Source organism: Pituophis catenifer, unplaced genomic scaffold, assembly GCF_029215685.1.
Source record: "Pituophis catenifer annectens isolate HBS135680 unplaced genomic scaffold, rPitCat1.0.hap2 SCAF_6, whole genome shotgun sequence".
NCBI classification, from domain to species: domain Eukaryota; kingdom Metazoa; phylum Chordata; class Lepidosauria; order Squamata; family Colubridae; genus Pituophis; species Pituophis catenifer.
The window spans coordinates 21,902,443-22,046,621 of record NW_027256886.1 but is presented as its reverse complement, the minus strand read 5'-3'; the positions used below and the strand labels follow the sequence as shown (position 1 = coordinate 22,046,621).

The following is a 144,179-nucleotide window of genomic DNA, read 5'->3' as shown; positions in this document are numbered from 1 at the left end:
TAACATTCAATCACAGCATAGTGTTGAACTGGTTCCTTTGAATACTAGCTCCATTCTACTGTGCTGTGATTTCAGCGATTCAGGAGGATTTAAGTATGCAAGGGAGATGGATAGATAGATAGATAGATAGCATCTGGACAATTTTTCTCTGCATTTACCATTGTTCTGATGCAGTAGTGGGTTTCAATTTAGTTTGCTACCGGTTTTCTCGTGCGCATGCACAGAAGCGTCCGGGCAGGTGGGTGGAGGCTCCCGCTGCTGGCAGTACTGATTTGCCTGATCTGGGGCGAACCGGTAGCAACTCATCATTGCTCTGATGGTGAGGGAGATGAGAACCCTGTCTTCAGCAGCAGTGTTAATTCATTGCACTTAAAGAGTATATAATGCTGTCCATCTACATCAGTGGTGGGTTGCCCCCGGTTCGCACCGGTTCTATAGAACTGGTACTAAAACTGGCGGGAGGCTCCGCCCACCGACCCCAACATCATCAAAATGCTTCAGAAGAGCATGCGCGCGGCCCCACTGCAAACCGGAAGTAAAGGTAAGTAGAACCCACCCCTGATCTACATATGCACAATAGAACCCCTTTCTCAAACTCCAACTCTTTAACAATATATATCTAGCTATGAATTTGGGCTACATAAATCTGACAATTACTACATGGCAACCTGTAGATACAAAAAATGGCAGATAGGTTGATTAACAGACAGGTTTTACTCTAGACAGGATTTATTATGGATTTATTGGAGCACCCCATAACTTAACATATCTTTCTCATACACCAAACCCTAAGAACAAAATCAATCCTTGATACTATTATAGTCAAAAGAGACAATCTCTTCTGCCCTCTAGTGGTCATTAGATCAATAACTCAAGCTGGGGGGGGGGCGGGGGTTTAAGAAAAAAGAAAACTCCGAGCAGAACCTTGGCAAAGATTTTGTGTAGTGATTGATGGCAGCTTGTCTATAGTTGGCTAACATTCCAATTTCAGCCAGGGGGAATCATCAAGCATTGCCTTACACTGTTGGATGAGCCAGGAAGAAAGGATAACAACAGTGAGTGTGTGGTCTTCTACCTTCTCTCTCCCTGGATTGCCTGTATGGCTACATGTGAGCCCCCCAGATAGTCAGTTAATATGACTACAGGTAGTCCTTGACTTACAACCATAATTGGGACCACAATTGCTGCTGCTAAGCAAGGCAATTGTTAAGTGAGTCACTCTGAGTTTTACAATCTCTCTCTCTCTTTTTTTTTTGGCCATAGTTTTAAGTATATCACGAAAGTTGTTAAGTGACTCATGGCTGTAAAACGGATGCAGCTTCCCCCATTAACTTTGCTTGTTGGAAGCTGGCTAATAAGGTCTTAAATGGCAATCATGTGATACTGGGATGGAGCAACCGTCATAAATATGTATAGTTGCCAAGCACCTGCCTTTTGATCTCGTCACTTTTTTTGTGCAAACTATTGTAACTTTTGACGATCTGTTAAAACAAATTGTAAGGTGTGGATTGCCTGTATTTTATTGTTTCATTTCCTATCAATTCAATTGCCGAGCACAGACATTTTAGATGAAATTATAAAAAAGGAGATCCTAGATATAAATCAGGAGTGGGATCTTCCTGATTAATGGGCAGATAAAAAGAGAATCCTCAGTTTCACACTTGCAAAACAATTCTTGGCAATTTAAACAAATCAAAGCCTATATGTAAATATCTATCTTAAGAGAAATACACAAATTTTAAATACGCTTGTGGGAAAAATACACATTTAAATGTGTCTTTGAGAACAACCTTAGATTACTGTAATTTTTAGATTACTGTAATTCAGAAAAAAGAATGATACAAAAATGATATAAACCAGTGACAGATTCACCTTCTTTACAAACACCTACAATATTGTGCAATATGATAACTAAAAGAGACGTCACTGGCTTAAATGGGTATTTGAATACAGTAGACGCCCTTATACAGTAGTTAAAGAATTGTTAATCTACTTAATGCTGTTTTTCATTATTGGCAGTAATTACATTTATGAACAAATAATTAAAAGACAGGATTTTGTAGAAAATAGATAAAGCATCTTATCGTCTTTTAGAATGTTGACTATCTAGTCTTTAATAATACTCTTGTCTTTCCGAATATGGAGACCTGCAAAAATTGCTCTGTTGGGAGCCATCTCAAGATGTTACTGAAGTGGTGGAAACATTATCTCAGCACATTACTATGCTGCAAGGGACAAGAGATAAAAACACCATCACTAGAATTATGGGGTTTGTACCAATGAAAGCTAAAAGAAAATCCAGCTCATTCCAGCTTTAAAAACAGCCAAACAAAACAAATTCAGTTAGAATAAAATTTATGGACCTATGAACCTTTTCCTTGAATTGCCCAATGTTTTGCTTTTCTTGAACAAAAGAATATTGTGGAAAAATATTTTGATTTCATAATGTTATTTTTAGTGATCACACATGATCCTAAGGAATCCAAGTAGGTGGTGTAGAATAAGACCAGTAAGATTCAAAGCTATGCCTTCACCCACTTAACTCCTTCAGTAAACAAGTAACTGATACTTGTTCACTGAAATACCAGTGAAAATTAAGAAAAAATATCTTAAATTAGTTATTTGGTGAAAGTTGTCAATCTGCCTTGCTAATTTTTCAATCTCCTTCATTTTGCTTCAGTATTGTTTTATTTCCCCCATGTTTTCCCATCCTTTGTTAGTGACATTGGCCTATTGTTCTGTGACATCAAAGGGGGTCTATGTTCCTTTTTAAGTTACCAGATTAATTAGTCTTTTTGTGACATTAGTGGGGAAATACTTGTTCCAGAATTCCAAGATCTTTAACCAGTCTTTAAACAGTGTGGTTTTAAATTTATCTCATGGAACAAGAGCTGAACAGTTCTGAGAACTTTCTGCCAGAAACGAATCAGCAGATGATACTAGGGATCAGAGATGGGTTTCAGCAAGTTCTGACCAGTCCTGACTGGAGAACCGGTAGTAAAAATTCTGACTGGCCCCGCCCCCATCTATTCTCTGCCTCCCAATTCCCAGCTGATCAGGAGAAAATGGGGATTTTGCAGTAATCTTCTACTGCAGTGGGGTGCAAATGGAGATTTTACAGTATCCTTTCCCTGGAGTGGGGTGGGAATGGAGATTTTACAGTATCCTTCCCCTGCCACGCCCACCAAATCACACCCACCAAGCCATGCCACACCCACCAAGCCACACCCACAGAACGGGTAGTAAAATTTTTTGAAACCCACCACTGCTAGGGATACAAGCTACAGTGCACAACGCAGAGAGTGATGATAAAATTAAGAGTTAGAATAATCCCAGGAAACAAGCGGACAGGAAATATACCATAGCTAAAGAATTTTCTGGGAAAGAAACTGATTTCAATAAGGAATAAATTTATATTTATAAATTTATATATTTATAAATTAATTTATATATTATAAATTAAATTTATATGTTTATAAATAAACTTATGAAGAACGATTGCAAGAATTGGGTATGTCTAATCTAGTGAAAGAAGGACTAGGGGAGTCATGAGAGCAGTGATCCAATATTTAAGGGGCCGTCACAAAGAAGGGAGGGGATCAACCTATTCTGCAAAGCACCTGAGGGTAGGACAAGAAGCAATGAATGGAAACTAATCAAGGAGAGAAGCAACCTAGAACTAAGGAGAAATTTCCTGACAGTGAGAACAATTAACCAGTGGAATGCCTTGCCCTCAGAAGTTGTGGGTGCCACATGGCTGGAGGCTTTTAAGAAGAGACTGGACAGCCACTTGTTTGTATAGGGGCTCCTTCTCAAACAGGGGATTGGAATAGATTATCTCCAAGGGCCCTTCCAATTTTTTTATTCTACGTTAAATCCAAGAAAAGAATTCTTTGCCTTGATGAACTGAATTTACATTCCTGATTTCTTTATTTGGGCAAAGTGATGCAATTACAGCTGGTCTGGAAGTGAGGGCAAATGACTGCTTAGGGTTGTCCAAATGACAACCAAGGGTTGCAGATGATGGGACAGACCAGGTCAATTCCTGAGCTGAAATGGGCATTTGAGGAGAGAGTGGAATTGAGGCTGCTTGTCAGTGCAACTTTCCCTATCTTTTAATTCTTTCTTCTTATAGCTAATAATTAATTAACTTTAAAAACAAAAAAATATTCTGTCTTGTCCTCCTGCTTCTTTCATAAAATAGTGCTTATTAAAAGCCTGTGGCCCAAAATGAATTTATCGGTAAATCCATTATGTTTAGGTTCTAAAAATAACTTGGACAAAGGACTTGTCATTGTACTTCCTTTTCAAGCCATATACAGGTAGTCCTTGACTTACGACCACAGTTGAGCTCTACGTTTCTACTGCTAAGTGAGACAGTTGTTAAGTGAATTTCCCCTCATTTTACGACCTTTCTTATCACAGTTGTTATGTGAATCACACAGTTGTTAAGTTAGTAACATGGTTGTTAAGTGAATCTGGCTTCCCCATTGACTGTGTGTCAGAAGGTCGCAAAAGGTGATCACATGCCCTCAGGACACCACAAATATGAACCAATTGCCAAGCATTTGAATTTTGATCATGTAACCATGGGGATGCCGCAACGGTCATAAGTGTGAAGAATGGTCATAAGTCACTGTTTTCAGTGACCGTTGTAACTTTCAACAGTCACTAAATGAACTGTTGTTGGTCAAGGGCAGTGGTGGGTTCCTCCCGGTTTGGCCCGGTTCGGCTGAGCTGGTAGTGGTGACGATATGACATCATCAAACCGGTTCTCTTTCTTCAGGAGCTGCCCGCCCCCACATTATTCTTACCTTTTATTTGGCCCCGCCCCCAATCTATTCGCTGCCTCCCGAATCCCAGCTGATCGGCTAGAAGGAAAAAAACTGTTTAAACTCTTGCCGAAGGGCTTCAAAGGGCCGCCCTACAGCTGATCAGTGTTAAAAGGCAGTGTGGTGGTAGACCAGTGCGCTCGGAAAACAAATGGGTAGCGGTGCCTCCAAAAACAAATTGGTAGACTGGAACACTCCAAGAACAAATGGGTAGACCGGTACAGCTCTGCAAGCAGTTAAAAGTCTGGTAGACCAGTACCTCTGCTAAATCCTAAATAATTGTCACATGACTGCTAAATCCTAAAGACTATCACATGACCATCAAACCATGCCCACAAAATAAGCCACGCCCACAGAACCGGTAGTAAAAAAATTTAGAACTCACCCATGGTCGAGGACTACTAGTATTGACAGAAGAGGAGGAATAGCTGTAAAGAAGTACAGACAAATTTAGGGTTTGGATTTTGTTTTGTTTAACTTTTTGTTACGACGTTACTCCAATTCAGCATAAGTGGTGTACTAGGAGTGAGGTACAATACTGTTTAAGAGACACTTCTTTCCTACTATGTTTAGTTCAACTTCATGGCGGAAATCCAACTCCACAAATTATGTTTGGAAGTACAGGGATATTCCCCAAGCTGACTAGCTCTATCTTTTCCCTTCCTTGCGTCTATTTCTCAGTCTTCTGTCATCATAATTGGCAAAGGCATTCAGATGAAAAAATGTGGATGTATTGTCATGTTGATAGCTGTGACCTGAAAGCTTGCTTCGAGATTTGCAAGCACAGTTTGGAAGCGCAGCTAATCTTGGCAAAGTTTCATTAGAACATGTCAGGAAGCCTACATGTGAAGGCATTTGGGAGGTTAGGGTAGAAATTATGTCTTCTAAACTGGGTGAGCCCTGCACTTTCGATCTAGGGAGAATTCCCGTCTATCAAGAATGTTTACTTTCACCTGTACAAAAGACCCATATGCACTGTAAATAACTCTTGTGTGCAGATGAATTAATGTCTTCGCTGATTTACAACATCCAATATAGGAGGCTCAGCATATTTCACCAAACTGGCTACAATGAGACTGCTTGAACATATTCTCCAGGAGAGAACTCTGAACAACTCAAGATGAACTCACAAGAACACATTTTTTTCATCTCTCTCCCCACCCCTCCCTTATCTCTCATTGAAAATCTAATGGAGATGAATTAGCAAAGCCTAAAATGGCCTCTTAGCTAGAAAATGGAAACTAACATTTGCCTGTCTTTCACCAGTTATTGCCAATTCATATAGCTTGGTTTATTTATTAAGCAAATTTATATAGCCGCCCAGGAGACTTGTGGCTGTGTGGTGGCTCAGCAGTTAAAATGCTGGGCTTGTTGGCTGGAAAACCGGCAGCCCAGGTTTGAGACCCAAGCACCACATGATGGGGTGAGCTCCTGTCCACCCCCCAACTCCTGCCAACCAACAATTCAAAAGCATGCATATGTGAATAGATAAATAGGTATCACTTTGGTGAGGAAGTAACAGTAACTTCTTTTGTTTATCAGGAGGCTCAAAGAAATAAAACGAAACCCAATAAACCCCCACTCCTCAGGCAACAACAATTTAACAAACCCACTTGATGGTCTCCTATTGATGGTCTCCTAGGAGCCTAGGCCCACTGTTAAACTATGTCCTCAGAGCCCATTGACAGAGTATTAAGGTGGGGGATATTTTAGTATCAAAACTGAAAATAATAGGCTGTCATAGGGTAATTCAACAATCAAACAGTTGTACATTCTGCAGGATAAGTGACTGGATTTATTCAGCCTGGTTTGAACTTTCCTGAGCCATGACTAAGTAAGGGAATGTATAATTTAACTTTCATTATGCTCCAATACAGTGGTGGGTTTCTCCTGGTTCGCCCCGGTTTGGGCAAACCGGTAATGGTGATGGTGGGAGGCTCTGCCCACCCATCTGGAGGTCATCACAGATGCTCTGCACATACGCAGAAGGTCCACGCACAAGCAAAGTGAGCGCGCGTGTGCTCTCCCGGTTCCAGACGGGTAGTGAAGGTAAAAGGAACCCACTACTGCTCCAATATGCTCATGGGCAAAGTACTCAGTTTCTCCTGCTTGCTTGCTTGTTTGTCTTTTCCCTATAAACAGGTAGAAATGTATATTTGCATATCCTTTAGTAGAACAAATGCACAAATTCTGGTTCTTGTCAGGACTAGTGCACTTGGAGAAATGTTTAATCCTTCTTAAGTCTCTTTTTCTTTTTTCATAAAATTTATCTCCATCGTCTTCTCCCCTCTACATTGTAATCCATTAGTGCCCCTGAGGCCTTAAAGAATAAATCCAAGCATGTTCAGAGAATTAATTTTCTTCTGCATAATAGAGCTGGAAGGGAGAACTAAATTTCCTACCTTTCATATGGCGTTCTTAATTTGAACCATCCTATGCTTGCTCTAATGTAATAGGGTTAGAAATAACCAATGTCCCTGAGATGGTACATGAACCTAAACAATGTTTTTGTGGCCCGTAGGGCCACTGCAGAAAACATATCATTCCATTTCCTAAAATAAGAAAACTTTGACTTTGTTATAATCCATAAAAATAAGTTTACCAGAGTTTAAAAAGCAAAGAAACCTGACACTCCTTAAAAGGAAAAGCAACTTTCCCCAAATCCCAGCACATGACAATGTGATGCCAATTTTGAACTATCTTCCCATCCACAACCTATTGGCTCCATTCTTCCATGGGATCTCCAGGTCCATAAGCAAAACCAAGTTTTAAAAGAAGGCCAATAATGTTGGGGCAAATCTTATCTTGGGAGGAATGATGTTTCATAGGTTGGGAGTCATGACAGAAAAGGGTCTCCTCCTGAGTCCCATTAAACAAAGCCAATGGAAATTGCAACAGGTACCTCCTGCCAGATCTGATGGAACATGTAAATGGATCTTTCCAGTCTACTATTTGCTATGCTGGGTGTTCAGACATTGGAGCAATAGCTTGCCGTCACTGATGCAATTGTTCACCTATTTTTTGCTGCCTTTCCCCCCCCCCCTTCAGTATTCTGTTGAATTTATCTATCAATGTTTTGTGGGGGGAGGTTATTTCAGCCATACCTTCACTTAGGTTTTCCTAAATAACCATCCTGGCCTTCAAATCAACTCACCTTTTCCAAAAACTAATTTTTTTTAGGTTCTGTTAAGAAAAGTATTTTTGGCTTTTGCTTTATGTAATGAATTGGCAAAGTGAAATATGTATAGAGTAGTAGTCCTCATTTAGCACCCACAATTGCAACTCGGCTCTAAAGCGAAGTGGTCGCTAAATGAAACCATGATTGCGCTTATGATCTTACTTCAGTTTTCCTTTGCTTTATAGACCTGCAAAGTTGTAAATGCAAGGACCGGTCATAAATTTACTTTTTCATCACTGTTCTAACTGTGAACAATGGCTAAACAAGATGATGTAGCCAGGGGTGAAATCTAGCAGGTTCTGACAGGTTCTGGAGAACCGGTAGCAGAAATTTTGAGTAGTTCAGAGAACCGGCAAATACCACCTCTGGCTGGCCTCAAGAGTGGGGTGGGAATGGAGATTTTGCAATATCCTTCCCCTGGAGTGGGGTGGGAATGGAGTTTTTGCAGTATCCTTTCCTTGCCACGCCCACCAAGCTACGCCCACCAAGCCACACCCACAGAACTGGTAGTAAAAAAATTTGAATTTCACTGCTGGATTTAGCCAGTCTACTAATGTATTAGCTTCAATTGTAAAAAAGAGCCTTCTTGGTGGCGGCCCCTTCCCTATGGTACATCATTCCGCTGGAGGTGCGATTGGTTACCATCTTGTTGCTTTTCTGAAAGACCCTGAAGACATGGTTTTGTCATCCAGCTTGAGGACCCCCTAAGGAAAGTGGAGTTATTCAATGGTTGGTTTGATTGTGTTGCTGCTGCAACAGGGGTAGAGATTATAAATTTTATGTCATGGATTTTAATGTTATAAACTGCCCAGAGTCACCTGTGTGTGAGTTGGGCATCCGTATAAGGTTAATTGATAATTAAAAAAAGAAACCCCTAAACTATAGATGCTAAACCATAGATTTTGATTTAGTTTACTGTCTTGTGAGATCTAGAAATTAAGAGGAAGAGGAAAAATCCATTTACTTTGTATTTGAATATGAACATTCTACATGTTTAATCCAATGCACAACCAAAAATCTATCATTAATAATATACTAAATTCAACACTACAGTTTGCAGGCAATAAAAAAAGCACATTAGGAAAAAAACCCTCTAAATAGGCACATATTTATGAAAATAATATACATCATTATATTAGAGAAATTATTTGCACATTGAACAAAATTGCAAACAACATAGAATATGTTTGCAAAAATGTACATTGATATAAGTGTGAATCAGTGGTGGGTTCTTCCCGGTTTGGCCCGGTTCCTCCGAGCCGGTAGTGGTAGAATATGATGACACCGAACCGGTTCTGCCGCCCCACCCCCACATTATTCTTACCTTTTATTTGGCCCACCCCCAATCTATTGCTGCCTCCTGAGTCCCAGCTGATGGTTAGAGGGAAAAAAACTGTTTAAACTCTTGCCGCGGGGCTTCAAAGGGCCGCCCTACAGTGATCAGTGTTAAAAGAAAACAAATGAGTAGACCCGTGCCTGCAAAAATACATGAGTAGAACAGTGCCTGAGCACATTGTAAGCTGCCCTGAGTCTTCGGAGAAGGGCGGCATATAAATCAAATTAAAAAAAAAAAAAGTGCCTGCAAAAATACATGAGTAGACCAGTGCCTGCAAAAATAAATGGGTAGACCAGTGCCTGCAAAAATAAATGGGTAGACCAGTGCCTGCAAAAATACATGAATAGATCAGTGCCTGCAAAAATACATGAGTAGATCAGTGCCTGCAAAAATAAATGGGTAGACCAGTGCCTGCAAAAATACATGATCAGTGCCTGCAAAAATAAATGGGTAGACCAGTGCCTGCAAAAATAAATGGGTAGATCGGTACAGCTCTGCAAGCAGTTAAAAGCCTGGTAGACCAGTACCTGCTAAATCCTAAATAATTGTCACATGACCATCAAGCCACGCCGACAAAATAAGCCACATCCACAGAACTGGTAGTAAAAAATTTTGGAACCCACCCCTGGTGTGAATGTGTGTGTGGAGTGTGTATTTTATGCACTAAACTGAAGTTTGAATAGCCAAGGTGATAATTTGTAAAAATGAGAAACTGTGAGAAACTGAAATTGACAGATTTGTTCAACTTTAATGTAGTTATTCTAATTTGTAAAGTTTGGATTGTGGTTTGTGGTTCAATCTCATATGTAATATACTGTAAGTTAACTCTAGCTTTTTCAACAAGCAATAACAGTATTAGTATTCATCGTGTTATTCTGAGGCCCATCTAATCTGAAATATTTAACACACATCACAGGGCAGCTTCCTTCTAATTATGAATAATGTACACTGTTTTGCTTTTTGCAAGAGAATTAATAGGTAAAGGAAGAGATCAGAAATATGGAAGATTTATCAAAGTCCATCGTCAGCCATACATATGGGGTATATGAACGCAAACATAATGCAAGGCTGTAAAATGATATGTCATCTAAGATGAGAAAATGAGAGACAGCTTGGAGGATAACAACATAAAGGCACAATATCCAAATGAAACTTGTGTACTTATTTTTTTATACTCCATGCAATACTTTGACAGCAAAGCTGCAAAAACATTTATTATTTGATGAATAATTCAGAGTATTTGAGGGAGCTGTGCAGAACTCTCTGCTGGCATCCCAAGAGCCTGCAGAGATTAATCGTATCAGTAGTGACCAGCCAGACAGTCTGTGAACTCTGACCTCTAAAGATTTTTTTAAAAAAACCAGTTCATTAAGGTGATAGAGGAGGGTGAGAATCCAGAGGAATTCCAAAGATGAATAACTCTTATAAGTCAAGCAACTGCTGCTGGAAAAAAAATGATAGGAAGAGCATGCAAGGGATATGAAATAACTTCAGCAGAGTGGTGGCAAAACATGGAGAGGTTTCATATATGGCCAAATTTTGTAGCAGAGACCATCAGCAGAGTGTTTTGAGTTGCCTGCCCAACCAAGGACCAGATGGAGACAATGCTTTTTAAAAAAACGAGAGATCATTGAAAGAGGCACAAAGTACCAATAATGTGTGAGTTTAATTACCCCCAGCGTCTGTTGGAATATGGATTTTATCTAGAGTGGTTCCACCAAGACGTTTCTGACTAGCCTCGCTAAAATCCTTCTCATTGAGAGAGTGGAGGGTAGTACAGGAAGATCTTTGAAAGTGCCAGCTAATAAGAAACTGTTTGCTGAACAGCAGAAGTAAGAGGCATAATGTAATATTGTTGATTTTACTAAAACCAAATGTTGTTGAATATATGTAATAGACTTCAAGAAGCGGATGTTTAAATATACTCAGAACAACGATAAGTAGATTTCCACATTGGGAAGTTCAATGGAAATAGAACTTATTGGAGTTTCCAATAAGAGAGATACTAAAAACACAATTGTAAACAATTCAAGATTTCATAACAAGGAAATGTGTTTGTACGGAGCGCTTCATGAAGACATGAACATAAAAAAAATAGAATAGAAATGGAAGCTGGAATGATACAGAAGAACAAGAAAGATATAGTAGAAGATTTATTTATAGTCTTAGATCAATAAAACACTATAATACAAAATTGAAAATACAGACACACCAATAAAACACAAATATAAAATTTAAACTACAGTGAAAAAAAGCATTTACAAATTTATAATAGAGCATATGTGAAAGATACTACAGAGACTACAAAATTACAGAGATAGTAACTAAGAGGGTAAAGGTAAAATGAGTTAAGGTTGGCAAAACAAACGCTAATAGCCAAAAAGGAACCCTTCAGTACTGTTCTAAATAAAAAGGAGGGAAAATAATTGGATTACCACTTGCTAAATGCAGATGAGAAAAAAAAATCTAACAGGCATTTATTTATTTGTATTCTTCTTGTTTATGGAACACTCCGGATGGCTTCCAGCAGAACAATTTGGCTCAGTCTCCTTGAATAAGAAGGTAGGAGAAGTTCCACCAAACAATCAGAAAGAACAAAATGAGGAAATTTAAGATGAATGGAAACATGGGCAGAGGATGAATTTAAATTGATGTTGAGTGAGTTTAATTTCCTAGACCAGAGGACTAGTATCTTGCTAAATGACTCTGTTGTTGGGTGCTGCCAAACATTTACTATCTTTGAGAAATTCTAGAGACCAGGAAGCATCAGACAACTGGAGCAGTTTGTATGTATCTCTATATCTCTCTATCTCTCTATCTCTATCTCTATCTCTATCTCTATCTCTATCTCTATCTCTATCTCTATCTCTATCTCTATCTCTATCTCTATCTCTATCTCTATCTCTATCTCTATCTCTATCTCTATCTATCTCTCTCTATATCATTTATATCTATATCTAGCTATATCAAAGGTGGGATTCACATAATTTACCCTGTTTCCCCCAAAATAAGACATCCCCTGATAATAAGCCCAATCGGGCTTTTGAGCGCATGCGCTAAAATAAGCCTCCCCCCGAAAATAAGCCCTCCCCGAAAATATTTAAACACAGAGCTGGAAATCGGGTAAGATGGCAAGAGGAGCCCCATCTTCTCCACATGCCCCAAAATAATAAGACCTCCCTGAAAATAAGGCCAAGCGCTTATTTTGGGGTTCAAAACAATATAAGACAGGGTCTTATTTTCAGCGAAACATAGTACCTACTGGTTCTCCCAGCACCGAAAATGTGAGCGTGCATGCAACCTCTTGCTTCGCTCACATGCACAATCTCTGTGCATGTGCCCAGCCTTCCGACATGCACTTTGCTCTCATGCATGCTTTACACGCATGCACGCGGACGCTTTACGTGCATGCGTGCGGACTCAAAAAAGTGCATAAACGTGCATAGAGCCGGGGCGGGTGGCCAAGCCCACCCGCGATTTCCACTACAGGCTTGCCCAAACTGGTCCGAACCGGTTGAATACCATCTCTGATATATATCTATATCTTTCATTTATAACTATAGCTATATCTGTATCTATAGCTATACCCATATCTATGTATCTGTACCTGTACCTGTATTGTTTTTTATATCCCACATTTTATATTTATATATCTCATGGAATTCCGAGTAGTGAGCTACTTAAATATGGCTGGACAACCATTGGTTAGGAATGTGTTAATTTAGATTCCTGCCCTAAGTAGTGATACAGACACAATGGATTAAAGTGGTTTCGTACAGCTCTATAATTCTATGATTCTATGTCTTGTTTGTGGGTTTCCCAGAAGCGTCTGGTTGGCGCTTGTGGGAAACAAGTTGTTGGATTAAGAAAAGACTTTTGGTCTAACTCAGCAGGGTTCTTCTTGTGCTTTCATCTGCTATAGTTGAAACCAAGGCACTTGTGTTACTCTAAGTTAAGGCGATGCTGAAGAATTAAGTGCAAGTTTTAAATGGTCTTTTAGAGAGGCAGGCTACATATCAGAATTCCATGTAAAACCTGAAACTATTACCATCTACACAGATTAAAGAATTCAGGTAATTATACTACTTTTTGATGCTAAAACTGGAGAAGTCTGACATTAATAATTGTCATGGAATATTTCAAAACATTCTCTGAGCTCTGTGATCTGAGCAGGACATCCTTCCCTAACTAGGCAACTGGGAGATTTATGATGTAATATAGTTCACTAAACATTTTCTCTAATTTGACATCCAAATTCATCAAAGCCTGGTGCCTCCATAGATGTAATTTAAATGCATTTTTAAAACTGATGTACAGCATTTTCTTATTAGCAGTACATTTACTATCTATCCATCACAACCTACCCTTTCTAAGTTATACAGTAAAATATGTTTGAGATAAATTCTAATAATGTTTCAATAGAGTAAGAGTGATTTGGATTATTTTTTATGTATTTGTTTTCTCTGGATAGCACCCACCCCACTTCACAGAAGTAATAGTTGTTTAAAATACAGGGACAATCGCTTAACCAAACTTATTTAAGCTAAGATTAGACAGTGCTTTGGTGGTTGGTTTCCATATCAAAAAATTTGGGGGAGATGCCAAGAGCCACAATGGGTGATTGTGGCTTAATTCTGGTACAAAAAGAACAGAAGTGATTATGTGTTACATATGGAGGGAACAAAGATTTCAGATAAGTGTTCCTATATTTTTTTTAAGGAATGGGAGATTTTCCTTGTTCGATTTAAAGAAAGTTATTATAATACTGTTTTCATATATAGCTAGTCCTTGACTTACAACTATTTGTTTAGCAACTGTTTGAATTCCACACCTTTTGCTTCATTCCCTTAACATACATATGGAATGGGGAAAATAACATGCCTTTTCAGCAACTGACACACTTAATTCCCTTTCCATTGAAACCAGTGGGAGAGAAAATCTAGAAATAACACAGAACGGAAAAGGAAACATGAAGTCTTGTTCCAATTCTGGCTGTGTAGGAGGCTTTGGATTTGTCAGGACATTTTGTATACATTCTCCCCCATCTTTATTTGATCCTTGAGAACAATGCATAATACAATATCTATACATATGGTTTTTAGGAGTACATTTCAATTTAGTAAGAAGGCAACTCATTACTAGATTACATGATGCCGATGTCATGCTGTCTGCATATCTTCCATGTCTTCATATGCTCATCTACATCTGTAGAGTTTGTTTGTTTAAATTTCTAGGCTGCCCAACTCCAGATGATTCTGGATGGCTTCACAAAGTCAAAAGAAGTACAATCCCACAAAATCAACAAACATCCATACAATGACTTTTCAAGGGAACAAGCTATCCTTTCATATCCCCCTGCAGTTCAGACAGACCTGTCCATCCATTTAACTACAAACCTGAGGGAAAAGCCAGATTTTTAAGGCAGATGGGCAAAATGTAGCCTGTATGTAACCTTCTGGGGAAGTGGGGAGTCGCTCCAAAGAGCAGAAATAGTAACAGAGAAGGTTCACCAGAGAACATTGGTTAATTGATGGGACTTAAAGTAAACCAACTCTGTACACAAGATGGAACCCCCAAGATGGAGAGACAATATAGGAGAGAAATGGTCCCTCAGATTGCTAGGCCCTACACCATACATGGCTATTTTTATATGTATTTTTTTAATCCTAACTTTTATTAGTTTTACAAATAATTCAAGGTGGCAAATGTATCAAACACAACATCTTCCTCCTATTTTCCCCACAATAACCACCCTGTGAGTGTGAGGGTTAGGCTGAGAGAGAATGGCTGGCCCAAAGTCATCCAGTTGGCTGTCATGGCTAAGGCGAGACTTGAGTTTAGTCTCCAATATTCTGGCATGGTGCCTTAACCACTACATTACACCTTGAATCAGTGGGGAAATCCAAATTTTTTACTACCGGTTCTGTGGCTTGGTGGGCATGGTGTATTTCTGCCATAGTTATGGGGGATTTGTGACCTAGAAGCATCTCATGGGATAATGTTCCATCCATGCTATAGTCCATTTGCCAGGGTCAGGGAGGAACCTAAAGAGCTGAGTGAGCCAGTGCAAGTCCTGCCAGACCTCTCATATGTTTCCATTTTGTTCTCATTGCAACAAGTTAGCTTGGCCAGATGGGATTGTCACTCCCATTTATCACCTGACAGAGGAAGAAGGATCAGAAAAACATGTGCTTTGGTAGAAGAAAGAAAAATGCTGATGGCACCTTAGTGGGATTTGATTTGCACATTCTCCATAGACATGAACATGAGTTGCTTAAAGCATTTGAGTGCAAACAACACTCAGGAATTTCTGGATGATCTATTTTCTGGGGGGAAAAGAGGGATGAAATGGGATAAGCCTATTGTAATTGGATGGACTTTTATTTGCCTAGTCTATGACCCACAACTCCTCCTCTTAGCACAGTTGAAAAATTCCATTTTGAGTGCAAATCTAAGAAGTCAATTCTTCAGACGATGCTATTTTCTGTTCTAACTTTCCTGTAAGCAGTGTTTTTGGAAGGTTGACCAAACAGATGAGAAAAAGAACTAGCTAATGGTGAGGGTATTGAGTTAGAACTAAGAAACCTAGATGCGCTTTGGATGATTGTGGATCAGTCATAATTTGACATCCCAGTATACATTACAGAAACATTACTGTAGGAATGAAATTAGGAAGAGATAAACTGGCCTGCCTTGAGCTCCTTATTTGTTTGCTTATTATGCAAATTTATATGGCCTCCCATCTTAATCAAATAACTCTGGGTAGCTATCAAGAATAAAATCAGGAACATATTTATGAAAACAACAGAAAAACTCAGCAAAAGATGCTAGGTAAAAAAATGTCTTTATCAACCAAAGTAAAAAAAGCAATAACAACAAAACAGGTTCCATTAACATTCTGGCTTCTGAAAGGCCATCAGGGTTTAGGATATTCAAAATTAAGGGGAGAGGCAGACATGCCATGACAAAGATGACAGTTTTATCCAAGGGACCTGGAGCATGCTGATCCTGCAGGATCTGATAGGATGGGTGGAAATCATCAGAGGCAGGTAGTCTCATATATCCTAGGCTGTATGCTCTGTGAGGCTTTATAGTTGATAACCAGCACCTTGAATTGCATCCACAACTGTTGCACAAAATGGATTTGTGCAAAGATACCCTTGATCATGGCTCCAACCTGCTCCTTAAGCAGAGACAGGAGTCCAGAAGGACTTCCAGATTGCACACCAACTCTCCAGATCCAGGAAGCTCTGAAACTCACAGTTACTCTGTCTTGCTAAGATTGAATCAGAGTGTATTCCTTGACATCCAAATCTTCCCAGTCTCTAGACTTTTGTGAGCATTGACAGCAGCGGTGAAATGCATTTACCTTTGCTACCGGTTTGGGAATGTGAGTATGTGCGGCTCTTCTGCGCATGTGTAGAGCCTTCTGCGCATGTGCAGAGGGTCAAAAATGGGAGGTAGGGATGTCCCGGCGTGTGGGCGGAGCCTCCCCCCGCTGGCACTACCGGTTTATGCAAGCCAGATTAGAACTGGCTGAATTTCACCACTGATTGACAGCCCAAGTTAAGATATATAACTGAGTATTATCAGCATGACAACTGATGACTTTGCCTGTTAAATAGGAATGAGGAAAGGGGTGTACCTTGAAGCACCCCAACGATCATATCCAACCCTACTAATGCTGACTTGAAGAAAGGAAGTGAGCCGCTAAAAATGTGGTCTCCAAGTTCCAACCCCTGGAGCTGGCACAAAAGGCTACCATTGTTGATGATATTGAAAGCCACTGAGAAATCAAGGGGAGGGTGATGTCCTTTTGACAATCTTTCTATACAGTATGGCATCTTGAATTGACAGCGTTAAGGCCCAGTGAGTTCCTGATGCATATAGATTGGGTCAGTCATTTCTCTTTCTTAGAGGAAATGCCATAAGAAGTAAGATTTTGTTCAGCATAAGAAAACCAAATGTCATGCTTGAGCTACATATATTCGTTTGAAGATCAAATGCTTCAGAAGTCTGACAGAAAAGTTATTAGCCTTCATTTCTTGACTTCCCACAGATTTTGTTCTGGGAAAACTGTAGGCATTTTATAGATGTCTGCAAATTCATTTTTTGTTGTTGAGGGAGAGAATTGGTGGAGGGGCTGATGCCACAAACTGATCCCTATTTTTTTTTTTAAAAAAAGAGAGAAATATTTTACACTTTAAATGGACAATAATCCTCAATTTCATTTTGCATTAAAATAATTAAATGTATAATTTTGGTGAGAGGGACCTAAAGGCCCTGGGAATGGACATTAGCAACTGGGAAACATTGACTTCTGATCATTCAGCTTGGAGGCTAAAGACGCAGCATGGCCTTCTCCAATTGGAAGAGACACTTGTTCGGCAGCCTGAGGCAAAGAGGCAGTCCCGGAACCAGCGAAATCTGGGGTCTGGGCAGGGGACAGAATGTATCTGCCCTCAGTGTGGAAGGGATTGCCACTCTCGAATTGGCCTTTTTAGTCACACTAGATGCTGTTTTAGGACCTCTTTCCAGAGCATGATACCCTAGTCTTTTGAAACTGAAAGTTGCCAATGAATGAATTTTGGTGAATGTTAAATTGCATTATTCCTTTTCAATTATAAATTGTGCAAGCTAGCTGAGGAATGTTTTCCTGGAATAGAGGAACATTACTTTTGTATAGCCAAAAAACCAGGGGGGGTCCGATCCCAGACTATGAAGTGGTTGCTAGAATCAGTGTGAGCTAGGAGGGGACCAATAATGGAGAAGGAAAAAAGAAATGTCAACATATAACATAAGTCTTCATAAAAACTGTTCCAGTCCAGTGAACTTGGAAGCTATACTTTCTCACAGCCTTGTCCATTACATATCTCGGAAATGGTCTTCTGCTTGGGGGGTGAACACTATAAATTTAAAATGTGGAACATTTAATGTGCATTCCTCCTCCTCCTCCTCACAATTTGCCAGTGTGACCTTTATTTTAATAATTCTTTTTCTCCAAATAATTCTTGCACTTCCAGCAAGGCTAATCAAGGGATTAATGCCAGAGAAGCTATCCCTTGTCTGGCATAGAAGAAAAGCCATTCTTCTTACTTCCTTACTTACAAAAGGTCTAGTTCTGTGACCCTGATAGTGTGAGGTTAAACCTGGAATGTTTATGGCAGTGCCGTAGCCTAGGTTGACACCATGAATCTGAAAATGATTACAGAGTGGCAGATGTTAGGACCCCATAAACGAAGAGCGTGAATTCCTAGACGGAACTGGCCATGCCAGAATCCTGTTCAATTATCTTTTCTGACTTAAAAAATATACACATAATTACACTTATTTTATTACTTTTATTTTGAAAGGCATCACTCTTTTGTATGATAAATTATCTTTATTCCTACTGTATGTAGTATATTACAGAGTTTAAATAGATTAGCTTAGCCCCCCATTCTCCAAAAGAGTAATTAAGTCCAAGGCTCTAAAATTACGAAGCTGTCAATGAGAATATTTGTAGCTCAGGGGTGAAAGGAGGGGTCCTTGGTACTCTCTGAGCTTGGTTGTTTTCTTGCAAACATTTCATTCCCCAAACTAGATAACATCAGTGCTAGTAAGGAGGGAGGTTTGCTCTCAGTTTATATTCTAATGGCTTGCCCTGTCAGTGTTGGTGGGGGTAATCTTAGAGGTTCTTTGGTTAGACTGTTTACTGTTCGCTTTTTTTGGCAGTTCCTTGATTGGGGTATTGTTTACTCAATTGTTGGTCTGATGTTAATCTTGACATTAATCTATGCTCATCTGGATGCTGGCAGGGAGATGTCTTTTTGTTCCCTTTTTGACTTGCTGATTGTCTCTTTTGCACAATATGTAGGTCAGGGATGAAATCTAAAATTTGTTACTACCGGTTCTGTGGGCGTGGGCGGGGGGTAGTGTAATGTGGGCGTGGCCACTTTTTTTTTTTTACTTTTAAAACCTTTTAAAACCTTAGCCTCTTTGGCTAAGAGGTTGTAAAAAAATGCTTTCAAAAGGCTCTGACGATCCAAGCTGAGTTCCCTGATCGGCAGGGACTTTTTAAAAAAGCCTTTGCCGATCAGGGAACTCAGCTGGGATCGTCAGAGCATTTAAAAGAAAAAAACCCTTTTTTTCTTTTAAATGCCTTTGATGAGCCGCACGATCATCAGAGGCTTTTTTTTTTTTTTTACTTTTAAAAGCATTTTTTCGGCCGAAGTTGTAGAAAAAATGCTTTTAAAAGTAAAAAAAAAGCCTCTGATGATGGTGCAGCTCAGCTGGGCATGGGGGTGGGGGTGGGGGCAGGGATTTTTGCTACCGGTTCTCCGAACCACCCGCCTCCATCGCTACTGGATCGGGTGATCTGGTCCGAACCAGGAGCATTTCACCCCTGATGTAGATGCTGTTTATGTCTATATGTCTATTGATGGCTAAGAGTCCCAGGCTTCTAGAAATTCCCTAGCATTTTTAGCCTTGGCTTGGTCTAGGTTGGTTACAGTTTCCCAGTTGAAACTATGGTTACATAAGTCCACATGTTGTGAAATTAAGAAGTTTTCATCATGTCTTCTGATTACTAGTTGGTGTTCATAGATGTGTTCTGCCAGTCTCCTGCCTGTTTGTTCCATGTAGTGGCTGTTGCAATCATTACACATTTTGTAAATTTTGTTTTTTTTCTGGGACTGCCGGGTCTTTTGGTTTGGTTAGGATATTTTGTAGATGGCTTGTGTACTATGACGATTCCATGTGGTTGTAGCAGTCTGTTGGTGGTTTCTGAGATGTTTGTAATGTATGGCAGCATTATTCTTTTTAGGACTTGTGCTTGTTGTGCTGTATTGGGATGAGTGGTCAGGCACTTTTTGTTAAAGTTATGTGGATAGCCATTTTGTTGGAAGATGTTGTATAGATCAGTGGTCACCAACTGGTGATCCGTGGACCTCTGATGGTCCATGAGAAAATTTTGGTGGTCCACAGAAAAATTATTTCCATTTTTTTATATTGCACTAAATCAAGGATCCTCAAACTATGGCTCCTGGGCCGGATATGTGCAATGAACATTTGTGTTGATGCAGAAAGTCTCCCCCTTCAGGGTCTTTTTGTGTGGGTTGGAGGGGGGCAGAAATTCCAACTCGGGGTCTGCTTCAGCCTCCTGGTGCAGAGCTTTGGGACTGCATCATGGCCTGGAACTGGCTGACCATCTTAGCCCGCTGAGCCTCCAGGCGCCAGTACCTGACCTTGCACACCTGCAGATCTTCCCTCTGCTTGGAAAGCCTATGCTCGTAGTCCTGAGTGAGGTTCTTCTGCTGAGCCTCCTTCTCGGTCAGATCCAATTTGAATTGAACCAGCTGTTTTGCCAACTCTTTCTCATGGTGACTGCTTAGCTCCAACAACTGCTTCCTGTAGGGGCCCCAAGGAGCCCGGGCAGGGAGGCAAGGAGTGGCTGGGCAGCGGAGGGGTGAGTAGAGGCCGGCGAGGTGCCCCTTGATGTGAGTTACATTGAGTTGGCCATTGAGTTGGCCACGCCCACCCAGTCATATGACCACCTAGCCATGCTCACCCAGCCCGTTATTAGGCAGATCATATTAGTGGTCCGTGGGATTTAAAATTATGAATTTAGTTGTCCCTGAGGTCTGAAAGGTTGGGAACCTCTGGTATAGATGTTCCATTTCCTTTTGCTGCTTTTCAGGGTTGCTACAATGTGTTTGTGCTCACCTGAATAAAGTTCTTAGGCAGCTATCTTGTGAGACGTTGGTTGTTGCTACACCAAAGCAACATCCACTACATCATCCACACACACTTCATCACTATATCCACCACCAAAGCAGGAAGAAAGAAGGAGTACTCAATAATATACCAAAATATGCAGCAGGGAAATTAGGAAGGGTAAGGCTCAGATGAATTAAGGCTTTCTAGGAATGCAAAAAATAAGGACAAAAAGGTTATTTGGATATGTCTGGAACTAGAGGAAAGTCAAGGAAATGGTTGGTCCACTAGTTGGAAAATATGGAAAGATGATGAAGATTAACAAGGAGAAAGCTGAACTGCTTAATTTCTATCTTGCACCTGCTATTTCTCAAAAGGAAAAAGTATTTGGACAGATCACAAGCAAAACTGAGAAACAAAAAATGCAGATCAAAATAGTAAGGAATTGGTAAGAGGAACCTCAGTTGTCTTCTGGGCCAGATGCATTCCCGGGTATTAAAGGAAATGGTGAATGTCTTCTTAGAGCCAGTGATTGAAAAGTTTAAGAAGCCCTGGAGTATAGTAGAAATGCCAAAAGAGAGTCAACATTGTTTTAATATTTTTAAAAGCGGAAAACTATGCCCAATTACAAATCTATCAGATAGGCATTAATACCTGGGAAAACCCTAGAAAAATAATCAAGAAATGGGTTTGCAAGCATTTATAAACAAATAGGGTGATTACCAGAAGCTAACATGGTTTGTTGAATAAAGATCATGCCAGACAAATCTTACTGCTTTCTTTGACAATGTAGGACAAAGGAAATGTAGATGTAGCAAACTGATTTCAGAAAGGCCTTTGATAAAAATTAACCACAGCATCCTTCTCGATAAACTAGGACAATATGTGAAGAATGGTCCCATCCCAGAGAGATTCATAGTTAGTTAAACAATATTAGCCAATACATGGGTCCCTTCCACCCTGGTGATTCTGATTCAAGAAGTAGTAGGGTTAATTCCTCTTCTTTGGAAGCAATAGCAGGAGAGAGGGGGGAAAAAACCATAGCAAACCCTTAGTTGATATAAGCCACCGGTTTTCAGGAAATGCCATTAGCTCCATTATGGACTTGTATCATTTACCAGTACTATCTTCAGGTCTCTCTATGTAATTATAGGGCAATGTATTCTCAGGTTTTAATATTATGTTACGAATCTGCCTTATACCAGATCAGATCTCTGTCTGATCCATTTAAGTTCTGCTTAGTGGCAATAATTCTTAGTCAGAGTCTCCCCATTATCTGCTTTACATTCCAGTGGTTGAAGTAGTTTAGGATTGAACCTTAATGCATGTATGCAAACCATACATGCTGCCAATGAATTAAAATGCTAAGTAAATTCAGGTTAATCCCACCTATCATCCTTTTGGGCAAATGTTCAGAAGTGAACTGGGCCCTCTGCTGAATAAATTATTGGCAACATATAAACCTTTTTTGACTGAATAGCGCAACGGACATAAAATTTAACCCACAATTGTGTTCATTAGAGCAAAAAAAAGAGGAATGCAGTGGATTGGCGATATCATCCAGATCTTTGGTTAAAAAAAAAAATAAAAAATGAAGATTTTATTCCAGACTAAACACTTATGGAAGCAACCAAAGTAAGCGAATACAGCCTGCATTACAACGACCATATGAGCTCCACAGCTAAATGCAGACATTATTCTGAGTGTCACAGTGAAAAACAAAACCTATAAAGTTCATTTGGCCGCTGAAGAAAAAGAAAACCTGCAGCGGTGGGATATAGATATTTTTGACTCCTTCCCCTATATTTTGATTGATGGCTTTTGCTTTGCTTAAGTTTTTTTTTAGAAGGGCAACTGGAAAGCCTGATGGCAGTGAGGTTCCTTTTATAGTATTCCAAAGTATAATCATCTACAGGGGGACCAAATGTAGGCTGATTTTATGCAATTAGGTTTGGCTCCAACCCCAGAGGTGTCTTCAGTTTCACAGCGTTATACTCCACATTGTTTCGATAGTCCTTAAAGTGAAAAGGAGGATCTAAGATGGCTGATGATAACTTAAGTAAAATAATGTCTTAAGCTATATGATTTCAGACACATTCTAGTGAAGCAAAAGAAAACAGTGATTGTATTACACAGGTCAAATATTGCCACATAGGAAATAAAATGTAAGCACTAATATCCCTCACTTGCAGTGCTGTTGAGGTAACCCTCAGTTATTAGACTACTACAAAGGAACCTTTTCTTCGTGTAGAAGAGCTCATGCCTGCCTAAACTCTATAGGAAGATTAATTTGGATTTAAAGTGGCTCACTTTATGTGATAATTGTCTTTTTCATTTAGAGAAAATAATTAATTTGAATAGGAAACTCAAAATATGAGACAAGGTCAGTGGTGTTTAGCTTCAGATCAGAAGACATGTATATACTTAACAGAAAGTATTCCGCTTACTGTCAATGCAAACAAAACCAATTTAGAGTATGTGCAGAGGGTCAAAAATCAGACGTGATGACGGTGCATGCACTTCCGAACCGGTAGGGAAGGTAAGTAGATTTCACCCCTGATCAAAAGCAGACTTCTGTCTTTTCCTTTTTGCTTTTTGCTCTCCCAAACTATCACATAGGTCCTAGGATGCTCAAAACTGTGTTTAAGGTAGGGCATTTTAAAATACTTTCCCGAATTAAAGAATACCACCAATAAAGTATGTTACCCTATAACTCTAGGCTCTTTATGTTCTTCTGTAATAGTTTATTTCTATTCAGATCCTGATCTAATTTTCTCCCAATCATATCCCCAGATGTATATTAGCAATGCTAAAAAATATAATAAGCATTTGTCATCAGAGATGTGTCTACATGGTCATCATAAGATTATCTGTCTCTCTTATCTATCTATTAATCATCATCAGTCTGTTTGGGATATTCTTCCTAGTAGGTTTTAGTAAGCCTTTGGCCTGATTGGTATCTATTGCTAGATAAAAGGTAAAGGTTCCCCTCACACATTTATGCTAGTCGTTCCCAACTCTAGGGGGCACTGCTCATGTCCATTTCAAAGCTGAAGAGCCAGCACTGTCTCCGTGGTCATGTGGCCGGCACGAAGATGTCTCCATGGTCATGTGCCTTAATGGTGCAGCAGACTAAGTGCTGTTATGTAGCACTTAGCTGCCAGCTGCCTGCAATTAGTGCGAGTTCAAATCTCACCAGGCTCAAGGTTGACTCAGCCTTCCATCCTTCCGAGGTAGGTAAATTGAGGACCCAGATTGTGGGGGCAATAAGCTGACTTTGTAGAAAGACCACTTATGGGGGGCCAAAAGCCCTAATAAGCAGGTATATACAAAAGAATGAAGGCTATTGCTGTAAGTGCATTGTAAGCCGCCCTGAGTCTTCGGAAAAGGGCGGCATATAAATTGAACTAATAAATAAATAAATAAATAAATAAATAAATAAATAAATAAATAAATAAATAAATAATGCCAAGTCTATAACTTGAGATACATTAAGGCATGTGTTTATATTTTATGTTTGGGCCTTAGGGTCGCAAGAATTGTGCCAATAGAAACATTCATAGGTTCTGCATAGATAGGCTATGCTCTTCCTAATTCCCAAGGGGACATGCCATAGCACAGAGGGTATGAAAATCTTCAGCAAAATAAATGTTGAATAAAAGGGATTTCAATCCCACTTGCCAATGGCCTGGGCCAAGAGTGAAGTCTTCGGAGTCCTTCAAAACATCAGCAGAGTGGAGGCTATTCAAATCTAATGAAATTCCGCTCATCGACAAAAAATGTAAATATTTTATTTCAATTTTTGTTTTCCAAAAACTATTGCTCTGGAAGTATTAATACTGCAGTATTAAAACAAATCATCAATAAATTGTCTCAAAAGTGCTTTTTCAAGAGTCAGCTGGACTTTCTTATTTTTCTTTGAAGATGTTTCACTGCTCATCCAAGAAGTCAAAGAAGCTTCTTGGCTAAGAAGTGAAACATCTTCAAAGAAAAACAAGAAAGTCCAGCTGCCTCTTGAAAAAGCACCTTTGGGACAACCATGACCTGGATGACTGGGAATCTCCCTAGACATTCAACAATCACTTCTGAATAATTTATTCATTTTAATTTATTCACGCACGATCACTCACCTGATTTTGATTTTTTTTTAAAGTGGAGTAAAACAGGGTGTTTTTTAAAAAACATATTGAGTCACAAAGGCATGATTAAATTTGTTTTATGTTCCCATCCAGATAAACAATGGAAGGGAAGCTATAGAGATGGGAGAAAAAAGGACATCTCAAAAGTACAAGAAACCAAATTTGTGAGATCATACATTTTAATATATATATCTTAAGGGGATTGATAATGAACATTTATATAACATCATATGATCAGAACATTTGCTTGATTGAAATAAATGTTTCTCTGGACTGTGAAGAGTTTCTCCAGATAAGGCCATCTGTGTAAGGGCCTATATTATCAATGCTTTTTCTTTTACTGTTATCAACTGATTTCCTTATCTAAATGCCACAGGAACTAACTCCAGACATAACATTTCTGAGATCATGCAGACTAACAAAGACCCGAATTCATAATTCATAAAGTCAAAGCTGATAAGATTTGTAAGTATGTTTAATGAACACGAGGCTGTACATTCATTACTGATGGCAGCAATTTCTTCAACTCCTGCCTCCCTCCAGAAATGATTGACTTGCAACTAGACAACTAGAATATAGCACACGGGAGAAAGAAACCATATGCTTCAGTTGTCATGTATGAATTACACCAATTTGAATGGATTCATATATCCACTAAGTGGCAGGTGGAATAGCAAAAAGTATAAAATAGTCAAGTTTGATTTCTTTCATAATCTCAAACAAATATCTTTTTCTCCTTTGCACATGTACTCATGACTAGCATTAAATCACTGAACCTACAAGCTACAAATTATGGCCTATTATCTCAGAGTGGGAAAGATATTTTTAAACTTTGTCCCATCCAATGATGGCCAGCCAACTGCCTTGGTTTGGGGTTCACTGAAAGTACTGTACAATGGCAGGTTTGGATACTCAAAAAATGGGAATCAGTCAGGACAAAATAGAGCAGCTATCATATCTGGAATTCATGTATGTGACTCCAAAGAAATGTGGTATAAGCATGCATTAAAAGTACAGCCTAGACGAGTTGAAGCAGATTGCTAATCAGTCCTAAGTTTCTTCTCAATTACCGCAATTATTTAAATACTTATGTACGCATCCTCCTTCTCTTCAACAGGGCCCAGCCCCTGAACAGGCATTTCTGGTTGTGATGGTCTCAGTTCTATGAACACACAGAATTACTCTATGTGATATCCAAAGATCATGAAGGAATATTATGGAATAGATCTCAGTGGTGGCATTTCTCACTGTAAAACACATTATACAGCCTGTATAATATAATTTGAAATTCAAATATCGAGATACTCCATGTAGTTATCTATGACTGAAAAAGATCTTCGAGAAAACATAAGAAAATCTATAGTTCTTACAAATATGTGGTTGCTTCTCTGCTTTCGCGTTCTTTAGCTTGTGCTACTGCCACATTAATGCACTGTAGCCACTCCTCAGCATTTTTTTCATCTTTGGCCTTGAAGACATACGTCTTATTGTCTGTGAAGATTTCAAAGGCCCGAGGAAGACTGCGATCTCGGCGCTTCTTGGCTACCACTTTGACACTCTGGACTTTACTCAGTTCAATGGGACAATCATCTGGATCATCTTTCTGAAAGAGGGATGGAGAAGGAAACAGAGCTTTATCTCTCTTCAGAAAAAAGCATTGTTATTGTTAATTCTTTTGTTCAGTCTAAGCACTTTCATCCCAGTTTCATGTAGACAACAAGGTAGTTCAACAGCCATTCAGGCTCCAAGATATCCCCAGCAAAAGATTATGCTAAAATAATGACTCATGTGCAGTGTTGCCATGATTGAAATTCCACCCAAGTGTACTTACTTCCTGATGTCTAATGCAAATATATACATTCCAATATTTGCACCATTATGTTGTGGCCTGTTGGCCACCGGCCCCTCCAGCAGCCGAATCAGATGAGGACACAGCATGGGAGTCAGGGCCAGTATCAAGGCAACCTGAGAGATCAAAGGGGGAAGAGGGAATGGAGCTGTCACAGATAGAGACAGAGGCATAGCCTTGGCTGTCCATCAGCCTCAGATGGAGAGTCAACAGCCCCCAGGTCTGGAGATGGCTGATGAGGAAGAGGAGGAATAGCTGGGTCCAGTGCCTGATGTGTGGATGTGCAGAAGGCAGAGGAGAGGAGAGCAGTGGAAATCTATGGGCCAAACCTTGGGACGGAAGAGCTACTGCTTCTAGCAAAGCCCCACTCTGGCTCTGCGGATAAAAGGCAGGGGGCAGAGATGAATAGGTAAGGCAGACAACTATTCATCTCCCTGCTGGATAGACTTGTTAGCTTGTTGTGAGAGGGAGAGAGACGTTTTGCTGGGGCTGCTGGCGTTCCTAATAAAGGAATCATTTATTTAACTGCAGAGGGTTTGTCGTGTTTGGGAGCTGGGTCAACCAGGTCAGAACACATGACATCATGATGCACAATTAATCATTTAGCCTCCTCCCCATCTTGTCCTCACTTGTCCCCACTATCTATGCTCCAAGATGCTTTTGTGAAAAAGAAAGAGCAATGTCAGTATTCATCTTAAACATTAATTAACATTTGTTTCTGGCAATACTCTTTAAACTTCTACATGAGCAAGAAACAAAGAGAAACCAATGTATTATGGTACTGAGACTGTTGAGAGTATCAAGTTGAGGTTGACCTTCATCAGTGGTGGGTTTCTACTGGTTCACCCCGGTTCAGGCGAACCGGTAGTGGCGGTGGCGGGAGGCTCCGCCCACCCGCCCAGACGTCATCATGGACACTCTGCGCATGCGTAGAAATGCCACACACTTTCTCTCAGAGTTCTGAACTGGTAGTGAAGATAAGTGGAACCCACTACTGACCTTCATCCCTGGAATTTAACTGGGCTGACTTAGGTGTGGTCACTGCCTGTCTCTGAAAGTAAAAATGCTATCTGTGCAGCTTTGACTTGCTAGAATAAAAAGTGCAGTTTAGGTCTAATGAATACATAAAATAGCAGTACTACAGTACATTGAACCTATATAGGCTCAATTTACCATGTATGGAAAAATCTCTGAAACACTTAATTTGTTTCACTGGAACTGTTTTTTTAGGAATTGGTGCTTACTAAGATATCAATATGTATGATCCCCCCCACCCTTTCAGTATTAGTGCACATGTTACAATACTCTTCTAAATGAAGCCAAAGATGTAGGATTTGGCCAATTTTCCCACTAGGTTTTAAATACTTTTAATGCATGTGAAAGATGCCCATCTGATAATCCTGAACTAAGAAGTGTTCTGTTTGTTCTCATAGTCAGTCTGGCATAGAAACATATTCAGCTGGCTCTAATTCCAGCCACCTGTAATGGGCTTATTGTCATTCAACGCTGTTAAAATAAATAGCAATAATGCTAACAATAGCACTTAGGCTTATATACCATTTCATGGTGCTTTACAGCACTCTTTAAGTGGTTTACAGAGTCAGCATATTATCCCCAACAATCTGGGTCCTCATTTTATGACCTCAGAAGGATGGAAAGCTGAATCAACCTTGAGCCAGTCAGGATCGAGCTCCAGACTCTGGGCAGAGTCAGCCTGCACCATTGCATTCTAACCATTGCACCACCACAGCTCCATGTTTTACCAAATAAATGTTGGTAGAGAGACAAGCAGAGGAAAGAACTGAAATCCAGTGTTCATTTACCAATGTCTTAATGCTCCACACAATGAATTTTATGTAAAATGGGCATGCTACTTTTTCCTCCTCTGTGGATGTTCCTGCTATTTTATCCATAGTTCTTGTTCATACAGTAATCCAGCAAACTCTCCTTGTCAGTCATGCTTGCTAGGGCACAAACACACTATCTGAGTCAAAAGCTGCAGTTACAGAAAAAAACAAAATCATTGTCTTTTAGCTCTGCCTGGTGTCTCCTTAGCTTTTTCATTACAGCCTCACTGACAAGATTTCATTACACTGGCAAAATATTTTCCTTTAACCAGTGGTGGTATAAAAGAAAAGAATGAGAGGAGAGAGGGAGGGAGGGAATGAAATTGGCATTGTTCCAAGTTCCAATTTAGACAAAATGTACAGAGCCCACCCACTCTGATTTCTATATCTACTCCTTCTCCAGCCGCCACCACAGGTCATCTGCTTTTCTGATCCTTGCCTACTCTTTCTCTTTTCCCAATATAGCCATAGAAGATTGAAGACAAACTACTAGTGAGATATCTCCTCACTTGCCACTTCTCTAGCTGTAGCTTATTTTCCTTAGTCTTTTATGCCAATTCATTCAGAAGACTCCCAGGAACTTAAAATAGTTTACCCACCAACCAAGTTAAGTAATATAAGCCACGGATACATCAACTGTTCCTATTTCATCACACCAGTGTGCCCAGGAGTTAGTTCAACCTTTCTTTCCACCCCAAAAGCCTGAGAAAATTCAGATCTTCGGGGCTCTTTAAAAACTTATATTTTGGGATTGGTATTCCAGAATAGGGAACCCATTATTGAGAAGACTCAACATCAGGGTTCATGAAGATGATATTCTTTCAGTGGCAGGATTCTATTTTTCCTTTCTGATCTAACTGGATGGGCAGATTCTAAATATTGTCAATGATATTGGAGATGTCTAGACTTTATGCCATGTAGGGCCTAAAATGTAACAAAGGCACCTTAAATTGCAACCAGATGGTAACTGTCAGCCAACAGAGCTCCCAAAATATCATGTAGGCAAAGCTAGGCATGCTCATAAGTACATGGGCTGTCACATGCTGAACCAGTTGCCTTACAAAAGGTGAGAACAAATGATAATGCAAATTTTATGAGACAAGCTCACTTGGGAATGTAACTACTGTTCATTCTGCAGAAGCCAATATATTAGAGCAGGGGTGTCAAACTCACGTTATCACAGCAGCGTCACATGACGTATCAGGACTTTCCCCCCATTTCCTAAACTGAGCGTGGTTGTGTCCTGTGTGTGACGTATCCGGCCTGTGGGCCGGGAGTTTGACAGCCCCGTATTAGAGGGAGTAACTTCTGCATGAAGCACCATAGAACAAAGCTCTCTCCATTGAGGACTAGTGACTCTCTTTTGAAAAATGTCATGGATGCCATTACCAAAATGGCTACTGAGGAGTGCACACAGTCACAAAGTGATTGCCATAGTGGATGTGTCCCAGTTTCTATTTATAAAAAAAAACAGAAAACAAAATAGGAGAGGCTGAAAGACAAAAAATTTGATCCAAAACTAAAATATAAGACCAAAGAGGGTCTTAAATCTCAAAAGACAAAGCTGCTTTTGTGAACCCACACTTTTGGACCCCAATAGGATCACAATACATGAAAAAGCAGATTAATGAAGCCTCATCATATTACCTGATTCAGAAACCTTAGGAAAAACTGTTAAAATAATATATTTTATAATTTACAAATAAATTAACTATAATAAATAGTACAGCTGCAGAAGATGTTGATGCACACATTTGAGAACAAGGTAACTTTTATGGCCTTAATATTCTAAACTCATAAAATCATATCTTTTTGATTAAGTGATACCAACTGAATAGATGGAGCATGCTACATAAATGTAACTGGTGGGACGCAAGCAACCGTACTGCATGTTGACTTGCAAGTTAGACTCCAGGTTAGAAATCTACCTTAGCTAGAAAAAATACGAGTACTGTACATTTGGCTTAAGACTGGGTTTTGCTTGTAACATTTTGCCCTAAATGTGCCAAAACTGAACAGTTCTGCCCTTACCATTCATGGTAGAGCTACTGCTAAAACTGGTAGCCCAGATTATCCTTACTCTTTTAAAAAAAAAAATGGCTTTGGAAAACAAAACAGTGTAAAGTTTTAAGGACCAATTGGATCCACAGCTATGAAACAATACTGATGGATGGATGGATTTCACTTACTGTAGGAATATTCTTATGTCTTAAATCTGTAGTGCATGCTAAAGAATCATCACCATTTTTCAGAGTTGGGGAATACAGAAAGTTTTTAAAAAGTGTTTTTTTTTCCCTCTTCAACTTACAGATTTTCCTTTGTGAAAGAGAAGTTGATTGCCAGCAAGTGTGAAATAGCGAGTCTTCCATCTTTTAATGAATTTCCATCGGATTTGCTTTTCTTTCAACCTGCCTTCAATCAGCGGCTGGCCATCTTGATTCACAACTGTGGATATTTAAAAATATTACCGAATGCCCTATTTCAGAAATAAGTTGTGCTCTTCCCCTCCTCCATGGCATCTTTGTAATACACAGACTCAATTTCCCCTTAATAAGCTGGAATCACAAAGAAATGGTTCCTCCTTCTAAAAAAAAAAAAAGTCACGTCAGGAGTACATTTTCATCATTTTTTATAAAGTTTATGGCAACTCTGGAGACAAGCTGTAATAAATTCCTCTCTTGTTTACATTTACTGATTGTCATTCATCTCTCAATAGGGGAATAGAGAAGAAATACTGAGAATTGGTTTGGACATGGAGATATGTACATTTGCTTAATGTACTCTAGTATTTCTTTTTACATGTAAAGGAAATAATTCTAAGAAATAAAATTCCTACTTTTATTTTCTTTACTTTGGCAAAAGCTGATTGTTTCCAGCCAATCTTGTGCAAGAAAAGATAGAGGAGGAGATTCGCAGCAGGACATACTGTTGAATTTAGCCAGAGCTTTGAAAAGAGGTTCATTGTAATGAGGTCCAAAGGCATTTTCTTGAGTAATACTTACTATTCTTCTGCAAAGGTTAGTATATCACAAAGAACTGAGGAAGCCCCAGAGTTCTATTTTTTTTTTAACTTTCAGGGTGCATAGTTAGATAAATACAAGGTTGTGTAGTGATGCTGACTTCAAAAGCTAGATAAGATGCCAGAAAATATGTGGCACTAATTAAAATAGAAAAGTTTAAAGGTCACAATACCAGGAGTATTCCAAATATTTCTTTCTGAAGGAACTCTTATTTTCTTTGCAATTAAGCTGTCTAAACATGTAGAGTTTCATACAGTAACCTTGTAACCTCTCTGTTGTAGAACTTCATTTCTTAAATGGAAACAGCCCTTTTTTTAAAAAACAGGATTTCAGACACCAGGTGAAGCCTTTGGTTCAGAGCTATAAGCAGTGCTTCCTATCCGAAGTTTAAAGTTACTGGCACTACATTTCATTACGCAGATAAAAGCAAAAATAATGTCCAGATATGTTCATTCAGCAAAGTATTGTATTGTCGATAGGAATGCAAAAGCTTCTGACTATACAAAAAGTTACGTACTTCAAACACATTATGTAAAAAACAAACCAACTTAACAACATCACTCACTCTGAATTGTTAGGTCTGTCATGACAGTGAGCCTTAACAAGACATCGAGATATTTTAGCTATGTCAGAATTTATTACTTATTTGGTGGCCAGGGCAATTTTTGTCACTTGGAAAATTCCATGCAGTAATGTCAAATAAGTGCACAGTTATTATATCTATATATGCATATCCTTATCAAACTGCAATGGAAACTGCAATATCAGATCAACAAAAAAGAAAGAAAAAAGAAAACTTGAATCACACTTTACTCCGGAACATCACCCTGCAATTTTCTTGGCAAAAGAAAATTGTACTTGGCACAAGTGTAGTAGTAGTTTACTACTTCCAATAGTTTGCCAGGATTTTTTTTTTTAATTTCCCAGTTTAACAGACAGTTCTGAGATTTCCTAGCAATGTCTTATCCAAATAATAAACAGACTTAATTCTGTTTAGCTTCTAAGTACAGTGAAGGCTGGCCAGGTTACATCCATGTTGTCTCTCAGCAACAGTACGGAAATGCTGTCATTGCTTTGGGATGTTTTTTAACTTCCTAATTTAGTTTAGAAAACAGGGATGTCCTGAAAGTCTCCATCCAGGTCCAGCCCTGCTTAGCTGGATCAAGAACAGCCAGGCTTCCCAACCCTTGTTTGCTCAAGCAAGAGGAGTCTTCAGATAGTGTAGATTCTGGAGCAGCAGTCTTTACAAGTGCTAACATCTGACCTTGGAGATGACTGGGGCATGGGAATCTTATAAGATTTAGCCAATTCTTTTTCTAAAATTTAATTTAATCTACTTCTGTCCTACTATCGCAGCACCATTGAGAGTGTCCTGACATATGGCATTCTTGCATGGTATGGGAGCAGCTCTGTAGTGGACAAAAAAGCTCTACAAAGAATCATTAAAACTGCCCGGAATATCATCGGGCTCCAGCTACCAGCCCTGGATGACATCTTCGAATCTTGCTGTTTGAGGAAGTTGCATAACATTCTCAGAGACTCTTCTCATCCTTCTTACAATCTCTTTGGACTGTTGCCTTTTGGCAGAAGATACAGAACAATTAAAACTCAGACCACACATTTTCTGAATAGTTTTTATCCCAGAGCTATAATTGCACTCAACAATGAACTAAAGGGCCACCATCAGTGAGCTGCTGGACAGCATTACTTGGTCTGTTGTGGGGATGTTTGGGTGGTTTAGGGGAATTTGTAGTGGGTGGGTGTGTTTTTGGGGATTGTAATGTGTGTTGGACCTGGTCTTTGGGTGTTAAGTGAATTTCGTTGTATGGGTATACTGTGTATACACGTACAATGACAATAAAGTTATTATTATTATTATTATTATTATTATTATTATTATTATTATTATTATTATTATTATTATTATTACTATTACTATTACTATTACTATTACTATTATTATTATTACTGCGTTGCCAACCCTGGAATAATTTCTGGTTATGTTTATTTTCATACCAGTGGAAGATTTCCACCTGGGTAGAGATGGGAAGGCCTGGAAAAAAACAGGAAAAAAAATTCCTGGTTCCCCCCCTCCTCCCAATATTTCTGGAGTTTTTTCCCCAGACCTTCCCATCTTTACTCCTGGGCCAATTACAATTTGGAGGATATTTTAATTGAGACTGTAACAAAAACAGGAGTGTCCACAAGCTCTATGTGCATCAAAAAAGCCAATATGTGATTGTAATTGTGCAATTGATGCCCTATTTCCAAGATGTGCCAAAAAAGGAGTGGGACATCTACTCTTTAGTCACAGCTGCCATGTTGGGTTCTTGGATACCCATGATTGCCTTCTTGGATACCGATGAGCAGAAAGGAAGAATTAACCACACTCATGAGTTGGAGTTCCCATTGAACTGGCCCTTTTAGCAGCCATTATTTAGGAAAACGTACAGGTAGTCCTTGATTTACAACAGTGCATTTAGTGACCATTCAAAATTTAAACGGCACTAAAAAAAGTGACATGTCCATTTTCACACTTACGACCATTGCGCCATTGTCATGGTCACGTGATTAAAATTCAGACACTTGGCAACTTACTCATATTTATGACGGTCATAATGCTCCTATGTATGATCAGGATCACCTTTTGCAACCTTCTGACAAGCAAAATCATCGGGGAAGCCAGATTCACTTAACAACCGTGTTCCTAACTTAACAACTGCAATGATTCACTTCATAACTCTGGCAAGAAACGTTGTAAAATGGGACAAAACTCACTTAACTTCTGTCTCACTTAGCCACAGAAATTTGGGGCTCAATTGTGGTTGTAAGTTGTATTGAGAAATATTAAATGCAATTACAAATTAAGATCATACCTCATTACTATTAAACAGTTTGAAACCAGAAACTTTTGATAATGTACAATAACTTCCCAAGAGGTCCAGATTTACTTTAGCTCTATCATCATTTCAATTGGTTTTCAAAGTGCTTGGAGCCTCTTCTGTACGAACATAAACTGACTTTACATACATACATACATACATACATATATACATACATACACAGACACAGACACAGAGACACACACACACACACACACACACACACACACACACATATATATATATAAATGTTCCCTAAACTCATGTTTATGTGGAAACGATTACGGAGAGTAAATGTTTAAATATTTGTCTAACTCGACAGTAAACATTTCCCCCCATATATTACTTTTGGGGGAATTTTTCTGCAATATCAGAAATGTCAACAAAAATGGAAATAAATATAGTGACTTTTCATGTACCACACCCTTGCCAAAGGTCCTTCATTCATCAAGATTTGGGTATATAAAGCACAGAAAATTAAGACTCTTGTGATGAAAAGCTGACATGGCAAAATGTACTATACCATTTCAGGCTGCAAATGAATGCACATTTGAGAAATTTTAAATGTTCTCCAACTGAAATCTGAAAACTGAAGCAAGCATATGAGGAAAGAAATTTTTATCTTTTCAACATTTCTATTTGCAAGGATTTTTAAAATTATGAAAAGCTTTCATAAATGACATCTGTAATCTTAAAAGGTGTCTTGATCACTCACACCAACCTAAAGTCTTCACAATAATATAATGGCATCCTTTAAACTCTCAGCAATCATGGAGAAATCTGGCTTAAATGTTGAATCAGGACAACAAAATTGGATTTAACATATAAATGGGTATAAATTTAGCCTAAAGTTGAATTGCTCTCAACAAACACAAATCTGAAACAATAGACAGAACATAATGCATTGTCTTTTAGTTTTAGAGGTCACTCTAGGCCAGCCTGAAATTATTTAATAACAATAAACTTACATTTGTAAAACAGGTCTATTGGTTTCCATGCTAGTGTTTTAAAAAATTATGACACAAATTGTGGGAGATATTGAAACATTCAAAACTTTTACAAAATATTTATACTTTTAAATGGATGGAGTAGAAATGAGTTCTACTCTACTCTTATAGGACTGATGGCAGATATTATCAAGAGCTGCATGAACCATTGTATTTGTAACAGGGCTATTAGACCTACTAAAACAATCCAGATGATCAGAATTGTTGACAATTTTAATTCTTTTCTTTATTTAGTGGTTATCTGGACTTTTGTAGTTGAGATCTGACAGCCCTAATTTGTATGGGAAGAAAATTATAGAGAACAGGGAATATCTTTCTGACCATCTTAAAATACCTTTTGCATCTTCTCCAAAATGCAGGAGACATTGAGCAAGGAGCCCAGTATTTCAAAAGGTGCCTGAAGAAATGATCAAGAAAACAGAATGTCCTGAAACATTTTTTAATCAGCTCTGTAATTCTTGACGCCATTCCCATAAAGCCTCCAGCTTCACAATTTCACTGAACCAATTCTTTCCCTTTAAGCTTTTGTAAATTAGGTAGAATAGCATCAGTGGATTTATTGGAAGGTAGAACTAGCATTAATGAAAGCAATATCAGTTCTTGGCTGCCTGTGCTTTGATCCCATGACAGATATAACCATAAGGCTATTTCAGAAAATAGACTTGCAGGAAACTCTGCCATGACTCATGCATTGCTGTCTACACAACAAATGGATGAAAGATGGAAAAGAAGTCCATTATCCCTGCAAATACATTCTGCAGTTATTATAGTGATTATTGACTCTGCTCTCTTGGAGCCATCATTCCTTTCTTTAGGCCTGATTGTAAGATAAAGATAAAACCTCCTTCAAGTTCATCCTTGCTCTTGTACTGTAGTTATGTCCATGTAGTTTTCTTGGCAACAATATAGAAAGAGCTTCCTTTTGCTGCCTTTTGGTGTTTTTTTAATATTTTATTTTCCAGAACAGGTTATAGCCATAACATTTCTGCATGGTCTTTCATCCAAACACTAACTCCATCCAACTTTCCTTTGCTTCTTGAAATCAATCAATGTTGTCACATCATGGCACATGCTTGTTTTGAACTTGCTGCAAATAAGTATTCTGTACGATGAGATTATGGAGTCCTTAATGCTATCTGAGCTTGATGATTTATTTGCAGATGTTTCATTACCTGACTAACTTAGAGAGCACCAAAGACTCCAAAATTCAACACTGAATATATTTACTCTCTTGTAATGATAAGATTACATGGGAAGAGATTTAAGGAAAAGTGCTGGAATAAAAAGTTGCTGTTTAAAATATTATAAATCATGGCTGGGCAGCCCACTGTTCGAAGCTACTTCAATCCTGGAAAACATGTTTTGTAGTTTTAAAAAAACAGTAAAGATTTCTTTGAATGAGATTTGGCTCTTGCTCACTACCCAGACATATCCATGCAGAGTTCTTGGCAAAAATATGGAAGCATTTTGCCATGGCCTTCATCCAGGATGACCTGTTTCACTTCTCAGTCTAGAGCGGTGATGGCTAACCTTTTTGCCGTCGTGTGCCAAAAGCGCGGGGAGCGCGGGGGTCATGCACGCACACACTTATACCCATAATGCAATGCCATGTGCCCCACCCACCTGCACATGTGCATATGCCCCCCACTCTCCCCCTGCCCCCCACGCATGCGCATGACCCCCCCCCTGGCCTGTTTTGGGCCTGGCAAGCCTCCCTGAAGCCTCCTGGGACCAAACACAGGCTGCGGGGAGGGGGGGCGCTCTCCCCTGCAGCCCATTTTGGCACGGGAGCATGCTGCTTCCTCCCCTGCACTCCCCCCACACATGCGCATGCGACCCCCTGCCCCATGCATGCATGCATGATCCCCCTACACATGTGCGCGTCTCTCACATGCACCCCACCTCTGTGCCAGAGACCCAAAAATCAGCTGGCTGGCGGGAGGCACGCACACATACGCGGTGGAGCTGAGCTGGGTGATGGCTTGCATGCCCACAGAGAGGGCTCCGCGTGCCACCTGTGACACACGTGCCATAGGTTCACCATCACGGATCTAGAGCATGGCCTTGATGTTTCTGGTGCACTCCCCTCTTGGTCTGAATCTGCTTAGATTTTTTTTTTTTAGGTCTCTTCTGTTGCCCCCAAGCCCAACTTTGGATTGAACTGTATAATTAATTTAGATCACATAGTTTTCACTTATTTACAGTATGTTTATTAAGCCACTATATATTGACGGGTCCTTGGTATGCTCTGGGTTGTTTCTTGCAGATGTTTCATTACCCAACTAGGCAACAGTTTTGGTAATGAAACATCTGCAAGAAAACAACAAAGCTCAGAGAACCAAGAACCCCTCATTTCAACCCTGAGCTACAAATTTTCTCCTTCATCTGTACCACTATATATTATAGGTTTAGGCAAAGAAAATCCTGAAATGTAAATTGTTGCAAGTTTCAATCCAAACTCACATTAGACAGAAATTACATTATCAGATTTTCTAAAAGTATTTCATGGTCAACGATAGAGTTTTTTCACAGCATTCACTAGAAAACCCTAATTAATTATTTAAGTAGTAATAGGGATGAGGGAAAATGTAGGGATGAGAGGAAAATCAGAGAAGACACAGTGATCTTGTTAATCCTTGTAAATCATGGGAAATCTGTGTTTCTGATTGAGAAGAAGGATTATGAATGGAATGTGTATATAATGCATAAATGAGTAAGTATGGTGTCAGGCCTGGAAGCCATCTTTTGCACTGGGCCTTCAGGCCTGCCACATTTACTGCTGTGGGAAACTGAGAGGGGGGATTGTATGGAGCTGGGGTGATATATAGTCATAATAACATTCCTTTCGCAGAAAGTCAAGGACATCTTGCCCTGCACCTGGAAGGGTGTGACTGGGAGGTATCTCCAGTTGGGATGGTGCTTTGATTGGACCATGTGATGGACATGTGGGTTCTGGGCAGGGACTTGAACTTTCTGTTGGGTGGGGAAAACCTGGAAGCTTTCAGATTCGGGTTTTCCCAGATGAGCAAATATGACATCTCTAATAAAATGGAACTTTGAGGAACTTCAAATCTTGGAATCTTATTGGGGGTGTTACTTGGAACATTCATTCATATGGTATGAATGAGTCTATATGGTATGAATGGAATTGTATGTGTAAATGGCATTCATGTATGTCCAAATTTTGTCTTCAGGGTATCTCACGATTAAACTGATGAAACAGGATGTACGTTTCTAGTGGTATGTGCGTGTGTGTGTTTAAAAAAAACCTTTCTTTAAATAGGTATCAAAAGAAACTATCAAAAATGGAAACTCATTCTCTCCTTCTTATCCCTGCTCTAATGTCCATAGCCAAAGATACATAACTAAATAGATAAGCTATTTTTAAACAGATATTACATAGCATTTTTGTACTTATGAGAATGAGATATGTAGTATAAACAAATAAAAGATATGCTGGTGGTGTAGGTTGAATAATAAACTATTAGCTGAAGATCAAAGTCCTATCAGGCCCTTCCAGATGTCCTGGCTAGGAATAATGGGAACTGTAGTACAATATATCCAGAAAGACTCATGTTGACAAATATACATGATCTCTAAAATATATTTTAAGAGTGAGGATTGTACTGGTCTGCAAAAAAAAAAAAAAAATGCTTTCCATATGGCAGATGACTATTCAGAAAATAAATCTATTTCATTTTTGGCTATGACAGCAGGAAATGAGCAAAGAAAGCCCCTGATATAGTCTGTTTTCTTATGTCAAACACTTGATTCAGTATGTTCTACTTTAGAGTGTTTTGTGCTCTCTTTATCTCTCATTGGTTACTTTTAAATAACAGAGAGAGACAGGAATTGATAAAACTATATACATTTAGATCTCTTAAATGGCTTTTTAGCTGAACTTTGTTCCCAAGAACTATCAAAAGCAGCTACCACATGTTCTTTAGGAAATTCATGATGTTGAGAACCTACTAAGAAGTTAAGAATCAAGATCTGCAAAAGCAATATTCAGACTTTTTTATACAATCAATGTATTAAGATATTTAAGCTGCAGAAAAAAGAATATGTTGCTTATCAATGACCATCCTTCTCCGTTTATTTGTGCTTGCCTCCATGTGGCCATTCAGGGGTGGGCTGCTGGGGGTTGGCAGGGGTTTGGGAGAACCTCTAGCTAAAATTCTGTGCAGTTCGGAGAACCCCTAAATCCCACTCCTGTCTGGCCCAGTCCGCCCCGCCCCTCCCAGGAGCCCCACACCAGGGGTGGGTTCTACTTACCTCTACTACCGGTTTGCATTGAGAGCATGCATGTAGATCGCCTATGATGACGTCTGGGTCGGTGGGTGGAGCCTCCTGCCGGTTTTACTACCGGTTCTTGTGAACCAGTCCAAACTGGGGACAACGAACCACTGCCCCATGTGGCCCATTTTGGATGCAGGTAAATGCAGGGCACATGCAGAAGCTCAGGGAGGGGAAAAAATGAGCCTACCAGAAGTTCAGGAAGGCCTCTGGAGCCTTCCAGAGCCTGGGGAGGCCATTTTTACCCTCCTGGAGGCTCGAGAAAAGCCTCTGGAGCTCGGGAGGGCAAAAACACCCCTCCCACCATGGTGCAGGAGGCCAACTAGACCACACCCACCATGGCCATGCCCACCCAGCAACTAGGCAGAGAACCTCTTGCTAACATTTTTGAAGCCCACCCTGTGGCCATTCCTGTATCTTCATAGTTACCATCAGACTATCTATGGCTGAATAGTTTTGGGAAAGATAGGGGAGACCACCTTTTTATGGGCATGCACCCATAAAACCAAGATATCCCAAGAATAATTACCTGCACAGTAGAGGTGAGTTTCAGCAGGTTCTGAACAGTTCTGGAGAACCGGTAGCAGAAATTTTGAGTAGTTCGGAGAACCAGTAGTAAAAATTCTGACTGGCCCTGCCCCCATCTATTCTCTGCCTCCCAATTCCCAGCTGATTAGGAGGGAATGGAGATTTTGCAGTAACCTTCCCCTGGAGTGGGGTAGGAATGGAGATTTTACAGTATCCTTCCCCTGCCATGCCTACCAAGCCACACCCACCAAGCCATGCCACACCCACTAAGCCACACCCACAGAACCGGTAGTAAAAATTTTTGAAACCCACTACTGCTGCACAGGGATGATTTTTTTGATCACATTTGAAGAACCACAGACCGAGAAGCAGTTGATCAATTACCAATAGAAGAGAATATTTGTAAGTCAGGATTGAACTGTGGGGTCCTTGCCTCTCTCTGATTTTGATGGTTTTCTTGCAGATATTTCATTACCAACATCATCAGGGCTAAAAGTGAGTGGGGTTTGCTCTTATTTTTATAAACTAGTGGCTGGCCGTGTCAGTGTTTGTGGAAGTATTCCTTTATTCCAAACCACCCCGCCCTCTAGCATTGTTGACGTTACTTAGTTTGGTAATGAAACATCCACAAGAAAACCATCAAGGTCAGAGAGCACCAAAGACTTCACAGTTAATATTTCCTATGAGCATGTACAAAGCATACTATGTTGCTTCCATGAGCTGCCAAAAGTGATTAGCTACAGAACATTTCAAAAAACCCGGTGCAGTTGAATGGAAACCTAAATTTATAATGCATAGAAACAACAGGGAACATAAATAAAATTGGTGTAAATGTGAATATTGTAGGTAGTTATGTCAACAAACATTCACTGATCAATGAAGCAGAACTTAATTAAGCACGTAGGACCAATGCACACCAGCTTTCTACTGCTTTCTACATGTATTTTTAGCTATTACTTCTACTCTGAGTAAAATAACAGCAGAAGAATAAAACATAAAGGAATAAAAAAAATCTGTAAGCATACATAAATTTAGAATTGGGTTGTACTATGTAAAATTGGGGGGGGGAGCAAAGGGAAGAGAAATAGAAGGAAACAGATTGAAAGTGAATTTGATTGTGCAGACTCTTAAGAGCTTTTAGTATACATCTTGAAGAAAGGGCATTAGGATTAAAATATGCCATAATATTATAACGTTTGAACTTGTATGACATGTTTCAGAACAAAAGAATAACATCCCTGCTTTTACTGTAACTCTTATTAACTTCTTATTAATCTTATTCATATCAATAATACATTCTTCCGGTTGATGTGGTTATGATTTCAGTTTTAATTTACTTTGTTTAGGCGTTGCAAAAAACAACACTTTAACCAAATAATAACTCAGTCTAGATCATACTCTTAAACAGATGTGCTACTGAGGAAAATGAATAAATTTGTCTTTGGAAATGTCCTAGAATCAATTCTGAAGCAAAACTGAGCCAGTTGAAATACAATAAAAAGCATTTCATGGATACAAGGCTGTATGATGTTAGTGGGATTTTTAAAAAGTTTTCATCTCTGCGTAATAGCCAACAGTCAGCATTAAAAAGTTGTCCAAACTCCTTAATTGCCAGCTGTTTCCATCCTGCTGAATAATTTCAATGGCTTCACATCTTCAGATGGCAAGTCATTTTAACTGGCAACTGTTTTACTTCTCATAATTCCATCTGTCCAAAACAGTGATTTGTTTTCAGCACAAATATACCGGTCCCAAAGAATAATTAGTAGTACAATTCCATTTTACTGAGGTCTACCCAGAAGACACAGAAATTGACAAGGAAACTAATAGCTTAAAAAAACTACAGAGCAAAAAAAAAATGCTTGATTTGCTCAGCAAAATTTTATTAAGTTTATGTAAACAATATGCTAACTATCAATGTTCAAAAAGTAAAATAGCAGCATCAAGAATGTTAAAATAAACACATCTTACATGTTTATTTAAAGAAAAGTACCAAGGGCATTTATTGCATTTCCTCCAGTGTGGTGGAATTGGCTCAGCCATCAGATTTGTCAATTATGAAATCTCACATTTTAGATTCGATATTTGAATGTGGTCATTATATTTTCACACTCTGTAAATCCTGAAATCTCATAATTACATTAGTATTTAATATAGAATTCTATTGTGTATTTAATACTATGACAAAACTTCTCTCCATTTATTACAGTAATATTCTCCACCCTAATTTATTCTTAAGAAACTTTTTTAAAATGGTTTTAAAGGCCACCTAACCCTAACCCTTTATTTGATCTGTAAAATAACAAAACTTGTCAATAACTGAAATCTGCCTTATGGAAATGGCCAAATTTCACTATTGAGATCACAGGTAAACGTGCAACTTTAGAAGTGATCTGACAGATTGTGAATATTAAGAGTCTGTCCCAAAAAATTTCATTTTAATTTTCACATTTAACTTAATTTGTTCTTCCTTTTTTTCTGATGATGATGATAATGACCTAACCTTGCTTAGGTCAAGTTATAGCCAAATTTTCCAAGCAAGACAAAGGAATAGAACAGAACAGAACAGAACAGAACAGAATAGTTGACGGGGACCTTGGAGGTCTTCTAGTCCAACCCCCTACTCAGGCAGGAAACCCTATACCATTTCAGACAAAATGGTAAACCTTAACTACTATACCAGAGAGGGTCTCACTGTTAATAACATGATTGCATAATTCAGATATTTTATGCAGCACATCCTTTATTAGATTCTGAATCTGTATTACATATATAACTCAGTTCTTCTGCAGAAAAGTCTCTTACCTGTTGCTTTGTCAGGATTGTTACACATGAAACATTGCCAAGCTCCCACTTCTTCATTGTAACTGAATAAATCAAAGAACCTCACTTCTTCCAGGTGTAATTGTACATGGTCCAGATCCTAAGCAAGTTTAAAAAAAAAATTGGGGAAATAACAATGGATTTGACTTTTGTGTAACTGATTGCCTGCATAAGTAAAGCAAAATCCCTTATAGTGATTGGAATGTGAACTAAACATTTATAAGTACCGGATTCATCCTTTCATCTCTATATGTTGGTGAAACTCTACTGGGTGATGTTTTGCAAACATCTTTAGTTTTAGCTGAAAAATTAAATATACTGTACAATAAGATACCTTTACACTGAGATATAATATAAGCTTTGTACTAACTGAGAATTTCGGCAGGTATTTTCTACTGTTTCAGGCAAGAGTCTTTTTGTCCCAGACTCTATATGCAATTTTTCACCCAGTTGTACTTATGTACCATTTGTATGGAAGCAAAGTCCATCCCACCTCTAGTGAGGTTTGTGTTCCAAAAGACATTCTCTGGGCTTTGTGATTTTTTTTTCCTAATTCACCCTTTCTGTTGCATTTTCTTAATGGACAAGTGATATTATTATTTGAGAGGAGCATACAAGCATGAGGGGGAGTAAAGAAACTATCATTCAGTATTCCAAAGCGCCAGAGGACAGGATAAGAAATAATGAGCCAAAACTAATCAAGGAGAGAAGCAACCTGGAATTAAGGGGAAACTTCCTAACAGTGAGAACAATTAACCAGTGGGAACAGCTTGCCTTCAGAAGTTGTGGGTGCTTCATCACTGGAAGTTTTTAAGAAAAGACTAGACAGTCACTTGTCTGAAATGGTACAGGGTCTCCTGCTTGAGCAGGGGGTTGGGCTCTATTTACCTTTACCACCGGATTGCAATGGGAGCGCACATGCGCAGAAGCTTCTGCTCATGCGCAGATCATCCATGATGACATCTGGGCGGGTGGGCCAAGCCTCCCACTGCTTTTACTACCGGTTCACAAGAACCGGGCCGAACTGGGAGCAACCCACCACTGGTTGGGCTACAAGACCTCCAAGGTCTCTTCCAGTTCTGTTCTCCTCTGCTCTGCTCTGCTCTGCTCTATTCTATTCTATGAATTTGTAGGTAAGGTAAGAACTTCTGTGATCAGAGACGTCTGCAGAATTGGAGGCTTTCATTAAAAGAATAGAAACAGAATCAAGCATCATGCAAATTCTGCCCTTTGGGTATTTGCGTGCAAGCTGGGTGCAAAAGGGTGGAAATTCATTGTGACAGCATAATGTGGCATATTTAGTAGGATGTGGCATGAACAAGTAACCATGTAATCTTAATTATGGTAGGAAAATGAAAAATATCATGGCTTTCCTCTGCTTCTAAGTAGCAAACAATATCTCCATGGTGTAATCTTTGATAGCTGGTATCTGCTGGATACTGCTGGGCTTCAAGATCTAGTGACTGCGGTCCAGATAACAGATTTTCTGATGATTGACTGGCAGCTGTGGCTAACATCCTATGTTACCCTGAGGATATAGACACAGGTGAAATTCAGCCAGTTCTCACTGGTTCACCCGAACCATTTGTAAATTGCTTAGGCAGTTCGTAGAACCGGTTAAAAACAAAGTGCAAGAGAGGTGTTTTTTTTTTTCTCTCTCTCTCCTTTCAGTTAATAGCTCCACTTAACAGTTGTAGCTGGAATGCAGCCGATACAAGTCAATCAAGTCAATGATTGAACAACAGAAACAACAGAAATTTACAGGATTAGGGCAGGGAAACCCACCAATCACCCATCTAGAGATGGGATTAACCTCTTCCCTTCAGGAAGAAGGACAAGATTACAAACATGTTCATTATAAAGAGTATTAAGTAACACTTCTGTGATCAGCTGATACTCCCTGGACTTTCCCAAGACCTTTTATAGCTGCTGCAGTGTTGGCTACTTCTTGTTTCTTCCTGGGGGAAAAGATACAGGAGGGGACAATGATGCAGCTTGATCATACAGGCTGTGAATTTAATGCATGTGTGGTCCATCCAGCTGTATTGCTTCTGGACTAAGGAGAAATTTCCTAAGGGTGAGACCAATCAAGTTGGCCATGCCCATCCAGTCACATGACCCATTTCCCACAGAAAACACTGGGAGCTACAAAACCTGAGTAGGTGTGGTTGGGGTGTGTGTCATGTGACTGGGTGGGAGTGACATTGAGTTGGCCATGCCCAGCCACTCACATGACTAACCGAGCCATGCCCACCACGTCATGCCCACAGAACCGGTAGTAAAAAAAATTGAATTCCACCACTGGATACAGACACAGTTGCTGGCAAAATATCAGGAAATCTGTTGTCTAGACCACAGTCACTAAATTCTGAAGCCCAACACTGCCCAAAGTCTCCCATACTAAAAAAAAAAAAAAGCATACCAAAGAGTGATCCCTCTTTAATAACCAATGTGATACTAAAACCGTCATGAAAACACAGAGATAGGCACAATGATGACAAGATGTGTTAGTAAGTTAAGGCTTTGTCCCCCTGTTTAGATTCTTCACATATCCAAAGTAATATGAAATCACAGTACTTGTTTTTAAGTGATTATGGCACAAGGTACTCAGTTTAGCCAAAGAAAATAAGAATAATAATAAAAAAACAAGCAGCCTTCCCCCAGCAAATCTTTCTTAGAGAGATTTTTTTTGTGCATCAGTCTAAAATGTTAATTGCGGACAAACTCTCATAAAAGCCTTGGAGAAATTTGTTGCCTTAATAGAATAAGAATACTGAAGAATACTATGACATCATAACGGTGTGAATATCTGTACATGTTAACTGCTATCTAATTTATTTCTAATTAAAAAGATAAAACATAAACCACCTGCAAATTATTGAGTGCAATTGTAGAAGCTGTAAAAAACAGAGAAAAAACATGTTCTCTTCAACATGTTGGAATCTGGACTTAAATGGTTTTTAATGGTAATAGTGCAATAGAGCACTAGAACAATCCCAGCTCAGGGAGTACATTGTGGCAATCAACACTAAAATAAGGTCATCCACTTTTTTCCTTTATGGCCTAGCTATTATCTTGTTGAAGAAAAGGTTGCTGTTCCAATCTTGACAACAGCAATAGGATGACTTTCAACCATGCTGTCCAGAAATCCTGTTCCCAGATCATTTATACATTTCTTTGTATCCACTGCATGGATCTATGATGAGGTGGAAGCACCATAGTTTTTCTCTCTCTATTTGCATGAAGAAGATTCTGTCCTCTTCCAAGCAGAAAAAGTCTTGAAACGCTGCATAATTCCAACTGTAATTAGTCCTCTCCATGATTCTATGAAGAAAATTTCACCCTTCGTCCTCACATGCTTGGTTGTGCATGTAGATATTGTCCCTCATTTGACAATATCTACAAATCCTGAAGGCAAATTCAATCTCCAGCTTTGTTCTCTAATAAAGACATAACTATATTTTTGTGGGAATCTCCTATTCTCTTGTTCACAGAAGTTTTCCTTTTCTTTTTGTTTTGCATGTCCTTTTAAGATGTCCCATAATGAACTGTATAAGGGATGCGGTAGCTCAGTGGCTAAGACACTAAGCTTGTCGATCGAAAGGTCGGCAGTTCAGTGGTTCAAATCCCTAGTGCCATGTAACGGGGTGAGCTCCCGTTACTTGTCCCAGCTTCTGCCAACCTAGCAGTTCAAAAGCATGTAAAAAATGCAAGTAGAAAAATAAGGACCACCTTTGGTGGGAAGGTAACAGCATTTTGTGCACCTTTGGCATTTAGTCATGCCGGTCACATGACCATGGAGACATCTTTGGACAGCATTGGCTTTTCGGCTTTGAAACGGAGATGAGCATCGCCCCCCTAGAGTCGGGAACGACTAGCACATATGTGCAAGGGGAACCTTTACCTTTTATAATGAACTGTGGACCTGTTCTACTGAAAAAAAAATGTTTTTTTCCTGCTAAACATGAATGATAAATGTAGCTGCCTTACTTCTCATGGTAAATAAAAGATTATTGTTTGTTAGCTTTCATGGATCTCTACAAGTATAGGAATGAGTAATTTCTCCCTGACAAGCAACATTATATGCCAATATAAATGATTTTGCAATGAATTGAGAAAACATTGCAATATTTTTTTTTTAAAGCAACATAACTGCTGTCCTTTGAAAATATCCATGAAGTAATTGACCGGAAATCTGTAAGGATATAAATACAGCTGGAAACATTTATGCACTAACAAATTTGAATTACACTATAAAAATATTTTCTGTGACATCTACATAACTGAAAATTAGAATACAGCTCGGTGCAAATTTATTTAAAAACAGCCATACAGACTGATTTGATTGATATACATGGATTTGGTCATATGCAGCAGTCAATAATAAGTACATACTTAAATATTGAAATAATTTATACATATTTGATGGGATAAATTTATAATTATACTAGTGGAAGGTAAACACACTGGGTTTTAGCAACAGTTTTAACAATTAGTATTAATAGTTTAATATTAAAATATTAATAACTCACAATTATATGCACAATGCTCAACTCTGTGCATATGCATTTAGAAGGAAATTCCATTAAATTCAGTGGAACTTAAGGAAGCCTTCACAGGATTGCACAGAAGGAACACACTTTTTTATGATGATTACAGATTTTGCCTCTGAGAGACTCAGAGATAACAGATAACAGAATAACTGAGTTGGAAGGGACCTTGGAGGTCTTCTAGTTCAGCATCTTGCTCAAGGGGTTGAACCTGGATGGTTCTGCCAATTTAATTTGCATTTAGTAGCTCATCTTACAACAGAATGTTGAATTCTGATATTTGGTAGATAAGTGCATCAATATTTATTCACATATTTATATGACCTTCCTATAAGTATACCTATTTTTCTAGGCAATTTTCCTGTTATCCGTAACTTTTGCAAGCCATTTTTTTCTACCATCATCTATTAGGTTCAAGACAACTCATCATGGCTGACTTGCCATGGCCAGTTTACCACAGTCAACTTGCCATGGGACAACTTGCCAGGGCACAATTCATTGTGGGATAATGCAAGAGAGAGACAAATGAATTGCATGGGCCTTGTCTTGCTTTAGGTTTGAATCTTCTCAAGTTAGAAGTCCTTGAAGCTGGAGACAGACCAGAGCAAGGAGCCCCAGTGGTCTATCAGCCAAGGTACGCGCTCTATTGGCCGTGGAGCAAGTGCTGCACACTCAGATAGTCCTTGTGCTAATTCAGGCCAAGGGTGTGGTGCGTGTGTGAGAGTAAGCCTGTTGCCACTGCTGCTTCTTCCTGGCATGCCCACTGCAGAGGCCAGCTGCTCTGTTGACATCTAGGGACTGGTCCTGTGCCTCTGGACCCAACAAATGCACAGAACTGGAAGAGGAAGTGGATCGCTCAGGGATCTTTGTTGAGTTCATTATAAAAGGGGGTCTCAGATTTCTCTGGGGCTATTTCCTTAGCCAGAAAAAAAATCTTAATCGCTCAGGGACATTTCCCCAGCTGGTCAATGAAGGATTCCTTGGGGATTCACAGGATCGGCCCATTTGCTCCCACTCCGCCACAAAGAGCTAAATGTGGAAAAAATGGGCTGACAGCAGCAACCTTCAGGTTAGGTGTCTGCCAGATCTGCCACTCCTAAAAACCGTTCTTTTTGCCTTAAAAACAGACAGAGAGAGCACCAGAGCTAGAATAAACCTCTGTAAGCCCCTAAACTCGTTTTTTGTATAAATTGACCATTCAACTGCGATACATTGACTAAACTGAGGCTTTTCCAATCAAGCAACACTTCAAACTTCAATCTACTTACTGTCTTTCCCCAAAAATAAGACCCTGTCTTATATTTTTTTGAACCCTGAAATAAGCGCTTGGCCTTACTGCCATGTGCTCAAAAGCCCGATTTGGCTTATTATCAGGGGATGTCTTATTTTGGGGGAAACAGGGTAGTTCTACCACATAAACAAAAATAAGAAATGGTAAAATGGCGGTGAATAAGCTGTCGAGATTTTGAGGCTAATTTTGTATGCCTACTTCTGGGGTGATCGATAAGTTTGCTTAAAAGTAGGCTCCCCAGTAGAAATGGTTAAGAGCATGGGGCATGGTTGAGCTTGTTTCTTTTTTCATCTTCTCCAGTGTGTCTGCTTTGTCTCTGTCCAATGCCTCCCTTCTCCCCTCTCTCAGTCTCATCTCCAAATCTGCCCATTTCCTTTCCGTGCAAGTGAACCTTAATTGAACCTAACTCCAAGCCCACCACTTCCCCTTCCATCCCTTTGCATTTAGCAAGGCTGGAGGTAGAGGACCAATACCTGAATGTCAGCAAAGCAGCTGGCCCTTGCAGCTGGCATGCCAGGAAGAAATGGCGGTGGCGGGCATCGTCTCACAGATGCACTATGCCCTTGGCCTGGATCTGCATTTGTTCCATGGCTTGGTCGATGGAGCGCACGCCTTGGCTGACAGGCCACTGGGACTCCATGCTCTGGTTCACTGCAGCCTGGAGGACTTCTAACTTGAGAAGGTTCAAACCCAAAGCAAGGCAAGAACCGCTGCAATTCACTTGTCTCTCTCTTAAATTATCCCACCTTGAATTGTCCTGCAGCAAGTTGACCCATGTTGAGTTGATCACAGCGAGTTAGTTAGGGTGAGTCAACTGTGGTAAATTGTCCCATTCCACATCTATTGCTAGATATTGAACTACGTTGCAAAATCCTGGAAAGTGTATATTTGGTTAAGCATCTACATGCTGGGTATTTTTTGTATATCTGTCAGAATCAAAACTGGTAGATTTATCTAAAAATTGTGAAGGAATCAATTTTTTTTTCTGTCCCTGCACAGAAGATATGCAAGTGGACACTCTAGCACAGTAATTCACTATCTTGGCAGCTTGAAGCTATGTGGCCTTCAATTCCCAGAATTTCCCAGCCAGAAGGCTTGCTGTGGAATTCTGGGAGTTGAAATCCACATATCTTCAACTTGCCAAGGCTGATAGACACTGCTCTAGGATATAAGAGTGACTATATGTAAATGCCTGACAGCAATTTCTACAAAGCACAATAAAATATAATCAAATATATTCATGGTCTCCAGCAAAGATTGACATTTATCCAGGTTGAGGAAACCATGCCAGATAGTGAAGGATAAGGTTTTCCTATTCTCTACCCCCTGAGTAATTATGACAAATGTTTAAAAGAGCTATTTCAATCAACTAGGGAAAAAAGGAAATATTTAAAACACTTTTAAAAAGAATTCCCAGTGAAGAATTTTTAGTCATGTTCAGAATGCCAGGCATTTTAAAATTATTTGACTGATATAAAACATCTGGCTCTTTCTGATTAAGTGTAGCAGAGTGACATAGTTGACGTGTTTTATTATGTTAAAATTGGCCAGCTGTAAATTAAAACAACACCCCACCTCACCCCAATCAGATTTATTTAGCTTTTCCTTGCTGTTCATCAATTTACCTCTTCACGTTCACTTTTCTATTAGAAGTATTTTCTCAGGGAAAATTGTTTAAGCTAGACTGCAAAGGGATATTCTTGTCTTGAAACCAGTGGAGTCCGACAGATTTATGTCGCAGGGCAGTTTAACTGGCCTGCTGCCAAAGGAGGCTATATGGCCTGTTAAAATGTGTTTACATCAGCAATTGAGTCTAATATGTTTCCAGCTTTACAAAGGAAGCAAAAATAATGTGGTATGGAATAACTTCATACTCACAGCAATAATAGTTATATGTAGATTGAAAATGTCAAATTAGTTCTATGCTTGCCCTCATGCTTGCAATTCATGCAGTCAAGCATGCTGATGGAATTCATATCTGAAGGGAATGGATACAGATCTTGTTGGATATAATCCAGATGTGTTGCCACAGAGCTGAAAGTAAAATTGCAATTCTTCTCTTCATCATGCCGGGACTCAGCAGGATAGTTACCATAGTTGTATGCACAAACAACCAATGCCAAACAGAGTCCTTTAATTTTAGAATTAAATAAGTTTAAAGGCACAATCAGAAACTTACTTCCTTGGAAGTGAGTGCAATGTTTCCAGATTGAGTTTGTAGCCTTCCTTGTAGAAACTCAACTAATGCTACCAAGCAGAAAAAAAATCTTGTGGCTACTCCACCATACTCTCATCTATTCCTTTTTCTTTCTTGGTAAGAAAATAAGAGAAGTGGCAGAAAATGAAGATTTTATATTATAGGCAAAGATTATGTGTGGGAATAAAGGAGAATATTTGTAGCTCAGGGTTGACATGAGGGGCCTTGGTGCTCTCTGAGCTTGGTCGTTTTCTTGCAGACATTTCATTATCCTAACTAGGTAGCATAATCATTGCTAGTAAGGAATGGGGTTTGCTCTTAGTTTATTATTTTAGTGGCCTGCCCTGTCAGTGTTGGTAGGGTGATCTTAGAGGTTCTTTGATAGGCTGTTTACTGTTGGCTTGTTTGGCAGTTCCTTGATTGGGGTATTGTTTACTTAATTGTTGGTCTGATGTTAATCTTGAAGTTAATCTATACTCATCTGGGTGTTTGTTGCTGGTGAGAACGTATTTTGGTTTTTAGATTCTCTTTTTGGCTTGTTGATGGTCTCTTTTGCACAATAGGTAGATGTTATTTACGTCTATGTGTTTATTGATGGTTAATTTATCAGAGTGCCAGGCTTCCAGGAATTCTCTAGTGTTTTTGCAAGATGGGTAGCAAACAAATAAAACCAAGGAGCCTTTAAAAAGTATTTGATGAGGGATTGCGATGGGTCGGACACGACTTCGCAACTAACAACAACAACAAAAGCCTTTGGTAATCAAAGCAGGAAATGATAACATTCCTTGATGAAGACTCATCATTTGGGGTTTTCTACGTGACTGAAGTAGCATTTTTCTAGTCTAAAAGTTTTCTAGATTTTGTTTTTTTAAAGCAACACATCACTGAAGGATTGAGAAAGAATTTCTCATTGCTTGGTTTTAATTATGCAATTTGAAGTGAGGGTTGCAAATATATTTTTTCTTGTTATAAAAAAGAAAAATTGTAGGCAGACAAGGCTTACCTCAAATATGTTTTTGTTTTAAACAGATTCCATGCTGGAGATTCAATTGAACCCAATTAAAGATTAATAGATTTGACCAGAAATTCTTCACTGACTTTGAAACAGTATTATTTACAATCTTTGAAAATGCAATTGCTTTGAAACAGTAATCTTTTCAAAGGGCAAAGGTTGATATGACAGAGCCTGCGCAAATAATTACTCTTCTGGAGTCCCTGCCATAACCCACAACTATGTGACTTTGCAAAAGGGAACTAAACAATTCATTATGATAGTTTTTCTGCTATTTGAAATGAGTTTCCTCCTTTCTCTTTGTAAATAAGAAAAAAGCTTATTTGCATTTTCCGTTCATATATCAACAGCATGTGAAAGAGATTAGTGAGAAAACTCAGACATTTCTGCAAACAGATGGCATAAATGGAAACATTGCAAAGATCAGAACCTGAATTCCTGTGTATTGCTTTGCCACTGTCCTCTAGTCATGCAAGACAATGAATGTTACCTATGGCAGATTGGTAGGATTTACATAGACAGTATATTTTTGAATAACAGTTGCTGAAGATCTACAATGGGAGAAGGAAATTACTACTTCCTGAAGGTATCTGGCAGATGGTTTCTGATTTCATAAGGAAGATGGTTCCCAATTTCATCCAACAGACTATTCTTAAAAGAATTTGAAGAATTATAGGAATAGGTTAGTCTGCTTCAACTTAAGGAGACATTTCCTGATAGTGAGAATTAATCAGTAGAACGGCTTTCCTCCAGAAGCGGTGGGTGCTCCATTGGTGGAGAAGAGATTTGACAGCTGTTTATCTGAAATAGTATAGAGCAGGGGTCTCCAACCTTGGCAACTTTAAGACTTGTGGACTTCAACTCTTAAAGTTGCCAAGGTTGGAGACTCCTGGTATAGAGGGTCTCCTGCTTGAAAAGACCTCCACAGTTCCTTCTGTTATTCTGTGTTCTACGATCATATATTTTAGTGCTGTCATACAGCAATCACATGTAGAAACGCTGCATCATGGGGAAAAATTAAAGGATATTTGTTCTTTTGTTCCTGACCTTCAGAGACAAAATATGCTTATTTTATTAATACAGTGAAATTTCTAACCCATCTCAGCAAGTAGAAATTGACTGTGCTTGTGTGGGCTGGGCTACTAAACTGTGTTATTTAGGACTAGGAATTGGGTGGGAGACCACAAGGGAATTTCAGGGCTGTAGGCCAGACTGGGCAATAGAGAAAAAGGCAACAGAAACTGTTGTTCTGTTTACAGAAACAGAACTATAGCCAAGAAACAGTAGGATTATTGTCAGGATAACAAGAATTTACCAGAAGAAGATTTCTTTATGCTTATTGATTGAACATAGAGTGAGATACAATAAATTAAAACAATATATATAAAAAAAAGGGATTAAAAAGATATTGGAGATCACAACAAGTTTAAAACTCTGGAGGCCAGAGCAATCAAAACCTTACTAACCAGAAAGTACAATATTATAAATTATTCATATAATTGGCCAGCCATGTATGATTATCATACATATAACAAAGATAAATGAGATGGAGGTAACCCTCTGTAACCGTTTTCCATCATTTTTCAGTTGAAGGCTTCATATATCAAACAATAAACATCACCTTCAAAATTCCAACTTTGAGGATTTAACTGCTTTCATCTATATGCAGATTCAGAGACATGGTCTTGATTTTTCTTGCAGTAAATAAAGACAATACATACAAACCCCACCCCTTTGAAGGCTCATAAGAAAAAAATACCTTCTTATGTGGAAATGTAGATTGCACCATTGCAGTTTCAAAACTATGTGTTCCCTTAAGCTGGGTTTTTTCCCACAAGGTCTTCAGGACTTGCAAATAATTATTCTGCATGGACAATGGTTCTGGGAACAAGCCCTAATGGACAAAAAAAAAAGCAGTACTGATTGAAAAGAATATTTGTACCTCATTAATAACCCCATTAGTTCTAATTTACCTTTGATTCAAGGAAGTAGGATCCTAAATTAATCTGGCCCCATTATTTTCTAAGGCAAAGGAAAATTTTTCATTAAGAAAAAAATTGGTATAACTATCCAGACTTTTAACAATTGTATATTAATAGTAGGAAGTATCAAGCAGTGCTATCACCTTAATTAAATGATCTGAATAATTTGTTATAGTGTTGCTTGGTAGTTGAGCATTTCCCTTTCCTCTATGAAATAAATAAATGTATAACACTTCACAATATCAATATCACAATCCTGATGCTTTGTGACTTATGGTTTTGATAATAGAAAGAAGGGAATTATGATGAAATCTTGGAGAGAGAGAGATCTGATCAATATTATGCGTATAACTGCCAAGAGGAAAATTGGAAGATCTATCTCTGTCCATGCATCCATGCATCCATCCATGCATCCATCCTATCTCATATTTTCTGTTCTTTTATTTGCTTCTTTTTTCTATCTTGTTTTCTCTGTTTTCTCTTTTTTTTTCTTTTCCACATTTACCTCACTATATATTTTTTCTTTTTCTTTGAATGTATTTCTAATTACCTATGTAAAAACTTTTACAATCCTGTAATCCTTTTTATCGGGGGGATTTGAACCGACTGAATGGAGCTGAGCATTTACTGGATGGATGCCCTTCCTGATGCCTACGTGGAGCTCACAGCAGATATTTTCTCCTTGCACTCTGATAGAGAAACATCTTTCACTGGCTAGGATTGAACTCTCAACCTGGGAGTTGGAGGTGAGTATCTTCAGAACAACATTGATTTACATCAACATATCTCAAGGGATTACAGTTAACACTGAATTTAATTGACAGCTACTTTAATGATTATGAGATTTATATTCATATTGCACATACCTGCTGAAAGAGAAACATGATATGGATCCAAAGTTGAGGCTGGTGACTGATAAGAGCAAAACCGGATTTACTGTACAGGCAGTAGTGACCTTTCAGGGGACAGCTGAAGGACAACTTTGCTACACAACTTTTAACTGTATCTAGGAACAAATACACATATTATTAATACCAACAATAAATAAAGCTGTACTATAAGTCTGTCTAAACATTACTATTTTAGATTTACAGCTGGCTATCTTTATATATAACTTTTGTATTTTACTGCAACATAATTTACAATAGAAAGGAACCAAAGTAAAATTGATGCAGCATTTCTGGATCTCTTGTTTTAAACAATAGTTATGGTCTAAATTATGAAGAACGCTTCATGAAATAACAATGAGAGTCATTCAGTTTTAATATTCAAAACAAATTCCTGACCTCAGAATGGTTTTAATTCTATAGAAGTAGCATAACTCAAGGTTCTAATCAAAAGGATAATTCCTTACAAGCTAGTATAAGCCAACAAAAGTAAATAAAGCTTTTGATTTACTTCCACTTTTTAAACTTCATCCTCATATATGGAGATAGCACTTAGCAATAGTACTTAGACTTATATATCGCTTCATAGTGCTTTACAGCCCTCTCTAAGTGGTTTGCAGAGTCAGCATATTGTCCCCAACAATCTGGATCCTCATTTTACCAACCTCGGAAGGATGGAAGGCTGAGTCAACCTTGAACCTGGTGAGATTTGAATTGCTGAACTGCAGCTAGCAGTCAGCTGAAGTAGCCTGCAGTACTGCGCAGTACGGCTCTCAAGATGGAGATGCAGTGTAAGTGGTACACAGCAGAAGAATATGGCATTATCAGATGTGGAATTCATCTTATTGCTTATAGAATGCCTGGAGTCTCCAGCAATCTGACAGTGATATTGCCATGCCCTCTGCACTGCCCTCTTCTTTCTGCTAGGTATGTTGCAAATGGAAAATTTCACTTGCAGTAAAAATGAACGGTAATTTTTTTTCCCCATTGGGTTATATGGGGCATCTGACTTATCCAGCTTTTCAAGGTATACAGGTAGTCCTGGACTTAAAACAGTTCATTAAGTAACTGTTCAAAGTTACAATGGTACTGTTTTTCATACTTATGACTGTTGCAGCATCCCTATGGTCACATACTCAAAATTCAGACGCTTGTCAACTGACTCGTATTTATGACTGTTTCACTTTGCAGCATCCAGGGTTATGTGATCATCGTTTGTGACTTTCTGGCAAAGTCAATAGGAAAGCCAGATTCACTTAACAACTGTATTACTGATTTAACAACGGCAGTCATTCACTTTACAACTATGGCAAGGAAGCTCGTAAAATGGGACAAAATTCACTTAACAAATGTCTCGCTTAGCAACAGAAATTTTGGGCTCAATTGGGGTCGTAAGTTGAAGACTACCTGTAGTTTCTAAACATAATGGCCAGTCAGCAGAATTAGGTAAATGGGCCAAAATACAGAACAATAACGCTAGGACTTTGCTACCACAGTGGGAAAATGAGATGTTCTCCATTTCCTTTCTTTTTCTTTTTGGGGTGGGAAGAAGAATTTATTTATTCAGCTATTCTCCCATTGCAGTAGCTGTTCTTTGCTGAATGCCAGATATTATGTCTGTGGTTGATGGAACACAGCATGCCTTTTTAATTGCCATTGTGCCAAAGAACACAAAATCCAACATCAACTACATTTTAAGACTAGCGTTGTATGTGGAGAGAAAGTCTGATCACCATATTGCACTAAATTATAGATCTTACATTTCAATGATGTTGAGGCTGTAGAAAGAATGCAAAGAAGAGCAACAAAGATGATTAGGGGACTGGAGGCTAAAACATATAAAGAATGGTTGCTGGAACTGGGTATGTCTAGTTTGATGAAAAGAAGAACTAGGGGTGACATGATAGCAGCAGAGTTGGGCATCACATACTGTAAAAACCGGTTCGCCCAGCACCGGAAATGTGAGCATGGGATTGCACCCGGGTGGATGGGCGAGGGTTGGCGGGGTGGGCGGGGGTGGGGGTGGGCCCATCCTCAGGTCGCAACTACCGGTTCACCTGAACCGGTCCAAACCGGCAGCAGCCCACCACTGGATAGCAGTGTTTCAATATCTCAGGGGCTGCCACAAAGAAGAGGGAGTCAAGCTATTCTCCAAAGCACCTGAGGGCAGGACATGATGCAATGGGTGGGAACTAATCAAGGAGAGAAGCAACTTAGAACTAAGGAGAAATTTCTTGGCAGTTAGAACAATTAATCAATGGAACAACTTGCCTCCAGAAGTTGTAAATGCTGCAATACTAGAAGTTTTAAAGAAGAAATTGGATAACCAATTGTCTGAAATGGTACAGGGTTTCCTGCCTAAGCAGGGGGTTGGACTAGAAGACCTCCAAGGTCCCTTCCAACTCTGTTATTCTATTCTAATGACTGGTGTTGCCAGTAAAAGCCATCTTTATCCTTAGGAAATTTTGAGGGACTTTTTTGACCAAATAAATTACATCATGGAAAGCTTAGCTTTTATTATAGTCTTATCTAAACTGGGTTATTTCCAGATATGTTATTTTAATTCCCAGAATTCTAAGCAGTAACCATAGTAGCTGGGGGAATTCTGGGCAATGAAATCTGGAAGGCTAGAAGGAGTCTCCTTTTAAACAGTGGTGGGATTCAGCCAGTTAGTACCACTTCGGGAGAACCGGTTGTTAACTTTCTGAGCAGTTTTGGTGAACTGGTTGTTGGAAGAAATCATTAGGGCAGAGAACCAGTTGTTAAATTATTTGAATCCCACCACTGCTTTTAAAGCTTTCCACCTGTTGCTTGTTAAAATATTTTAAGATGTGCAGTTTATTTTTATTAAGGCTATATTACCGCTTATTACTGGTTGTAATTAATTGGTGGATTCTGTGAGTAAAAAGCTTTCTAAATTATATTCATTGAATGGACTTTTATGGTGTAAAATATATTATTCAATTCAAACATAATATACTGCCATTATTAGGAACTGAAGTTTTATTTGTAATGGTGGAATAAACCATTACTCGCTGATAGGAAAAATCTAGTTAGAATATACTATATAAACAAAAGTGTAATGAGATGCTCATTACATGAAAGTGTATAGAGACACAAAAGATAGGAATAATCATGTTTTTATGGCACTGAGCCTCATATTAATCAAAGTATTAATTAAATTATTAATAAAAACCCCTAATTGATCATATAAGAAGACTCAGAACCTATGAACCAGAGTTGTTCACATTTAAATTAAACTTTAGAGAGGAATATCAATATTATTATTTCATTAACAAACACAGCAAAAAATAATCATTTGGGTTTGTAGTGATGTGTCCAGTACCAGCTGGAAGTACCGTGAATGTTATCACAGAATATTTTGGGATCAATGGAAACCACATCTATTTGTTTAGTAATAAGTGGAACATAATCAATAATGAAAGCCATATGGCTAGTGATGAGTCCTTATGATAAACCATATATTAAGCAGTAGGAAACATACACATAATAAAAGACCCCATCATGCTCTGAAATATTTTTTTTAAATCAACAACATATGGTAGGCTTATTTAATATCACTTTGAAGTGTTGCAGGTTGCAAGGATGGTATTTGGTCATGTAGACACTTGAATATTGAAAGAATATTCAATGTTAGAAAGAACATTCTATGGGGAAAAAGTGAGAAGGACAGGGATTATGAGGGGAATATAATATAAAATGAGGACATATCTCTTTTTAATACACCGTCAGTACTTTTATGCTGCTGTTACCATTGCTGACATATTCACTTTTTTATTTCTCATGTGTTTAATTGGGCCTGCAGTCTTCCTCTATTTTAATTCTTTGAGACTTGACCAGAATCTCTGTTCTGTGTCCAGACTGCATTTAATATTTACTTTATATGTAATATTCAAAAGCACAATATTTTAACAGGACTCAGGATTTTTTTTTTTAAAGATTGAAGGATACACCATTCACATGAGAAATACATCATTATGTTTACACATATGGACTGATTGATTTGATGTTGCTTGACTCCAAACCACTCTGGGCAGCTCACAATACATAAAAGCAATAAAAAAAGAAACCTCCAGTAAAACAGAGAGAAACAAACAATAAAACCAAACTCAGACAAAGAAAAGCAAAACTGTTGAAGCCAGAAAACCCCGAAACATTCCACAAACAACTGACAGCCAGCTACTCCAACCCAAGACTTGGGAGAACATCCAGTTTTCTATGGTTCTTCAGAATGCCAACAAGAAGGGAAAAATCAGGATTTCAAGGGGGAATCTCATTCCAGAGAGCAGGCACTGTGATAAGAGAAGACAAACTTGCTGTGTCTTGATAGACAGCATTTTTGTTCGAAGGATCTCAAATGTGCCAACTTTGTTAATTTGCATTGCCTGGATAGATGCCACAGGAGATAGGCAGTTCTTCAGCTGGATCCCAATACCATGAAGGACTTTATAGGTTATAACCAGCATCTTGAATCATACCTGGAAGCAAACTGGCAACCAGTGCAGCTACTGGGGCAAAGATATCAGATGGTCATAGCAAAGCATGTCCATAACTTTCCACAGCACTGTATTCTGGATTAGTTGCATCTTACAAGTGGGACATGTAGAGTGCTTTGCGGTAGTGAAGCCATGAAGTGACAAGTACATGAGGGACTGAGAGGCTTCTCAATCTAGGAAAGGGTGCAACTGAAGCATCAGATGAAACTGTGGCAAAGCCTTCCTGGTCTTACCTGCCAACTCACTGAGCAGGAGTTGTGAGTTCAAGAAAGCCCCAGATTGCCCACCACCCTTGAAACGGGAAATACAACCCCATTCAAAGTCAAAGATAAACTAGTCTTGGAACTGAGCGGTCCCAAAACCTACAACCATTTGGTCTGCAAGCCTTACTGTACACCGTACATACTTTGTACATATTCTGAAGCTTAACAAGTTTCATTTTGGCATAGAATCCAGCTAAAAGTCAGAGTTTAAAGATATGCTAGTGTGTGATGGGAAAGAAGAAACTGACTGGTAAAATTTAAGACTAAACAGGATTTAATCCCATCTAAATCTGTTCTTTGGATTTAGCGTATTGATACTAACGGTGGTGTCATGGATGCAGTAAGAGCTTATGGCACTGCATAGCAACAGCATACTGAGAACACTGAAAATAGTGATGTCCAAGAAAAAATTTGGTAACAGTAGTTGTGTTTAACTCCACTCTAAGCCGTGAAACCTGACTGGGTGACTCACGCTCTCCTCTTAAATGATCTAACAGGATTGATATGGGGAATAGTTGGTGAAGAGAGCACTATGTACCGTATGTGATCTTATGTTCCTCAATAAGAGATGGGATTAAAATGTAATTAAAATAATATTGTTCAGGGCAATTAGAGTAAAAATAACTCATTCAACTTCTAAAGCATGAATCAATTAGTAAATTGTCAATGAAAAGCGTCCCAAACAAAGCCCACACAGAACATTTTGATAAGTCACAGAGCAGGGGTGGGTTCTATTTACCTTTACTACTGGTTCGCAATGGGAGCGCATGCACAGATCATCAATTATGACATCCGGGCAGGTGGGCGGAGCTTCCCACTGCTTTTACTACCAGTTCTAAAGAAACAGACAGAACCAGGAGCAACCCACCACTGCCACAGTGTATATAAAAACATCTGAGTTAAGTCAGCTAACTACTAGATTAAAAATAAGGTCAAAATATAGACTGCTTGCTTTCTCGAAGAATGTTAGTAACAAATTAGAAAGGTAAATTTTTCAACAGAGAAAATGTCCTAATGTTTTTCCTAGAATGTAGCGAAGAGTCTTTTGTGGTTGCTCCTTTTTACAGAGCACAGTCTGAGTAGCCAATATAAATGAAATGTAATTCTAACTTGCTGCAATTCTACAGTAGCATGTCGGGCTAACTGAATTTTTTATATGTAATACTCTGTCAAACTTGCGTTGTCACGTTGTCATCACATGATCTTTGCTAAAATGCAGGTGGGCGTGGCCAGCATGTGACGCATCTGGCCTGCGGGCAGCAAGTTTGACACCTCTGCTCTAAAAGGAGACTTTTGATTGCTTGGAACTGGCACCGGGGTCACCATCATGTACTTTACAGGGGTTTTTTTTTTATTTCAGAGGAAGGTCAGAACTGACTCTCCTGCTGATACTATTCCTATGAAGTCCTATCAACAGCTGATAGGACCAAAACATACTTACTTTGTTACTTAGGTAACTGTTCAAAAACAATTTCTCCCAAATTAGTATCTCGATAAGGATGGGGGTCCCTAAACACAATTTTGTTGAAATATTATTGGAGATATTCCGATATGGAGATAACTATGCATATATACATATATTAAGTAACAGTTTAGTATGGCTTCCACCCTAATGCCATTCAGGAAACTACTGAAGACCTGCTTGTTCTCTTAGACAGTAGAGTAAGAGTGATTGCAGAGCCCCTGTATTGTTTTGTTGTGATCTGATTGACTTTGGGTTTTTTTTGGGGGGGGACAGTGGTGGTTATTTTGCTCTTCTGGTTGATTATATTCTTTATATGTTGGTTTTTTACTTGCAGCCTCCAAGAATTGTTTGGGAGTCAAACAGCCTATAAAATAAACAAAAGGCTATTTTAAGTAAATATAGAAAAATGCTTCTTTTTTTTACAGGATGGAAATATGACTAGCTTTGGCCAATTCTCCTGTTGCAACCCTACTTTGGGTGAGAGAAGTTGCTACAGTGACTCATGTTCTCATCACCATCTGATCTGGACTACTGCAAAGTACTCTATATGGCAGTGATGGCTAACCTTTTCCGGACCGAGTGCCCAAAGCGTGCCTGAACCTCCAAAATGCAATGCATGCACGGCCCCTGTGTATGCACCTCCCTGCACATGCATGCATGCCCCCTGCACACACCCCGGTGCATGCACGCATGCCCACCGCATGTGCCCCACCGCTTGCATGTGCACCCAGCAAATGCACCCCACGCATGCGCAGCAGAGACCCAAAGACCAGCTGGCCAGCAGGAGGTGCATGCACATGCGCAGCAGAGCTGAACTGGGGTGACAGCTCCATCAGAGAGGGTGATGCGTGCCACCTCTGGCATGCGTGCCATAGGTTCGCCATCACAGCTACATGGGATTGTTTTTAAAGACTATACAAAAGCTGCAATTGGTTCCAAGTGAGGCAGTCTGTATGTTAGCTGTTACACCTGTGCTACAAAACCTGCACCAGTTACCTATTGGCTTAGGGCAAACTCGCAATGACATGTTGTTATCATGTGACATATCACAACTTTTTCCCCCTTCGCTAAAATGGGGATGGCGTGGTCAACGTGTGAGGCATCTGGCCCAGGGGTCACGAGTTTGATACCCCTGGTTAGGGGAACAAATTAAAGTGGTGTTTTCAACTTTTAAAGGCTTTTATGACTTAGCACTTAAGGACCCATTTTCCTGCTAACCTTGGCCTGACCAATTTGATCTTTTCACAAGTGCTGCTTTTCACTAGGAGCACCAATCCTCCGGAATGGCCTTCCATAATTAATTAGATAAGGGTCCTACTTTGAGTGTTTTCTGAAAAACAGCTGAAAACAATGCTCCTCTGAAAAGCATTTGGACATAATGTTGTGTTATATATAGATGGTTACTGAACTACTGGCTCTTGTTGGAAATTTTATATAGTTTTAGGTTTTTGCATTAATTACTGATGTTTTTGATTTTTGAGTTGCTGAGTCCTTTTAGTTTGCAGTGGGATATAAATATAAAAAATAATATAATTTATTTAGACAATTTATACAGCCACCCATCTCATCAAAGTGACTCTAATGGCCTGCAAAAGATTTTAAAAAGCCAAGAAATAGTTATACTATAATACTTTTTAAAATTTTTCAAATGGCTTCCTAATCATTTCCCTCTTTATGTTTTTTTTTTTTAATTCATCTTTACCATATTAAAATAAGTGGTATTTAGAGTGATAAACTCCACTGGGAGGTTGTTTGGAGGAGAACAAATTCTTGTGCGTACCCATTGCCCCCCACTAAGGAGTTGTGATTCAGAGTTAAATAATTTATTCTCTCTTTATTAAAAACCCTCTCTTTGCTCCTGGTCTCTGAATTTAGCTATTTGGATAGCAGATCAATCTTCAGAAGATTATCTTTTCCTTAATTGTGCTGGTTTTGGTTCTAAAATCCTATCGCAAAAGTCAACTTGCATGTGTGCATCTTTGTCAGCCTGTGACTTTCTACAATATGGGAACAGAATTTGGGATACGGAACTTAATATCAAATATAATAGAAAGCCAGTTTTTTGTGGGGTTATTTTTGGTTGGTTGGTGTTTTGAAATTGGCACAGTGAAAATACAACAGCTCTTCAGAAATGTTGCTCTGTGTCTCTGCGAGTTTGTGGTTATATGGAGCTAGTCAAATACCATCTGTCTTCAATCATGCTTTGGCTCATGCCATGCTTAAATTTATCAAAGGTTCCAGAAGCAAGCATTGCAGGGGAGCGGTGATCTTTTCCATCTATTTCATCATATGGTACCAATTATCTCACAGTACAGCACAAAACATAACACCAGCCAATCGCAGCAAATCCAGGACAGCACTGCCCTGATTTTGTAGAATGAAGAAGCTTAAGACAAGTTTTAACAATCAAGGTCCTTTTGTCAATGTAATCGTGACAGTGTGTATAATTATCTGTTAATATCACTCATGAAAAGTCTATGGCTGATATGAAATATGGATGTTCCAGTGGTGGGTTGTCCCTGGTTCCGACCGGTTCGCAAGAACCGGTAGTAAAACCGGTGGGAGGCCCCGCCCACTGCCCCAGATGTCATTATCGGCATTCTGCGCATGCGCGTACCCATTGCGAACTGGTAGTAAATGTGAGTAGAACCTAACCCTGGGATGTTCCCATGTCTGAATGGGCTGTCATTACTCTGAGGCAACTAATTGAAATTTGGTTTATGTTCCTGTTCAACTGTTTTCCAATTTTCATTTATATATTCAACTGCCCCTCATCCATATGTGAACCAGCTCAAAGAAACATCACAAAATTGCTACTGTATAAGTGAGAAGTCTCTTAGGAAAGAAACAATGATGTGTAAACCACACCTGTAGCAATAACTTTTCATCTGCTCTTGTTCATTTTTAAAGATTACTACAGGTAGTCCTCGATTTACAACAGTTCATTAGTGGCCATTCAAACTTACAATATCACTGAAAAAAGTGACATGACCATTTTTCACACTTACAACCATTGCCGCGTCCCCATTGTCACGTGATCAAAATTCAGACACTTGGCAACTGACTCACATTTATGATGATTATAATGTCCTAGGATTATGTGAACACCTTTCGCAACTTTCTGACAAGTAAGGTCAATGGGTAAACCAGTTTCACATAACAACTGTGTGACTAACTTAACAACTACAATGATTCACTTAACAAGAAAAGTCGTAAAATGAGGCAAAACTCACTTAACAAATATCTTGTTGAGCAACATAAATTTTGGGCTCAACTGTGGTCGTAAGTTGAGGACTCCCTAGATTTCCTGTATGTTTAAAGAATTGGAGTTTTTTCAAGAATCAATGTAACCAATATTTGCAGTATTATATAGTAATAATGGAAAACCAATAATGTTCTATCAGATATATTCAGAAAAAGAACAAGCTAGAAATCTAGCTAACAGTTCAATTAAACATATTTTAAAAAACTGGGGAATCACAAAATATACAATACTATATGGTGCAATATAAACACTTGAAAAAGTAGAAATCACGTAGTAAAAATAAAAGTATTATTTTTGAAAGGCAATATTTTTACAGCAATGTAGTTATAGTTTCCAAGGACAGAATTGAACTTCAAGTTATAGTGCCCAGTTTTAGAATGTACACATTCTACAGAACTTTATTTCCAATTTAACATGCATGGATTTGCAAATATACGTAAATAAATATAAGAGTACTGAACTGTTGTAGAATTTATTTTTCAAAATAAACAACATTTCAGAAGAAACAAACTTTAGCCTTTGCCAATATAAATAAAAACAATTTCATTTTGCTGCAAAATAATTGAAAAAATTGCTTCTTGGCCTATGGGCCTATGGGCAAGTGTAGTAAAGCTGAAAAAAAAAATCTGTTACAGATTTTTAAAACAAGTTTGTGGTTCCTTTTCCTGATGTCATTCTATTTTCACCATAATTTCTTTTCCCTTCCTTGCTTTTCTTCCATATCCATTTTTTTCCAAGATGGCACTACTAGATAATAAATATATTCAGGGGGGTAGTGCAATGGCTCAGTGGTTAAGACACTGGGCTTGTTGGCTGTAAAGGTTTATGACCCGAGTACCATGTAAATGGGTGACCTCCCATTCCTTGTCCCAGCTCCTGCCAACCTAGCAGTTTGAAGGCATATGCAAATGCTAGTAGTAACAGTGCACTGTGATGTCATGCAGGCCACATGACTGCGGAAATGTCTTTGGACAGTGCTGGCCTTGAAATGGAGATGAGCATCGCCACCTAGAGTCGGCAATGACTAATGGAATAAAATCTGCATCATATTCAGAATCTCTCAACCTTCTCTGTGTTGTCATAGTTACAGTCAATCTCTTCTTTATAACTTTATAGAAATAATTTCATTAGAACTGTCTGACAATAACTGCTTGAGTCATTGTAAGCTCACGCTTGAGACATTAGTGAGAAACCTTTAACTACCTTCTCTGATGTCAGCCTCTCGTCCAATTGGCTTTAGTTTTTCCAAATATCAAGCTTTCTTCAGTTATTCTTGACAATGAATTGTGTGTCCATTATTTGGGTTATATCTGAGCACTCTTTTGTTAGAATGATGGCTATTCCATTTTTTTTAGTCTTTTTCTTGCAATAGAAGATTTTACTTCTGGTCACATGGATGCCTAAACATACAACCACAACAAATTATGACCATAATTCCAGGCTCAATTCCAGTTGTAAGTGAAGGACTACCTGTATCAACTCTCCTGCTTATATAAGTTTGTGTATTGGGCATTTGGGATAAGAAGTTGGGAGGGGGCTACCTTCACAACAATGCCTTATGCAGCATTCCTACTAAAGATAAAGGCAGGAGTGGTTAGTTTGGGCACAATTTGACCATTGTGACACAAATGCACCCGCAAGTCCATTTTAACCCATCTATGCTGATATCACTCTATGCAAGCCAGAGTTTCTAGAGATTCTAACCTTACAAGCCAACATAGCATTGCCCACTTCTCACCAGCTTGAAGGTACATGCAAGTATACTGGCACACACTCATTATGAAAATTCATTTTTAGGAGCAAATATATCATATTCCCACAATATTTCACAGTTATTGCCCAGTTGCAACAGCAATCTCAGAACTTGGGTTTTACAATATAGCAATGTTATGACCAATGATGTACCAAGGGAGGAAGTGGGGGTGACAGTATGCCTAGAGTACAATCAAAAAAAGAAGGGTGATGCAGAAGATGTGAGGAAACTAATGGTGGGTCTGGAGTCAGGTCACTGATGCTTGTGGGATGATCAGCTATTTGGTGATGATTGTGGGAACAGCAGCAAAGATGGGAAAATGTGTGTCTTCACATCACTTTTGACTCCTGGTGATTGCCCTTCTGCAGCATTTGGCAAAAAGTGCTAAAAATTGTAGTCACTACAATTCCCACAATTGTAGACTATGGGAAACTGCAAATGGCCATAAAGGCATGCCAGTTGCCAAGTGCTCAGAATGTATTCACTTGACCACATGAAAAGAGTATGTGTGTGTGTGTGTGTGTGTGTGTGTGTGTGTGTGTGTGTGTGTGTGTACCCTGGTGTAAATGCAATCTGGTTGCCAAGGGCCCAGAATGTTCAGTTGACCACATTCGAAGAGTGTGTGTTTGTGTGTGTGTGTGTATTTGTGTGTATGTATTCAGCTGTTGGAACGTCAAAAGCAGGTCATCAGTAGCTATGGGGAGGTCCTGTAACTTCGAATGGTCACTATGCCACCAGTCGTTAAGCAAGGACTCATTCAATTTAATGTTTTGACCCACACTGCTTCATCACAGTGGTCCTTACAATATTATTAATGAAATCTCAGCAAATGCTATGAAATCCTTTTTATTCACTTAAAAAAGTCAAGATGCAACAATGCAATGCTCTGTCTACTTTTTATGTGCACCACAGCCATGATCTTGATTTTTTAAAAACCACAATCAGAAAATACCCTAGTATGCAACTGTAGAAAGCATACAATTTCTAGATTGCAAAAATCTGAACACTCAATAGAAGGGAGCAAAGAGATTTTTTTAAAAAAACTAACCCTTTGCTGCTATTTAGTGATTGTTTGAATTTTTCCTTTATTTATGGTAATAATTTTTGAACAGTTTCTTTTAAAAACACACTAGAAACTGAAGTTTAATTCTCAGAACAGAAATGAAGAAATTATAACAGATCTCCTAAATGCCAAACTTGAGACCAAATGGATTAATGAAGTATCTCTGAATATCCTTATGCAATCGGCGTGAGTGTTTATTTGTGAATATATAGTAAATGAGTCACATCAAGTTTTTACACTCTGGAAACATTTTGTCTCAAGAGTCTTACTTAAGGCATTTTCAGGAAATGATGATGGTCAAATAAATTCTGCAACAATGATGCCATTAAAAAGCTATTATACTGGGAACTATAGTTGATTTTGGCAATGAAAAGGAATGAAGGTGCCTTCATAAACTGTTCATTGAATGGAAAGTGATTCTGTGGGTTTGCTTATGCTTTCCAGCTGACTTACTCTGCAAGATGTACCAGCATCATAAATCCCCTTTTGCATCTATAGCTAACGGACTGATGTCAGCAAAAAGCTGACTTGTCTTTGAAATTGTTTACTCCATGATAAATAATACTTTTTAAAACTGTATTTATAATTAAGTGGCTGCTTTTCCTTAGGAATAGCAACTGGGTTGTTTATTGGTTGGGGAGGTTGAAGGAAGCTGCATATCAGAGGTATATCAGAGATACAAATTGGTGTATAGGATTAAGGTTAACCAGCTTTTGCTGGTATATGTAAAGATTAAAATGCACATTATCTCAAATACTGTAATAGTAATAGTAATTAGACATATACCACTTCATAGTGCTTTACACCACTCTCTGAGCAGTTTACAGAGTCATCCTATTGCCCCCAACAATCTGGGTCCTCATTTTACCTCCTTTACTGTCCTCCTCATTTGGAAGGACAGAAGGCTGAGTCAACCTTGAGCCAGTCAAGATCAAACTCCTGACTATGGGCAGAGTCAGCCTGCAATGCTACATTCTAAGCACTTCGCCACCGTGGCTCAGTGATTATAATGGTAATAAACAGGTGTGTTGCAGCAAATGGGATTTTTTCAGAATAGCAATAACAGTGTGGTCCAACTTTGAATTAATTCATTTTCAAAATATTGGTTTTTCCAGATTGGTAAACTGAAATAACTGTGTCGGAAAAGCACAATTAAATCTCAAGTGTCTAGTCTGTTTTAGAAGATTTATTTAGTACTGGACCATTATATTTTCAGTGATCTTGAGAAATAGGTAGGAAAATGGAAAGAAGCACAATTAGACTTTTGTTCCCCTTTGGGGGAATTTATAAAAAGTGAATTAAATTTGGAAATGAAATAATTTATGTTTCATATCTATTGCTCTTTCATTTTGTTTTTTCTTTTGTTGTCAGATAAGTAGTGTTTCTAACACACTGTGGTGCTATCTTCATTTTCCAATATGGAAGGATAATAAAGAGACTCCAAGAGCCAGTTTGATCTAGTAGTTAAAGCACCAGGCTAGAAACTGGAAGACCTGAGTTCTAGTCCTTTCTTAGGCATAAAAACTGACTGGGTGACTTTGGGCCAGACCAACTCACAGGGTTGTTGTTATGAGGAAAATAGGAGGAGGGAGGAATATTAGGTACCATATTTTTCAGAGTACAAGACACACTTCCCCTTCCACTAAAAGAGGGTGAAAATTTCGGTGTGTCTTATACACCAAATGTAGCCAAAAACGCTAGGCATGGAGGAGGTGATGGTCTATGGCAGGGGTCAGCAACCTGCGGCTCCAGAGCTGCATGCAGCTCTTTGGCCCCTCTGCTGTGGCTCCCTGTCAGGTGATCCCACCAGAGAGAGACATAGAAAGATACAGAGAGAGGGGGGGAGGGAGAGGAGAGAAAGATATGTCAAAAGGATTCCTGGTGTTTTTTAACAACTGATTCTCTGCCCTAATGACTGGCTGGGTAGGCATGGCTGGGGGGGGGGGGGGGTCATGTGACTGGTGGAAGTGAGTGACATCGAGTTGGCCATGCCCACCCAGGTTTTGTAGCTACCGGTGTTTTATTTTCTGTGGGAAACAGGTCCAAATGGCTCTTTGAGTATTTAAGGTTGCAGACCCCTGTTCTATGGCAATCCCTGCAGCCTGGAACAACTGATTGGGGATATTCCAGGAGGTCGATTCACCCGCCAATCAGCTGCTCATGCTGAATCAGGCTGCAATAATGTGCTGAAGCTGACCTGGCTGTTCGCTATTTGCCGCAAGGACTGTCAGAGTTTGCAGCAGCAAGCAGAGGAGAGGAGTTTCAGTTTTAGTTTCAGAGATCAGCACAGCATGCAGCTTTAGAACAATTGACCTAAGCCATGCCCAGGCTCCTTGCTGTCTCCTTCCTTGTTGCTCACACAGCAAATATTGTTCCAGTTTTCAAGCAGTCTCACACACTGACAGGACACTAGCCAAATGTATACCAATGGATGCTGGTAGGCAGAGGCAGATTTTTTCCCCTCTTATTTTCCTCCCTCAAAACTAAGGTGTGTCTTATACTCTGGAGCATCTTATACTCTGAAAAATACGGTATGTTTGCCATCTTTAGTTATTTATAAAATATAATAAAAGGAGGAATATAAATAAATAAGATGAATAAATAAGCAAGCAAGCAAGCATTACAAGTATATAATCTTATAAGAAACATTGTTGTGAGAAAATGTGGCTGTTTCCAAGGGAAACTATCCAACTTTCTAATTGTGCTCCTGGAAAAACTAATTTTTACAAAGGCATAACATTGCCACAGTGGGACATAAAGTTACATGGAACATTTATGTGAAATACTGTTTCTGGATGATCACTGTCATTTTACAGATGCATAGGAATATAGAAAACATCATTGTTATTAACTTGGATCAGCTTAACTCTGCTGATTTAAGAGTATTTAAACTTTTGTTGAATTTAAAACTGAGATTGAGTCACCTTAAAGCTTTTCTTGAAAGTTTATTTGGACATTCTGATCCATGTGGAAGAATGTACTGAGGTCCTGAAAGTAGTTTTTATAAAACTGAAGTAGATTAAGCCAGTATTAATTATTTATGACTTTTAGAATAACAAGCTCAGATGTCCTGTTCTTTCAATGCAGTGACGAAAATTGTGATCACAGCTTTCTTTTAATATAACAATGTAACAAATACAACAGAAAATACTGTGGTATATATATCTGGTAACCCAAACACTATTTAGCAAGGGTTGTTTATGACTACTTGTGGCTGGAAACGCAATTAAGGAGCTGGAACATTAATTCACATGGCTTCGGCTTAGTCAGTTGTGACATTTGGAGATGAAAGATGCAGGATTTTCAACAGGATTGTCATTTTTACATGTCAAGCATGTACATCTTCTTAGCCCATATTTCCAATTTTTGGAATTTACCAATGCATCAAAAAGGGATACTTTTGTATTGGGGCATGTCAAAAACCTATATAATTATGAAAAGAAAATATCTGAGATCCTTGGTGTTCTCTGAACGTGGTGGTTTTCTTGCAGAATATTCTCTTCTATTGGTAAGATAATATATAACTCATTCGCAGTAGTGAATTGCAGAAAATGTGTATTTTTACAACATTTGAGGTAGTCTTTTAATTGAGGGCCAAGGAAGGTTTTTTTTAATTAATCCAATTAAATTGTCTGCATTTGTTCATGATGTAGTTTATTTTTTTGCAGTTTATTTTGTCGTTTATCTTATATTGCATTACTGCTAGCATTATTCCATTGCTGCTATCAGTATTATGTATACACTTTGTTGTTAATTAACAAAGCTGTTAAAAATATGGCTGCAAAGGCACAAACTGACACTCTTCAAAAAAGTTAGTGCTAAAATTGTCAACCAATTATGATTTGCGATTCCAATATATCAGGTATGATGTTGGAGAATATGTTGGAGAATACTTATATGGTAGCAATTTTAGCCCTGGACTAAACCAGTTTACTATGTAATGCACAGGTTTATCTTGTACTATGTTGCTTTCCTGGATTAGAAGGGACATTTGCTGATGATGAGTTGAATCATAAGAACGCAGCCAGTGCCCTGCTGTAGTCAACTCCTCTGTCTTCTTGGCCTCATCTAGCCTGTTGTGACCTAGGCTTCCTGAGTCATTAAAACAATGAGTAGTCCCGAAAACCTATTTTATTGCAACAGCTGTGAATTACGTTCATTCACAGCTGAGTCCCAATTAGTTGCAAAAAATCTTTTGGGAGAAGTCCTTCAGGATAATCACCAACCCTTGACACTCTGCCAAAGACCTACTTGGCAAAGCCACAAGGATTCCAGAATCAAACTGAGATGCCGACTGGGAACAGAATTAACAACGTTGCTTTCCTGCAAAGTGCACATGCCTTTGCTCCTCTTTTAAGCCTTATGGGAGGGGCCAATCATCTCCAGGCCTTACTCCCAAGTCGTCCCTTTTGTTTTAACTGTTTGTGCCTTCTGGCAGTTCTGCGCATGCGCGCACTAGGAACAGGCTCCTCCTGTTCCTCTGCCTTTCTGCTGTCTGACTCTGGAGGCTTCGGAGTCCATGCATCACTCCCAGATGGCCCTGGCCCCATATCTGCCTCTGATGCAGAGCCCTCGTCCAGGCCTTCCCCAGACTGCAGGACTGGCCCATGTTCCTCCCCAGCCTCTTCACTGTCCAACTCCGCTGCCAGCTCCTCAGGCTGCTGGCGGACCACAGCATAGCCAAGCAGTCTTTTCTTATAGTGGTTCACTACTGAATGGCCATGCTAATACTGGGAAAAAGAAAGGTATTTGAGATTGAGATTTAATGGAGGGATATATATATCCCTCCATTAAAATATACAGTTATCCCACTCAGAGCCTGACCTACAAAATAACTCTGAGAAACGGGGTTCATCTTCTGATTCTTTACATCTCAGCAGGTTTCACACTTAGCTGCCAGTAATAATGAAAACATCATTTTGGGGTCCAGACATTCTTTTTCTTCCATTATATTTTCACATTAGGCTACTGCAAGGAAAATATGTATGAAACCACTAATTAATAATCACTTTTTTTCTGCTGATATCCTGCCAACAAAGGATCCTTTGTAAAGCCAAAATGCGTACAGTTTTATGTATTTTAAATATTTATATAAAGTTGTTCAGAAGCTGGAGACAGGTTGGAAAAGTAGTTGCAGAGAGTCTTTCCTTCTCCTAGACAAAACCAACTCAGGATATCAAGTTGGCAGATGGGACTGGATGCGTTTTACACTGTTGCAGTGTCCCAAGGTGCTTTTTCAGGAGGCAACTGGACTTTCTTGTTTTTTCTTTTGAAGACATTTTGCTTCTCATCCAAGAAGTGAAACATCTTCAAAAGAAAAAATAAGTCCAGTTGCCTCCTGGAAAAAAAACCTTTGGGACAACTATGACCTGGATGACTGAGAATCTCTACAGACCACTGTTGCAGTGTTTCTAGGAATGGCTGTAGAGTTGATGAGGGGGGCTTCTCCAGATTTGCAGTGCTCTTACCTGGGGCTTTGTGGTCTCTCAGGCTTGCCTAGCTCTTTTGGACTTGTGGAGCCTTGTGGGTTTGCTGACCAGTTCATGGAATGGCAATGATAGGAAGTAGTCAGAGTGATTGTGTGACTGTGTCAAGCTGCAGCTTCTTTAAAGGGACAAACAACAGTTGTGTGGCAAGTGAGTGGTGAGTGGACAACAGGCAAACAGACCATCATTGGTAATTAGAGCCTTTCAGATAAGTGACCAGGAGCTGAACAGCCAGAGGCCCTATTAGTGGCCAGAGCAACCGAGAGGCATTTGGTGGCTTCCTTGAAGACCTAAAAAACAGCCTAGTGGTTAGTGAGAAGCAAACAGTTGTGAATGGATAGGCCCACACTGGAGCTGAAACCTCCCAGGCAACCAGCAGGAGACAGAGGGGAGGAGGTGCGCAGTATTCAGGTGGCAAAGGGTGGGCAGTCAAGTAGTCCCAAATTGGTGATTGGAACTGCCCAGAGAAGCAACTAGTCACGCCGCCCAGGCAGATTCTTCCATGCAAGCTGCCTGCTTAAGTAGTTGGAATGAACCTGGGCAAACAGCCAGACAAGTGACAAGTAGCCAGAAAAAACAGCTGGAGCAGGTAAGTGGCCAGAGCCTTGATGAGTGGTGAGCATAAGTGACCCAAGTTAAATTTGATCTTGTTGAACCTGAGAAAGTGTGCAAGTGCAGCAATGAATTACTGCAATGCGCTCTATGTGAGGCTATTCTTGAAGAGTATATGGAAGCTGCAGCTGGTGCAGAATGCAGCTGGGGAAGCAATTTTGGTGTCCCAAGGACTGTGTACTCTATGTCACACCTCTACTTTGTGAGCTGTTTGATTCCAGGTCCAATTCAACATGTAGGTTATAACCTTTAGAGCCCTTCATGGCATGGGACCAGGTTGCCTGAGGAACCATCTTGTCCCAATTTTATCAATCTACCCCACCCAGGCAGGCAGAGAAGATATGTTATGGCCCCTGTAAGTTAAAAGCCTTTGACTTTCAGGGTCCAGAATGAGAGCTTTCTCTGCCACATGGAATATCTTACCCCCAGAGGTGAGGTTGATTCCTACCCTCCTGGCCTGGATGGGTGTGAAGATGCGACTGCCAACTCAGAGAGTTGGGATTGAAGAATAGCATGTAATCCTGGGGGTAGTTGGTGTGCTGAGAGTGCTCCTTCCATCTTTAATCAACATTTTTATCTCTGTTTTAGTTTCTTATTGTTTTAAACTCAGATTTTAATTATGTCTTTTTTATATTTTATGTTTTCTTCAGTAAACCTCCCAGAATCACTTAGGTAATGAGATGAGCAGTGTCTAAATTAGATAAATAAACATACATAAAATAAACCTTCTTTAGGTAAAGGTAAAGGTTCCCCTCGCACATATGTGCTAGCTGTTCCTGACTCTAGGGGGCAGTGCTCATCTCCGTTTCAAAGCCGAAGAACCAGCGCTGTCCAAACATCTCCATGGTCATGTGGCTGCAACTAAACACCAAAGGCACATGGAACGCTGTTACCTTCCCATCAAAGGTGGTCCCTATTTTTCTACTTACATTTTTTACGTGCTTTCGAACTGCTAGGTTGGCAGAAGCTGGACCAAGTAACGGAGCTTACCCCGATACACAGCACTAGGGATTCGAACCGCTGAGCTGCTGACCTTTTGATCGACAAGGTCAGCGTCTTAGTCATTGAGCCACCACATCCCATAAATCTTCTTTAACCTGTTGCATACCAGGTATATTAGACCACACCAGTTGTAGTTGTTCAGATGTGGCCTAGATCTTGGGTCTCCCCATTTCTATTCTATCCTCTGCTATATAAGCCCTGGCTGATTTGGGGCAGTCACTCTCTCCCAGCTCAAATGATCTCCCAGGATTTTAATATTGGGGAAAATGAAAGGAGAGAGTGCTTTGTAGTACATGATGGAAAAGCACGAAAATAAATAAAAATAAATAAGTAAGTAAAATACTCTCCAGTTGGTATACTCTGTCACCACAATGGCTAGAAACCATGGAAGTTGTAGAACAGTGCATTTGGAGAGCACCAGTCTTAAAAGTTTAATTTAAAGCCCACTCATGTTTCTTTTGTGTTTCATGCAGAGTCTCATCAAACCAGTCTTGCAAATTTTTGAATAAAGTAGAAAGCTGGCATAGAACTTTGCTGGGCAAAGAGACAAAAGTCGGGTGATGCCTTTTTTAAAAAAAAAAATCCCAGCCCTACTTTAATGCACAGATGCCCCCAGGATATTCAGAATACTCCATTCAGAACAATCTAAGAAATTGATGGTAGACCTCAGGTAAATGTAATATGTCAATCGGCCCATAAGGCTAAGGACACTGAAGTGTGGAAACTACTTATTATCCTGGGATCAATATGTAAAAACATGTTTCAACAAGTTTAAAATGTTGATGCTTAGAGGGGGCTGGTTAGTGGCTTGGATAAATCTCTTAAGATACTTTTTTAAAAAAATACACCAGGTTTGTTTTTCTTTTTCTTTTCAAAATTTGAGATCACTTACCTTCTATAAGACACTCGTCTGGGAATGGAATTTTCTTCCCCATCTCCATGACATATGCTTTCACTTTAGAGAGATTTTCTTTTAAGTGAAAGTAAAGCTTATCTTGATACTCCATGGGGTTCTTTATGATCTTTGGGTTCTCTTCATGGCAGCTTTCTTTAACAGGTTCTGGCAGATTCTCTGGTTCTGAACATTTGATACTTGGGCGTGAATGTGAGGATTGCTCCAGCTGGGACTCTTCAGAGATTGCACTGGAAGGCAATTTGTCGGTTTCTTGGCTCAAATACAGATCAGTGAAAGAGATGCTGGCTGTAACATTTTCATTCTCCCCTTCTCCTTTTCTGTCTGCATGGATGTCCTTTGTATGACCAGCATGCACTACTAAACTTTGGAACCTGCAGTGTAAACAAAGGAACGTACTAAAGGTTTGGGAATGGAGGCAAAATAGCCTAGGGATCAGGGGTGGGGGTTCGCAGGGGTTCGGGAGAACTTCTAGCTAAGATTCTGTGCAGTTCAGAGAACCCTCAAATCCCACTCCTGGCTGGCCACACCCCACCCACCCCTCCCAGGAGTCCCCATATGGCCTGTTTTGGATGCAGATAAGTGCAGGGTGTGCACGAAGGCCGGAAATGGAGCCTGGGGAGGCCGTTTTCGCCCTCCTGGAGGTTCAAGGAAAGCCTCTAGAGCCCGGGGAGGGCAAAAACACCCCCTCCCCCACCGTGGTGCAGGAGGTTGACTATGCCACGCCCACCCAGTAACTGGGCAGAGAACCCCTTGCTAAAATTTTTGAAGCCCACCCCTGCTATGGACCCATTTCAGCCAAAATGGTTATTTCAGGAGAAAGAGCAGTCGCTATTCGAAAGACTTGCTTGTCCTATGCCGAGATATGGGGTATGTATTTTTATATGTATTTTTAACACAAAGTAGAATGATTAAAATCTGACACCCTTCCCTCTTCTCTCTCTCTACAGCTTTAAGTGCAGAATCTGCTTGATATATAAAGGATTATATTTCCACTTACGCTTTATATGCAGAAGGGGCAAATGCCTGCAGTTGCCCTGTTGGTTATGTTATTGCCATTGCATTTGTGAAGCTGTTCTGCCTTTTATAAAAAGAAAGGACCTTTTTTTTTTACTCGTCTGAGGGTTTGCAATATAATAGGAAAAGTGAAAGCAGAGGTGAAAACAGCTGGAGGGATATGAAAAAGAAGAGGGAGGGGTCTCAAGTAAAAGCTAGAGATGTTAGAGTAATCAGTGGTAGTTTAGTTCAAACTACAGATTACATGGGAACTGAACTGGGATGTGCTTCACTTATTTTGTTTCTCCAAATGTATAACAAAGTAGGCAGAAACATGTTCTTATATACAATAACTTTGTACTGTAAAATATTTTATATCTTTTATCAAATATCCATTCCTGTCAAAACATTGTACACTACTCACTAGCCAGCCACTATCAGAATTTGCAAACTGTAAAATTTTTCAGTTTTTCCATCTTAATAATCATCTATCCAAAATACATACATTCATTCATTTGCTCTAGTATTATACTCCTTGTTGCAGCTCACAATCAATATAACATTTGCCTTCACTCTATTTCTCATCTAAATACTTGATATGATTGTCAAGTAAGTACATATATATATATATATTTATGTTTCCAACCAATACTGTATCTCTACTACTACTACATGAATTCCCTACACATTTCATCATAAATTTATATTAAACAGCCAAGTGGGAATTGCAATTACTCAGTCCATTTTCTCTATCAAGGATATAGTAGCTGCAGTAGTCCTTGATTTATCATTTAACAAACTTTGGTCATTTAACAAACTTTCAAAATTACAATTCCCATTCTTGGGAATGGCGCTTTACAGTCTGTAAACCACTTTTGGACACCATAAAATATTGTGCATGCTCTTCAATGGTTACATGACCAGATTTCAGATGCTTGGCATTCAGCATGCATTTATGTCTGATTGCAACGTTACATGTTCACTTGATTGTGATTTGCGAAGGTTTTTGCCAATATGTGTGTGTGTGTGTGTGTGTGTGTATTAAGTGTTTTACTGAGACACCTGGTCTACTCCAACATGTGGGAGAGAGCATTCTGCTCTCTTTTGCCTTTCAGCTCCAACCCAGGAGCCCTCAAGCAGTTGCATCCACAACAAACCATTTTTATACCAAATATATTTTACTGATAAAGAAATAAAGGGAGACTGGTATAGATCTATTTCAAGCTTCTTAGCTCTCATCAGCCAGCCTTACCCTTAGTTGGATTCGAACCTGGGCTGCCTGCATGTTAGGCAGTTGTATTAACCACTGAGCCACAAGTTCTCCTCCCTTCATCAGCCTGAGCCAGGGGAAAGATTAAGTGTTTTACCGAGACACCTGGTCTACTCCAACATGTGGGAGAGAGCATTCTGCTCTGGCTGATGAGAGCTAAGAGGCTTGAAATAGATCTATACCAGTTTCCCTTTATTTCTTTATCAGTAAAATATATTTGGTATAAAAATGGTTTGTTGTGGATGCAACTGCTTGAGGGCTCCTGGGTTGGAGCTGAAAGGCAAAAGAGAGCAGAATGCTCTCTAAGGGTAAGGCTGGCTGATGAGAGCTAAGAAGCTTGAAATAGATCTATACCAGTCTCCCTTTATTTCTTTATCAGTAATATATATATATATATATATATATATATATATATATATATATATATATATATATATATATATATATATATATGTTTTTCTTCTAGCCAGGTTAGAAAAGAAGAAAAACACACATAGCCCCTACGAAGAAGTAAGAAAATTGATATATATATATATATATATATATATATATATATATATATATATATATATATATATATATATATATATATATATTGAAGTTTCTGCCACAATATACCCACTTGGGAGAATGAATTTGCTTAATGATCATGTGATTAACTTAACAACCATATGATTTGGACTTATGACTGTGTCATTTGTTTAACAACTGCCGTAAAAATGGTGGGGGAAATTGGGTCTGCTCCAGTGGTGGGTTCTAACCGGCTTTACTACTGGTTCTCTTTGTAAACACTTCGCGCGCAATCGCCAATCTCTCCACGCAAGTGTGTTACAAATCTGCCCAGCTGAGGTGCGGCAATCCACTCTGCCACACCTATCAGCTGGGCTAAAAAAGAAGAAATAAAAGGTAGGAATAATGCAGGGTTGGGCGGGAGGGCCCAGCTCCGGAACAAAGAGAACCGATTCAGTGACGTCATATCGTCACCGCTACCGGCTTGGCTGAACTGGGCCAAACTGGGAGGAACCCACCATTGGTCTGCTCACATGGGTGACTCAACTTAGAAATGCAGTGACGTATGACCAAAAATCCAGTCCCAGGTGTAGTCATACATTGAGGGCTTATGGTACCTGATCTTTGAAACATTAATTTTCAGATTCAGGCTGCTGTTACATTACACAATCTATAGGACATTTGCCTCAAATCATTCATGTTCTCAGATCATAACACAATATTATCCGCATACCAAAATACATAAACATTCATGTCCCAGAAAACACACCATGGATATTCCTTATATATTGATTTATAACATAGACCATTCTAGGATCAGGGGCTCCTATTATGATCATTCATGCCTTATGACTTTTAGATTGGACTACTGCAATGCATTCTACATAGGGCTCTCCTTGAAGATCACTCAGAAGCTTCAGCTGGTGCAGAATGAGGTGGCATGGGCAGTTAATTGCACTGGTTATTGTGCTTATGTGATATTATTGAACCATGAGCTGCATTGTCTTCTGGTGTGCTTCCAGGTGCAATTATTGCACAATTCAAGGCCAACTCAAAGCCAAGAACTACCTTTAAAAGCCTTCAAGGCCTAGGGCCAATTTATTTATGGGACTGTTTCCGTCAAATTGTTTGTAACTGTCTAGCAGGAGGGGTGTGCTGAAGGTTTCATAGGGAGAGTTGACTGACAGGCTCCAGGAGAAGAGCCTTACAATTAGCTGATTCTTAATCAAGAATATTTTTCTTCCTTTCCTTCTGTTTTTCTATGTTATGCATTCATATACTTATCTTAATAAAATTTCCTGGACTCATAAAGACAGTATTGTGGCTGGTCAGTTCTTATCATCACTGGATATAGTCATGCCATAAATTTGCACTTATTGGATTTTCTTTGACATGTGTGATTACATACCCAATTTTTAGTCTTTGCCAGTATACATGTGCTATGTTTTTTTTTTAAAGGAGAAGAATAAAGGATAATTTTCTCCTGGGGTTCTTGTTCCTTTAAAACCTCTTTGAACACATCCACATTGGAAAAACAATTCTTGTTATAATGTTTAAAAGAAGTCATTTTTGTTTCTGAACATTCTCAAATCAACATTTTCTGATTTTTGGGGTTTCTTCAAATCCACATAGGGTTTTGTTTCCTCTCTATTTCTCTCTCTCTCTCTCTCTCTCGCTCTCTCCCACTCTCACTCTCTCTCAATACTTTGGAACGTAAAATAGGTTAAATAAATAACTCAAACCGATCTTATCCAGATCTGAGTTACTGACAAGAAGTCTGGATACAATTAAATGCCTGATGCCCACTGGTACAATGTAACTTGGCTGTTCATTGAAATGTTACTTTATACACACACATGTAGACACACAAACACACAAAACCTGATCGGCATGTTACAGTGCTAATAGTTTTCATTAAACCAGGTATTTATTATACTTGTTAAACCTCAAGTCTTCTTTAGAAACCAAGCAACTATATCTACATACTTGGCGATGTTTATTTTCTCTCCAAAGTTGTAATTTTAACTTGAAGTTTTTTACCCTTTTCATCCCCAATCATAATAGATTTTAATAGATTTCCCCTGTGAAGGAGATTCTGTTTCAAGCAATATCTTCTATTAAAGAGGGGAAAAAATCAAGGAGATTAAGAATCATGTTTTTGTAGGAAATAGATTTAAAAAAAAAAAAAATCTCTAAATCTCACAGACATCCAACATGTCTAAATGCACTTCATTCCAAATGCATCTTTGGCCAAGTTCTTTCAAAGAATGATTAATTATTTGAAAAGTGAAAAAAATTGATACTTTTTGCATTATGCAATTGTTGACTATAATAATGTCCATTATAACTAACAGTTATTTCCCAAACTTTATTATTTACGTTGCAAGTGAATATCTTTTGCATACTATATGATTTTCAGCAAAAAGAGTATACATTAATTAATATAAAAAGATAAATAATATGTATTAGTAGCTTGGAACGACAGCTTGTTTAGCTCCAGATCTTATCTAGGTATTTCATGGGTGCATCTCTTTAGTCTAAAACAATCAGAAATGCTGCTCTGAACAGTTAATACTAAATTGATGAGTACAATGGTTCCAATGGGGTATGGCTTCTACACGCTCCATAAATATTAATTTGTTCCTGCCTCTGGAATGTGTAAAATGTGCCTGGAATCTCTGAAAATGGCCTATGTTAATACTCCATCTTGTTGCAGCAAATTCCAGAAATTAATTGTGCACCTTGTTTGAAATCTCAAAACTCTTCAGTGGCAACCTATTTTGAAAAGCCCAGCATTCCTCAACTCATCACACTAGAAAGGAAAGGAAGTTGAGATATAGACATTAAATCATCCCTGTTGTCATATGTAGAAAAACAAAATTAAATGGCTGACTGACAAAAATGATTTTGAACCTTGGTGGGTATTTTTGAAAAGAGACACAGAAATGTGGGAATGTATGGAGATATGTATGGAAATGTATAGACATATGATGGCACTTGTAGCCAGGAAGACCTTTGTGCAATTGTGGATAACATGTAGTGTTCACTCAAGCCCTAGTCTTCTCCTATATCGACTATTGCAATGTGCTCTACATGTGGCTGCCCTTGAAACATATCCAGAAACTTCAACTGATTCAAAATACAGTGGTCGACATGGTTTTGTGCAGGCCTAGATGTGCACATAGGGATGTGGTGGCTCAATTGCTAAGACGCTGAGCTTGTCGATCGAAAGGTCGGCAGCCCAGTGGTTCGAATCCCTAGTGCCGCGTAAAAGGGTAAGCTCCCGTTACTTGTCCCAGCTTCTGCCAACCTAGCAGTTCAAAAGCACATTAAAAATGCAAGTAGAAAAATAGGGACCACCTTTGGTGGGAAGGTAACAGTGTTCCGTGCGCCTTTGGCGTTTAGTCATGCTGGTCACATGACCACGGAGACATCTTCAGACAGCGCTGGCTCTTCGGCTTTGAAATGGAGATGGCACCACCCCCTAGAGTCAGGAATGATTAGCACATATGTGCGAGGGGAACCTTTACCTTTATCTAGATGTGCACATGTCTCATGTTTCCTATGGGAACTGCACTGGCTGCTGATTTGCACCTGGATCCAATTCAAGATGTGGATTGTCATCTTCAAAGATCTAACATGGCTTGGAACCAGGTTATTTGAAGGACTTTCTTTTCTCAGTCACATCTACCTGACCTACTAGACTGGGGAGGCAGGGAATGCTATGGGTCCTTACTCCTAAGGATCTTAACCTGGATCAAGAAGAGCTTTCTCTGTGGTGGCTCCCTCCCAACTGAACATCATCCCCTAATAGATAGGATTGCCCTCCCCCCTTTTATGGGGCTGTGAAGACCTGGCCAGTGGATCTGGGGATCTCAGAGTGGGATGGAGTCCATCAAGAGGCTTGCTTATTTATTTATTTATTTATTTATTTATTTATTTATTTATTTATTTAATTAATTAATTAATTAATTAATTAATTAATTAAATTTTTATACCGCCCTTCTCCCGAAGGACTCAGGGCGGTGTACAGCCAAAAATAAAACCCACAACTATATGAAAGTTAAAAGATTGTTGATCTTTTATGGGGATGGGTTTTTAAATTGTTTTTATATTTTGTTTTATATTTTATATTGGGCTTTTATCTTTGTAAGGGTGAGTTGAACAGCCATATAATTTTTATAAATTTTTAAAAATAAATATAAAAGCGTCAGACCCTGAAGAAAAAAAACAGCAGATGGTTGGGTTGAAATTATCTGCACATACATTGAACAAACATTTCACACTTTGTGTACACTGATATGCATTTGTTTTTACTTAATTTGCATTTCTGCCTTTAAAGTCTTTTTGAAAGAAACCTTGGCACAAATGTTGTCCATTACCAGATCCTAGTTCTAGATTTAGTTATTGTAATAAACAAAAGCCTGAATGAAACCTAATATAAGTGTGCTGAATGAAGTTCCTACAGTAAATCATCTCAGATCAGAGGAGGAAATGTTTGTCACACCTGGCTGGTTTAAAAAGAACATTTTGTTTTACATTTGACTATACATTACACTGTTCTCTATGGCTTAACAGTCAATAAAATATGGAGCTTGGCTTGCACTCTGCTATTTGGCTAACGTTATACATGTGGGATTCACGGTATCTATGATTCTTTATTTTCTTGCCAATAAAAAAAAAATCTTATCCCTGGAGATATTCTTCAGGGGGTACAATAGTATCTATGACTGGTCTATATCCATGATGACCTTCTCAGCAACATGGTTTTCTTGGCAAGCTGTTTCCTGAAAGCATGACTGCTCCAACAAAGTCTGAACTGCTTTACTTAACTTTTCATACTTGCACAGCTGGGAGATGTGTCTCATCTACTGACTGCTCTTATAAATGAAAAACTAATAAAATTAATTACTGGTTAAAAAAAATTAAGACTGAATAGACTCCATTCCAAAGATTTCTGGCAAAGAGTATAATGAATGCAGTCTGCTCTGCCAAAACTCGGGCATTGTGGAATCTGGAATAGATTTTATAATCATCCCTGGGTATGCTCAGAGGACTTCACAAACATAAATTCCGAAAGGTGGACCTGTATTTAATACTTCTATTCTGCATATGCAAGAGAGACAGTCACACAGGATCTGCATGAATTCATCCATTCTAAGGCTTAATATAATTGAGGTTTATTATATTGCATTCTGTGGGTATCTGTTCTTTAATGTTCTACCTCTCTAGCCATTTATATTAAAGCAAAACATGTTTTTTTTTTAAAAAAAAATCCATGTGCAGTGATTTTAATACTTCTGGACAAGCTATGGCTATTGAGCCAACACGCATAGTGAATTCAAATAGGAACCTTGCTAAAAACAAAGAGGCCCAATGCTTTAGTCCTGCAAAATATCTTGCATGGGATTATTTCCAAAAAACACAACATCATTGTGCATTTCCAACAGTTCAAATATTTCTTAATTGCTATGCTTATTAGGGACAAAGGAAGTAAAAATAAAAGGTGTAAGGACTGTAAGAGCCAAATTAGATATGCCAGATCAAGCCTTCCCTTTTAAAAAAAATCATTTAACTATTAAGTAACACAAACATGGAATGATAGCAATCAACACTGCATGCCTTGTTATTTTCAAGCATCAAGATATAGACGTTTCAGTAGATCAGCATTTTCTGTTTGTTGTTAAGTTGACCATGCTTGATTTCTAAGATGAAATCATTATATATCCGTGTTCATTTTCTTTAAAAAGTAAGCTCTGCAAGCTGAATAACCTGCCTCATTGAGATAAATAGAGGCCAGGGTATTTTAGTACTGAATGGTTTTAATTATAACATGGTTTTAATTACATCAGATATATAAAATTCCTGATGTCAAGGAATTCAGATCTACATTACTGTACAAAATTTCACTTCCTGTGGTACAAAAATATTCAAAAATATTCCTAAAGGAATGAAATTATTCTTGAAATGCATAGATTCAAAGCATATTTGTTAACTCAAAACTTGGAATCTGATCAAAATCAGTCTACTTCAAGTGTAACAGGAAGCCCACATGGAAGGTACTTCTTTGGGTCTAACAAGTTCTCCATGTCTACGTCTAGTATGGTGAACGCTATCATTTCCAAACTTAGAATAATTGTCACAGAGGATGGTTGAGATGTTGTGGATTAATTCTGATACATAATAGTGCAATAATATGTCACCATATTACCAGTTCCTACACCTAATGATGCAATAACCAATACAGCCAGATGGTAGTTTCCATTTTCCATTTCTTCAGAAACCTCACTGCAATAGCTGGAGGAGATCCTGTGGTAAAGGGACTCTTTTCCATAACGTTGCTTGAGAAATCCTGAACCACATGCAGCAAACTATGGTTACTGTACTACAATTCCTTTCCATTGGTCAGATTACTTGGGCTTCTGAGACTCAAAGTTCATAAACATCTGGAAAACTATTCTGTTGAAGGATCCTTGTTCAGCCCTCTTCATCCATTTCTTAAACTACTTATTTCTATTAAAAGTGTGGGCATTTTCTCCGTCTGTTTTAATTTGACCTGTTCTCTTTTTGACTTTTTTTTTTTGCAAACTGTTGTGTTCTGCCTTTATACTCCACACAAAATCTTTTATTTTCATTTTTTCAACAACAGTTATATGCAAGTTTTCCTAATATGTAGCCTCTTTCACTTCATTGTACCACAAATACCATTTTCTCAGACTTTTCATTAAGACAGTTTCTCATATTTCTGTAGCACTCTGCAACATAATTCTTTCCCTTCTGTTTCAAGCAGCTTCCCTATCCTCTTTCCCCACTTTCATTTTTCATCCAATCTATTTGGAGATCAATCTGCTTTCTAATATTTCTCATAGTTGCGTTTTCTATTCCTGCAGTTGTTATACCTTCATTCTTCTGTTTTCAGTTATTTCCTCTTTTTCCAAATCCATTTAACCCCAACATCCATTCTTGACATCCTGACTGATTATTAGCACTCTATACCTGCCTCCAAATTGGTGAATGATGATTTACAAGACAGCCTCTTGTAGATTGTAGACCCTATTTTGCACAGATTAATGCATGGCTTTATTGGCTTTGCTTGCAGTTGTGGACTACAAACTAAAATCTGCTAAATGCTAGCCTTATCATTAGTAGAAAGTGCTGCATGTTGAGCATGTATGACTAAGACTGGACATAAAATCTATATCAGTGTTTTTCAAACGTGGCAACTTTAAGATGTATGGATTTCAACTGGGGAATTCTGGATGTTGACATCTACACATCTTAAAGTTGCCAAGCTTGAAAAGCACCGGTATATGTCTTCCCTATATTATTAAAAAAACATGTTGCCCAGAGTTCAAGTCAATTGCTTTTTCCTAATAAATTCAAGGGAATCAAAATTCTAATTTTGACAAGATCACTTTTTACTACTATCTTCTTGTACGAACATCCCACCAGATGTAAGGAAAGTGGTTAAAACAGGTATAAAAGTGCTCTTGAAATTATATGCACTGAGTTTGAAATGTACAGTACAGTTTTTAAAAGTTCAATAAGCTGTAATAATTTAAAGGGTCTAATTTCTGAATATGATTTAACGTTGCTTTGGGGAGTAAATTCACCAAAGTATTTATGAGGTTAAGCTGCATAGAGCTAACAGAACAGCTCTATGCTTAGTAACAGCTTAGTATCCTGAATTAATGATAATAACCCTCAGTGTAAAGTGAAATGAGATATTTTCTGGGATTTTAAGATATTAAATATTAAAGAGGGAGCCTAGGGCTTGTTGCTAAATTGATATCAATTTGAATAGACTTCTTCTGAGACTTACAATCCAAATACTCTCCCTTACCTAAGTTTAACAGATTTAGTAAAATAAATCTGAAAAACATCTGCTATTTTGATAGATAATGATCTTAATAGTATTGATAGTAAGCCAGTGCTGTTCCATTGATACTCTTAAACACATGTTGGAACTTCAAACAATGCTTAAAAACAGAAATACTATGAAAATAGTGGTAAATGATTTCAATATGCTTTGATCATATACATGGCCAACAGTGACTAATAGTTCATTCCAATGAATCAATAATTATTAAACAAGTCTACATAACACAAAAACATTATTTTTCTATGTATCATGATTGAGAAGAAAATTCCTATTAAGTAAACAGGTCCTTAATTTAATTTTAAAACCTAATTTTAATTATGATAATAAAATTAATTTCCTTATGCTGTAGCATCACGTGGCTTTCTTTCCTTATCTTGCTTCCTTTTAGTGGCAATGATTCATATCAGGGACATTGAATGTTTATGTCAAGATAAAAAATTATTGATGGTCAAGTATATTTATGGGTGAAACCTTGCTTTTGAACATTCATTCCTACAGCAATACCTTGGTACTCAACTGCTTTGAAACTCATCAAATTTGGTACTCAATGCATTTTGAAAATTTTGTCCCTTACTCATCATTGGTTTGGTACTCAACACACAAAGTAGAACTTGTCAGTATCAACTGCGTTATGACTCCTTATGGGAAAAATTTGTTTGGTACTCATTGTTTTTGGTACTCATCCTGCCTCCTGGAACCAATTAACGATGAGTACCAAAGTATTATACCTCTAGTATAATATAATATAATACCTCTAGTATTATATTAGGAAATACTTAAATAAACTGGGAAGGTAAAAACTGCCCTTCCAGCAATTTTTGCAATCACTACTGTTGAAGTTCTGACCTCAAGATATTTCATTATTTGCTTTATTAGCATAAAAATACTACTGAAATTTGCCATGAAGTAAGTAAACTTTAGAAATAAGCTCCACTTGAAATTTAAGTGACTTGTTTTATAATAGGTGTACATGTACATATATAATCCTTATTTTTGCAACAAGATCGTTTATGTCCACTTCTGTTTATCTTTAAAGGTAAAGATAAAGGTTCCCCTTGCACATATGTGCTAGTCATTCTCGACTCTAGGGGGCGGTGCTCATCTCCGTTTCAAAGTTGAAGAGCCAGCGCTGTCCGGAGATGTCTCCGTGGTCATGTGGTCGGCATGACTAAACACCAAAGGCGCACGGAACACTGTTACCTTCCCACCAAAGGTGGTCCCTATTTTTCTATTTGCATTTTTTATGTACTTTCGAACTGCCAAGTTGGCAGAAGCTGGGACAAGTAACAGGAGCTCACCCTGTTACACGGCACTATGGATTTGAACCGCTGAACTGCCGACCTTTCGATCGACATAATTTCTGTAAATACTCTATATTTCACAATTAAAGCAAGTCAATATAGAACAGAACTTTTATTTTGATTATTAATGAAGATGCAGCTATGAAATTCTGCAGCAAATTATGCACTTGTTCTGCTAAAGATGGAGAAGTTCCTTATTTTATTTCAAGATTCCAAATGAAAACTATTTGCATTACAGAATTTTCACCTACAATAAAAAATCTGGGAAAAACTATTTTAAACTTTATGCTCAAACTTGAGTTAGTATTGTCTGATATGCAAAAATATTCTAGTTAGACAAATGGTATTTCAATTCTGACTGTTCAATACTGCATAGAAGTATGATCCAAGCACCTCTTTGAGAACCATTAAAATAGCTTTTTAGGTTCATGGAACTGTTTGAAAAGCCATTCCTGTTTGCTGCATAGTCATGCATAAACAAAAATTATATTGTGATCAACAGAAAAAGGTTGAGGGCAAACACACATGCAGAGACAGTCACACGCAGTTTCTGAAGCGAACAAATGCAACTGAGGATTACTTCAAAGAAAATGAAGCATCCTTTCAAATGCTTTGCATAGTCCTAATGCAATTCTTAACTCTCCAGTACAAAAATATAATTGATAAAGAACTGTATTTTCATCTACATAAGGAAGTGAGTGAATGTCCACTTAATAAGGCATACGCGGGTGTTTGTATGTAGGTCTTTGGTTATTCGGGTCTTCTCCCACGTAAAATTGGAAGTGTCTTGGCGACGTTTCGACGAAGTCTCATTCGTCATCTTCAGGCTGGTGTTCTCGGCTTCGTGCTTCCAGGAGCAATGGTCTGGAATGGTCTTCGTGCTTCCAGGTTTGCTCCTGGAAGCACGAAGCCGAGAACACCAGCCTGAAGATGACGAATGAGACTTCGTCGAAACGTCGCCAAGACATTTCCAATTTTACGTGGGAGAAGACCCGAATAACCAAAGACCTACATACAAACACATATAGAAGCAGGTTTTGGTTAATCTTGATCGCTAAAATGTCAGAGTATATCATTATATATATACACATACATACATACATACATACATACATACATACATACACATGCCTGTATTCTTGTACTACCTCCTTTTATTAGAATTACACATGAAGAATCATATGAGAAAAATGCTGCTTTTTGTATATGTGGGTGGTGATGGAAATAGGTGGTTTTATAACATGACTATAGTGATAAACAGAAATTCAGGCATACGTTGGCCTAATTTTCAAAACTCTCTGTAAGAAATAACTTTAGGTCCCCACCATGAGATAGCATGTCCCTTTCTTGCAATTGGCTACTTGGGAGAACTTGTTGGAAGATTCTTGCAGGATTGTTCAGCTATCCAATATCTTTCACTGAAGAATGGTATTCTCAACAACCTAGGATGCCTGTCTTCTACCAACCTTTGAGACTGGTGCACATGAAGCCATAAAGGAGGAAGGGGACACCTGCTTATCCAGTCAGATCAGCTGAATTAACTCTGGCAAACAAAGTGATGACAGATGTGGCAGCTGGATCACTCTCACATTTATACAACGAACACAAATTCTCACCAGCCTATGGTTGACAACCAAATATTTTAGGCTGGTTTCTCTGATAGTTGGACCAATATATTAAATATAAATATGGCATCTTTTAGCTTATCACAAATATTAAAATGCTACATCCTTAGGATAAAACAATCAGAGGTTTGAATTTACCTGCATTCCGAACTCGTGTTGTTTTTCAGCTGTTGGATGAGATGTTTAGCTACAGCAGTGAAACTGTTACTCATACGATAAATATCTCTGCTTTGGATACCCAAGATGTTGGAGAAGAGGTCAGTGATGTATTTGATCTCCAACAAAACGATATGGTGGAAAGAATGTTCCATGTTTCCCAGCTGATTAAGCAAATACACCAGGCAGATCCGAGCTTGTTCCTACTTAGAAAAAAAAAGGAGTTTAAAATAGGTAATACTGTTAAAAAGTTGAGTTAGCATTGTTTGAGGAAAGGAATTGGGGGTGGAGAGAATCCAGAGCTATTTTGCTAATTGTTTTCAGTTCACTTTAAAAAAGGTACATCAATATGGACTTCTGCAAAATAAACATATCGTACAGAGAGGAAAACTTTTATCTAAATAACAGAAACATAATATATTTAGAACTTGTTTAAAATTTAAAAAATATACATAGTTTTCACTAGCTTCCCCTAATCTTTTCTTTATTGTACAGGAACTAAACAGAATGAGAAAAAGATGAACTATAAAAGGTGGATGTCAGGTTTCAGGGACAAATACAAATAATTGGAGAAAAGCAGATAACTTGGTCTGTGCCAACTAGCACCTTGAATGGTACTCCTAATAGGAATCAGTACAGCTCAAAAAGTTGCATGGATGTAGTAAGGTCCACCCACAAGTACAGGTGCCATGGCATTCTTTGGGTATCCAAAACAGAGATATTTATCATATGAGTAACAGTTTCACTGCTGTAGCTAAACATCTCATCCAGGAAAACAACACAAGTTTGGAATGCAGTTAAATTGCATTCTAGACTAACTGCAGCTTTTGAGTGGTTTTCAAGGATAGTCCCAAATAGATCACCTTGATGTTTCATCATCTGCCAATAGATAGGTTTATAAGAAGTACAGCTTTGTTTCGGGACAAAATATGAGTGTAACAGTTACACAGTTTGTACATTTTAATGTACATATCACAATAGCTGGTAGTTTGACAGTTTGACTTAGGCTAGATATTATGGGTGTAGAAGCAAAAACTAAATGCTACTTCAAACATTCAGCAGCGAATGAACATGATACAATGAAGATCGAGTCCTATAGAATCTGGATGTCAAATACAGTTTACAAATACAGATTTCTGCAAATATGAAAAAGTGTCCCACATACACACCCACAGCTGGAAGCTTGTCAATCCAACCTAAAAGTAAGGAGAGCTTTTTGAACAGTGAGGACAATTAGTCAATGAAATAGCTTGTCTCCTGAAATGGTGGGTCCTCCATCACTGGAGGTTTTAAAAAAATAGAACAACTGAGACAGAACAACCGAGATGATATAAGGTCTCCTACCTTTAGCAGAGGTTGGACCAGAATACCTCCAAGGTATTCTGCTCCTTCTCTGTGGGGGCACCTGCCATCTGGAATGAGCTCCCCCCGGAGATACAGAGGATCCTGGATCTGCGCACTTTCCGCTGCGCCCTCAAAACACTCCTATTCCAGCAGGCTGGTCTGGCCTAACCTCCCTTTTTAATTGCTTTTGAATTGTTTTTATAATTGGGGTGTTTTAAATTTGGCCAAAGTATTTAATGTATTTTAAACTGTTTTTAACGTTTGTATTATGTATATTTTACTTTTTTGGCTGTTCACCGCCCTGAGTCCTTCGGGAGTAGGGCGTTATATAAACTTAATTATGAATAAATAAATAAAGGGTCTCTTCCTTTCCTATGAGCCAATGTTCTATCCCACCCTTAATACTAATTAAGTGGGAAATATATCTCCAGCATGGCAAACTATTCCTATTCTATTTTTTAAATGAGCTATATAGAATGATTGGAATGGGGCACCAATTAAAAACCTCTGCATTTAAATAATAGTTAACAAATATGAATCAAAAGTAATGATTTTATGTTCTCTCAATTGTAAGTGGCAGATGTGCTCGCTTCGGCAGTACATATACTAAAATTGGAGCGATACAGACAAGATTAGCATGGCCCCTGCGCAAGGATGACACGCAAATTCTTAGATTTAATTCCATATTTTTAGATATGGAATTACTTTTATCTTTGGTTGGAAAGGAGATATAAATGATTAATTTTATAATTTATAATATAAATATAAATTTTATATTTATAATTTTATTTTTATCATTAATTTTATAATTATGTATAAAAACTCGATGACTAGAATATTGTTTTAGCAATGAATTGTTATAATGGTTTGGATGACGATCAAGATAGAAGAAACTTATGGAAGAAGAAGAAGAATTTTGGAAGATAACACCAAGATGTCACAGGGAAGGGATGACTGATGTATTAAATGTTTGTTTGTCTTAAAAAAATAAAAATAAAATAAAATAAAAACCTAAGTGGCAGATGAGAGATCTGTAAGAAAATAAAAGTGTAATGAGCATTAAAAAAAAAAGCTATTTCCCAACAGTATTTGTAATTGACCCAAGTGGGAAGAAAAGTTTCCATCAGTGATTTTCTACTTTGATTCAGCCAACAGGAATCCATAAACATTCTGCTGCTCATTTCCAGTGTTAAAGAATAATAATTGCAGTTTTATAGGATATGCAATTAATAAGCAAACTCAAACCTCCAAATTCCTCTCAACAACTTGAGAGTCTTCCTCTTTAGCAAAACTAAGATTGAAAAATTCCTGGTAAAAATGATGTTTGGATTTTATTCAGTATTGTTATTGTAGGCTGATTTTTTGGGGATAGAAGAATATGTTTATATTCTTTATAGGAAGCAGATTTTCCATTTTCACGGTATACAGTCACATTTGTTTATTGGCAAATGAGGTTAGCATAAAAGCTAATTAAAATGTCTCATTTTGCTGTACTGTATAAAAATATTAGGAAACAACAGAAGAAAAAGAAGAAGGGTAACCCTAAATTCAGTCTTGGGAAATTGATTGTATTGTCATTTCATTTGAGGGGTAAAACAGTTTATTGTAAATATGAGTAAAATAATCAGGGCGTTATAAAGGCTGCTGATTTTTACTTTAGAGAAGTTATTAAACAATCGTGACATTGTGTTAAAATTCCAGCACAATGATCCTTCCAACATTAAATAAAACAGTGCTTTCACCAAAATAACAAAAATGAAGCCAACACTGCACAAAGGATCCCTTCTTTATTGCCTCTTTTTATTTGTCTTTTTAAAGGTGAGCCCAGAGTTAGAATGATTGAAGAGGCAACAAACAATGTCAATTGCCAAGGCCACATACATCTGATGAGAATTTCAAAGGATTCTGATGTGCGTTTTTCCAACATACAACAGCTGCTTGGAACAACAAAATGTCTTGGGCAAGTTCTAGGTCAGCTTACAAAAAAGATTTAAATTATATTTCAGCAGATATATTTAACTCCCTGGAGTAAATTTAGATTAAATTAGTGTTGCGTTGTTCTGTTGAAGTTAATGGGACTGGAACTGTAGTTGCAGAAATACATCTGCAGGGCACCAAGTTAGGGAATTGATTTTTTGTGTGCAGTGATTTAAATAGGATGAAGTACGGCTGAATAAATTTGGATCCAATTTTACTATCAATACAATATCAACAGTACTAGCATATTTGTATGCCCAGTAGTTGATTACTTCAAACTAGCAATGTATTATTGTTCTGTGACATAGAATAATTATTTTGTAGTATCAGCTATGGTTATTGTCTGGGTACAATGTGCTAGACAATGGTCCTTGATTTATTTTTCTCAAGAGGATTTTCTTTTAAAATAAGAGAAAAAGTCAATATGAAGAACGGCATTTAAAAATTAGCAAGATGAGGAATTAGGGTTCTCACTGCCAGTGTCCATTACCAAGGACAAAGTTTCATAACTTTCTAAAAAATATGACTGAAAATATCTGTGGTTGGTTTTTAGAGACCTTCTCAGCCTATTTCCAGGACTTAATATGTAAATTTTGGCTTCTTGCTAAAAAAAAAAAAAAAATGAGTATTTTTTATATTAATACTTGCTGTGAAAAATTATAATTGTGCTACGAGTAGAGAAAAATATTTTTTAAGGAATATTATTTCTTCTGCCTGAAAAATATAAAAGATAACAGCTCATATATTCAAGAAGATGTGGACAGGTGATGATGCAACAGTTCATTTAATTACAATGCAAAGTTATTTTAAGAGCTTCATCATCTTTAAAAAGTAAAATCATTTTTGAGTGGAACTTAAATTCTGAATATTATATCCGAATGCTGACCTGTCTTAATCCTAATTACCTTTCCGGATCAGCCAAACTTGGCCATATACTAAGGCTGGGATGGCGAACCTATAGCACACATGCCGGAAGTGGCATGTAGAGCTATCTCTCTGGGCACCAAACCATTGCCCATTGCTCTTCCAGGTTCTGGTGCGCCAGCCAGCTGGTCTTCACACGTGCGGGAGCACTCGAAATTGAAAGAGCAGTCACCCAGTATACATGTGTGCCCTGGGAAGATGATCTTATGGTTTCCGGCATGCTCATCCACACTGGCCAGCTGGTCTTCACACATGCATGCATACCAGAAACTGGAAGACCAGGTGGGTGGTGCGCATGCGTGTGGGCCAGAAACCGGAACATTTAACAAACAAATTAACAGAGTTGGAAGGGACCTTTGCAGGTCATCTAGTCCAACCCTCTGCCCATGCAGGAGACCCTACATCTGCCTCTACCTAGGATCGAACTCACAACCTCCTGATTGTGAGGCAAGAGCTCCACCTCTAGGCCACAGCAGCTGGGCATCATCTTCCTGGTGTGCACATGCTCTTCTGGATTCCGGCACACACATGCACGCTTCCGTTTTGGCACTTGGTGCCGAAAAGCTTCACCAACACCGTACTAAGGCATATACTGCAATTTTTTTTAATTTAAAAAAAAAGAAAAAAGAAAGAAAAGAAAAAAGAAAGAAGAGAGAGAGAAAGGAAGGAAGGAAGGAAGGAAGGAAGGAAGGAAGGAAGGAAGGAAGGAAGGAAGGAAGGAAGGAAGGGTCAGGTGTATGTTCCATGTGATTGTGTGTCTTAGCTAAAATCATGGAAAAAGTTTCTGAAAAGGCCAGATATCAAATTAGAAATGCAGAATATTACATTTTAAAGGTAACACTATTTCAGAAATTCTAGTAAAGATTTTTAATGACATCTTTGGAAGGGGAAAATGATCACTGCTCATAATTTCTTTAAAATGTAGAGAACCATCTTTTTTCCCCTTTGCATTCCAGAGATTAATCCAGAGATTAGCATTCATTTTATCATGCAAGATGGTATGTGAAAAAAATCTTAGTGTCAGCCACTACTATGGCTTCTTTGGGTAGGATCCATGACACCAGATAAGTCATATCACTGGACTGAAAGGCCACAAAGACATATATATGGGGAGGCAGTACAGGTACTCCTCAATTTACAAGCACAATTGAGCCCAAAATTTAGTTGCTAAGTGAGAAATTTGTTAAGTGATGTTTGCCCCATTTTATGACTTTTCTTACCACATTTGTTAAGTAAATCATTGCATTTGTTAAACTAGTAATACACTTGTTAAGTGAATCCGGCTTCCCCATTGATTTTTGTCAGAAGGTTGCAAAAAGTGATCACATGAGCATTGGATATTGCAACCGTCATAAATATGAACCAGCATCCAAATTGTCAAGCATCCAGATGTAAATCACAACCATGGGGATGCTGCAACAGTCATAAGTGCAAAAAACAGGGTTTGTGTGTATACCCTGTTTTCCCCAAATAAGACATCCCCTGATAATAAACCCAATCGGGCTTTTGAGCGCATGCACTAAAATAACCCTCCCCCGAAAATAAGCCCTCCCCAAAAATATTTAAACGCAGAGCTGGAAATCAGGTAAGACGACAAGAGGAGCCCCATCTTGCTTCACGCACCCCAAAATAATAAGACCTCCCCGAAAATAAGGCCAAGGGCTTATTTCGGAGTTCAAGAAATATAAGACAGGGTCTTATTTTCAGGGAAACACGGTATGTGTATAGTGTGACCAAAAAAATGGATGAGGAATTTCCATTAAGTCATTTTCAGACTTATTGGAGAAACTATTGGAGAAATTTTAATTTGCCGTTGCTTCTTGGTCTTATCCAGTCAAATTATGAAGATAAATACTTTTAGAGTGGCTACTTATGACTTCCAAATCAAAATGCATCGTTTAATAAGATATGAATTTGCATAAAATGCTCATGAACTAATTTATGCCTTAAAAAAAATTTAGAAACATTATTATAGCTAAAAGAAATATTTGTATCTCTCTGCAGTCAGGAAGGTTGTGATTAGTGGAGTTTGCGTGCTATTGTTCATTTTGCAATTTCAAAAATACTATTCTTTTTTGAGTTCTGAAATTATTACATAGTGCCCCAGTAGGGAGCACTCTAAAATGAGGAATGTCGTTCAACAGCCAAGTAGGAAACAGTTATCTATAAAAGAAGATGCTCTGTCACCTTAATTAATTAATTTCTTCAATATATAGTTCACTTGTTAAATTGATTAGAAGTGAAAGGCTTATAAATATTTGTTTTATTTTCTGAATTAATTGTTATTGGTATTGCGTGTGAGTACTGTATACGGCAAGCTGTTTTAAAAGAAATTATTTGCAGGAGGGTTTCTAAATGAAGACATAGTTTAATTAAAAAATATCCATGGAACAATATTTGCCACAAAAATGAAGACGGTCATGCATGGCAGAGTTATTTCACCAACTGTAGACGTGGTTTGGTTTTCATGAATTAGTGGAATGAAAATGGATTTTCATGAAAATGGTTATAATTTAAAGAGAATGTAGACCTCATTAATTCGTATAAACAAAACTTGAAAGCATTGTGGAATTGGCGCTTTCTACTTGAATTTTTGGATAACTCTTTGAAAATGATGGAAGAACATTTAACCCAAATCCCATTTCTTCCTTCTAATTCTGATACCAAGCCTGGTTTCCCAAGTGAATATGGTCCAACCATTCTTGCAGAACATTTCAGCTTGCATTAAAATTTTATATTATATATCAGTGTGATTAAACTAAAAATAATATAATATTAAAAGTACTACGATGTTTTTAAAAAGCAGACTAGTCAGAATGGTTTATCGGTTGGTCTGAAGAAAGCTTGAGATCTGATTTATTGATTGTATCAAGCTGGTATTGATTCTTTGTGACACATCGACTTTCTCCAGAATGATCTATCCTTTAGACGCTTGCACCTATTGTTCCCTGTAATTAAGTCCATCTACCTTGCTGTTAATTGTCTTTCTTTTCCCTTTCCTTCCACATTCCCCAGCATTATGGACTTCTCAAGGAAATTGGTCTTTACCAAATGTGTCCGGAATATTTGTTTTAACATGCATTTGTTAATTTTCTTGGCTCTTTATGGGGTTCTTTCCAGCATCAAAATTCAAAAACATCAATATTATTTCTATCTTGCTTCTTCAAAGTCCAGCTTTCACATTCATATAGTGTCACAAAGAAAACCATTTCCTGCATGATTTTTACCTTTGTAGGTATAGACAGGTCATGGCATCTGAATAATTTTTCCAAGGCCTTCATTGCTAAATGCTAGTAGATGCTTTTGCCTTTGGAAGTAACGAGAGACTGAAGCAAAGTAGTAAGTACTTACTACATTGGAAGTAACGAGAGACTGAAGCATCATTTACCTGATTTACTTCAGGTAAATCTTCTGCTTTCAGAGAGGAGAAACTCTCTCTCTGCCATCTTCTCTCTCCGATGATCACAAGCAAATGGAACTCTGAAAAACACCTGGATCAGATCTCCTTTCCTCCCATTTTCCTCTTCTTTTTGAGGAGGAAAACAAGCAAGGCGAACAGGGATGCTGGAAATCAGCCAACTGACTGACATCTATTCCAAATAAAACTGCTGCCTAAGATTTGGGGGAAGCCAGACAGAATCCTTGGCTTGAAATCATACTGGCAAGTTATCATGATGGGAATGTAACCAAACGAAATACTGAATGTACTGGATTAGAAATAGTATCCTGCATGACGCAAACAGTTCATTATATCCAGAGCTATAGATTCTAGGCTTTAGAGACAGAATTCGCTATAGAGAAATTGGAGGCACATACTGCACAGATGGACACAAATAAATAATTAATCCATTGGTTGATTATTTCCATTTCCTACAATGAACAGGAGCCAATCTGGAATGTTGGAAAATAATAATTTTGATTTTTTTTAGGGATAAATTAATCAACTGAACAGGGAACTTACTCTCCCAATTTATGGGCCTTGATCCAGAATGTTCTTTGCACGAATGGACATTCTTTCTTTCTATGCAGATGGTGTCTCAAATTTCTACAAGTATTATATCTAGTACCATTCCTGGAAGGAATTAAAGGGATGCAGCAGGAGGGAGATTGAAGAATCTTCACTGGGTCAATAGAAGTTTGATGCATTTTTCCAAGTCATAGTTTCCAGAGTCAGTACAATTAGAATCAATAAGGGATATTTCACACCATGTCTAAAATATATGGATGGATGTATTACCATTACTTGGTAATGGAGCCTCTGAGAACCAGGTACTTATGCACTGGAAATACAGACTAATATTTATGAATGACTATCTTTCTGGCTAGTATGTTTTATTCTTTTTTCTTTCAACTGTCATTTGAATGTTAGTTCCTGGACGCAAGGAATGCATCCTGGACATAAACTGTTTCAACTCCTACTGTCAAAATAACGCTATAGAGCACTGCACACCAGAACAACTAGACACAAGGACAGTTTTTTCCCAAATGCCATCTCTCTGCTAAACAAATAATTCCCTTAACACTGTCAAACTATTGCATTACTATTGCATTATTATTATGGAAAGTCTGCATTACTATTACTATTAATCTTCTCATCGTTCCTATCACTTATCTCCTCCCACTTATGACTGTATGACTGTAACTTGTTGCTGTAAGCTTACGATTTATATTGATTGTTTCCTAATATGATTTGATTGCTTATTTGTACTCTATGACTATAATTAAGTGTTGTACCTTATGATTCTTGACGAATGTATCTTGTCTTTTTATGTACACTGAGAGCATATGCACCAAAGACAAATTCCTTGTGTGTCCAATTACACTTGGCCAATAAAGAATTCTAATCTAATCTAACCTAGTTCAGACCGACCTGATAATCATTTTAAAGCTAGCCAGTGGTGGTGCTTAAGTCACCATACTAAAAATCAGAAAATAAGCTCTGGTCTTGCATTAGACTCAAAGCCAGCTGAGTACCCATAAACTCTCTTAGGACTAGGAAGCAAGCAATGGCAAACCACTTCTGAAATCATGCCAATAAAATTGCAGAGACTTATCCAGGTAGTCACCAAGAATCCACACCTCTTCAAGGCACCCAAACAAACAAACAAAAAACCCCAAAGCAAAATACTTTAGAAAAGATAAGGAAGCCCAGAAAATAGTAAGGGATGAATCTGTTAATTTTAATTTCTTCTATATTCAAAATTTCAAAATGTTTATCTTCTTTTCCCTCTATACATGAGGGTACTGGGCATTTTGATCAGCACCATCAAAGAAACAAGTTGAACAATCTCAGCCAATTCTACCAGAAGAAGATCAGAAGCAGAAGAAAGAATAGATAGAAACACAGAAATGGTAGAGCTATAAAGAGCTTGGGAAAGACACCTTTTGTCTGTTGGTTTATTTGTCAAATTTACATGGCCACCCATTTTAACCAAACAACTCGGGACAGCTAGCAGAAACATAAATGCTATATTATATAACTGAAAAAAATACAAAAGAAACCTCACAGTTTCTTTTATAAAAGACATAGATTGAGACATTATTAAAGTGTTTCTAACAGCATAATGATAAAACATTTATACCAACCTCTACAACACTTTGACCCCAATACCTAAGGAAGAAAGCCCTTCGAAGAAGTCAGCACGATCAGATTCATTTTAGGAAGAATGTTGTTCCAGAGAGTGGACACCCTCACAGAGAAGGCATATCTTCTTGGTCCCATCAGTTTTTTTTAAAAAAAATTGATTTATATGCCGCCCTTCTCTGGAGACTCAGGGCGGCTTACAATGCGCTAAGCATTGTAAGTTGACATTGCTTCACAGAAGGAACCCGTAGCATATTCACCCTGCTGCACCTAGTAGAGATAGATGGTCTCTCAAGTAACTGTCCCCACATCATGTAGACCCTTAAAGATAAAAACCAGCACCATCTGACATCTGATAAGGAGAAAGTTTGGAAGAGGAGAGGATGAAATGAACATGGGTGGATAAAATGGAAGGAGAGAGGAAGATTTCTTTGGGTTCTGATCTATCCCTTCTTGGCAGATTTTATGAAGGAAGGGAAAGAAAGGGAAGGGTGAAGCTGTCTCCTCTTCTTAGTGCTGATAAGACTCTTGTGACAGATTAAGCACAATGGTAATCGACATTTTTGTAATGGAGAAATTGCTTTGATGTCAGAAACATTTCCAGAGAATATTAATTAGGCAGGATAAATTCTAAAGCATTTGTAAATGACAGCAGTTTAAACAGGATAACTATTATGTAAAAGCTTAAACAGAAGACCACACAGGATATTCCAAGAAACAGTACAGCAGATAAAATGTGAACACTGAAATGCAATAGAGTTTTCGTTTATTTAAACTTGCAATCAGTTCAAACAAAATTAATGGCATTAAAGGCAAAGTTTTTCTACAGCTTCTTACATAGTATAGGCACATAGTCCAGTCTATAAACTACAGAAATACCATTCCACTAACATCATCACTAAACAGCAGTTAAAACAAATAGGAGAAACAATCTTTCTTCCAGCCCTTTAGAAAAGTTTAGAAATCTCTGAAAACAAATCCAATCCAAATTAAGTACACCTAAGACCAGTGATTAGCATGGTCTCATGCAAGATGCAGTTACTGTGTGTCCATTAAAATGTGGCCTTTTCACAGAGTGGTGTTGCCCCTAAAGAAGCAGATCTATGGCTGTTCATGCAGGGCTTACAGAAGCTGTAATCAGAGAAACTTTGTCCACCTATGGCCAGATGCAACCTTACTTGGAGTGTTAGGAGCCTGGATTGATAAACCATGCTCTCATCATCACCTATCTGGACTACCACAATGCATTTTGAAGACCACTCAGAAGCTTCATTTTGTCCAAAGTACAGCAGCCCAGTTGGTAGAGGGTATTTACTGACATGAATGAATTATCCCTGTGCTGTGGGCCCTGCATTGGCTCCTTATTAATCCCCAAGTACAATTCAAAATGCTGATTTTGACTTTAAAAATCCTATACGCCAATGGTTCTTAAACTGCTTGGCCCAATAATCCATTTCCCAGTTTCAAATAATGTCAATAGTCCCACAAACAACAACAACAACTACAACAACAACAACAACTTTCTGGATTCTCAACTCAAAAACAAGCAATTACAAATTGCTCTATTATCCCCAGGATATGCCCAAAATATCTCCGTAGGGGTAATTACCTCCAGTGAAGAAGCACAACAGATGCTTTGGCATTGGGAGTACTTGCAGGACCATTTTCTCTGACCAATTTCAATCTGCCCAACTCAAGATGTCCTAGAAAAACCTACTTTTGGTTTCCATTAGGTGACGAAGATTGTAGGGTTCTGCTGCTGTACAATTTGGAATGAATCCATCCATCCATCAATCCACACATATCCCCCACCCCAAATTATAATTTAGTTCTGTAAGTAATTTAAAAAATGAAACTATTTTGTAATTATTTCAGGGAATTGAAATGACATCATCAGTTATAATATGTTGATTAGTTTTGTATAATTAAGCTTAACTAATGGATGTCTCTTCATAATGACATTTTTAATAATTTTAATTAATGGATGTAATCTGCTAAGAGTCTCCTTTAATTATGGAGGATACAAGTAAAATGAATGAATGAATGAATGAATGAATGAATGAATGAATGAATGAATGAATATTTAACTATACACACTCACTTTAAGCTTCATACGCATGGAAAGGCACTTTTATTAAAAGATCCTTCATTTTTCTGAGCTCTTAGATACTGGTTACTTCTTGCCATATTATGGACCATATCTAATACAAAACATAGTAACGTTTTACTAAATTACTTTTGTTTAGTCCTATGAAGTGGGCCTTCAAATTTGGAAGCAGGCCATTTATCAGAAAGCTGATAGCCTGACTTCTACCAATGACTATATTCTCATACAGTAAAGATTTATTACTTCATTATTTACTTACTCATCTAGTAAGATTTATTATCACATCAATCTGCAGATTAAACCATTGCAGTTCATTCTACAGAATAGTAAAAAAAAATATTATCACTCAAAGCTATATTCATGCAAACAAAAAGCAATAGTCCCAAATATTTCTAGAGACATAGTCTTAATAACAAATGCATACATTAAGCTAGAATTAAGAAGACAACAACAAACAGCAAATGCTGCTTCTACAAAGAAGATGAAGAAACATCTAATTAGCAGCTGCAGATAGATCACAGAGACTAACTACAAAGAACAGCATGATAAAGTAGCAACAATGGTACACTGGGATATCTGGGAGAAAAAAAAACCCTTTAGCTTTTAGTGTTCTAAAATGATATTGTTGATTCAAGGGTGACTTTAATGAGTTAATTCCTTAAAGCAGCCACATTTTTGAGTAGTTTGGAGAACTGGCAAATGCCACCTCTGGCTGGCCCAGAGTGGGGTGGGATGGCGATTTTGCAGTATCCTTCCCCTGGAGTGGGGTGGGAATGGAGATTTTGCAGTATCCTTCCACTGCCACACCCACCAAGCCATGCCCACCAAGCCACACCACGTCCACCAAGCCATGCCCACAGAACCGGTAGTAAAAAAATTTGTATTTCACCACTGATCTGAAGCATTTCTTCCTAAGCATTTTCAGAGTGTGCACAGCTCTAACAGCCTCTGTCAAGACATGCTTTTCCAGTAAGCAAACTGGTGAGGCTAAAAAAACAAATTGCATATCAAATTATATACAAGACACAGTTTATACACCCACACTGAGACACCCACACACACCCACACCCACAAACACTTAAACTTTATCATATAAACACATCCTAGAATAAATTATTTTGAAGGTGAAATATAGTCCTTAGTTATACCCATTGAACAAATAGAACATTTTTCATGAACATTAAAATTTAAGGTGTGGCAACCGTCATCAATAAAATTCAAGGAAAAATGTTTCATGATGTGATAGATGAAGTGACTTTCTTGTTTGAATTTGCAGTGCAGGGAAAAGCTGTAGTAAATTGAGACACGTTTTGGGAAATGCTTGCATTTAATATGTTCCACTTGTTTTCTGGCTATAATCAAGTGTGGTTCCTTCCAGTTATTTAAGGAAGGACACTGTAATTCAGCTGCGTATAATTCTTAAGAGTGAAATCTCTACACAAATGCAGTTTATAGCAACTAAAATTAATATAAGCCTTGATAAACCTAACATTTAATATCTTCATGGCAAACAAAATGCACTTAAACTAAGGATGATCTATTAACAGTACAAAGTGCTTGGCATTGCTATTGTATATAAACAGGATATAAAACTCTTAAGGAAAATTCAAGAAATGAATTGATTGCATTCTGTTTTGAATGAAAGTAATCAGGTGGCACAAACAAAAGATTTTGTTAGTTGAGGATGATATTAATTCCTTGAGAATTTAAACATGAAATAATCAGACATATAATATATGAAACCTTTTTCAAGTGCAATAATATTTCTATTGTGCATTTTTATTATTGGTTTATCATAGCATATTTTGTGGAAAATATGATGATGCTATCATTTTTAGACCTTAATGTGAGTTACCTTTGATTGGAGAGCTCTTTTAAGGAATTACGACTAATGGCTAAGAACACGGTAGAATATAAATTTCTTTTAAAAATAGAATAGCGCATACCTCATCAACTTGTCCAACAGCTCCAAAAATCTTTGCCATTTGCCCTATCAAATTAGGAAAAGTCTCCCCAGTTTCTTTCAGTACAGGCAGTAAATTGGCCAAGAGTTCTGGTTCATAATCTGATATTTCTATGAATATGTCTAGGACAATGTCGTTATAAAGAGGATCTCTTAGATGATCAATTAGAGAAGAAATACATTCTTTGAGAACCTAAAAGAAGGGTGAAACATAAATTCCAGACTGATTTTTGTAAAGAAAAATCCATCTGCTTGTAATTCTTAAATAAGTCAATTCACGTTCAATTATTCTCAACACATACTGACAGGTTACTGCTAGAAGTTATACATTATTTGATTTAGTATTTCATTATTAAGGAAATTCTTTTTAAAAAAATCCTAGTGTTTACAAGATTCTCCTCTTAAACTAATATGTTTTATTGATCTTTTTAAAAATTTCAGTTAAAGTCTCTGATGATAGATTATTGTGAAAAGGCAACAGAAATTCCCATTTTGTTAGAAATGCTTAAAATATCACAGTTGATGCCTAAAGTGAAGAATGAATTTAAGAGGCAGATTTCTAGATAATTTAAATTAGCATTTAAGTTAGCATAGCCTCTATATACAGCTAGTAGTCCTCGATTTACAACAGTTCATTTAGTGACCATTTGAAGTTACAACAGCACTGGAAAATGTCACTTATGACAGTTTTTCACACTTAACAACTGTTGCCGCATCCCCATGGTCACATGATCAAAATTCAGATGCTTGGCAACTGACTCATATTTATGACCATTGCAATGTCCTGGGGTCATGTGATCACCTTTTATGACCTGCTGGCAAGCAAAGTCAGTTGGGAAGCCAGATTCACTTAACAGTCATGTTATTAAATTAAGAATTTTAGAGATTACTTAACAACCATGGCAAGAAAAGTCATAAAATGGGGCAAAACTCACTTAACAAACTTAGCAACAGAAATTTTGGGCTCAATTATGGTCATAAGTCAAGGACTACCTGTATTGTACTGGAAAATTACATATTTAAAGCAGTTAGGCTTCAGGTCATTGACAGTCTGACAAATTATAATCACATCCCTGTAAATTAATTGAAATCAATAAAATCTAGGCACATTTTTGCAATCAAAGGAAAAAGGTGGTAATGAAGTCATACATGCATGGGTGTGATTTATGGAACTATGCTGAAATTCTGTTGTATGAATTCCCCATGTACCATTTTTGCAATATCATGATTAAAAACTGAAATTATAATCTGCATGACTCTGCAAGAATTCATCTGAACATGGTAGGAAACCAAGTTAATGAACATGCTTTTAAAAAAATCTAAATGTACAGGCTTAAATTTTCAACAAGACACAAATAATTTAAAAAGAAAATCTTGAATATCACAATAATAGTCCTGCTTGTAATTAGGACCAATTACATATACATCACTAGATAGTGACATTCACTAGTCCGTGTATAGTACAGGGGTGAAATGCTCCCGGTTCGGACCGGATCACCCGATCCGGTAGCGATGGAGGCGGGTGGTTTGGATACCCTGCCGTCCATGCCCAGCTGAGCCACGCAATCATCAGAGGCTTTTTTTTATTTTTAAAAGCATTTTTTCTACAACCTCTTTGGCTGAAAAAAATGCTTTTAAAAGTAAAAAAAAAATTCTCTGATGATCGCACGGCTCAGATGGGATCGACAGAGGCTTTTAAAAGCATTTTTTCTACAACCTCTTTGGCCGAAGAGGTTGTAAAATAAAATGCTTTTAAAAGCCTCTACCATCAGGCAACTCAGCTGGGATCGTCAGAGGTTTTTAAAAGAATTTTTTTACAACCTCTTCAGCTGAAGATTTTCCGCCCTAAATTATTGAAAGCAGTATATAGTAATATTATTCATTAATTAAACTTTTATGCTGCTCATCTCCCCTGTAAGGCAACTCTGGGCTATTTACAGATTATATTATTTGATTTTATGCTGTTAGCTTCTCTGTAATATAAAGCAATAAGTTATATTAAGTCTTCTCAATTAGGTTTATGGATGACCAGATCTGACTCTCTCTTTTAAGGTCTTGAAATGCCAGGTCACAATTTACAAAGGAAGTCTCAAAGACACTCCCCCCCCCCAGTATCTTTAACAGAAGAATGGGAGTTATGCTGAAAGTTAAAGTATATGACCTATAGTTTAAACAAAGGCTAAAATGGGTCCTGTCAGAGTGGAATTATGAAAGAAATGATAGTCCCTCCGTTGCTATATATCTTGTACACGTTCCTTCAACTGTAACTTATAAATTCCTGGAGCTCTTTTTTATTTTTTTCCAAAGACTACTGAAATGTATATATTCTATAATCTGATACTATTGTATTTTATAAGGTCTAATGTGAGGTAGCACAAACATTCTGCCTACACAACAGAACTGGCTGTACATGAAGCATGAAATGTTTGTACTCTGTTATTCTTTTCTGCTTTCTTACTTGCTTTTCTTTAATCATAAAACATCTTTATCTTTGTAGAGATACATATTGGGGGGTTGTAGAAAATAATGTCATTTAATTAGCCCAAGACTTATCTGAACCAGTCTAACTTTGAGATCCACGGAAATATCCTTTTAGAGGACATGATTCAATATGAGGGATGTGCTAACGTTGGAAGAACAGTGTGCTCTAGTGATGCTTGTGAGATCACTTGCATTATTAGACTGGGAAATTCAGGGGTTAGAATAACCCTTAGCCTCATTTTGCAAGCTTTGGAGCTCTTCCCTGCTTACTGGCTGGCCATGGAAATTCAATGGCAAAGTGTCAATTATCATCGCAGCAATTTGCACATATTGTACTTATTTATGCAAGAGTTATAATAGGTTTATTAAAGCCAAATGTATTGGGAAACGTCTTATCTTTGTGCAGTGAATATAACTTGAGGGCAGGGACATTTCCTTTTAACACTTTATTCTATACAATATTATGAATGGAGAAACTGGGTTTTTTTTATATATTTGCCAGAAAATTTGTATTAGTTTAGACTCAATAATGTTAAGCTCATAGACCATATTCCTTTGAAATAGACTTAATTTTTGATATTAAAAGAAGAATCATTTTGCTTTCTGATTGGAAGACTTCTGGTTTGTTAACCTTCCAGGGCTCTCAGCCGGTGGTGTTTTCATCACTTGATTATTCTCAGATGAATGAAACATTTTGTGCTTGAGATGACTTTTGTCTTTCTCATTCAGCACGCTCTTACTATATTGCGCACGGTGCACACGGTCACTCATGCCCTCGTCACCTCCCGCCTGGACTACTGTAATGCTCTCTACATGGGGCTCCCCTTGAAGAGCACTCAGAGGCTCCAACTGGTCCAGAATGCAGCCGCGCGGGTGATTATGGGAGTGACACGGAGCACCCATGTAACACCTCTCCTGCGTGAGCTGCACTGGCTTCCGGTGGTCTTCCAGGTGCGATTCAAGGTGTTGGTTACCATCTTTAAAGGACTCCATGGCTTAGGACCTGGGTACTTACGAGATCGCCTTCTGCTACCAATAGCCTCCCACTGACCAATACGTTCCCACAGAGAGGGAACGTCGGTCAAACTATGTCAACTGGCGACCCCCAGGGGGAGAGCCTTCTCTGTGGGGGCACCTGCCCTCTGGAATGAACTGCCCCCGGAGATACGGATGATCCCTGACCTACGTGCCTTTCGCCGTGCCCTCAAGACCTTATTGTTTCAACAAGCTGGGCTGGCCTAAATGTGAATTTTAAATGATTGCTTTAATTTTTTAATAAGACTGGGGCCAAATTATTTAATATATTTTTAAAATTTTTTTAAATTTTTTGTATATATGTGTTTTAGTGTTGGCTGTGCACCGCCCTGAGTCCCTTGGGAGAAGGGCAGTATAAAAATTTAATAAATAAATAAATACATAAATGAACATGGAGAGGGCAGTTAAAACCATACTTCTTATGTCCAGTTCCTAATCCAATAAAAAAATAGGAATTTGTGAATATATAAATGCTTTTGTATATTCCACATCAGTCTCAAAAAAGCTAATTATCTTATTATATAGAGTTCAATGTAGCAGACAAGGATGGAAAAATGGAGGTTGAAACAAAGGATAGATCTTGGTCTCCCATAAATTTATAGCATGTCATTGTGGTTAGGAATGATTCAACTTTTACTGGACATGGCATAATAAGTATTTTCCTGATGAACAATGAGTCATAGTGTGTGATCTGATGCAAATAGTTTGTGATAGTGTGTGATCTGATGTATTATATTATTATTATTATTATTATTATTATTATTATTATTATTATTATTATTATTATTATCTGCAAAATTAAAATTTTGCATTTAAGGTGTCTAATCTAAAACAAACTATACAAAAACCAGGCAGAATTATATCTGATTAGTACCTGGATGTGGGACCACCCAAAAAAAAATAAATAAAATCCAAGGTCTAAATATTAGATTGAGAAATGAAAGAAAGTCCACAAAGAAGGCAACAGTGAATATTTTTATATTGTTGCCAAGAAAATAATCTGGACGCATCAATGTATTCAGCAGGAATCTAGCTTGACTCAAAGGATATTTTGTGGTACTTTGAACTCTCAACAATCCAAGTTCTTTTTAACTCCAGCTGTACAATGGATCTTAATATTTTTATGATACTGATTTCAAGTATTTTGTTGAAATCACTAAAACAAGAAATTAAGTGGCTTCTACAAATGGCTTTTAGAGTTTGCAACTCTGGAAATTGAAGCTTTGTGTGTCCCCATTTTGGCTTCATTTCAAAAAAGTATCAATATTAAATTAAGACACCTGATTAGAGATTAATAAGCACAGCAATGAATAAATTCACTAAATAATAAATGCATAGTGAATAAATTATTCACTAGGCTAAAGTGAAGCCCAAAGAGAGGACACTCTACAATCCTGAGCATGGCTGGCTTAGGAATTCTGGGAGTTGAAGTTCACAGACTATAAAGGGGGAATAGTTTCCCACCCCTGCTCTACATTCAGCCAACTGATTCAGCCTATGCTGAACTTTCCTCTTTGGGGAGCTGATGTCTAACTGGTTTTCAAACTCAGCAAATCTTAATGCAAAGTTCATGATTGGAGAGGAAATTCTTGAAAAGTTATAGGTAGGTATTTTGGATCCTGGCCTAGTGAGAAGTTTAATTGTTCTGGGGTGTATCAAAATGACAGGCTCCTTTGACTCAAGAGCCACATGTTTTGAGTTGACCAAATATGAAATGAACAAAAATTACCTTGGGCTGCTTTTTCTTTGCAACGGTTAGCAAAAGCTGTAGAAGATGTTGCTGTTCAGATGGTTCCAGATGAGGCATCAGTCCTACCAATTCTCTCAGGTGGTTGCTTAAAGGTTCTTGTTGCTTTTCATACAAAGAAGGCAATACACGGAGCAACGTGGAATTCCCTGTGAAGAATATGGGAACAGAATCATAACAAAGAGCCTATTCTATTTTCTCTGTCAACAAGGCTTTAATTCTGAATGGTCTCAAGCTGAAGAGATAAAGCAAAACAGAACCAGGATTTTATTACCCATGGTTTCTGGGAACGATGTCTGTGGGAACTGAATGTTTGCATCAAAACATATGGCAGAACAAGAGAAAAACAGAAATCAAATATTATTTAATATGGAATGTGACTAAGTAAGGCAATATGGCTTTGCATATAAACCAAAATTATTTTTTAAATATTATTTGAATTGAGTATTAAACAATATGGTTATACTAACTGTTAAAGAACTATTTAAAAAAACCCATTATAATTTACCTATTCTCTATCCCACCTCAGCTTCAATTTAAGTAGCCTATTTTACACTTAAGCAAGCTATGCTAAAGAGAAATCTGGAAACTATATTTTATAACTATGCATTTAACACAAAGATACACTGATAACAACATAGGATACAATTGCTCAGATGCTGATAAAGTATGGAGGAGAGGTGGAGAGAATAAACAAGACAAAATAGTTTTACAATTTTGGAAGAATGTTTGACGAAGTACATGCACAAGCTGAACTGAAGCCAAATTCACAGAGAAATCTGTAACATGAAACATCATATAAGTCAGCTTTGGAATGACTGAAGTTCCATGCTGACAACATATGGAAAACATCTGCCTATCATGATATTACATGGTTTCATTCTCTAAATCTTCAAAACATACTGAAATTCTCTGTGGATTTACTTTCTAGCAAAAAAATATTCATGTTGGACTTCTGTACTTTCTATTATTTTAAACAAGGTTACTCATCCACTATAGATAGCAAAACTTCAATCTTTTTAATAGAAACATCAGTTGTTACTGCACTTTCCTTCCTAAATTCCTGGAATGCCTCCTCCCTCCCTCATATACATATGCACACACACACACACACACACACACACATATTTACAACCACACACACACACACACACACACATATACACACACAAATATATATTTACACATACTGTACATACTATATCAGCATCTTATAATAAATTTAAAATCGTTACTTCTAGATGACATCACTTTCTAATTACCACTCCTGTCTGAGAATCATGTAGATACAGCAGTTTTCCATCAAACAGAAATGAACTAACAATACTTATTCACCATGTCTTTGACATAAAATACTACTTACTTTCATCTTGGTCTTAAAAATGACCAAGTGGAATTCTTATCTGTCAGTAGATTTACTCACAATTTTTCAATTTATTTACTAGTGGGATCCCAACATCCGTTTCAAGTGAGAGATTTGTTCCTCACTATCTTATCTTTACCTTAAGCTGCTTTTGCAATTGTAAACTGTAGAATAAGTTTGAAGGAGGTGACCAACATTCAGAAACATAACCTTTCCTTCTTCTGGTATGAAAAGAGTCCTACTGGAAAAGGAGTATGGATTCTGTGCTCTTCCATGAGGAAGAGCAGTCAGTAATGTTTCTTTTTAAGTTTATGTTGATTCATAAATACTGACAGTGCACATTCATCAAACTATGTCAGTTAAATATGACATAACTGGGAGGGCAGCAGAATGATATGCACATATACAAGAATTAATATTGAAGCAACCTAGAACTAAAGGAGAAATTTCTGACAGTTAGAACAATTAATCAGTGGAACAAGTTGCCTCCAGAAGTTGTGAATGCTCCAACACTGGAAGTTTTTAAGAAGATATTGAATAACCATTTGTCTGAAGTGGTGTAGGGTTTCCTGCCTAAGCAGGGGGTTGGACTAGAAGACCTCCAAGGCCGCTTCCAACTCTGTTATTCTGCTTAATATGGCTCTGAATACTGATTGCTGGCAGAGTTGTAGAATGAATAATGGATAAGAGCATTATTCTCATGGCCTCTTCATGATTTTCTTGGAAACATAGGGACAGATCCCAGTGGAAAACAAATGTTGGACTAAATGGGTCTTTCGTCTGATTCAGCAGAATTTCTTTTATGATTATCATTCCTTATGATTGGGACTGAGTTGCCTGTAACTTACATTATACTGCCATTATTTTAACACACTCTGGCGTTAAGGATAATATTTTCTGTTTTGCATCACTTTAAAAATATTTACATATTTGTAGATGCTTCAGATGGCCTTCAGATGCAAAAGAGCTGTCTCAAGGCTATATATAAAATATCAATAATAATATATTCAGTGCGACGAACACATAACTAATAAAAGCCAGAAATAGCAAAACTAAAACCAAAGCCAAGCATTAAAGTAAACCACGCAAACTAAAACAATTTTCTTTAAACCATTCTATAAAAATATACATTGTAAACCCACATCCTTTTCTTCCACATGCTTTTCTGCAATGGCCTGGCATGATATCATCAAAGTATTTAGTCTAAGAATGTCTTGAGTCAGCAGAAGACGAGGCTGGATTGCCTCATATGCCTAATCAAGTATTTTCTGCATCAGAACAAGTCAGCTACACTGACCTTAGGCCAGATACAGGATTCTTCTGATGAAGTTAAGATGAAGCTTCCAGACACATGGCAGAACTAAACACGTCTGTATGTTAAGCTCTGAATAGAAGAATTTGGCTGCCAGGCCTCTAATAGATACATTCCTGCTTTAAATCTCCAGATAAGGAATCTTTTAAGTCAGAGTAGAAAGGAACATACCGGAGATTAAGCTTTGACATTAGCATTATTCAGCCATGTAACCAAACAGGGGTGGGTTCCACTTACCAGTTCACAGCAGGAGCACGCGTGCACGCTTGCTTCGCTCACTTCCGCGTCCGTGCTTCTGCGCATGCGCAGATCACCCATGATGGCGTCGTGGTGCGTTCGTGGAGCCTCCCGCCGGTTTTACTACCGGTTCTATAGAACCAGACCAAACCAGGAGTAACCCACCACTTTTACCGAAGCCTTCAGAGTGCTTTTAAATTAATGATGCTTTTCATTCCTACTGCTAATAGAAAAGCAAATCCTGGAGTACCCAGTCTTACTATTTCTACAGCATGTAAGCAGATGTTCACTCTTAAAAGAAGAGATGTCTTTTTGTATGAAACTTGGGAAACAGTTGGTTCCTTATGAATTAAAAGGTATGAAGTAAAAGTTGGCTAATGGATTATTCCAGAGGGAAATTTTTTGGTGAAATGAGTTATGAATCTGCTGGTTGAAGCTGGATAGTTTCTATTGATGTTAGCACATAAAAGGTATTTTCATACCATCAAAATCTGCCATGTTGTTTACCCAGCACACCATCAGCATTGGTTTCAAATTCATACTTTGTATATTTTGGCACAATGATGATCAATTACTGGCTGGCAGGTCAATTTAGACATATTTTTGTAAAGTTGTCACCCGTACAGTATTATTGATTTGTGAAAACATAAAACTAAAACAGGAAGGAACATTATTTTGTAAAATAAAATATGGGCTAAACCTTTTCAGGGAAGTGTTTAAACTTTTGAAATCATATTTTATCTTTTGGAATATGATCAACTACTGGTCATGCGCTGTGTGATGCTAGCTTAAGAATACAAATGAGCAGCATTTTGAATGATGAATCAAAACCAAAACAGACATGGCATTAATCATGCCAATGCTTTTAACATGTGCAAATTCTCTTAGGTAACTAGCAGACATGGGCAGTCCTGAGTTACCTGGGAATTACTAGGTTAAGGAAAAGAAATTAATGCTAAGTAATTTTCCTCTCATCTACCCTAACAAAATTTGCTCCTCTGAAGCTACTATTTTCATTTCTACTTTTTAATCCAGGATTTTCATAGATAAAAGTGTGACAGAACATACTATGAGTTCAAAGGAGTTGTGAACTGAACCCATCTTTAGAATGCTGAGTTGAATGCAGTCAGTAGAAAGATGTAGTTTTTTCATTCATACATTTTTCATTTTTCATCCAGACATCAAAAATAAGTCTGGAAAAGTGTTTCTGGAAATGATGCAAAGTAATCAAATGGCATCATTTCACAGAGCACTGGCTATTTGTACCAGCAAGAAAGATGTTCTATAATGATGTCTCAGCATTCTCAATTGTGAGCCACACCCAGAGTTGTTTGCTGAGATGGGTGGCTAAAGAAATCAAATGAATGGATGGATGGATGGATGGATGAATGAATAAATCTATGAATTCCCAGTGGACCATTCTGTTATCAAATTCTGTTACCATTTGAGTCTTGATTTTATTAAAACCCTGTCATATTTATTTATCAAATTCATATAGCTGCCCATTCTCCACAGGGCTGTAGGCTAAAACATATGAAGAATGGTTGCAGGAATTGGGTATGTGTAGTCTAGTGGGGGGTGGGAGGATTAAGGGTGACATGATAGCAGTGTTCCAATATTTGAGGGGCTGCCACAAAGAAGAGGGGTGAACCTATTTTCCAAAGCACCAGAAGGCAAGACAAGAGGCAATGTTTGGAAACTAACCAAGGAGAGAACCAAGCTAGAACTAAGGAGAAATTTTCTGAGAGTGAGAACAATAAACCAATGGAATGGGTTGCCTTCAGAAGTTGTGAGTGCTCCATCACTGGAGGCTTTTAAGAGACTGGACAGCCACTTGTCTGGAATGGTAGAGGGCAGTGATGGCTAACCTTTTTGCCATTGCGTGCCAGAGGCGGCGAGGTGAGGTCGTGTGCGCGCATGCCCATACCCATAATTCTATGTGTCCTGCCCCCGTGCAAGCGCACATGATGATATGTTGTCACCGAACCGATTCTGCCCCCCCTTGTTATTCTTACCTTTTATTTGGCCCCACTCCTAATCTATTGCTGCCTCCTGAGTCCCAGCTGATCGGCTAGAAGGAAAAAAACTGTTTAAACTCTTGCCATGGGGCTTCAAAGGGCTGCCCTACAGCTGATCAGTGGTAAAAGGCAGTTTGGTGGTAGACCGGTGCCTCCAAAAATAAATGGGTATACCAGTGCCTGCAAAAATAAATGGGTAGACCAGTGCCTCCAAAAACAAATGAGTAGAACGGTGCCTCCAAAAACAAATGGGTAGACTGGTACAGCTCTGCAAACAGTTAAAAGCCTGGTAGACCAGTACCTCTGCTAAATCCTAAAGAATTGTCACATGACCATCAAGCCACACCCACAAAATAAGCCATGCCCACAGAACCGGTAGTAAAAAAAATTTAGAACCTACCCCTGTTGGGGACCACTGTTTTAAAATATACATTATTTATTTATTTATTTATTTTATTCGGTTTATATGCCGCCCTATCTCACAATGGACTCAGGGCGGCTCACAACAATAAAACACAAGCCACAATAAAAACAAAGACTAAAATCTAAAAAATTTAAAATTAACCCATTAAAACCCTTAAAACCCCATCATCAGACCAGGTCAAAGGATTTGACCTGCATTAAATAACATTAAATAAGTGTAAGTAAGCATAAGCAGAACAAACCATGGCATGCAATTCTTTAGTGGAGTCACGTGTATCCTTAAACATTTTTAGTGGAGCAAACATTAGCTTGTCATATATTTAGAAATTCTGTTTCTTAAACTGCAGTTTGACCAGGCATGGGGCCAATAAATACAAGTTTTGGAGCTAATTATATCCAGGATATGAATTAAAAATTATTACTCAAACAGCTGGGCATCTTTATTTGCATAGAGTACTTTCTAGAGGTATTCAAGATCAATGTCTTAAAAAGATTGTTGTGGGAGAATGGGAGATTGATCCAAACAAAATTTGTAAGTTGTGTATGTGTATGTTTGTGTGTGTGTGTGTGTGTGTGTGTGTGTGTGCTGCTTACCAAAATTAAAAATGTAACATATTTTTCCTGTTCAAGGGAATAATTGCTATCAGATAATTGCTACTAGAGGAAAATGGGTCTCATATATACTTTGCAACTTTTTACATCTTCTCTAGTTATCCCAATATTGTGCATGCTTTAATAATACAAAGGGTGTTCCCAAACCAAGTTCTGCAGCAGTATATCCAATAACAATGAATAAATTTTATAAATGAATGCAAACAATAATTGGAGTTTATGTACCTTCCAGTTATAACCATAGAATCTCTTTAATTTTTCACCTTTCTTTAAATCAGCTAATTGACATTTTATTTGTCTTTTCATTAAAATTCATGACATTAAAAAAAAAAAACACTAGTCTCCAAAGAGCTCTGCAATTTGCAAGAACAGACTTTCCATCATTTCTCCCCTTTCACTCCTTACTAATCCACCCCCATTTCAGACTTAACAAGATTCAGGATTGTGCAATCTCCATACCTCCCCCTTCCTTACAGTTCCCATCCAAAAAAATTAATAATAACCAGAAGCACTCCTCTTACAGCTCCAGGACTAGAATTACTCATTCATTCAAGCTCAGGCATTCCCCCAGTATTATTTAAGGGCTTTCTCTCTAGGAGTCATCTCTGCTCCAGTCTTGCAAGAGATTAAGACACCGAGAATTTTACAGAAGCAGTTGGGAAATTCTATCCAAAAATGTTTCCTTTTATGATTCTGTTTTTTGCTCTCTGTTATTCTTCATTTACTCAGAACACAGATGAGTATGATGATATCTTCTTCCTGAATTTTGATAATGAAATAGAAAGTGTAATTCCTGCAACAGAAGAAAGTAAGTATTTTGCCTTTCTTCCTTAGTCTTTAACCACAGACAAATTGTTTTTGCATTAACAGCACAATTAATACTCTTATCGTTGCAAAATTTGCAGTTAGCAAACTTAAAAATAGCAATGTTTCAGAATGTTCATTTAGCCAAGAAAGGAGGCATGGAAATTTCTCTGCTCTTATTTTGTAGTTTATGTCCTTGCCTTCTTTTCTAAAGAGAGAAAGTGTGTAAATAGCCTTGGAATACATCTTTCTTTAAACAGCTTCTTTTGCAAGAATAAAGTTCAAACGTAGAGTAATGTTTACTATGTGCTCTGTTTCAGCCATTTCATGTGATTGTCAGCGAGAACACACAGAATGGGACAAGCTCTTCATTATGCTTGAGAATTCCCAGATGAAGGAAAACATGCTGCTTGAGTCTTTGGATGAAATCTTTAAGGTGGAGCTGCAGATGCTGAGAGCAGAAATGCTGCAGTTTGTGGAAAACTTTGCTGGCACGTGCACCACATATCTCGAGAAAACAACCACTCAGATCTGGAGCCAACTGGACCAGATGATAACAAAGAGCAGAGCTTCTGGAGGTAGGTCTGGGATGCTTCATGAGATCAAGCAAGAAAATATTCTCCAAGACATTCTGCAATTAAACCAAAATCTTTCCAACCGACTCAGCCAGCTCGAGCGTGCCTGGCAGTGGAGAACCGAAGAGGGTGATCAGCGGAGCCATTCATCAGAGGAAGGTAGAGTCGGCTACATAACGCATGGAAACAATTTCATGTTGAAGTCACTGTGGCAAGAGCTGCAGGAAACAAAAGCTGAACTAAAAGAATCTCAGAAGAAGACCACAAAGGCTGCATTGCCAGCGGGTGAGTCAGATTCTTTTTCCAGTGTTACAATTGCCTTACACATTCATTCCCAACCAACCACGTTAACCATAAGTTTGTTTAACAACCTTACCTGATGCTTTGCTTATAGAGAAGGGGGCATTATTATTATAAATTTGGAGACAACTAGGCGGGAGCATGTTCGACTTGTATTGTATAGCAGCCAAACAATATAAACTTACAGTGTATTGTGTAAATCACTGTGAGTATTCATTGCTTCAGCTATGTTGCTGTAGCTTAAAATATGTTCATTGAATAAATACAGTTGGCCAATAGAAGCGCCAAAAACATCTACATATCTTATTAGTAAAGCAATGATGAAGTTTTGCTAAGTCACTTGCGGTTATTCTCTTCCATTCTTATTTTTATTTTGCAGAGCCAGTAGCAACAATAATTCATTGACAGTCCCAGTCAATTCAGTTTTCTGGCTGTTCCTCTGCTCTGCCTTCTAACATACCTGCTGATTCCTTCACTGCATTCCTCAGGGGCTACTTCTGAACACAATTTGACCTTGTGAGCTCACTCATTATGTCAACAGACTATTCATCAATTTAATTCTCACGCTTCAGGGCATAAACAGATCCTCCACAGGGGTTCAGGAAAGTGGAATAGCTTAGACTCTGTGAAGCACAACTGCACAGCCATATATCACAAAGATTCCCCTGAACCCTTCCAGTTGCCTTTTAATACCCAATCTGGACATGCCGTGATTTATGCTAAGATAAATAATGAAACTATTTATGTTAGATAACTTTGAAACATATTCTCCTGCCCCATTTAAAGTCTAACTTGTTATTTTTTAAGGCAGCTCTATTCTTCATATCTAGATGTTCTCTGGGGCTGATTTTAAATAACTATTGGTATCTTATAGAAAGAATGGCATAGGTCTCATGTAATTAACCACACAAGAGTTTGCCACTATTCTGTGACATTCCATACACTGATTAGTGATCTCTAAAGCAACAGCTGCCTATGATTTTGAATCACTGCTTTTATTTTATAAAAATATAGTGGTGTTGAGAAATAAGCAGATGGTCATGCTATGTGTTCATTAGTCCAAAAGGTTTGTAAGGATCACAGTCACTATCTAGAAGTCCTTTCAAATGTATGTGAAAAGAGGAAAATCCTATATTGACAAGCATCCTAATTTTTGGTAATTTACAACTGTTCCTGAAAAATGTTACTTTAATTTGAACAGGATAAGAATACATACCTTTGAATAAGCACATGGGGGAAAGCATAACATAGATAATGCTCTAGTGCTCACACTGATTAATTTTGCAAATGTAAAGTCACATCAAAAAGCTGTGCTTAAAAATACTGTTACTATTTTACTATTTTCTAAAAGGTTCACATCTGTCTCAAAGGAATTATAGAAACTCCTGATGGATCCTGAGTGGTGATGGTGGGGAGGATAGGAAATTACTAACAATATACTTCTTGATCAGCCATTTGTTTTGCTAAGATATCTAGAAGTAATACATCAAATAATCTTATATATTATTACTTATGATAAATAATATGTAATAACTATATATTATAACTATATATTAAAACTAATCAAGAAGAAAACAAACCCAGAACTAAGGATAAATTTCCTGACAGTTAGAACAATTAATCAGTGGAACAACTTGCCTACAGAAGTTGTGAATGCTCCCACACTGGAGGTTTTTAAGAAGAGATTGGACAACCATTTGTCTGAAATGGTATAGGGTCTCTGCCTGAGGAGGGGGGTTGCAGTGGTGGGTTGCCCCGGTTTGCACCGGTTCTATAAAACCAATAGTAAAACTGGCGGGAGGCTCCGCCCACCGACCCCGACATCATCAAAACGCTTCTGTGGATGCGCAGAAGCTTCTGCACTTTCGCAGAAGAGCACACGCACATACGGCCCTGCTGCAAACCGGTAGTAAAGGTAAGTAGAACCCACCCTTGGGGGGTTGGACTAGAAGACCTCCAAGTTCCCTTCCAACTCTGTTATTGTGTTATTCTGTTATATTCATGTCATAAAGGTAAAGCAATTCATTGAATATTCATTTTACAAAAATTTTACCAAAGTACCCAGAAGCACTTTTAGCACTATTTACTCCTGAGTGCTTCCCACAAAGTTTAGCATTATGCTCTCAAAATTTGAAAATGGTGTTAATAGGAAGTCCGGAGAATGTTGTCTTTGAATGTCTCTTTCTTCCCCATCCTAATTTTTTAATATTTGCTTTTACCAGAAAATTCCGCCAAAGAGGTAAGAATGGAATAGTTGAAGAATTTCTTTTGTTTGATAATGCTAGCAGCCATCAGGCTAAAAGTTATCTTGATTTTCTGTGAGAAAGTCATGCCATAAGTAGCCATCTGCTCTTCCCTTCCCTTTACAACATTTCAAAATAAAAAAAATGTGTGGTGTGCTTTGCCATATTGTTGTAAGCTTCCCAATCCCACTTCACTTTGGCTACTGCCTGAGAGAGGAAATCTCACAATGGAATGATGTCACACATGTTTCCCATTACTGGCTGCTACAGAAGACAGGGAGGAGCAGGACAAAAAGATTGCTCTTTTCTAAAATCTGGAGGAAAATCCATGGCGCAATTGAACTAATCTATGAAGTGCTAAGTCCAACATAACTCCACCAAATTTGCAGGACCTGTTCTTAATTTACCACGTTCTGGCCAATGATATCACTCAGTTCTATTTGTTTTGACAAGGGGGAGGACATTCATAATTTGATTAAGAACAAAAAGACTGACTTTATAAAAATATTCCACAGATCCTTCTGGAATTTTTTTTTTCAAAAGAGTTTTCAGCAACTGGTTTTGATTTCTCACATATTTTGGATTTCTGCCAGGTTGATTCTTAAGGGTTTTTGTGATCACACTATTGTTGGTGACTTATAAAGCTGGTTTTCATTTTGTCTACCCTTGATAATAAAGTTAGAAATTTTGATAATTAAAAAGCCATGTCACTACACAGAGCTCTTTGCCCTTTGAAGAAATATTCCTGCAGATTTTCATGACCCGTTGCCCCTATTCTCACTGGTCAAAGCATTTTAACATTCTTAGAACTCAAAGCATATGACACCAGCACAGCATGAGAAAATAGAAAAAGTATACTAATTATTACAGCTGTGATTTCAATATTCGTTTTACTTCAAGTTCATAGAATCTAAAATGTGATGTTTGTTGATTATTCATCATACTGTATCTCAATTTCCTGTAATTGCTCTCTCATACATTTATTAAAATATTTGAAATTGTCAACCGAGTTCAAGTCCCGCCATAACCATGAAAGCCAGCTGGGTGACTTTGGGCCAGTCACCCTATTGCAGCCCAACCCACCTCATAGGATTGTTGTGAGGAAAATAGGAGGAAGAAGGTGTGATGGTTATATTTGCTGCCTTGAGTTATTTGTAAAAATAATAAAGGTGGGAAATAAGTAAGCATAGGAAGTATAACTATAATTCAATAAAGTTTCTGTTTCTCATAGCTTCAAATGGTTTATCCTATAGGTCTTTACTTATTTTTGTACAGCTGTGGTCTTTTTGAACAAAACAGTAGATTACAACATGAAAAATTCATTCTAGACCAGCGGTTCTCAACCTGGGGGTCACGACCCCTTTGGGGGTCGAACGACCATTTCACAGGGGTCGCCAAAGCCCTCTCTCGCCCCCCCCCCACATGCCTTCACTCACCCTCTGCCTCTGTTGGATCGCCCGGTCGCCGTTCGCTTACCCCACCCACTCCCAATCTATTGCTGCTTCCGGAGTCCCAGCTGATGGCTAGAGGGAAAAAAAACTTTAAATTCTTGCTGCAGGGCTGCAAAGAGGTAAATTCCTGGAGCAGATTTTTTTCCCTCTAGCTGAAAACGCGAAATTGAAAGTAAGCAGGCTGCAACATGACAAAATGAGGCAGAGAGATTTCTTTTTCTTTTTCCTCACCAAAAAAGGTAGGTGCAAAACTGCAAACAATGGGAAATTTAGGGCAAAAGAGGAAAGTTCCAAGATTTTAAAACACAAAAGAAAAAAAGCTCTATTTAACTAGGGAATTGTAATAATCGAGATACTATTAATTGGTTAAGTTGTGGTTTGGAGGAATATATGGGGGAAATTATTTGGTTTATTATTATTGGTAAATATAATTAATTGATTTGTAAGAAATTGGATTGCATGGAAATAATTGGAATATTCATGTTCATATTGATTAATATACAAAAAAGATAGTTATATAACTAATTGATTTATATTAAAATGTTTAATTTGTATTAAACAACTGTATTACATAATAAATCAATGTGAGGATGGATATAAAAAGAGATGACAATGCAAAGGGGTATAATATAGAATAGAAGGGAAAAATTGAATTTGATTAAGATTAGAGATGAGGATGAAGGGTAATATTGTTTTTTTAAAAAAAATAGATGAGGAATAAATATGGTAAAAAGGAAATATAGAAATTGTAAATTTAATTGAAATGACTAAATACTGTGTTGGAAGAAATATCCTTCTGGGTTCTGCTCCAAGTGAGGAAAAAGACACTGGAAACATGGAGACTGCTTGGAAAGATGGTTTAATGGTGGACAGGATCACATGGCTTGATGGGGCCCATTGTGTTAGTTTCTGTTGCTATTGTGTTGCAAATGTCCTTTGACAAAGGATTGACTTTCTGCCTCTGGCCCATTAACAAATGGTGGGGGGCAGGAAGGTGGGAGCTGCTTTGTCTGTAAAATATGCTTCTCCATTTCTCATCCAGGTAGGGAAATATAATATTCTGCCTTTTTAATATTTCCCAAAATATTTCATTCTTCTAGGAAAGGGGTGGGTGCTAACCTCCTACAACTGTTTAAATTTGTGAACCGGCCAAATACTCTGTTCAAAGAAAATACGTTGTATGTGTGTATGTGTGTTTCTAATTATTGCTATTTATTGCTATTTGTTCTCTTTTATTCTTTAAAGTTTAACAATTCATTCTTTATCTTAATATCTTAATATTTGTTTGGGGTTGGCTTTCTTCTCTTTCATCTTTTTTATTGTACAGCAATCTTTCTCCTCAAACCTACCACCTCTGTCTTTTCTTTCTTACTTACTTTCTCTTCCTCCCCTCTTCTTCTTCTCCCTACTTCCTCTTTCTTTCTCTTTCTCCTCCTCTCTTCCTCCTTCTCTTACCTTCACTCCTACTCTAATTTCCCTTCCCTTCCTTCATCCCTCTCTATTGCTGTATCCTTTTATGCATATGGACTACTCAGAGGGCTGAAAAAGTTATTTTTGACTGGTCCTCGCACTTTTGACCAGTCCTCGAACTTACGACTGTCCTCACAATTTACGTATTTGCGCTATCTTGTCACATGGTGAAGAGAAGCAGTTGTGAAATGAGTGACACGGTTGTTAAGAATGGTACAATGGGCATAAATGATGACCAGTCATAACTGTGAAGACCGGTCAAAAGTGCGAGGACCTGTCAGAAATCACATTTTCCAGCCCTCTGGGTAGTCCTTTTGGGCACAGGGACTACTCAGAGGGCTAAAAAAGTTATTTTTGACTGGTCCTCGCGCTTTTGACCAGTCCTCGAATTTACGACTGTCCTCACATTTTACGTTTTTTGCCCTATCTTATACCATGTTGAAGAGAAGCAGTTGTGAAATGAATGACATGGTTGTTAAGAATGCTGCACAGGCATAAATGTGAGGATGGTCATAAGTGTGAGGACCAGTCAAAAGTGCGAGGACCTGTCAGAAATGACTTTTTTCAGCCCTCTGAGTAGTCCCTATACATATAGCCATGGCCACCCGGTCACATGACCAGCTAGCCACGCCCACCCAGTCACATGACCTCCAAGCCACACCCACAAAATAAGCCACGCCCACAGAACCAGTAGTAAAAAAGTTTAGAACCCACCCTTGGTTGGGGGTCACCACAACATGAGGAACTGTATTAAAGGGTCGCGGCATTAGGAAGGTTGAGAACCACTGTTCTAGACCATGAGTTTTCAATCCATGAAAATGTGTATCCTCTCACTTTAGAGTAGCATAATAGTTTTTTTTTTAAATGGGAAAATGATATGAAGTATTTTTTTCCCCTGATGTTAAAATAGCCAAGGATTTAGTGTAACACTCTCATAAACTTCAATACATGTTGAGATACTTTATAAACATACTCTATAAATTATTCCACTGATAAAGTTCTCCTTCTTCATTTCTACATGCTGAATTTAAACAGATATAGGGGTGCATGTAGCCTACAGATAAAACAATTAGATTACTTTCATTTGTAATTATAGATGCATTTAACTCTAATACTTTGCTAACAAATTTCTGTTTATTTTGCATTTAATTTGTAATAATAATCATAAACTGGATTTTATAAATTTAAAACTATAAATGTAGAAACTGTTTTCGATGCAATAAAAAATGTCAGAAATCCAATGAGTGAAAAGGCTAATCAGGAAAAAAAAAATTCTAATCCTTATGATAGTATATAATCAGAAAACAAATATACAAGTTTTGGGAAACGCAGGTTCTTTAACATGCTTTTTCCCAAATAGAAAGTCCAACAATGTTTATGTAATTTTTGAATTGGCCAAATGTTTACATATATTTGCACATCATGAGTAGAAGTGTTTCTGAGTGAAAATGAGAGACAAAGGGTTTCTTCACTACCCCATCCCATATGGCATGGAGATGGATCTTCAAAGAATTTATGAAAAGTAAATGAGGAAAACCTATGGGAATCATCTGGGGATTTGCTGAAAGAGATATCAGCAAGAGATTAGTTACATGTAACAAAAAAGTACATTATTTGAAATTAATAATTTTATGTATTATTATTATTATTATTATTATTATTATTATTAATTATGAATAGAGGATTATCTAATTTGGTATGAGATGGTCTTAGATTCTTAGTGTCACTGATCCCTTCCCTTTTCAAAGATTGTGGCGTATGTGGGCATTTTTTTTGTCCCTTAGAATCAGTGTTGACTCTTGGCAACTGCATAGATTAGTCCCTGCAGTTTATTTGGCAAAATTCCAGAAGTGGTTTGCCATATGAAAAACAGTTGCAGGAACTGGGTATATCTAGTTTAATGAAAAGAAGGACTAGGGGAGACATGATAGCAGAGTTCCAATATCTCAGGGTCTGCCACAAAGAGGGAGTTAAGCTATTCTCCAAAGCACCTGAGGGTAGAACAAAAAGCAATGGGTGGAAACTAATCAAGGAGAGAAGCAACTTAAAATTAAGGAGAAATTTCCTGACAGAACAATTAATCAGTGGAACAACTTGCCTCCAGAAGTTGTGAATGCTCCAACACTGGAAGTTTTTAAGAAGATGTTGGATAACCATTTGTCAGAAGTGGTGTAGGGTTTCCTGTCTAAGCAGGGGGTTGGACTAGAAGACCTCCAAGGTCCCTTCCAACTCTGTTATTTATTCTATTGCCTTCTTCCTAGGACTGAGAAAAAGTGACTTGCTTAAGATCATCCAACTGGCTTTATGCCCAAGGCAGAACTAGAACTCACATTTGTCTTAACCACTATACCAAACAGTCTCTCTGAAAAGATATTACAAAAAGTGAAAGAATATATTTGCTTAAAATCCAAAAGAGCCATTGCTACTTATAATGCAATTACATAACTAATTAACATAATTTAACTGATACTTAGAATTGTATTACATTACGATTATCCCAATATGCTTCAGTATAATTGATAACAATTACATTCTGTTGTTCTTACAGGTTGTGAAGCAGTTATTTTATTCCCAATGCGTTCCAAAAAGATCTTCGTGACTGTTCATCCAACTGATGAGATGGCATTCTTCTCCTTCACTGCCTGCACATGGGTTAAGGTAACTGAAGCATTGGACAAAACTATTATATTTTCATATGGAACAAAGAACAATCCCTATGAAATTCAGCTTTATCTGAACTATGACTCTGTGGTTTTCGCCGTAAAAAGTAATCTCAACAAGATATCTGCCCCAAAGGTAATTTCTTCCGGAGAGTGGACTCACATCTGCAGTACTTGGGGTTCAGTCAATGGAACCATATCTTTATCGATAAATGGAAAAATTGTGGTCACCTCTTCTGAAATATCTGAAGACCACATCATCCCGGATGGCGGAATTTTGCAGATTGGCCAGGAAAAGAATGGCTGCTGTGTTGGAGGCGGTTTCAATGAATCTTTAGCTTTTTCTGGAAAAATAACTGGCTTTAATATTTGGGACCGAATCCTCAGTGACAAAGAGATAATAAGACAATCTGAAGAAGATGCCTGTAATAACCGTGGCAACATAGTGGGCTGGGGAGTTACAGAGATTCTGCCTCATGGAGGGGCTCAGTATGTTTTTAGCCCCTGAATTTATGTTCTTCAAAACTCTATATAAAATCAAACCAATAAACAGAACTTATAAAATCTGAATATATATACATATATTTAGAATTGGTCCATGATACAGTTTCCACAGGAAAAACAGAGGTATAAAGAACAGTCAGAAGCCAGTTATCTCTGCTTCACATAAGAAACTCTGAATGAGGCTTCACATGGCAAGAAGCCTTTGGATGACTGCCATGGCTACTACTATAAGCCAATATCTCTGCTCTCCAGATTCCGTAAAAAAAGAACAGTACTGTCATAAGTGGGAGATAGCTCTCCACAACTGGATATAGCTGCTTTCAGAACAAGTACTTGCTAAGCCAGTAAAATGAATTTTATCCACATGAAATCTCATTCATAGAGAAATCATATTGTAGGACATAATTTAAAATTGCTACCATATGAAAGCTAAAATATAAATACAAATTAAATAAAGAAAAATATAGGCTCCTAAATATATCTTGGTAAGAGTCAGCTTACAATATATCTTGTAAGCATGCTGGTCTAGACTTCTATATGGATCCAACATTCTCTAAGCACCTATCTTATTCATACTCCAAAACTATTTTTGAATATACTCTGAATTATACATGATTAGCACCTATCATGGTGAGAAGTTTCAATAGCTGTAATGATTTTGAAAATGTTGCTAGCAGGAGCTCCTGATAGGATTATCCTTGTTGATAAAATCTAAGGAGAGGTGTGGAGCTATAAGTAATCCATAATGGAGTCAAAGGGTTCTGCAGATCTGAGAAAAGTTAGAAAATGTCAAAATGAAATCTAGAAGAAAGCAGTAATAAATCATTTCTGGATTGTTGCCAAGGAAATTATATGAAGATGGGTCAAATCCTTTAGGCAATTTTGGTTGCTAGACAATTAGATTAGGGGGGGAAACCTAGTTACTGGAAAGAAAGGTGAATTTTCACTAGTAGATCTATAGTTGAGGATACGGCGAAACCAATGTGACAAAGAAGTCTGGTTATTGTTGAAGTCAGAACTGAAAAACAAGTTTATCTTTGACAAAGACAAATAAAACAATGTAATAAGTATGGAACAAACAAAACTTGAAACTATTAAAATGGAATTGAAGCATGCTAAATTAGATATTTTCTGAATCAGTGAACATTGGTAGACTGCAATAGATCACCTCAGTTCAGATGATAATGTGATATATTACTCAGAGCATAAATTCATACAAAGAGATGGAATGACAGTGACACCCTAAAAGAATATCACTAAGTTTGTACTGGCTATGAACCAATAAACAATAGGTTCATATTAATTAGAATTAGCATATATTCATTGAGAGAACATCATTGTTTTACAAATGTGTGCTGCTATTTGAAACATAACAGAAGATATTAAGGAAATCTATAGTAATTTGCAAGAGGTGCTAAATGTAACAGCAGAAAAGATTGCAGTATGTCTGGTGCATAGTTTGTTAAACACAATGATACACTAAATAGTTTAATATAGTTTTTGCAAAGATAATTCTTTGTTCATTGCCAATGCCTGCTTCAAATAATACATGGATATAACTAGATTGACAACATCAGAATACAATTTGTTATAATATAGGAAAAAGAATTGTAAAATCCAATCAGCCAGATCCTTTCCAAGTGCATATTATAGAACACGCTATATCAAATTCACATGGTGTCAAATAAATAGGATAAACATAAAAGTTTTTTAAAAATAGGTGTGCCAGCAAGATTGGATTTGAAGACATATAGTCAGAATATAAAATCAAAATAGAACAAATCAATATGCTTAACTTACACAAGAGAGTATCTGAGGAATTATGGAACTAAATAAGAGACATTGTGAAAACTGAAGTGGAACAAACTCTTCCCCAAATTTCAAGGCAGAAAAGTTTGAGTGGCTTTCAGAACAAGCTACCATGATAGCTAGGGACAGATGAATGATGAAAGCATTGGTCAAAAAGAAGGAGGTACTGTAGTTAAACAAAAACTTTCAAGAAGAAAAGCTAAGGAAAGATATCACAATCAGTAACAGAGGAAATTAACATGGAAAAAGGAGAGCCTTTTAAAAGATTATAAAAAAAATAACTGCAATAAATCACAGTTAAAGTAGAACTTTTCAAGAGATCTAACAGAAATAAATGAGTTTACAGGGAAATGGAAAAATAGAAACTAATAATAGTTTAAAGAGACTGGTAGTACAGAATGGCATAAATATGAGTAGAGTATATTTCAAAATTGACTGTTCTAGAAATTAGACAAGAGGTATCAAATGAAAAAGCAGTTGTATTAAAACTGCAGAAGAAGAAACAATTAAAGTGCTAAGAGTTCTATGTCAACAATGAGCAAGAAACTACTGTAAGAACTGAGTACAATTTAAGCTTATGTTAAATATTAAGACAAAGATATTGTCAATCAACAATGAAGAAGTGAAGATGAAAGAAGCTGTGCTGTCTTATGGGACTTTCTTGTTTGTCGGTTTTATTTTTTTTAATGTGAATTTTGCAATTGAACTATTTAAATAGTATGAAGCAATAACTTTTTTCTGTTTTTATTACTAGTATGTACATCTTCATAAAGTTAGCAACTTGTCCAAGGAACTTTTAATACCAGAAGCCTACCTTGCATTCAGGATGACTGCAGTTTTCTGGTTTGAAATTAATATAGCTGTATTATATTGTAAAATAAACTGATTTTGTATTGACTTTATTGAAACTATTTTTTATAAAATTGAGCTGTAAATAAAAATATACTTTATCAGATTGATATTACATATCATTTTCTTTAGGGTTTTTAGAATACAATGCAAGCACTAAGTCAGAATGTAAGAGGGCCCTTTTCTGTTTAATTTCTATAAAAATCATGTCTCTAAAAGCAGAACAATCTCAAAACAAATAGATGCCAGAACCAGGAACACTACAGATTATGAAGAAGTTATATTAGGATGTTAGCATTTGTTGTACCAAAAGTTATTCTTGAAAAACAATGCAGTAGTCATCCCTTAAGCATGAAAGTTGGCTATGTGTCTTTAGACCAGTCACTCTCTCTATGCCCAATCCACCAAATAGGGTTCATATTGTGGAGAAAATAGAATTGGGAGCACTAGGTATTTGCATTGCCTTGAGTTGAACCAAAAATAAATACCAGTTTTAAAAAAATCAATCAGAGATATAAAAAGATAAATACCATACATTATTGCAAAATTACCAAGATCTCCAAATTGAACGGATAAAGCATTTTTTTAAAAAAATTGATTTATATGCCGCCCTTCTCCAGAGACTAAGGGCGGCTTACAATGTGTTAAGCAGTAGCCTTCATACTTTTGTATATTTATACAGTCAGCTTATTGCCCCCACAAACTGGGTCCTCAATTTACCTACCTTAGAAAGGATGGAAGGCTGAGTCAACCCTGAGCCTGGTAAGATTCGAACTTACAGTAATTGCAGACAGCTGGTGTTAATCACAATGCTATCAGTCTGCTGAGCCACCAGGCCCCTATTTTACTGAAATAGGTTAGTAGTTATATGATACAGGTATCTTCAACACACTGGTGCCTCCAGATGTATTCAATTTCAGTTCTCATAATCTCTCAACCAGCGTGACTACGGATAACAGACTCTCCACATGAAAATTTCAAATGCTGTGAGAGTCCTTTGGGTTGACTACATCAGGAAAAAGATTACCCAGAAAGACTAGAACTATACTTTATTGAGATGGGCCATAAGAACAGAATCTCTCAAGTCTGATCATACTTGTACTTTACTTGTCCACCCAATGAATCAGGTAGAATCCTGCCCAAGTCTCTTCTGAATATTATTGTTGACCCTGAAGCTGATATATGTGTAGCCATGTTTTATTGTAGTCATTTCCTATTCTTTTTCTAAGCTTTTTCTAGGTATTCTGTAAGGGGATCTAACACGGCTTCAGGCTCGCCACATTCTAGCAGTAGGAAGGAGGGTTGCAGAGATAAGGGGGAATGTTATGGCTAGGTTGCATTCTTTCCCATGGGAACAGAGAATGTGCCTGCAGATCAGAGGTGGGTTTCAGCAGGTTCTGACCAGTTTTGGAGAACCGGTAGCGGAAATTTTGAGTAGTTCGGAGAATTGGTAGTAAAAATTCTGACTGGCCCCGCCCCCATCTAATCTCTGCCTCCCAAGTCCCAGCTGATGGGACAGAAATTGAGATTTTACAGTATCCTTCCCTTGCCACGCCCACCAAGCCATGCCCACCAAGCCATGCCACGCCCACCAAGCCACACCCACAGAACCGGTAGTAAAAAAAATTGAAACCCACCAGTGCTGCCGATGGCTGAAGGTGGAATTTGGAGTCACCGGACAGTGGACTGTGAGCTGATTGGAGAATGTGACTGGGGCGAAGATTCAAACTTTTGCTTTTTACTGGGTGTAATTCCGGGGTTTGGTCAGTGTCAATTTACATCAAGACCTTGCCAATTTGAAATGTTCCTAGTAAATGGACTTTGATTGAATATGACTGCCTGGGATTTTTCATTCGGGGAATGTATTATTTGGAAGCTTGACAATTATCTTATTTCCTTAAGGACCTAAGGAATGTTTTAGTCACCTTGGCTTTCATAACTTTTTTTGCTGATTCCCTTCAAGGTCATTTCCCTGATTCACTACAGATACTATTTTATTTTTTTCATGCTGCTAAGTAGAGGTAGGGTTCTTACTACCTGTATGAACACCATAATTTATACTGGCACAATTAAAGATATAATAATTTAGTGCACATATTAACAATCAAGTTTAAATGGATTAACGTCAAAAAAATTGAGAAAAATGATTGGGAAGGGCTAAGGTTAACTTTAGCTGTTTTGCACATTATAAGTTTTCATATGGAATAAGATTATTACGATGGTGGTGGTGGTAGTGATCTATCAGATAGTAGATTGAAATAATAAGTGAGATGGGCATTGTTACTAGTGAAAATTTAGTTTTACTTCAATCATCAAATTGGGGTGTAAATAAATTTTGATTGATTGTTTAAATCACAGTTTAATGAACAATTATTGCTCATTTGTATTGTCCTTTAAATACTTCTAAGGAACATTCTAGTTATAGAGGAAGTCACTATAACTGGACCACCTGACCCCATACAGATGTCAAGAGCACTGATTGGCCCCTATCCCCATACAACGTTTGAAGTCACCCTCAATTTAATTAAACAATTTTTTAACAAAGATGTGGAAATTCTTATGAAGTAGAAGCATATAAATCAAACACAAAATGTACTGTATAGGTATTTCTTACCTTGCAGGATACTTTTTACAATACTTTCTGTGTGTTCCACAAGAAGCTCTGCTTTACTGATTGCAGCAAGTGAGAGGTAACTGGATAAATTCCTGCACAATTCTTTGTTACCTCTCTGGAGAAACTTCACTGCCACTGGGACAGCCAATGCTATGATGGGAGGGCGATTATAATTCTTTGGGGGGGGGAGGGAGAGAGAGAACAAAAATAGAGTTACAAATTATTGCACGCACATTCACTTTGGTGTTCTTATTATTGCATCTGAAAATATCATGAGTTTTCATCAGGTGTGTAGAAACAAACTATTTTGAATTACCTTTACTACAATTAAATATAAACGTAAAGGCGTACTGTGGAATGTCATATTGTTCTATTGCTTAAATGATGAAATATAAATTTCATATTTACAAAGAGTCACTTTGGATAGTGAGATGGGTGGCATATAAATTTAATAAATAAATAAAATAAAGAATCTGTCTCTAAGTGTAATAGTGAACAAGTCAGTTGGATCATGATTTTTCATTTGACAAGGAGCCTAACAAAGGAGTTGACCACAAGATACTTTAAGGAATGTGGTTAAGGAAAAGAAGCACTAAAAGAGAAAGATTCTTGAAACAGCTCTCATCAGCATGTCAGAGAAAGAAATTGGGTTGTCTCTTCCTTCTGCATTTCATAAATCCCAAATGAAAAGAAATTCTTTGGGAAGATTTTTAAACAGCCCATTGAAAGATTGTTTATTTTTTTAAAAAAACCAACTAGACCATCAATATTAATATTGATATTGTCAATATTATAGGAATATTGATAACATTTGCCTGGATTCACACTATACCCAAATCATAAATCATGATTAACAAGGCACATTGGTTGAGTTTGTATTCAACCAAACTAAGATTAGACTACAAACAAACTGAACTGTAGCCTAGCCTGATATGTGAAACCATCTTAAAGCTACTGGTTTATTTTGCTCTTTCCTGGATTTTTAAGTTTCCTCTGGCTTATTTTTTTAGTACACTTCCAACTGGTCATGAGTTTTCTATGTTCTACTTTAATATACCAGCAATAACATTATAAATATAGACAACCTAACAAAACTGAGGTAAAATTTTGATCACATATATTTTCATCAAGTATAATTGATTTGATGGTAGTTAATATATCTTCATCAAAAGAGTCTTTACAGTAAAATGAAGACAATGGAGCCTTGTTCTACTTATTAAAGAACTACTGTTTTGAAAATCAACATCTGTTTAGGGCCTAGATTTTAACATTTGTTTAAAATGCATACTTGGACCTGATCCTAGAGTTCTGAAGCTGAAATAAAAATAATTGAGCCTTGAGGAGTTTTAGATGGCATTCCATTGATATGAACCAGGTTCTAATTATATGGTGTTTCCTTCTGAATGAAAATAGATTAATATGATTTTAATATGATTAATATTAGTTTAAGATAAATAAACCTTTAGTATGACTTCTGAACTAACCAGCAGAGCCCCCACCCCCACCCCCCAAAAATCCCATTATGAATAACTTTAGTAATGACAGGTTTAAAATTAGCTATAGTTCTCAATTTAGATGGACAACTAAATATTACTATGAAAATAATGCCTAAAAAAAGACTTTCTAGTTTATACAAGTTCACGTTTAATAAATAAACATGCATTTTTGATTCAGTTTCATGTCTTGTTGTCCAAAACAACAAAGAAATTATTTTGGGCTCTAATTATATTACCTTACTGCTAATCTTTAGTGATATGTAGTGGAATTTGCCCTTTTTTCAAATTATCCCAGTTTTGCAATGTTAAATGTATCAATTGGTGTAAAAACGTACATGACCTGGTGTATGGATTTTGCTTCCTTTCTTATCATATAATAGAGTTTAATTAGAAGCTGTGGTTAAATAATTTGATTCCAGAAACTTATCTTAATTGAAATATCATCAAAACAGTGCCTCTGTGCTGAATATTCCACTTAAACCTGCAAAATGTGCAGTAAAATTTACTCCAAGGCTAGTTATCAAGCTATGTAGTTATGTTTATGAAACATAAAGGGGACCATGCACAACTTAATGGTATGAAGTCATAGGTAAAAATTCTTATACATCATAGTTTGGAAGAATTGAGCGTAGGGATGACATTTTCATTGACACATATATAGTTCTGCTTGCCAATTTCTGAATTTTCAAACACATAGCAGAAAATTATTAATCTGAAATATATTTGACCACTTAAAATAGATATTATTTTGAACACATATTTACAAAGTAGTCCAGGTAGTCCTTGACTTATGACCACAATTGAGCTCCACATTTCTGTTGTTAAGTGAGACATTTGTTAAGTAAATTTTGTCTCATTTTATAACATTTCTTGCCACAGTTGTTAAGTGAATCACTGCAGTTGATAAGTTAGTAACCTGGTTGTTAAGTGAATCTGGCTTCCCCATTGACTTTGCTTGTCAGAAGGTTGCAAAAGGGGATCGATCGCATCACCCCAGGATGCTGAAATGGTCATAAGTATGAACCAGTTGCCTAGCATCTGAATTTTGATCACATGATCATGGGAATACTGAAAAAGTTGTAAGTGTGAAAACGGTCATAAGTCACTTTTTTCAGTGCCATTGTAACTTTGAATGGTCACTAAATGAACTGTTGTAAATCAAGGACTACCTGTATTCAGAATGTTTTCCAAATAGCAGGAATGTCCAGTGCTTTGGCTCTGAAGTTGAAAAGGTGCTTAACAGGAGGCATGGATAGGAATTGGATCGGCTGCATTTTTGCCCCAGGATTTCACAGTAGCCACACAACCTCAGAAAAATATGCATTTCAGTTGAGATAGCACCAATATTTGCTCCTTAACTTAACCCACATTTTTTGAGAAATCACATGACTAGTCTATGAAAAAGTTGCAGGATCTTTAAGGGGAAATCAAAAGATATATTTTCATATCTAAAACTCTTTTTTCTACTTCAGACTATAATGCAGAGCACAATCCAAGAAAGTACTTTTCATGAAATCTAATTAAAGGAAGACATTCTTCCAAAGGAGAAGAACATTTCAGAGGATTTCTCATGGATGAAGTATCCTTGTATTTATTTTGCTATATGGTGGCCAGGTGGTCGATGTGAAGTTCTTGCCTTTTTTATGATTTTCTCGTGCTTCCTTTCTATATCAAGGAAATGTATCGAGGGAACTTCTCCCATCCTCCTTTTTCAGCATATTTATTACTGTAACCACAAAACGAATCTTATCGATGATAAATTGGATAACATAATTTCTCTGTCCCTTGGGGAAAAAATTGAAAAATTGAAAAAAATCATCCATCCAACTTTTCTACTATAAATTTGGGGGAGACTGTTTGTGTACAATTCTATTACAAAAAAGAACCAATCAAGATACCCTCAAAAAGGTACATTATCAGGCAAAACAGCCTCACCTGCAAAATGCAGCTCATAATATCAGAGGCAATCTTTGCATGCGGTGTGTCTTCATCTTTACAAAAAGGTTTCAGATTGTGCTCTAAACATGACTCCCAGAGATCAATAAGAGCTTTTCCATGCTTCTCGATGGATTCTGTCTCCCTGATGGCTGAAGTAATTCGAGTGATACAAATCTCCACAACTGCTTGGTTGTTGTCATTCGTCTGGTAGTCCTGATTGAGATAAAATATGATAGCAGTTGGAGACTCTCCTAGATATCTGTCCCAAAGACCATACCTGGAGGAAGGTGTTTATTCACACAAAGACATTGCCTAGCATTTAGACTGGCAGCGAAGCTGGTTCATTGTGACTGAAAGCACTTGACTAGACTACACTAAAACCAAGATCTTAATTTGCACACTTTAAAACGTGTTAAAAATTTCAAACATTTGGCCAGGGTGTTTCATAGTTATGCCAAACCCAGCACACGATGAAACTAAGGTAAAGGTAAAGGTTCCCCTCGCACATATATGCTAGTGGTTCCCGACTCTAGGGGGCGGTGCTCATTTCCGTTTCAAAGCCGAAGAGCCAGTGCTATCCAATCACGTCTCCGTGGTCATGTGGCCGGCATGACTAAACGCCAAAGGCACACAGAATGCTGTTACCTTCCCACCAAAGTAGTCCCTATTTTTCTACTTGCATTTTTTACGTGCTTCTGAACTGCTAGGTTGGCAGAAGCTGGGACAAGTAACGGGAGCTCACCCCGTTATGTGGCATTAGGGATTCGAACCACTGAACTGCTGACCTTTCAATCGACAAGCTCAGCATCTTAGCCACTGAGCCACCGCATCCCTCCATGTTTGAGCAACTACTGCATTGAAATAACCTGCTCAATTGGATCAATTTGCTCTAACAGGGCTATGTTTCTAAATAGACATGCCCCTTTGTTTAACAGATTTAACAGATTAACAGAGTTGAAAGGGACCTTATAGGTCATCTAGTCCAACCCCCCGCTCAAGCAAGAGTCCCTACACCATTTCTGACAAATGGCAGTCCAATCTTTTCTTGAAAGTCTCAAGTGATGAAGCTCCCACAACTTCCAAAGCCAAGCTGTTCCATTGGTTGATTATTCTCACTGTCAGAAAGTTTCTCCTCATTTCTAGGTTGAATCTCTCCTTGATCAGTTTCCATCCATTATTTTTATAATTACATTGTAATTATATATATATATATATATATATATATATATATATATATATATATATATATATATATATACACACACATACATACATACACATATACATATATAAAATGTACCGTATTTTTGAGAGTATAAGACACACTTTTTTCTTCCCTAAAAGAGGCTGAAAATTTGGGTGTGTCTTATACTCCAAATGTAGCTTTTTCGAAGCCTTTTTTCAGCCCTAAGAAGGTGCTAGATCTACCTCTCTCAGATGTGCTTTAGAAGCTTTTTTTTCAGTGAAGCGATCTTCCCCCGCTCCCTCCGACTCTCAGCTGTGAAGTTTTTTTTTCATGAGGCACTAGTGAGTGAAGTGATCTCCATGCTAAGCTTTTTTCAGTGAAGTGATCTGTGCTTTGCCTGCTCCCTCCGACTCTCAGCTGTGAAGTTTTTTTCAGCCCTAACGAGGCACTAGTGAGTGAAGTGACCTCCGTGGTTTGTCTGCTTTTCTCATTGCTTCTCTCTCCAAATATCAGTTGTGCTTTAGAAGCTGTTTTTTATCCCCAAGCAGAGGATAAAAACCAGCAAACTAATGTGCTGAAGCTTACCAGACTAAGGATGCTAGCCAGATGAATACCTGGTAGGCAGATTTTTTTTTCCTATTTTCCTCCCTATAAACTAAGCTGCCTCTTATACTCCGGTGCGTTTTATACTCTGAAAAATATGGTAATTATAATTACAGTGGCAAAACACTTAAATAATTCTTCCTAAACTCTGAAGAGCACTAACGTTAGCATGTTTTAGTATCATCTCAGATGCTGTTGTTGAGGGAGAATATTTATTTATTTGTTTGTTTATTATAAAATTTATTGCCTGCTCATCTTACCAAAGGGAAACTCTGGGTAGCTTACAATCATAAAAAATGAAAAGTTTGCAGAGATAAAAACATTAATAGGATACAACACACAGCCAAGTATAGTGACCCAATTAAAAGATGGGAAGGCGGGAGCAGGTTAGGAGGGAAGGTGGGATCTGTGGTTAATCAACCAACCACCTCCATTGTGATGCTCCCCCATTGGAGCCTCAAGCCAGAGTCAGGTCTTTAGGCTCTTATGGAAGGTCAGGAGGGTTTATTTCAGGGGTGGGTTCTACTTACCTTTACTACCAGTTCGTAATGGGGCCGCGTGCGCATGCGCAGAAGCTTCCCAATGACGTCAGGGTCGGTGGGCGGAGCCTCCAGCCGGTTTTACTACCGGTTCTATAGAACCGGTCCAAACCGGGAGCAACCCACCACTGGTTTATTTATCCTTTTACTGTCTTAACATTAAATACTATTTTTTCTGTGTCAGAATCTTTACCTTTTTAAAAGTATGCATTTTAAAGATCTTCCTTCTTTCATTTGTATTCATCTTTATTACTGCTGTTTTTTTCTTCTAATTTAACCTTTTTGAATTTCTATTCTAATTAAACTACCGTGAGAATTTTCCTAAAGGTTTTAAGGGTTAAATAAGCAAATTAATAATGTATAAAGTTCATGTAATTCCATCTTTAGAAAAAGATAAGAATCAAGGAATTTCAATATTGAGTGAGTATCTTTATGTGAGTATCTTTATGTATGAAGCACCTCTAGCAGTTCATATTTCAGGGATCGCTTTTAGAACAGAACACCCTTATAAGTAACTGTAACGTAATTCCTTCTCCCACTAAGAAAACAAGGAGGGACATTTGCCTAAATTCTGGATTGTTGCCCTCTCCACCATTGGTGAAATATATAGGAAGGAGTTTTCTGGAAGTTTTTTTGTTTTTTGAATCTTCCTGGGAGCAGAACAGACTGAGTGGAAGGAAAAACCTGAAGCTCACAGATTACAAATTGTAATTCTTTCTGGAATCCATATAAACATCTAAGGGCAATAAGTAATTAGTGCTTTTGAGATCTGATTTTATTTTGGATATGTTCAGTCTTGCTTGATTTCTGATGAAGCCATTTCCCCTAAGGCTAAATTCCATTTTGGATGGTACTATGCACGATTCCTTTGCTTACATTTACCCTGTGGATGCTGGTCGTTTTTCTCTACCGGTAATCCTAACACACAACCATTTCTGCTGCTCTGTGGCTTATTAAAGTAAAGGTCAGTTTCTACTTCAATAGAGAAGGCTGTAGTCTAGTAATAGAGCTGAGAAGGCTGAAGTGCCTGCAGATTGACCACCATTTACTGTGGTTAAACAGTCTTTGTTCATTAAGAGAAAAGAGAAGGCATTTTTATTCTTTGGCTTTGATTCTAGATATCTGGTTGAAAAGAGGCAAAAATTGTACCATAATTCCAAATTATGGAAATCAGTAATTGCTGCACCACCCTGAGCTATCTTGATTGTTGAGATTCTTACAATATGCAGAATGAAGCTAATCTTTGGTCCTGTGATAACATGGTTAGACAAGACAAGAAATGTGCACTGGTTTGCAATCAAGAATAAGACAGGATGGTCAGCATTTCAGTAAAAACCCAGGAGTTAGGCAACTTTCCAAAGATAGACCTATTCTGACTGTACTTCCTCTGCTGAGAATTACAATGGCTGGCATTTAGTCCAATGTTTAACAACACATCTTTTCAGAAACTCATTCTAACTCTGCAAGGAGTTACAAGGGCTTGCTGGAACATGAGGCATTTAATAATGAGTATACAGGTTCTTGATGGAACCAAGCTTGGGATTAGCTAATTTTAGAGGTTAAAGATTGATGGACATGGACTCCATAATATAACCTGCTGGCTCTTGTACTCGAATTTGGTTCATTTGAGCACTAACTGTTTCTTATACAAATATTTATGAGATTATGTATATTAGTTTTCTAAAGAACAAAAGGAACAAATCATAGAAATTGTACTCATAGTTATCAATTACCACCAAGTGGTCTAATTTATGATGTTCTGTGGACCATTACAAACATTATGTTGCTACAGGATGAAAGTGCTTTATTGAAGAGACTTAATCCAGATCCTTGGTCATTGCTAACATTAATGATGTACCATCTCAGCTCCAGAAATATTTCCATCCATTATGTTACAGGAAACAGGCTCTGAAATGTATCTAGTTTAAAGGTTTTATCAGGAGGTTTGACACAGAATTTGTCATGGTGCTGTGAGAGAGAAAAGTGAATGCGGTTAAACAGTGAGAGACCTAGGGCCATTCTGAGAGTGAAAGCAGTCCAGCTGGTCCTGATAGAACTGAAGCCCCACTTGTAAATATTATATAAACCACTCTAGTCTCCACACCCTGAAGTATTAAGTGTGGAGAACATTTTCCAACTGGATAGAAAATACTAGCAGCAATATAGAAACTTGGCAACTGTTTGGCTGCCAATAGCAGAGGAGTTTCCAATTTTATTGTAGCCTGATCTCACTAGCAATTTGGATCTAAAATTAATTAGAAAGACTGTCTATGACAGGAAGAAAAAGTATGTGTCATGATATGTTGCATTCTCCATCATGACATGTGTTCTCCTTCACTAGAGATCTTTAGACAGGGGTTGGATATCAGAGATACTCAAGTGTATCCTGCATGGATGAGAGGTGTGGATTGGATTATCTCTGAGGACCCTTCCAACTCTAAATTGTGTGTTGGACAACTGAAATTGAAAATAATGAACCAAGTAAATATAATAATTTGATTCCCTTGTCCTTCCTTTCTGTGCTTGAACTTCTATAATTATTTGTTTTTATACAAAAAATGAATTCAGTTCAAAGACTGTACAGTAATTTAAGTTTTCTATTGCTGCACTAAAAAATAATTTATCACTTGTCATTTATGATAAGTCTATGTAAATCAGATTGTTAAATCAGAATGAAAGGGACAGTCTAATCCAATGTTTCCAAAATAGTCAGATTCTTACCAAAGGGATATTATGATTATTTTGGAAAATGTATTTATTAACCTAATTTAAATAATTTTTTAAAATTAAAATATCTGGATATCCAAAAAGAAAAAAGAACTACAGGAGAATTAGCTTTACCCCTCTGTCTGTTTCAGTTTAAAGGATTCTACCCTGGACTGTCAGACAAACCAGTCCTTTTGTGAAAGAAGACAAATGAAACAAGATAGCTGAAGGAAGAAGTGAGGGATAACTGAACCCCCAAAGCTGTCTGAGGAGTATACAAGCAATGAAGAATGGAGAATGGGTCACAACAGAAGGCACACCTCAAGAACATGAGGGAACGCTAAGTACAAGTAGACGCTCAGAACAATGACAGACTCTCCAGAAATTAAATCTGGAATGTTGGTAATCCAGAAAATTGGCCAGTACAGCAGCCTCAAGAAGTAGGTCTTTAGAAATAACATCCTTTCCAAAGTATTGTATTAACAGTGGGAAGGGATCTACTAGATTCTCCAATATCCCATCTAACAGTAGGCCCAAGCACCAGACCACACATTCCATCTTCTGCATGGTTGCAAATGACTTTGGGGAAAGTTGGCTGGGAACAGCAGCATAAATTTCATACTGTGAGATAGGAACCTTAGTCTAAGGTGTGGGGGATTGCTGAAGAAATACAATAGGATTTTCAAATGGAAAAAAAAATATTATTGTACAAGACAGTGGTAGGATTCCAATTTTTTTACTACCAGTTCTGTGGGCATGGCTTGGTGGGTGTGGCAGGGGAAGGATACTGTAAAATCTCCATTCCCACCCCTCTCCAGGGGAAGCTTACTGCAAAATTCCCATTTCCTCCTGATCAGCTGGAACTCGGGAAGCAGAGAATAGATGGGGGTAGGGACAGTCAGAGGTGGTATTTACCGGTTCTCTGAACTACTCAAAATTTCCACTACCGGTTCTCCAGAACTGGTCAGAACCTGCTGAAACCCACCTCTGGTACAAGAGTAATTAGATTACTGGTGTGATTTTAAAGACTTTAAAGTTTAGAAAAATTATCTAACTACAAACAAAACTGGATCTTCAGTTGTTGGACAAATCAAATGCTGTATTTTGTAAAATGTCTAGTACTAAAAAAAGAAAGAAAAAGAAAGCTGCTTATTGGATTTGCTTTGCCTCTGCCTGAGTCTGACCCTATTCCCAAATCTCAACCACAGTGCATCAATTCCTGAAAAGTGTGTCACATCTGGAAGCGTTACCTAATCTTTAGAACCGTTACCTAATCTTTAGAACTACCTAAATCAGCACCCACCACAATATCCTGAAGTAATGAATTATATAATTTAGCTATAGAAAAAAGTATTTCCTTCAGTTGCTCTATGGGAGGGAGGGAGGAATCCCCTAGTCCTTGGCTGAACGTCATATTTGATATTTATCTGCACCATATATATCTACACCATTCATCATTGATCATAACTGATCATGCCCACAAGGAAACTAGATTTCTTAAGCTGGAAATGGCATAATTCTATTCCACTTTGCTATGGGTCTATATAAATATAATTTAAAAACTCGCTGCTGATTTTACTTTCTCTCTTAATAAGGTCTTAGCATAATATTTTGGAATTTAAGGGGGCACATATGGTTTCTTTTTTAAATTCATTTGATTATAAACAATTAGAACTTATCAGGTAGTCCTCGCTTAGCGACTGGCCATTTTATGATTGTTCAAAGTTATGACAGCCATGTAATGGATGCTTTATGGCCCATAAAGCATCCCTAGCTGTCATAAGTGATCATGTCACACCCTCTATGGTCACGTGACCACATGTTGGGTGGGTCAGCTTTACAAACTGTCACGGCATTCCACAGTCATGTCCTTGCAATTTGTGATATATTTTTTTTTCAGTTTCCAGCATTTTTTCAGTTTCCAGCAAAAAATAAAAAAACCAATCACATGAATGGGTTCACTTGATGATCATGTCATTTCCTTAATGACCTCCACATTTTCTTAATGGGACAGCAGCATTTGCTTAACAACTGCCATGAAAAAGGCCAGAAAATTATTCCCAGTGAGTGGGTGATTTACAACTGCAACAATTTTCAACTATAATTCCAGGCTCAATTATTATAGTAAGTGAAAGAGTACCTCTCTAACCCAATATAGTAAGATTAATAAGTACAAGTTGTTTTTTGTTGGAGGAATATCAACAACACTTGCTTATTTACAGAATAATAGTTTTACTTTTTCACAAATCCCTCTTCTCTTTCCCTTTCCTTTCTGTCTTACTGACATTGCTCCTATTCCCAAAGCTCACTCTCCAAGTTGTCCTAGCTTTTCCCCACATGCCTTAAAAAAACGGTCCACTTACACTCCTTCTTTTTTCCCAACCACACATTCTTATTAGAAACAGTGAGCCTTAATACTCATTGCTGTATTTGTTCTAGTCTATGTTGGCAATCTGAATGCTATTCCTTTTAAAAATGTTTCTCAGTTGGGAGATATTGAAGATTGCATAGATGTGCTATTAAGTTTGCATTCTATTCTGTGAAAAACAACCTACCTCCTTCACATTCTGAACATTTAAATCATTTTAAAAGTTGTTTTAGGTCAGTTATGCATTATTGCTGCCCTCAAGTGGAAACTAATGGCAAATGTTTTCTCCACATTGTCTGATGTTCTATAATAATACTGAATTCAACAGTGGTACCAATGAGCTAAGGCAGTGACTTAGGTTGATTCATTATTCCACACATATATTTCAAAGTTACCAAAGGTTTCCTGCTGAAATTTGAAAGGGATTTTGTGTGTGTGTGTGTGTGTGTGTGTGTGTGTGTGTACCCATGCAAACGTGTGTACCTGAGTGGGGCATACTTTTGAAAGAAAAAATTCAAAACAAGGGATGCTTGGTAGGTAACTATTCTTAGAACATATATTCTCCTGTAAACCTCTCGAGAAAATCAATAAATGCTCATCATGGGCATCATTTTAATATTCTTTAACACTGGCCAAGGAATGCAGAATGTATTGTTTTCTTCTACTGTGCTTCAGAATGTATTGTTTTCAAGTCAGGTTATAAGCCATCCAGTCAAACATACAAATCCTAGGTGTATGTGATTCAGATTAGATAATTTTTGGCCAGTCTGCCAAATTTCTCAATAATAATAAATTCTAAGATGCATAAATCTGAAGACTAGTATAATTCACGTGTCATCTAGCAGTTTTCATATACTTGGGCCATATGCCTTTAGCACAAGAAACATTAAGATATATTTAATATTTGAGTTTAAAGGCCGGATACCAAGGGTATTTTGTATGAAAAATATTTTTCCTAAACAATGAAATGTTTTGTATGATACCTGATTTCTAAATGTTATTGACACATTCTGCTATCCTTGCAATCACTCAATATTGTTTTGCTTTTCACTTATTGCCTAAAAACAAGGAATTATTATTACATTCACGACTTCAATAAAAAGGTTCTAAAGAATAATTATAGAATGATTGATTTATTCATTATTTATCAAATTTACTTGCTGCTTTTATCTATGGAGATTCTTAGCCATCCAGGTCATGGTTGTCCCAAAAGTGTTTCTTCAAGAGGCAATTGAATTTTCTGGTTTCCATCTCTGACTGGATTAACCACTTCATAAACACATGGCACAACATAGGAGAACAAACCACTGGTGTCCGGTTCTTGAGGACTGGTAGTAAAAGGGTCAGGAGGCTCCGCCCACCCATCTGGATGTCATAATCTGCGCATGCGCAGAAGTGTTGGTGCTCCCGTTGCAAACTGGTAGTAAAGGTAAGTAGAATCCACCCCTGGAACAAACCCATCAGGACTAGATTCAGCAGTCCATCTGCATTTAAAAAACAAAGCCTACTCTTTTGAAGACAGCAAAGTCTGGACACATTTTGCACAGAGAGGACTCTGGTTTGAAAGAGGGGTCAAAGAAGCCATCTATGTCAAAACTGAACTGCCTTCTCTAAACAGAGGGGGAGGGATATGATATCCTCTATCTCCAGTCTACAACACAGTCCTTTCAACAGTTACAAAAAGGCTCCACACCCATTTGTATCACTCAGGTGACCCTGATGACCCTGCTAAATCTCCAAGTGACCTTAACGACTCTCTAAAAGGATGCAAATGACCAGCTGTCTGCAAGGAATATAAATCCTTCCATTCCCCACCATCAAGTCAGAGCTGAAGAAGCTTCTTGGATGAGAAGCGAAACGTCTTCAATGAAAACCCAGAAAGTCCAGTTTCCTCTTGAAAAAGCACCTTTGGGATTTGTTGCTTTTCTTATGGTTCGAGGCGACTCCGATTTGAACAAACAGAAAATATTTTCAAATAATTTTGCTTCCTGCTGATTTTAGTTTCAGGCACTGACACAACTGATATGCTACCTTCCCAATCTTTCTGAAAAGTAATCATAGCTGCTCCAGTGGTGGGTTTCAAATTTTTTTACTACCAGTTCTGTGGGTGTGGCTTGGTGGGCGTGGCTTCGTGGGCGTGGCAGGGGAAAGATACTGTAAAATCTCCATTCTCACCCCACTCCAGGGAAGGAGTAAGGGCCTGGTGGCTCAGCAGACTGATAGCATTGTCATTAACACCAGCTGTCTGCAATTACTGTAAGTTCGAATCTCACCAGGCTCAAGGTTGATTCAGCCTTCCATCCTTTCTAAGGTAGGTAAATTGAGGACCCAGTTTGTGGGGGCAATAAGCTGACTTTCTATAAATATACAAAAGTATGAAGGCTATTGCTTAACACATTGTAAGCCACCCTGAGTCTCCGGAGAAGGGCGGCATATAAATCAAATTAAAAAAAAAAAAAACTCCATTCCCTCCCCAATCAAGGGGAAGGATACTGCAAAATCCCCATTTCCTCCCGATCAGCTGGGACTTGGGAGGCAGAGAATAGATGGGGGCGGGGCCAGTCAGAATTTTTACTACTCCGTACTACTCAAAATTTCCACTACTGGTTCTCCAGAACTGGTCAGAACGTGCTGAAACCCACCTCTGAACTGCTCCCAACTTTACTGAGGCTACAATTTTAATTTATTTGTAATTTATTTTCTTGAGCTTCTGCAGCTAACTCTTCATTCATTCATTCATTCATTCATTCATTCATTCATTTATTTAAGTTTATATTGCCACCTACTCATACAAAGCGGCTTACACAGATTTTCTAATCCATATTCTGCATTGCAAAGAATACGAAAAGTTCTACTTACAGGATATGAACTAATTAATTTGATTTGCTCAAGGGCTTCGGATAGGCATCCTTCTATTTCAGAATCGTCCAAAGAAAAGAGTTCCCCAGCACGTGAAAGATCTTTTTGTTCCAAAACAAGTCTTAGAAGATGGTGCATAGTTGATTCTGCCAATGAGACTGAATCTGGTATGTGACTCTTCTTTCAGTTAAGGTTAGTGACATATAAATCCATAACACGTCAGGTATTCCTTTTCTATAAATGTTTCTTCAAATCTTGAGACCTTTTTGGCCATGAGCGGAGGAAAATAAAGGACCTCATTAACAACACATACTGATCGGTGGTGAAATAAAAAAAAAAATTACTACCGGTTCTGTGGGCGTGGCTTGGTGGTCATGATGTGGCTTGGTGGACGTGGCTTGGTGGGCGTGGCAGGGGAAGGATACTGCAAAATCCCCAATACCTTCCCACTCTGGGGCCAGCCAGAGGTAGTATTTGCTGGTTCTCCAAACAACTCAAAATTTCCACTACCAGTTCTCCAGAACCTGTCAGAAACTGCTGAATTTCACCCCAATACTGATGGGGCTTTTTAAATGGATTTAAAATGGATTTTAATTGATTTTAGGGATTTTATGTGTAACTTTTAACCCAGAGTTTCTGTTTTATTTTT

At 37.9% G+C, this 144,179-nt stretch overlaps 2 protein-coding genes and 1 non-coding gene across 3 annotated transcripts; 2 read left to right on the top strand and 1 right to left on the bottom strand.

Annotated features, from left to right (window-relative positions):
• Nucleotides 1-26,545: 26,545 nt before the first annotated feature.
• VEPH1 (ventricular zone expressed PH domain containing 1) lies at nucleotides 26,546-143,668 on the bottom strand. The gene is made up of 12 exons (XM_070945859.1): nucleotides 143,531-143,668; nucleotides 133,267-133,482; nucleotides 129,836-130,010; nucleotides 108,574-108,740; nucleotides 103,312-103,521; nucleotides 89,412-89,632; nucleotides 75,669-76,063; nucleotides 55,330-55,469; nucleotides 54,241-54,375; nucleotides 43,414-43,531; nucleotides 31,184-31,320; nucleotides 26,546-26,782 (listed from the first exon to the last, which is right to left on the bottom strand). The coding sequence occupies exons 1-12, from the start codon at nucleotides 143,666-143,668 to the stop codon at nucleotides 26,546-26,548; spliced, it is 2,289 nt and encodes a 762-aa protein (XP_070801960.1).
• Nucleotides 91,356-91,464, top strand: LOC139318894 (U6 spliceosomal RNA). Its single transcript, XR_011600545.1, has one exon. It is a non-coding gene; the product is annotated as a U6 spliceosomal RNA (small nuclear RNA).
• Nucleotides 115,232-125,587, top strand: PTX3 (pentraxin 3). Its single transcript, XM_070945804.1, has 3 exons — nucleotides 115,232-115,364; nucleotides 115,681-116,220; nucleotides 123,948-125,587. Exons 1-3 carry the CDS (start codon nucleotides 115,232-115,234, stop codon nucleotides 124,565-124,567), a joined length of 1,293 nt encoding a protein of 430 aa, XP_070801905.1. The 3' UTR covers nucleotides 124,568-125,587.
• Nucleotides 143,669-144,179: the final 511 nt, after the last annotated feature.

Excerpts from the sequence above, each read along its gene's own strand:
- VEPH1 (XM_070945859.1), bottom strand. The coding sequence starts at position 143,668 with ATGCACCATCTTCTAAGACTTGTTTTGGAACAAAAAGATCTTTCACGT. Across the intron at positions 103,522-108,573 it reads CAAAGAAAAAGCAGCCCAAG|GTTCTCAAAGAATGTATTTC; the intron begins GTAATTTTTGTT and ends CCCTTCTTTTAG. Across the intron at positions 54,376-55,329 it reads TCATGTTTCTCTTTCAGCAG|GGCTTGTTCCCAGAACCATT; the intron begins GTATGTGCAATA and ends TTTGTCCATTAG.
- PTX3 (XM_070945804.1), top strand. The coding sequence starts at position 115,232 with ATGTTTCCTTTTATGATTCTGTTTTTTGCTCTCTGTTATTCTTCATTT. Across the intron at positions 115,365-115,680 it reads AATTCCTGCAACAGAAGAAA|CCATTTCATGTGATTGTCAG; the intron begins GTAAGTATTTTG and ends GCTCTGTTTCAG. Across the intron at positions 116,221-123,947 it reads AAAGGCTGCATTGCCAGCGG|GTTGTGAAGCAGTTATTTTA; the intron begins GTGAGTCAGATT and ends TTGTTCTTACAG.